Here is a 103,334-nt window from a genome sequence, read left to right on the forward strand (position 1 = left end):
ATATTAAGCACATTCCAGAGACATTTCTGCAAAACAGGTTAATCTTTCTAAAAAAAAAATGAAAGTACTTATCATGGGAATAGCTGCTTCCCAATCATATGCCATTGGCATCAGCCTATTACCTGATACAGTAAGTGCTTGTTAGTGCTAATTAACTAACAAAAAGAGTTGTGAATGAAAGCAACAATTTGTATCCAATAAAAATAGAGACACATCATTTAATTATTGCTAATGGGCTCGTTTACTAATGTTTGTGTTTTTTTCATTTCCCCGAATCATACTTTTTAGAGTTTAAAATCATGTATTTTACTAATTAATGGAAAACACACCTTTTTCATTATTTATCAAGTATAAAAACCATGAAAAGCACTAATACAAAACTACGCCATCTAAAAGCTGTCGAGATCATGTAGAAGTCAATGGGAGCTGTCCTGGGTAAATTGTAACAATCTTTAGTTAATTTGTAGTTTTGTATATTCGGTTCATTTTTAACTTGTGAGTGTTTCCGTGGTAGAAAAATCTAGGAAAATTACACAAATTTGAATGTTGATAAATCTGCCTTCCCATGTTTTGCCCCAAAGAAGATAACGAAACATATTTTATAATTATATATCAGTATTAGTGATGAGCAAATGTTTTCGGCAGTCATGGACTTGCAGCGAATTTCCGCATTTCACCATTGGCGAATTGTTTAGCCAAATTTTGATGAAAATTCGCAGCGGAAAAATTTGTCGTGCAGATTTTTTTTTGTTGCGCGTCAAATTGGGCACGGTTGCGGCAAATTGGGCAAAGGCACGTCAAAAAAAGGCGCAGTCACGTCAAAATTGGGCACGGTCGTGTCAAAAAAACACAGACAACAACAAAATAGACGCGGGCGACAGAAAAGACGCGGATTTCACTCATTTTTGGCTGTTTCGCAAATTTTCTTGCCATTTCGCAAATTTTATGGAGGAGCAAAACGGGACAGATTCGCTCATCACTAATCAAAATATATAATTATAAAATATGTTTCATCTTCTATATTGTATAGAGCCCTGTTTTTGCTTGTTATTTTAATGAGAAGGAAAGTAAAAACTAAGTAAGCTTTATCAGAAATGTAAATACAGCCATAAGCACTCACAGAAACGCTGCACTGACTTCTCTGATTAGTTGTGTCTGTTTTCCTCAGCCAGAGACACACAGCTCTTTGCTTTCTGCTCTCTCCTGCTCCCCCCACCCTCAAGAATGCTAAGAACTCACTCCCCCCCTTAGGAATGTGGATCTGAGCCAATCAGCAGGAAGCTGACTCACAGTCTTACTAACTGAGCATGTTCACTTGGTCTGGGTGTCTGTGCAGGAGTGAGGCATTATGGGAACTTTCTTTACACAGCTCAGCGTTTTTTTCTTCCTGTTTGGCTTCTGATCTTCTGAACAGGTGAAATATGGGGAGACTTAAGGGCACTATTGAGACAACTGAAGGTATGCCTGCAGCTTGAGATTAACTCTATATTAGCCTTTCCTTCTCCTCTAAAGGTACTTAAAGGGGAACTTCAGCTTCCAAAGAGTCCCACCCAACATAGAAACCCTTAATATACCTATCACTGTAGTATGTTACTTTAAAAAGTATGAATGAATACCATTTTATATGCTGAAAAACAGCTTTAAAACAGTTCTCTCTCTGAATCATTTCAAACCCCAGCCGGGGAGGAGGGACTAAAACATTTAGTTACAAATTGTAACAACTGCTCTACAGCTTGCAGATAGCATGCAGGAACTACATAACCCACAATGCATTGCACTGTGATGTTCCTTTCTTTACTGACATCGTATGTGCAGGGAATTGTGGGATTTGGAAGATGAAGGCTAAAGGCAGGCTGAGGACAGTCGACTATTGGTAGATTTTTTTTTTTCAGTCTCAAAGTAGTCAGCCAGATCAGCAGGTGAGCAGGGGGCCAGGCTTAGGGAACTGTTCCAAACCATATTATTACATTAAAAATCATGCAAAGTCTACATATTTTTTTAAATATATATTGCAAAGTTGCTCAAAATTATGTTGTGTTGAGTTGTTTGAGTTCCCCTTTCACAATTTGACACCCTAATGAGTATATTTTGACTTCCAAACAGAGAGAATTAAATGATCACATGATAACATTTCAAACTATTAATGTTTTATATTGTTTGTTTTCTAATAATACCAATAGATTTGATGCAAAAAGTGAGAGCAAAAAAAAATTTAATGACTGGAAAATAATAAACGTTCTACTTTTGAATCATCTGGTAATCCCTAGTAACCCTGTCCTATAGCTCTTTTTCTGTGACCGCTCTTGCTTCCAAGACAATGAACAATCAAAGCAGTCTCGCTTATTTATAGACTCAAGTGCACAAACATAATTGGAATGTGTATGACAGAAAGAAAATATGAATTCTTCCATTTAGTTCATTATTTGAATGACATAGAAATGATACAACTATTAAATTAGAAGATGTATGTTTTAAACAAAATGTATTTATCAGTCAGTTTGGATAGTCCTCCTCTTAGTATTGTTTATTCTATTGGCTACAGCACCTAGAATCATTCAAGAAAAAGACAAGCGCGATTTGGGGAGATGACAAATGAGAAGTGAGTGTTCATTAGAACATGCCATGCTGATAGGACAGGTGTTGTCCTTTCTCATTGGGCTTGAGTGAAAGGGATATTAATGAATATATGAGTGAGGGTAGGCACATTTGCCTGAGCAATGGAAGGGCAAGCTGATAAGCAGTTGTCTCTATTATCTCAAGGCAAAATGGTTTCAAGTACTTACACAACCAAAGTATATTATAATTTTTATCTTTAATATACATTTTTACATTTTGAAATGTAAATGTAAAGATTCAGTCAAAAAGAACCCCGATACTCTACTGTTAAACATTTAGTTGCCAGGTTATAAAAGAAAAGGAACATTAAACAGACACAGAGTAACACAATATAAAGAACATTTGCTATTATTAGTATATTGCAATCTGATGCAATCCCTGTGATCATACATTTTCTATATATGTGTATATTTAAAAAGCTTAGGATTATGTTCCACTGCTTATAAAGCACTCACATAATTGTGTCACTACTTCAGCTGCCATGCATAAATAGGAGTGTGAGCCATGTGTCCCATTTGTGACATGTGACTGATCTCCCCCAGGGACTTCCCTCCCAAACGCTGTTCCCATCAGTACTAGAGATGGAAATCAGGCAGCTGGAGGCCACAAGGGATGCTTAATGGGGTTGATGCCTAACTTGCTATGTATCAATTAATAATATGGCCATTTTTATTATATTTGCTCGGAATTTTGTTTAATGCTTGAAGGATAAATCGGTCCCACCTTTTTCTCACCATAATATAAAAGAGAAATGTCATTGTATGTATGAAAAACACAATTTCTTCTTAAAAAACACATATTATTCATGGCTAGGGGGAAAATGCCCTTAAGGTAATCTTTCCTAGGATTCTTTTATTCTACTTATTCTTTTATTCTATTATTACTTCCATATAATTCCATTTTAATGACCCTATTTCTATCTCCAGAAGATAATGGTGGATTTCATATGAAGAAACCCCCAGAGAAAACAGCTTCAAGTATTCTCTTTCTATCCAAAGAACAAGGAGGTTCGTCATTTCCTAGCATTACTTTGTATTATCAGTAGTGATGGGGGGCGAAATGTTTCACCAGACATGGATTCGCGGCGAATTTCCGTGTTTCGCCATTGGCGGATTGTTTTGCGAAACGGATGAAAAAATTTGATCTTTGATCTTTGATTTCCTGGCTATTAGGCCCCAATTGCCAAGATTATTTGTATGATCGTAAGGTAAAGTGGGAATGAACCCTTCAACACCGGTATCCTCCTACATGTTGGAAGTCAGCATATTCCAGCTGTTTAAACCATGTTGAGGCAGCTAGGAATATTCTGTATGATTGGTACCTTTCCCTGGATAAATTTCATAGAATTTATCCGATAAATTGAAACCAAATAGGTTCAGCTTTCCATGTGTGGTGGAAATGTTCAAATATAATTTTGGACTGAAATGATAAATGGAATCCTGTTAGATATCACAGACGGGATTAGTTCAATTACACCAGCTATGGCTCTGTTGGGGATTATTGATTTAGAAATACCATATTAATGGATTATAATAATTTATCAAATTATTTTTGGAATTGGAAACATCCTCAAACAGCGGATTTAAGCCAGTTTATGGTTGAAATTTCCTCAAATGCTGATTATGAATTGATGGCAGTAAGGCTTAATAATATTGTACATAAGTTAAATAAACAGTGACTTCCTTTGATAGTGTAAGAAGTGGAATGTATCAATGATTGAAACATTATCTATTGTATTAGTTTTGTTTAGTTATAAGTGGCTACCACTTATTCTCAATTTATTTTTTTTTATATTTTTAAATATAATATGTTTAGAGGCCAAAGCAAAGACCCCTAGGGGCACCAGTGCGGCACATATAATAGGCACAGAACTATTACTGTCACTTAAACTTAATTTCCAGATTAGACATTGCTATGGTGAATAACATGTAAGTTAATGCAAATGTAATTTGCCTACTATGATTTACATTCTTTATTTGACAATATTGACATATTAATCAACAGATGGAGCTCCCTCAGGTCTATACCTTGTGTCCTGATCCTCTAAGCGTTAGGTGAAACTAACACTTTAATATATTTTTACATTAGAAACTGTTAATACTGTTGTGAAGTTCATGTAGGAAGTCTGATTTATGAATGTGATGCATGATGCAAAATTTGGACCAAATGGTTTTTACTCCCAAATCAGTTTTCACCCAAAAATCCAACATACTTGCAGATGCACGCTAAGGGGAAGATGTATCAATGTTTTACTGCAAGTTGTTTTATTAATCAAAAAATAGTCGATGGAGATAGTCCCCAAGAATCTGACCATTGGGTACATTAGTTGTGTATTTTTATAGCAAGATACATTTATTATGTGTACTTAAATGTAAGAACCAGATATGAAATGGAAAACATTAAGGATAGAAGAGAAGAACTTGGTCACTGAGTCAGGGAGGGCATTTATTATGATAAACAGGCCAAATGGCAATGAGAAAACATATTGTGACCGTGCACGGAATATACAAACTCTATATCATTATATAATCCCTTGTCCTTTAGATTGCAAGATCTCCCTCTACTGTTGCTTAAAGGGGCGGGTCAACTTCAGGTTAACATTTATAGAATGGTCTGTTCTCAGCAACTTTTCATTTTGTATTTTTTATAGTTCTTAAATGATTTTCCTTCCTCTTCTGACTCTTTTGATCTTTCAAATGGGGGTCACTGACCCCAGCAGCTAAAAAAAACTATGATTCTCAAAACAGGTTGCTAGGTTAAATTGCACCTTAGCAATCGAATAGCTACTGAAATTTTAAACTGGTGAGCTCCTGAACAATAAGCTAAACATTTAAAGAGCACAAATAATGAAAAATGAAAACCAATTTTAAATTGTCTTAGAATAGCATTCTCTACATTATACTCAATGTAAATTTAAAGGTGAACTACGCCTTTAACACTATGCAGGAGCAACAGCACGTACAGCATGTCTGTCTGTCTGTCTGTCCATCTATCTATGGTTCCTGATAGAACTGACCATAGTATATGTGAATCTGTCAGCAAAATATAAATAAAAGCTAATGATAGGGAGGATATTTAAACATTTATTAAATTAAAAAGTTTTAAAATTTAAAAAAGCACATTTTCTTCTAAACAAAAGCTTATAAGATATTTGTTCAATAGAAAGTACATATGAATAAATACACAAGTATAAATGTTTTCTATACCTCACATAATTTCCACATTATGATTTATATAATAATAATAAAAATAAGATTATAAATACTTGTGTTTGTATTAACAAATATGGCCACTTACATGAACATGATTTTCCCTGCAGATCTCTTTACTGTAGAAGGTAACTTTTTCCAAGTTTTGTCCTCTAGGTTATTCCCAATGCTGCTCAATCTCAATACAGGCTCTTGAGCTAAAATGCAACTTTGTTTCTACTAAAGGAGTTTGTGATTTGCAGATCGAAACAAACACAATGGGGCTGATTTACTAAAACTCAACGTTATCTTGTTATATATTTTTTTAAACCACAAATAAACTCATTTCTGCAAATGTCAGATATTTATCAAAAATTCTGAAGTGAAAAAGCATGTGAGGGAAAAGGTCACAGAAAAGTTGAGAATAACGCAACTTTTTCAATTGTTGAACAAAGACCAGGGTCAAAAATTCAAAAAAATTTAAACCCTTGATGCAAAGAAAGATTTTTTTCTGTCGCCATCGCGACTTTTTCGTAGCCGTTACGGCTTGCGCGAATTGTCGCGACTTTTTCGTAGCCGTTACGACTTGCGTGAATTGTCGCGACTTTTTCGTAGCCGTTACGACTTGAGCGAATTGTCGCGACTTTTTCGTATTGAGCGTTAGTAAACGGCGGGCAAACCTTTTCGATTTTTTCTGGACGGCTACGAAAAAGTCGCGACAATTCGCGCAAGTCGGAACGGCTACAAAACAGTTGCGACAATTTACGAAAAAGTTGCGACGGCGACGAAAAAATCGCAAAATACCGATCATTACGAAAAAAACGCATTCGGATGCTTTTCGGACGTTCGTGGATTAGTAAATCAGCCCCTTAGAGTATGAAGACCCAAATTACGGAAAGACCCCTTATCCGGAATACCCTTGGTCCCGAGGATTCTGGATAACAGGTCCTATACCTGTATTTGCTTTTATTTTGGGTTTCCTATTACCTAAAAATATTTTTTGTTATTTTTATCATATTATTTCTTCTTACCTAGCAAATCCCAGCATCACATTTCTCTAAATGCTCTTGGTAAAGAAAGGAAAATTAAAAGATGAGCAAGGTTGTATGATTTCTTCTGTAAATAAGCCGATTAGCAGATCAGTAATTTTTATTTGCAGTTATTCCTCTCCCTTAGCCTTATGCTTACCTGGGGGATTTCAGTGCCAAGTTCCTCTGCGCTGGTTCCTGATTAAGAGGGATAAGATTAGTTATGGGATCAACTTAATATAGTTTTGTAGTTCATTCCCTTTCATAAAGCAAATGAAAATAAAACAATTTGTATTTGATCTTTTTTACTTGTTTCTTTCCTACTTACCTGGCACATTTTAGTGCCAGCGGCTTCTGATGGTTCCTGGTTAAGAGATAAAAAAGACGTTATCAAATCAGCTTTTCTTAAGACATGAAACAAATGATGTCATATTCGTGGAATCAGTAAGTGTTTCATTTATTTGATCATTTTTAACTTAGTTGGAAAAGGGCATTGCCCAATTCAGCCAATTGTACCTGATTAAGAGAGGAAAATAAATTAGATTAATGAATTTCTAGAAAGTGGCGTGGGATACAAATATGGGATGCACAGAGGCCAATGTGTAATTAAAGGAGAAGGAAAGTCAAAATCTATGAAGCACACTATTAAATAGTACTACTATTGCTGTGTAAAAACGCTATAATTCTGGCTTGCCTAATGAAAGATTTACAGAGATACACCTGCTACATTCTACATACTTATTTCAGTGAACGGCACCGCCATTTGGTCAGCACCCCCCCCCCCCCCCCCTCCGCTCGATCTCTCTCTCGGTCTGCTCCCTCCTTGCCTCTCCCCCACCAGCACCTGCTCGCTTCGTTTTGTCAGCACCCTACCCCCCCGTCCAATCGCTCTCTCCGGTCTGCTCCCCCTTTGCCTCTCCCCCCACCAGCACCTGCTCGCTTCATTTTGTCAGCACCCTACCCCCCCGTCCAATCGCTCTCTCCGGTCTGCTCCCCCTTTGCCTCTCCCCCCACCAGCACCTGCTCGCTTCATTTTGTCAGCACCCTACCCCCCTGTCCAATCGCTCTCTCCGGTCTGCTCCCCCTTTGCCTCTCCCCCCACCAGCACCTGCTCGCTTAGTTTTGTCAGCACCCTACCCCCCCGTCCGATCGCTCTCTCCGGTCTGCTCCCCCTTTGCCTCTCCCCCCACCAGCACCTGCTTGCCAGCTGTCACACACCACCTGCTCGCTTTGCGTTTTGTCAGTAAACATAACCCCACCCCCCCGTCCGCTCGCTCTCTCTCTCCAGTCCACTCCCCCCTTGCCTCTCCCCCCACCAGCACCTGCTCGCTTTGTTTTGTCAGCACCCTACCCCCCCCCCCCCCCGTCCGATCGATCTCTCCGGTCCGCTCCCCCCTTGCCTCTCCCCCCACCAGCACCTGCTCGCTTCGTTTTGTCAACACCCTACCCCCCCGTCCGATCGATCTCTCCGATCCGCTCCCCCCTTGCCTCTCCCCCCACCAGCACCTGCTTGCCGGCTGCCACATACCACCCACTCGCCGCTTGCCTCTCCTCCCCTGCCTCTCCCCACCTTTCCTCTCCCCCCTGCCCCCCTGCCTCTCTCCAATTTTTGTGGATTTTTCTACCAAACATATTAAAAAACACAAATTTAGTAAACACTGGGTGCCAAAGGATGGGCGAATAATTAGACTGGCTTAAATCGTCTGCCTTGATTCAGTGCATGTCCTAAAGGACTGCATTGTAGACATTGCTGGGCTATCTGATTGCAAATTATTTATATCCTTTGTCCTAAATGCGAAAGCTTAAACACATTCACACAGTTGTTCATCCCTCAAACCATCAATATTCCTGCAGACTAACAGGATTTCCTCTCCTATATTTTGTACTCTTGGCTGATTAAAATGCAAAAGGCCTCCCCTTTAAATTAAGGTGCTAATGGGAAAATGCCAAATTCAACACTGCAGATTTAGTAGATCTCTTCACCCTTGATGTTTTACAAGTGATTCTAATTAAAAAAAGATTGTTGTGGCTGGATAAAACAGTGCAAACTGATGTATCTGGCTTTGTTTAAAGAGACAAAGAAGTTACCTCTAAAGTTTAAGGCCCTCCTATTGCGGGGTAAAATTATCCTAGACAGCTATTACATGAGACAGCTGCTGTGGGTTTTTTCCTTCTGGCCAACCACACTTATAAGAATCATAGGAAAGAAAGCCGGGTGAACACTTTAATCTCCAAATGTAGTGTAATTTAATATTCAGGTTAAATGATATTTCATAGTATCATAGCAATTAGATTTTTATTTTAAAGCCAGTCCTACCAATGCTATAATGTGAGCGTACTATTTCAATGATTATATATATATATATATATATATATATATATATATATATATATATATATATAATATTTTGAGCTGTATTAAAAGGGGTATAGATTCATGGGAGGAGGGGGTTATTCTTCCCCTTTACAGAGCGCTGGTAAGGCCCCATCTAGAATATGCTGTTCAGTTTTGGTCTCCAGTGCTCAAACGGGACATTATTGAGTTAGAGAGGGTCCAGAGAAGGGCAACTAAGCTGGTAAAGGGTATGGAAAGTCTCAGTTATGAAGAAAGACTGGCCAAGTTGGGTCTGTTTACACTGGAGAAGAGGCGCTTAAGAGGTGACATGATAGCTATGTATAAATATATAAGGGGATCATATAATAACCTTTCTAATGTTTTATTTACCAGTAGGTCCTTCAAACGGACACGAGGGCACCCACTCCGTTTAGAAGAAGGGAGGTTCCATTTAAATATTCGGAAAGGATTTTTTACAGTGAGAGCTGTGAAGTTGTGGAATTCCCTCCCCGAATCAGTTGTACTGGCTGATACATTATATAGCTTTAAGAAGGGGCTGGATGGATTCTTAGCAAGTGAGGGAATACAGTGTTATGGGAGATAGCTCTTAGTACAAGTTGATCCAGGGACTGGTCCGATTGCCATCTTGGAGTCAGGAAGGAATTTTTTCCCCTCTGAGGCAAATTAGAGAGGTTTCAGATGGGGTTTTTTGCCTTCCTCTGGATCAACTTGTAGTTAGGCAGGTTAGGTATAGGCATTATGGTTGAACTTGATGGACGTATGTCTTTTTTCAACCCAACTTACTATGTTACTATGTATGTTATTAAAAGATTCAAATGTATAAAAGCATGAACGTATAAAAACGTAGAACCAATACAAATAAGAATACAAAAATCTTTAAATCCTCTCTTTTGTAAGAGTTTTCATGTGCTTACAAATGAAAAAAAATCACAAAAACCTTTAAAACCACAAATGTCATACAGATTGTTACAATTTGCCTAGGGCAGCTCCCAGTCCTTTGGATGGCGTAATTTTGTGTTAGTGGTTTTTCATGGTTTTTACACTTGATAAATTATGAAAACAAATTTTAATTAGTATAATACATATAATAATACATATATTTTTAGGGCTAAAAATTCATAAAAAAATAAGCAAAAAATTTTAGTAAACATGCCTCTTGAAGTCAAAAAGGGGACGCTAGTAGTAATGTATAGTACCAACTTCTTCCCTGCTTACCGGGCCTCTGGGTCTCTGGGAGAGCCTGGGTATGAGATAAAAAAGTTAATGTTAATTTATAGAATTAAAGGCCAATCATCCATCAAGATCAATACAAGGCAAGTAATTGCTAAAGATTAGTGATGAGCGAAACTGTCCTGTTTAGCGTCGGCAAACAATTTGCGAAATTCATGAAACAGCGAAAAATTTGCAAACCACAAAAAATGACATGAACAACACTTTTTTTTGGCACACGTCATTTTTTTTGCCATGCGCAGCTTTTAGTTTGTTAGCAAATTTTTTCTGCAGCTAATTTTTGCACCTATTTTGCAAAAAAAATCCGCCATTGGTAAAACGTGGAAATTCGCTGGGAATCCATGCCTGGCGAAAAATGTTGCTCATCACTACTAAAGATATGTTTAATCTTGGGAAAAGTGCTTTTGAGAAGACATAAGTCATGTGTATAAATAAATACACATGAATTTATTCATGCTCAATACAGGGATTTATTCTGATATTAATTCAAAGGGGAAGGGGGTATCTCTTGCAAGGGGAGAAAAGCAGATTAAAATGGGTTTCAGCAATAAAAATATTGTAACAAAATGGACCTTACATCTGCGTTAATGGTAGTGAATGATTTTGTAGTTTAAATTGAATATAACCTGGGTTTAAGAGTGGGGAATGTGTCTGTGATTATCAATACAGGGATGAGTCTAATTATTATTCAAAGGAGACATGATGGGAGTATGTGGTCAATTGGGAATATACTGGTAAATAGTTATGGGCAAATGTTTTCACCAGGCATGGATTCACAGTGAAACTCTGCATTTTTCCACTGGCATTTTTTTTTCTCGTAACTGTGTCAAAACGTTGCCACGAAAAAAAATTCATGTAAAAAAGTCATGTACACAAAAAATTCAAGTGTGTAAAAAAACCTGTGTATGGTATACCTGTAAGTCTATGGGTGAAGCAAAACAGGATAGATTCACTCATCACTACTGGTAAGTGTTTTACCGTCTTTCTTTGGATCACTATGAATTAATATACAGAATCTGTATATGGGGCAGCGCTATCAAGGGCTTTTGACAAAGTTGCATATAAGTCTATAGGTAAGTAAATTAACTAGTTTAATAGGAAAAATAGAAATATTTGTTTTGCCCAAATTGCTGCTTACCACAATGATTTCACTGACACATTCATCTGGATGTTTCTAAAAAGAACAAAAACATGTTTTATTACAAAAAGAAACTTGTAAAAAGGCAAATTAGAACTAGTTTTTCAGTTTTTCATGTTGGTTTGAAAAACTGAAGTCCCTGAATGAAATCTGATTTGTTGTTGGCTCTGCCCACTTTTTCTAAACTTGGACCAACAGTTATATAGTAAAAACCACTGGGCAAAGCTTGGGGACCCTGGTTTTAATAGTGTCTGAATGGCAGCAATATAAATTTCCCCACTGAAAGTCAACAAGTGACATCTGATTGGTGGCTCCACTCACTTTTTCTAACCTGGAACTGCAGTTACCCAGTGACTAACTCTGCAAAGTGACCTTATGATTAATGGTTAAAAAACGGCAGAAGTTTAAATTTAAACCAATAAAAGTTAATAGCTAAATTGTGATTGTTGGTTGGTGGGTGCCCACTTTTTCTAACCTTGAGTCAAAGTCACCTGGTGACAAACAGTGGGCACCCCGGAATAAATAGTGTGAGAATGACAGCATTTTAAATTTAAATCAATAAAATTCAATGGATTAAATCTGATTGGCTGTTAGTGGCCCAACCCACTTTTCCTATTTTTGAACTGCAGTCCCCCAGTGACCAACTTTGCAACGTTTGGGGACTCAGCCGTAAAAATTGTGGGACTGACAGCATTTTACACTTCACCATTGAAAGTAAATAGGTGAAATGTGATTGGCTGTTAATGGCTTCGCCCATTTGTTCTAACCCTAAATATGTAGTCAGCCAGTGACTGATTGTGCAAAGTTTTGGAACCCTGACATAAATAGTGTAAGAAAGGCAGCATTTTAATTTAAATAAAGAAAATCAACAGGTGAAGTCTGATTTGCTGTTGGTGGCTCCACCCACTTTTTCAAACCTAAAAATGCAGTCCCCTAGTGACCCTGGTGATTTAAATGGCCATTCTTTTCCATGGATCCTTTTTATTTTTTGCAAACAGGAAGCAGCCCAGAGGCCATTTAAGGAGCATTGGCGTTCATTCTTGGAAAACAATAATGTGTTTAAGATTCACTTGAAACTGGGTGAAATAGAAAACAATGATGGGATTAATTTTCCCTTGAAAGTGTCTGAAATAGAAAACAATGATGAGATTAACTTCCTCTTAAAAGTGTGTGAGATAGGAAACAATGATGGGATTAACTTCCTCTTAAAAGTGTGTGAGATAGGAAACAATGATGGGATTAACTTCCTCTTAAAAGTGTGTGAAATAGGAAACAATGATGGGATTCATTTCCCCTTGAAAGTGTGTGAAATAGAAAACAATAATGTGTTTAACTTCCCCTTGAAAATGTGTCATGGACAGGCTGTCACTGGCAATTCTATTCCTCTTCTATTCTAAGCTTCCATACGACTCAATGGTACTCACAGCTCCAACCTGCTGAATTTTTTTTGCGGGAAAAAAGTTAACTAAACCTTAATAAATCATGAATTGTGGCTTATGAGTATATTTTTTTAAAAAATTATGGAATATGTGCAAACCCAGTCATAAATCTCTAAAATATCTAAATGTAAAAAAAAACATCATTTTCTAAAAATAGTTTAGTAAATGTGGCGCTACGTATTGCTCCAATGCTGTACCTATCCACCAAACAGAAAACATTGCTACCCCAATATATGTCACATCAGTGGCATAACTAAAGGAAGGAGACCCCACAGCGGCAGGGGTGAGGGGTCAGCATTTCCTCTGTAGTTAAGAAACCCTCCCCAGCTGCTCCCCAGCCTTTGTAATCTATGGGTGCTCATACATAAACTGACAGGGGTATTCTCAGGAAAATGAGGGTGCAAACTGCTCTAGCTTTCTGGCAAGAGAGATTTGTCTGTAATTTGTCTATATTGAAAGCATCACAGCACTGAAAAAAAAGATGATGGCCGTATCCGTTTTAAGAAACACTACTTATTTTTTGTTGGTTACCTGCAGTAAGGTAAAAAGTATTTTGTGTGCATACCAATTAGTCCTGAACTTCCCCCAGTATTTATTTATACTTTGAATGAAGTAGTACAAAAGAAAACTGCCTTAGCACCCCGTAATTGTATGTGGTTAGCTTCACATGACGTGCTTATAATAGTCTTAACATTTAGTTAGTTAAATTAGTTAGCTAATTCTAATAAGATGTCTCCCTAGAAAGCAATTAGCAATTTAAAAGCAAACCAATTTTTAATGCCGAGTGCGTCCGTAGATTAGTTTTCCAACATGAATAATTGACTGAACCTTGTTTTCTCATTTTCCCAAAAAATATACTTGCTGGGTATTTATCATAGTCCATACAGTGAATCTGGTAATAAGACAGCATAGTAGGTGTCAAGCTTTTTCATTAAGACTCCCAAGTCTTGTAAAGTCATGCATGGAAACATAGAATTTATGGATATATTTATTATTGGTGTAGGCTGTGAAGAATTAAGACATAAGAGCTCATATACAAACACAAGTAGAATGTGCAATATTGGGTGCAAGTTGCAATGTTTTTTTACCCACAATTGCACAATTGAGCTAGCAGTGCAGCAGACACAATTGCAGCATTTAATATGCACAGTTGCACATGCACTTTTATGCAATTTAGATGTGATTGTTCTGTAAAACTCAAGTTTGGGACATGGTTGTTTCTTGCATTTTCTGCACTAATCAAACTTCACTACTTAAACAGCCTAACTCTGTCTGTACTTGGGGACCTATGAGGGCATTCTGATTATTTAGCCCCAGTATATTTGGAAACTTTCTTCTTGGAAACTACTACACTACTATATCTGGATTCAGTATCATACTTCTAAAATGATAAATGAAACATGATAGAAGCCATATTATTGTGACCCAGTGTGAAACTGGGTACAACTGAGTAACCTTAAAGGAGAAGGGAAGGTAAAAACTAAGTAAGCTTTATCAGAAAATACAGCCATAAGCACTTACAGCAATGCTGCACTGAGTCCTCTATTAAATGAAACACAGGATTTCTTGTCTCTTTTTTGTAAACATGATGTTCCAATGTTTAACTTTCTCTCTCAGAAACAGCCTTAATTACCAGGGCCAGAGTCTGCGCAGTTCTCTCCCCTCTCCTGCTCCCCCCTCCCACCAGAATGCTTAAAACTCCCTCACCCCCTCCCTTAGGAATGTGTGATCTCAGCTATAATGGCTAGAGACTGCAAAAAGTAAGTTACCTAAAATGGCAGCTGATATCTTAAGTAAACGGAGAAAGCTTCTAAAGCTGTTTACTCAGGTATGTTAATGGTTTCTGCAGAATAAATATAGTGTTCTATGTGGCACTAATGTGGCAAATCTATTGGCAGTAAAATACCAAAATGACTTTCCTTCTCCATTTCCCCTTATTCTTAGTTATATTGTTTTATATTCATTACCAAGAAAGCTTATTGAGCCTGTTGCTCTCAGTTTCAAAACATGTTCTGTGGGGAGTAACACAGCACTCATCCCTGGTTTATAAAAAGCACATATTAAACCTGATAATATTATTTCTCAAATCCACAGCACTGCTGTTTTTTTTCTTTATGATTTGCATTCTGCAGGAAGGTGAGCAAACTGGAGTTTAAGAATATCAACTCAACACTCCTCCAGAACACTTTGAAGTTGGAACATTCGCTAATACCTTGAAAGGAATAGATCTGACATGTTAAGCCACGAGAGTAGAATGAAAAGTGGAATAATTTAGGGAATAGCTATTCATTAGAAATTTTTAACTTAAACTTTAATAAAGGTATTTTAAGTTTGAGCGTGGAAGCTTATGGATGAATGTTTCATAGATGATGACACTTCTGAAATATAAAAATCCAGTAGTTGTTGGACGGCTTTGGGTTTTAAGCATGTCAGTTAAAGAAGGTTAGCTTAGCTTATTAAACTGTGTCACATCTACCACTCAAATGTATAAAAGTATCAAAACTGTTGTAACATTGGATTCCAGTGTAGATATACAAATGTATAAATCATATAAGTCACACAGTATTAAGTGGTACCAATCATTTATAAGAGTCTCCCCATGATGACCATACAGCTTCATGGTGATCAAGTTTGTCCTCTAAAAGGGCAAGACAGGGTGTTTTGTTTGTATATATTTGAACATCTTTTTAACTAAGACTATAGAAAGAGAGGTGGTAGACCAATATTAAGCAATAACCCAATGTGTTTATGCCAGAATCTGAGAAACAAGCTTGCATTGTCGTAATAATAGCGCGAGGTAACGATAGTAATGCATATTCTATTGAATGGGTTTATGTATAATTCAGGAGATCGGTTGAAACTGATCAGTTGAAAGAGCAGAGACAGTAGGACATTGCTACTCTCTGTATGCACACAAACAAAAGCATTAAAACTTTTACATGTAGAACAGCATTTCTTTGCAAAAGCTCTGTTATTTTAAGCAGTGGAGCTTCACTATGCAGTTCATTTTACACAAATGTTGTGTGTTTCTGGGTGTAAAATAAAAACTAATATAATATAAATATGCCACAGCAAGGTGTAACATACCTATTTTATAGCTGCTACTCATGATTAAATCAATCACTATTTCTAAATGATCACTATTGGAGCTGTTCTGTTGCGGCCTAGGCACATATTGGGTGCTAACTGAGATAAAAAAAAATACCAAATGCAATGATTTTTGTGACATTAGCAATATTGTTGTCTGTCATATTATTGACTTTTCGACACAGAATGGCCTGGGATCACTAATGAAAAGAAAATTCTGTAAGGGGTCTTCTGTCTTCCATTGCAATTCTAATGAAGCTTGCATGGACTGCTTGTCTGGAATACATGGGAGTGCTGCTTCTGTTCCCCCTCACTACTGCACTGAAATGAGAGCTCAGAAGACTTAGTGCAGACTTATTCCAGTCTAAACACTATTTAATACACAACTTGTGCTCCTGTATACAGCTGTGTGCCAATATGCAGTATAATGTGCAAAAAAGCATTTGACACCTTTAAAGTAGAAGGAAAGCTACTGAGGTAGTCTATTTTCCAATAGATTAGCCACAATAGTGCAAGCAAAATTTATTCTGTAGAATGCTTTACAGTAAACCCATACCTTAAACAGCCGTAGATGCCCTCTATGTTGGTTTAAGATAGCAGCTGCCATTTTAGCTTGGTCTGACATCACTTCCCTACTTGCATCTCTCCTGCTGGCTTGTGTCTTACTGCTGAGAAGAGGGGGGAGAAGACAGGAGGAGAGGCTGTGCCATGTCCTGAAAGGTTTGAGCTTAGAGAAGGAAGTCTCACATAGACACTCATGTTTACTGAACTAGAGAAAGTGTATGCAGTGTTTTTTTCACAGAGGACTCAGAGCAGCAGCACTGTAAGTGTTTATGGCTGTAGTTACATGGACCTTTCAGATAAAGCTTACAGTTTTAACCTTCCCTTCTCCTTTGAGTTGAATAATATTTGTTTTGTTCTTAAAGCATTGCCAATGTTTTGTTGCAGGAGCTTCTATATGCAAGCAGTATTACTTATCTTGAAGCTGATATGAGTGAAACTAACCCAGACAAATCTAATGGGGAACATTTGCAAGCGCTTCTTTTTCACCAGTTCATGTTCCTGCATAGCAGCCTACAGTATTTATAAATAATTAGCTATTGGTGTGTCAGAGCTGCCTTCCAGCCAAACATGACAATAAGGTGGGGATTCGTTAATATTCGGACTAAAAGTTGCAGATAAAAAAAAAAGTTGCAGGGAAAGCCAGTGCAAAAAAAACTCGGAAGACCTAAAGTCCTGAAGCAAAGACAAGTCTTTCAGTTGTAAAAGGGACATCTGCCATTTACTTCTACATGAACGTCTTCATGTTTTGTTGCATAATAAATCAAAAAAATGGAGGGTTTTTTGGTGACAAAATTGGGTTTTCTGCAACAAAAAACCCAAACTAAAAAAAGTCGAGCTTTAGTAAATGCCCTCTTTAGAGTACTGATTTTTAAAGCCACTCATATCAAGGCATATCAAGTGCTGTATTAAAAAATACGTACGTTTGGTAAAAAGCCTTTTATTCTGGAAAAAAATCTGTATTTTTGTGTGTGGGTCAAGAAGTCTTTTCTAGCGAGTAGCCACCTATAAACATGGCATCAAGGACTTTGCATATTTCTGCCATAGACTCTTTTAGGTCAGATTAAGACCTAGAAGTCTATTGATATATGTGGCATTCTCCAGCTAGTGGCAGAATGCTGAATCTATTTATATTTCTAAATGATGGGCTTGTTTAATATATATAAATGATTACAAGTACACCTACAAAAGATAAGTGAAACAAAGCTGTGAGAAAAATCAGTGATAGTGTATGTTTAAGCTTTCTTATGTGGCACTTGAGTGAAAGGAATGCAACTAAAAATCCTGTTAACTAGGGGCACAAATGAGTTTGTAAATGAAATTTAAGTTTTACTAAATTCCAGTAGTACTTTTCAGACTTGGGACTCTCCCTAAATCCAGTCATTCAGCAGTTTCTTTCTTGAAGCTCCATAGTTCTGGGTGTCATTACAGCATCTGTACGTGCCTGAGCCTACCCCTCTCATGGCATGCTGGGTGCTGTATGACTGGCACATTGCCTCTGCTGAACCAGCTGCTCTTTTGTACCGACATGGCATCCTGTGATACTGCACGTCACTTGCCTAAATGATCTTGCATGTTAGCATGGAAGCAGCACTTTGTGCTTCTTTTATTATTTATGGCAACTAACATTTTTCATAATAGAAAACCATGTTGCTAAAGACTATTCATAAAAATTCCTCTCAGTTCCACATCATAGCAAGCAAAGGAGATCATAACATTTCACTCAGGCATCACAGCAGACCTCCGAGCAACGGCAGCTGTTTGTACTTAATAGTCTTTCAAGTGGCTTTTCTAGGTGATGCCAAAGGGGAGATGTACGTGTATTTATATATAAAGTATATATATTTATATAAGTTGACACACAGCCCAAATTATACACTAGGAAATCATCTGAACCTTGCGCTGACTTGTGGCAGGTTTTTTTTTTTTTTGGAAAAAACGTTTTGAAAAATAGGATTTTTTGCCACTGACAAATAGACCTGAAATGCAATATTAAGCGGCCTAATCACATCTGTTACAGTGATCTAGATGATTAGCTTGCTAAGAGCTTCCTGATGGAGACCATTTTTAGCTTTTTGTGGAATGGACATTATTTCAAGGACAACAGAAAGATAAATTAACACAGAGCCGCACAGATTGCTCCTTTGATTATAACCCATAAATGCAGAATTGTCACATGAAAGGATCCAGTTTAATAGGAAGTCACATTTACGCTGAAATGCCTACAGAAAATGATGTCAGCCCACTGTGCCTAAAACCATCCAAGCTAATCCAAGCTTTCTTCAGAGCTTTCAGAAGCATGAAGGGTTGGAATCATTTACTTTCAATATCAGGGGGAAATTTATTTCAATTTTTTTTTGTATTATTATGTAAAATAATTTAAATTAAATAAAGATTAGAATTCAAGTAAAATAAAGATGAAAAACTGTTTTAACAAAAATGAAGGCTGAATACCAAAGAAAATAAAATACTATATGTTGGCAACAAGGGAGCAACAAGGGGACATTAAAGCATAACTGGGAGTTTTTCTGGCAGGCACTTATCTGCCAAGTTACAAGTAATTGTAACATTAACCAGACCAGACTATCTATGTATGAGCACTTATATATTCATTTTTATGAAGGATACTACAGGCTTTGTCATACTTAAGCCCTTGATGTGCCATGGTGGTTTAGCAGTTTTGTAACCTTATATCTAAACCGCCAGGTAATGTCCATTGATCAATTCTATCTCTTTCATACACAGCACTGTTTTTTAGTCTTAGATTACAGTTGGAAGGAATGACAATGCCTGCAATAGAATATGGCTATTTTATATTGTATAAAATAAACTTACTAAAGGTACAGCAGCCCCATAACAGTTCTATACCTTCAATTTGAATGGAAAACATTCTTAGTATTCAGATATGTTTGCAGTTGCTGCCATTGTTTGTTTTAATAGCATATTATCAATATAATAAATGCCAATAGGCTGTTTTCTGTTATCAGCCAGAGATCTTTACCATGGGTGAGCCTGTTCATTTAAGCTGCACTCTGTGTGCCAAGTGTATCATTGTACTGTTAATGAGGTCTTGTTAAAGGTTGGGTTTTCTTCACAGCACTGCTTCTTTTCTGTCTCGAGCCTCTCTGGCACGTCTTCACTCTGTTGAGTTCATGAAATTAATGAAGTTGCAGAAGTGGTTGATCCATCAAACCCAGTGAACTTTAATCTTCAGAGGGAAGAAGTGGATTATCTTCTATGTAATGAAATTGTTCTGCAGTTCCTCGCTTTCACCAGGTGAAGCAAATATTCTCATATGATCTGTTCTGTTTCTGTTTGCCCGATGTATGAATATTCTCTAGATTTATCAAAGTCCAGAAGTGTTTGTTAACTGATTATCTTGAAATAATAATAGCATGCAACTTTTCTCTTTTTAAAAAAATGCCTTAAGTGTTTCCACATTGTACACCATGCAGTCTTTGGCTCCTTTTAGCCTTTCTTATGCTTACCAGATTGGTTTCTTCTTCCCTAATGTAATTTAATGGGGTTATGTAACAAAAGACACAAAGTTATAGCAACCAATCAGCAATCAGGTGGCACACATCTTGTTGGTTTTTATTTTTCAGTATTTGGCCATTTCCAAAAATGCTGGATCATACAGCCATAGGAAATAGCCAACAGGCAATACTGCCCATGCCTTTCCCAGATGTTTAACATTATAATGACACAAGTTGTGGATGCATTAAACTTCTTTATGAGACTAATTTTCCATGCATTCTTTAATCAGTCCTTTCTGATGAAAATACTGAAATGTGTATGTAACTTCATAGTCATGTCCTGATATGAATTTAGCTTTCAAATATTTGCTTGATTATTTTTAGTAATATAGAGTGATTCTGTTGTACAGTTGTTGTTTCTTCAGATAATGCTCCACTCACTCATGTTTTACTACAAATTAACAAATTAACTCTTCCCAATTGCCTTTCTGCAGTTATTATTGGCTGCCCATGGGCACAACACCCTTAGATATCATTGATTGTTGAGTTTAGCTTGTTCATATGAGCTCTGTGTGTAAAGCATAGCTGAAACAGAATATCTCTTAAGCCCAGAAAACACATCATGTTTACTGTTCTGCTTTTATTGAAGGTTCTCCTGGTTATCAAATCAAGTACAGAGTTGATCCTGGATTTCTGAAGCCAGGTGAACGGAAATTGTTTTTACGTTATTTGGCTCTCCAGACATTGCAAATTGACATTTGGGATGGAGAATCTTTGCTTCTAATAGGATCAGCTGCAGTGGAAATGAAGGTATTACATTCTTTGTTTCATAAAAGTCAATGACTTGCATTTGTTTATCACATTCATCAAGTCCTGGTACCCACCATATTCTGCCTTAGGGGGAAAACACACAGAGCTACTTAGTAGCAGCTTCTTGTCATGGATACTAAACGTCAGAAAATAACCTGCCATGGGTAATACTGAGAATTGCCTCTGCTAAAACACATGTAGAGACAACTATCAGAAAATGATCAGCATTGTGTATTTTAGTAGCCATGACACGTAGCTGCTACTAGCTGCTCCACTTCACCCTTTCTTTAGTCCTGTGAAGCCTTCACATATTCATGGGTTACATATTAACATGCGGCAAAATTATTGCACAAACCCACTATGGATTAGTAGCTGGATAAATTAGCAACATATTACTAAATAATTCTTGTATTAAAGAGGAATTATTGCAAAAATGAAAGGGAGACTCTGGCTTCCGAACCAAAATTTGTTTAAGAGTACCACACAACCCAGAAACCTCTAATATACCTGTTACTGTAATCTGTTCCTTTAAAGAGTATGAATAAATACCATTTTAATATGCTGAAATCTAGCTGCAAAACAAAAAATCAGTCATTTAAAATTCTCGCAGAGGAGAAGGGACTAAAGCACTGATGTTACAATTGTAACAACTTCATAGTTTACAGACAGCATGCAGGAACTACAAAACCCACAATGCATTTCACTGTGATGTTACTTTCCTTAATGACATCACGTGTGCTGGAAATTGTGGGATTTGGAGGAGAAAGGCTGGTACATTTATATTTTTTTTGCAGTTTCTCAGAGTAGTCAACCAGATCAGTAGGAGAACAGGGGGCCAGGCTTAGGTAACTGTTTCAAACCATATTATTACATTTAAAACCATGAAACGGCTGCATATTTTTTACAAAGCTTAAATTGTGTTTGGGTGGAGTTCCCCTTTAAAAAGTAATATAAGCTTCCTCTCATATCTTAATACTTTCAAAATATCAATTTAAAAATCTGTACCATCAGCAGTATGCATCTATGTAATGACAGATCTCTAATGTTGCAAATATACTTTTAAATACAGTATATTACTGGTACATTTCCCCTAATGGCGTGGTGCATAACAACCAGGAATCAATAATAATGATAATTTCAGTAAGCTGTTACAGAAGGGATACAAGAATGGCAGGTTCTTCAAAAGCATGAAAATATACATTTTTAATGTGATTCACGTTTAACCATTTCTGTTCTGTGGGATGTAGCCTCAATGGCACGCTATACAGCAAAATCGTTTTGACAGAGCTTGACGGTATTATGATATGGCAGTAATTTATAGCGCCAAGAATATTCCAGTGAGGCTGCATTGGCATACTGTAGCTACAGAAAACTAACAGAGCATTACAATTATTCTTTTAAAACAAAGTTTTGCAGACTTTTCCTAGAGAGAACTGAGGCAACAGCTGATTTTGCCACTTTTTAGATCTCTTGCCGTATCGTTTTTATTTATTCGATAGAGACTTCATTTGTAGTCCATTTGTTTTCTTCTAAATGCTACCTTCAGCAAGCAGCACTTACACAGGATGGGGCCACAGTCTTAAAAGAGAAGAATACAATGCAGATACAAAATATAAAGAAACTACAATACACAGCCTTGTTGTGATGTGTTTACAGATCAGATGCAAGGAGATGCAGTGTTGTAAAGGTCACATTTATAGAAACAGACTTGTACATATTTGCACATATTCAGAAAAACAAGTTATCATTGATTATTCTGTTTGAGAAGTCTTGCTTGTTAGCATACTTATATACTGGGGAAACTTGCTGGGGAAACACTGCTTGACTGTATTATATGCAAACATCTGTGTAACAAGCTACAGCTTACACTTAGCTGGAAAGGGCCAGTGAGGATGGTTTTGGGATGTTTTTCCACATTGTCCCAAATTGCAGTTTCCATTATGGAATTCCTCTCTTCTGCCAGGCTTAGGCTGTGAATGACCAAAGTGATTAATTTAACACTCCCTCTGCTTCCCAGAATAATATTTCTTAGGAGTAGGAATGGCAAGTTACATTTCTGGGCTGAAACTCTATGTTTCAAAATATCATTAACGACAGGTGAAACATGGGGCCAGTAAATGTTTAATAACATTTGATATAGCAATTTTGGTTGGTGATCAGAAGAAAAACACTTTTGTCTAGAAAGCTCCAAAAAGGTAATGCCATTTCCCATAGTGTCATCTTTAAACATACAATTCTTAAATGCTATTATAAATCCATGTGATGGCAAAACAATCCTTTCAGGATTTTAATGTTTACATGTACAGGTATGGGATCCCTTATGCGGAAACCCGTTATCCAGAAAGTTCCGAATTACGGAAAGGCCATCTCCTATAGACTCTATTATAAGCTAATAATTCATATTTTTTCCTTTTTCTCTGTAATTATATAACACTACCTTGTACTTGATCCCAACTAAGATATAATTAATCCTTATTGGAGGCAAAACAATCCTATTGGGTTTATTTTAAATGATTTTTAGCAGGCTTAAGTTATGAAGATCCAAATTACAAAAAGATACCTTATCCGGAAAACCCCAGGTCCCGAGCATTCTGGATAATGGGTCCCATACCTGTACATTGTTTCACAATTTAGAAATACATTTAATCTTGAAAACCTTAGGTCCAAGGCATTCACCCTATAAAGTGTAACTTCTCTCATCTACTTTCCCTCCAACTATTTATATGCCTCTCCCTTTCCTATGCCGAACTTTCCTAAACAACTCTTTAAAAATGACATACCTGAAAACAACAGTATTTTCCTAATATTAATGTTAATATTAAAATTAAGTTATACTTATTCATTTAAATTGCTCTTGTTAAAGTGCTTACTAAGTAAGTTGTAACTCTTACCTTTGATCTAGATTAAATGATTAAATTGCTTTAATATGCTAAACAGAGTCATTTCTTGCTAACTGACACAACATTCATTTTTTAATGTTATGCTAAAACCATAAGCAATTCACATGTGGGGTTGAAGAGTGAATTCTGAATACTGATCCATTTTATATTGGTTTTGGAATCCTTTTGAATAGTTATATTTCAATAAAAATGCTGTCTTGTGCTTTTGTAGATGTCTCATTACAGGTTGTAAAATTGCTTAATATGACTTGACAGTGCACGGTGTTAGGGTAATTAGATATTTGTCTGCTGAAAATGTTACACTAATTATTCTAACAATTAACCAAACCATATTACAGGGCTAATAAATAAAATGAATGATCTTTATTAAGTATAAATATCTATAAAACCTGGTCCAAGTTGCTCATTTTCTGTTAGAATCATTATTTCTAACAAATAGATTGATTTTTAAATGAGGAAAACGTATTTGTTGCAGTAGAAAAATATTAAACCTGTGAGGAGAAACTGTAGAGTTCATGATGCTGGCATTAAGAACAGAATAACTGCTTTCTTAATATATATATTGCTGTTAAGGTTTATATAGTGCTGACATATTCTGCAGTGATTATTCAGCACATTACTGTCAGACTCATTACTGTATTATGCTGTAACTTAAGGGTATTATATGGGAAGGAGCCATTATCTTTTAGGTGTCCTGTCACTTTTATGTTTAAGAAGGTACTTAACAGCTATAAACCTGTGTGTGTATATACAGTATATATTTATATATATATACAATACAAGCTGCTTGGGAGCTGCACACCATAAGTAGTGATGATACCCGGGTGCCTGTGCAAAAAATTGTTTAAACAGGCATAGGAAACTGAAACGTTGGTCAAAATAAACCTCTAATTATTTTTATGCAAAAACTCTATGACTGAGTGTGAAAATCCTGTGTGTGCCGTCATTCCTATGCCTGTTTATATATATATATATATATATATATATATATATACTATAACAAACAAGGGGAAGTTGTGCTCACCACTCAATTTTAAACCATTAGGTGGGGGTGCAATGAGACTGTGATCACAATATTCATACAAACACTCAGCCATATCAATGTATACATATATAGGACATTAAGATATTCTATGCATTAAGCTACCAAGCTACCTGTATATATTAATAATGGGAGGGTCATAGTATTTATGGTTTAGGCAGGCAAGGGGTTATTAGTTTAGGTCTGTCTTCTAAACTATTCCGTGATGAGCATTACTTGAATTATACCTATATTGAAATCTTCAGCCATGACATCAAATATTCAACTTTACATTATTCAACTTTATTTATTGTGCGTAATGCTTGGCACTGTCAGCTGTTGGACTATGGGCTATGTCACTCACCATGGGGATTTGGCAATGGTTCATGTCTGATGGTTCAGGCATGTAAAGGTTATTGGATACCTGGGAACAAACTGCCAGAGCTTCCCTTCTCTTACTCAAATTGAATAGTAGGAAACTAATGATCTTCTCCTCCTCTGAAAGGGTTGGAGAAGCAAGATGCCACCAAGCTTATAAGACTGAAAACAAAAGAGACTGATTGCATCTAAACATCATAAAAAAACAAAGTCTTGACAACAGCTGTGAATTGTTATATGATGAAAAAAAAAATAAACGATAAAAAAAATATCACATAAGGCCTAGATTTAATTTTTTTTCAGTTGCACAATGGACCAAAGAGGAAACGTCTAGACCCAAAATCAAATGAATAATATCACTTGAGTGTCATACAATGAGTGGCATGGAGGACACCTGGAAAAACAAGGGCATCAATTATAAAACCAAGTGCCAAATGCTAGCATTTTTCTTTTAACTTTGTATTGTTGTGAAATCTGTAAAATAGAGAAAGCAGATAGACATTGCTAGATTCTTTTGAGTTATGGCTATTGTTGTGTGTACCAAGGGCAAACAAAATAGGTAACAAAGAAATGTTTGAGCCTATTAACCATACATTGTTTGTACATTATGTTGGTCATGTCATGTTGTCAAATCAACTACAAAAATCTGTTGGTTGTAATGGTTTGTGAAGTAAGGCTTTGTCAGCGTAACCTTCATGAACCATTACAAGCAACAGATAGTTGTCAGAACATGTTGGATGGATACTACTGTGTAAGATATTAGTTTAAAGAATGAAACAAAGCTGTAAACATTACAAAGATTTAAAAGCCATTCTAGAAACTGCAAAAGACAGATGTGGCTAAACATATAATGTAGTAGTCTTTATAAAGCCCACACCAAAAACACCTGCAGCATTTGGGGAGAAAACTTGGTTACATTGGTTCCCGCATTTCCAAGCTCCTTTGAGCAGTTTGTCTCAAACCTGTTGCTGAACTCTATGTATCAGCTGTTATTTTCCCATACACTCCCTCCCAGGCTTTGTGCTCGGCTCCGGACAATCTACTGACCATACAATTCACCAAAACAGCTGAGTTGCACATAAAACCTTTTTCATTAATTGTGCCCCCACCTCTGGAATGCTCTACCTTCCAGCATCAGGAAAGCTCCCACACTTTTCTCTAAGCTCTGTAAAAGCCACCTACTAGATGAAGGACTTTGCTACCCTTCCTTGGTAGCAACACACCCATATCCTATGCACTTATACTCCACATTCTTTTGTTCTGTTTGTTCCCCTCTTCCTAATAGATTCAGGCTCCTTGGGGCAGGGACCTCATCCAAACTGAGTACTAAAAGCTCTTAAGCATTGAATTATTTATGGTAGCTGTATAACTAAATATAACTATACCCCTGTTTGTGTTCACACCTTGTAAAGCACAGTGCTACGTGTATATAAATGAATAAATACAAACTTGGTGTTGCTCGCCCATCTTGTGCCCAATTCTAGCTACATACAGGATTCCACATACTGTAAGTACACGATGCTGGCAGGAGAACTACATGTAATTCTGTGCAATGTTTCCTTTAAACATATGCAGTAGCTAATCCCATCTGTCTATTGTTTTAATAAGTTTGATAATTGCTCTAAGTATCTCAGAGTTGGGTTTGCATCCATCTTCCTCAGTTGTTAGCGCTAAATCTTTGCAGCAGTTCCTATTAAATACAACATCCTTTATCGTTGTTTGCTTTTAGACTTTTACTCTATCACCATGATTATACTAACAGAGAGAACAGGGGCTTGCTGGGAGACATACAACGTATAAATCTAATAATATAAAAACAAATTAATACTTTTACAGTTCACTGGATTTATGCTTTGCTTTGTTTGAAACATTTGAAGATTTTTATCTTGAAAACTTTTCAGGATATAAACGTGTATAATCAGATTTATTGTTAATCATTTCTTTCACTTGTAATATTTATGAGTATATGGCATCTGAACACAACAAAATAGTTCTAGATCTGTTTTTTTGTCCCCGTGGTTCCAGATTATGAGGAAAAATAGCTTGTTGCTGTAAGGTTGGATGCAAACCACTGCACCCCAGTGCTTAGCAATTTTTTTTAAAATGGGTACTTACCCTTACAAATGAACCAAACCCAGGAGAAAACACTTGCTTTTAGTATTTCTTATCTTTTTCTTATCTATGATTTAATTTTTCCATGTAACAACAATGGGGAAATACTATAATTTAAAAACATGAAAAATATATTAGCCTAATTAATGCAAACTAATAAATGGCCCCATAGAAATACAATGCACAGATCCTGTCAGTTTCATTTCAGATTGACAGATTTGGTGTAAAGGGTTGTGAGCCCTTGGGACAAGTCCAGTGTTTCTAGGTTTGGTCTGTAATATCAATGTCATAGGGTTCATTAGCATAAGCACTATTTCTGAAGAAAGATTTAAATGATGAATAAAGTCAAAACCCCCAGGTAGTGATGGTGCCAATTTGTTCAGTATCCTGCTGACAAACATTGCAAAACATTTTACCCTGTACCAGTGCACCTCTTATTTCGATATATAAATCCCACTTTACTTCACAATGTGGCATGCCAACTTTCCTGTGGACACTGGCCTCCCTTATGACACCCTGGCCTCCCTTATGACACCCTGGCCTCCCTTATGACATCCTTGTCTTAGGACACCCTGGCCTCTGCAAATGCACATTACCTGGGAGCTACACTATGCTGTGCATGGACCAAACCAAATCACTGCAGGGGAAACCTGGGACCCCAGGAAAGATAGTTCCATTGGGCTCTGAAACAAATAGACACAGGACTGGCCCATGGGTAGAGGTTAGTGCTTTTGTCACTGTATGGTGCCTAACAAATTGCCCACCTCAGGGTTTTTAACTGTTCTTTAAGAGTTTAAGATTCTATAAACCCTCATACACACCTTCCCTGCACTTGGTTTTAGCTGAGGCAGGTACATCGAGGGTATATTTATCATGCTGTGTAAAAAATGGAGTGAAGCATTACCGGTGATCTTGCCCAGGGCAACCAATCGTCAATTAGATTTCAACAGTTATAAAACCAAAGCAAAGCATCTGATTGGCTGCTATGAGCAACATCACTGGTAATGTTTTACTCCACTTTTTACACAGCATGATAAATATACCTGTTAAATGGCTTGCATTGAACTAGAACTTAATGTCACTTTACATGAAATCATAAATTAAAAATTATGCCATATTTTTTGCCATTTTTCCATTAAAGATGTTACAAATTATGAATGTTTCATTTATTATTCTGAGTAACATGGATTGCAAAATTTCACTGTTAAGCAATATTCCTAATGAATTCTTAATATTTTATTTCATATTCTGCATTTCCGTTATTTCTTCTTTTCAATTATAAATAGAAAACTAAGTTGGGTAGCTCAGTCATAAATTTCTACTGACTCTTTTACCAGGCCTCACTTTGAGATAAAAGTTTTACACAAACTTCTTTGTAAAACTTTGCAGCTATGCATTGACTGCCCAAAGCCTCTATTTACAGAACATAAAAAAGGAAATAACTTTAAATATTTAGGTATAGCGGTAATCTCCTTGCCCACTGGATCCTACTGATCTTTGCTGCAGGTACAGCTGATCAAAATGAGCCATAGACCTTACACTGCAATAATTGATTTTAAATTCAAATTATTTAGTGCTATTCAAAATTAAACCCATAATATGATACATTTCTTAATTATATGACAAAGGCAGCATCCCAGATTAAATCTATGTTAATGCTATATACTTTATATTCTTAAGCAGCATGTAGCTTTTCTTTTCTTTTTTTCTTTTTATTTTACTAAAAATACTGTGATTTTGTGTCCCAATTCTTCTACTTCATGCCAATAAAGTCAATATTAACCATAACTAAGTAAACAATGGAATATCTGAGACTTTTAGATAGGGAATATAGACCTTTCCATTATTGTTTTGCGATTCAGTGGCAGCAAGTTAAAGCAAGCGGGTAAAAGTTCAGTTTCTCTGTTTATTATCATTTTTATACCATTTGTTTCACAAACTCTCCAGATACGTGTATAATAATGATCAAAAGCGTATATAGAGTTTGAGCCAACCCCAGAGCACTCTTGTGCAGAGTTTGTTGTGTGCAAGGAATGGTTGGGTTAAATACAAAAGTAAACAAAGTAACAGATAGTCATCGGTTATATATGTTTGATCTTGAAGCTAAGGGCTCTGGCACACGGGGAGATTAGTCGTACGAGACAAATCTCCCTTGTGGCGGGCGACTAATCTCCCCGAAATGCCATCCCACCAGCTTGAATGTAAATCGCCCATGGGATATAGAATGTGCAGCGGAAGTTGCCTTGACAGGGCAAAAATCGCAGTGCTGCGTATGCCATCCCACCGGCGATTTACATTCAAGCTGGTGGGATGGCATTTCGGGGAGATTAGTCGCCCACGACAAGGGAGATTTGTTGCTGGCGTCTAATCTCCCCGTTTGTCACAGCCCTAACACGACAGATATTACACAGATAAACTCAAGCTGATAGGCTGCCATCTCGGATCTTTAGCAGCTTTATTTACCCCATGTATGGCCACCTTATGAAGTTATAAAGAAAGAAAGGAGGAGCCAAAAAGTGATATTCAGTTCTTAGCAAGAGCATAAATATTTTGTAGAGGAGAATGTCTTAAGTTATTATGTGATTATGGTCTCCTGCTTTATCTTTGCTCAATGTGTGCTCATTGACTTGGTCACAATAATTTTCTTCTGCATTTTTACCCATTTGTAATTGCCAACAGCCTGGGCGCTCTTCAATTATCATGCATTGTTATGCAAAGTAACATTCACAATATAACTAGATAATTGCATTGTAATTAGATAAACTAGATAATTTATGCATAAATATGTGGTCACTGCATATTTTCAATAAGATGTTTGCAAACAGAAAATTAAAACCATCTCTGCTTGGCACATAATATATGTTTGGGGGGGGGCGTGGCTTGCTGTCTGCCTGCATGGTCGCACACTAGCAGAGCTCCGTGGCCAGATTCACCCTGACAACACAGTACACCCTGTTAACAAAATGAAAAAGCAAGGTAAGACACCTGCACAAACGGCTAAACTAAAACAAAGTAAAATCGCTAAAGATTTAGAAGAACCTACCGAGTATTTTGATAATAATACTGAGCTGCGTGTAAAATCCAAGATGGCGCCCGCTCGAAAACGCATGCTAGATAAAGACACAGAAAGTCAGCAAGAACTTTCAGAGTCAGAAAGCGATTGTGAGGAAGACATAAGATCTTACCTAAAATGCTTACCATCTAAAGCAGAAATTAAAAATATGTTGCAGGAACTTACCACAGCCATAAGAGATGAAATGAGAGATCTCAAAAAAGATGTAATAAGCCTAAGTGCTAGAACTGACACTATGGAAAAAAACCATGAAAAACTGATCAAACACAATACCTATTTACACAAAACTGTACATAATCAAGCTGAAAAAATAGATGAGCTTGAAAGACAAATGGAGGATTTTGAAAATAGAAGCAGAAGGATAAACATAAGAATAAGAGGAATCCCAGAAACAGTTTCACAGGGAGAACTCAAAGGGTCACTACAGCAAATCTTTAATAACATCCTTAGTAAAGATCTAAACAACGAAATAAAAATGGACAGATACCACAGAGTGGCAAAAACAAAAAATGCTCCTCCAGATTCTCCAAGAGACGTTTTATGTGCATTACATGACTATACTACTAAGGAAACCATTCTGATGAAAGCAAGAGAAATGAAAAACATTACATTTGAAGATAGCAGAATTATACTTTTCCAGGATCTATCATGGAGAACACTAAACAAGAGAAGACAACTAAAACCACTCACGGATCTACTAAAAGAAAAAGGAATACAATTCAAATGGGGATTTCCATTCAGCCTTTCAGTAAGAAATAATGGCCAGCTTTTTATCCTAAGAAATCCAAAAGACACTGATGACTTCTGTAAAAGATTGGACATTGAGAGAATCGCACTACCTGGATGGGACATTATACCATCATCAGACGCTAATATTCCTAAAGCAACAGAATTTTGGAGTACACCTTTGAAGCATCCAAGAAGATCTCCTCATACACCAAGATTAAAAGACAGAGAAATATCCTTTTTATCTGACAAAAGCGAAACTTGATAACAGCAGATAAATAAACTGGTAAAAAATAATGCTTTTTCTGCTCCTCAGAGTGTAGAAAGTTTAAACTAAACTCATGATAATTTGTTTAACTGATTTAATATCAGCTATATCTCATACTAATGGTCTGAAAAAAAAAAAAAAAAAAAAAAAAATGTTTTCACTATATGCCTTATTAATATAGTGTACTTAAATATGTGTTTGAAGTTACACTGTACAATTTAACTCTCATTTCATATTTTAGTTTAATACAGGGAATACTATCTGTATTATAAAGTTGATGTTATACTATCTATTAACAGGGTAGAATTTGTTGTGCCACAACAAATGGTGTTTCTTTTCAAGGTACAGGTATACCTTCCACTTCCCCCCTCTACTATAAAGATAGTTTACAAAAAATCTATCTTATAGATAATTTGCTGCTATGAAACAATCTACAGTTAACCAGAAAAGTAAGGGGATTAACGCAGCACTGACAGTTCTATGTCATAATTTGTATATAGTTCATTTTTCTCTTTCTTCATTGCAATTATCTCTGATACCAAGATCATTAGAAAATGCAATATCCCTTCAGAGACATATTATACAGTTTGTATGCATAAACCCAATATTTCAATATGGGGAAACTTAAGATTACATCTGTAAATGTAAATGGTTTAAATGAACCCATAAAAAGAGCACAGATGTTTAACCATTGTAATAACATGGGTGCTAAAATACTATTCTTTCAAGAAACTCACTTTAAGGAAAAAAATATGCCTAAAATTCATCACAGAAACTATGATAAGATATACCTGGGAAATAATGTTGATAAAAAAACAAATGGAGTACTAATAGCAATTCATAAAAATACTCCCTTTTCTGTTCTTGATATTTATACAAGAAAAGATGGTAGATGTATCATGGTTAAAGGTATGTTATATGACCAAAAAATTACATTATGCAATGTTTATTTACCAAATAAAGACCAATTAAAAACTATGAAAGGAATTCTCAATAAATTAAAAGGTTTTAAAGAAGGTATAGTAATTATGGGAGGAGATGTTAATACTCCATTAAATCCTTTTCTAGATACATCATCCAGAAAATCATACTTACCTTTCTCAATGATTAGAGGTTTAAACCAAACATTACAACTAAATCTCTTTGTAGATATATGGAGAACCTTTCACCCTCAAGATAGGGACTTCACCCATTATTCTTGTGTTCATAAAAACTATGCCAGAATTGATTATATATTTATAGAACATAAATGCCTAGATATTGTCCAAAAAACAGAAATTGATAACTCTTTTCAGTCTGATCACTGCCCAGTGTCAGTGATAATTAGATTACCTACTGAGTTAAAACCAAATTATAATTGGAGATTGAATGAAAGTCTTATATATAATGAAACACACAGAGAGAAAATTTCAGATAAAATAAAACAATTTTTTATTGATAATTCTGAACATGAGACATCACAACATGTCAGATGGGAAGCACATAAATGTACAATAAGAGGTAATTTAATTTCCTTGGGTTCACGCTGTAAAAAAGAAAGAAAAGAAAAAATAGACAAATTATTAAAAGAAATTGGTAAATTAGAAACACAACACAAAGCTACTCAATTAGAAAATACATACCAAGAGCTAACTCAAAAAAGAAAAAATTTAAAAATTTTGTTGGATACTGAATCAAACAAGGCTTTCTTAAGAGTAAAACGCAACATATACGAATTCAGTAATAAATGTGGAAAACACTTGGCAAATATGCTTAAGACACAATTTGCTAAGTCATATATATTAAAAATGAAAAATCATAAACAACAAATGGTCAATAAAACATCAGACATAGCCAACTGCTTCCATGGGTATTACTCTAATCTCTATAACTTAAAGAAACAAAAAACCAACCTTAGAACCCAGGAAATAACAAAAGAAAAAATAAAAAAATTTTTGTCATCTCTGAATATCTCTAAACTAGATAGGACATCCTCCAAAAACCTAGACAGACCTTTTACCATTGAAGAACTTTCAAAAGTTATAAAAGAACTGCCAATAGGGAAAAGCCCAGGCCCGGATGGATTTACGGCATGCTATTATAAAACATTTTCTAATATCCTAAATCCTATATTATTATCCATGTTTAACTCACAAAATAGATTATCTAACATTCCTGAACAATCACAAGAAGCCCACATAACGTTAATTCATAAACAAGGTAAAGACCCACATGAATGCTCAAGTTACAGACCAATATCCCTTATTAATCTAGATCAAAAAATATTTGCTAAATTAATAGCAAATAGAATAAAAATATACTTACCATCATTGATCCAAGCTGATCAGTCAGGTTTCATACCTGGAAGAGAAGGAAAAAATAACACAATTAGAACATTAAACATAATAAAAGTCATGAAAAATAGAAAGAAAGAAGCGATAATTATTTCAATGGACGCTGAAAAAGCGTTCGATAGAATAGACTGGCTTTTTATGGAAAATACACTACATGCAATGGGTTTTGGAAATATCCTAATTGATAGAATAATGTCTTTATACAAAAATCCTAGCGCAAAAATCAGAGTAAATGGAACACTATCTGAAAGATTGATGATCAACAATGGAACAAGACAAGGGTGCCCATTATCACCACTTCTCTTTGTTCTAACTATCGAAACACTTTTAATTTCTATTAGACAAAACTCCAACATCAAAGGAATAACAATCTCCAACATGGAACACAAGGTATCGGCATTTGCTGATGACTTGTTATTCTATATAACACAACCTCATATCACATTGCCAAATTTGATGAAACAAATTAATACCTTTAGTCATCTCTCTAACTTTAAAATAAACTACAATAAATCTGAAATTCTTAATATTACGTTACCACACCAAAAAATACATAATTTAAAACAAAACTTTTCATTTAAATGGGCAAAAGAAGAAATAAAATACTTAGGAGTATATCTTACTCAAAACGAAAAACTCTTATACCAGAAAAATTATATACCAATTTTCAATATGATAGACAAAGATATACAGAAATGTTTTGATATTTGTATATCATGGGTAGGACGTATTAACATTGTTAAAATGTTAATCCTCCCCAAGATATTGTATATATTCCAAAACATGCCGATAGATATACCCAGAATTTTTTTCCATAAAATCAAAACAAAAATCTCTCAATTTATTTGGAAAAATAAAAAACCAAGAATAGCATATGAAACATTGACAAGAACTAAAGATATAGGTGGGCTAGGATTACCTTGTATAGAAACATACTATAAAGCAATACAGCTAGCTAGAATAATATCCTGGAACAATGAAAATTATCTCTCTCCAACCAACAATGCAGAGAGAGGAGACAACATTAAGACACTATCTTCCTTAATCTGGACAAAAAAAATACAAACTACAAAAATTACACAAAAAGACATAACAGTCCATACAACTTTAAAGTGGTGGTATAAAGTAAATAAAGAATATGATCTCTCACCTTATCCGTCTTTATTAACTCCTATATGGAATAACCCAGAATTCCCACCAGGTATGGAAATCAAAGAAATTGAGCCAGAGAAAGAGAACAGAACCAAAATTATTAGAATAAAAGATTTTATAGAAAAAGATACAATCTTATCTCTGGAAAAAATAAACCATAAATTAGGAGCAAATATTATTTCTAAAGAAATATACGACCAAATAATAAAATATATCAATACGCTACAAATATTGAAAATACAAAGAGAACCTACCTGGTTAGAAGATATAATCGTGAGAGGATCTCGAATTACTAGAGCATTATCCTTTACATACAAAAAGTTAATAAAACAAAATAGAGACAAAACACCTTTCGCAAACAAATGGGAAAACGAATTAAATATAAATCCTACGCCAGAATTATGGGAGAAAATATGCCAAAATAACAGTAAAATTTTTACTTCAACAAAATTCCAGGAATTTAACTATAAAATATTGGCCAGGTGGTATTACACTCCTATAAAACTTAAAAACATGTATAATGTATCTGACTTGTGCTGGAGGTGCAATATGGAGAAAGGATCTTACGAACACATCTGGTTCAAATGCAAAAAACTTGAAAATTATTGGGAAAATATCCAAAAGATAATTGATTATGTATTCCCAAATGAAATAAAACTCACATCTCCAATAGTAATGTTACTATTTGACAATACCAAAAAGAAGACAGTAAAAATTCCATTGATTAAATATATGATAACAGCAGCCAAAGCAATAATTCCTAGAAAATGGAAAACTACAGAAATACCTACAATACAAGAATGGATACAATTACTAAATGAAACTAAAACAATGGAAGAAGCAATTGCCTACAAAATAGACAACGCATTCAATCATTTCAAAAATTGGAGAGCATGGTCTGATTATCTAAACCAAAAAAAATCCAATATGCAGTGAGATATCTCCAAATTGCACCTCTAAAAATGAAACTATAATATACAATAGTTAATATTGATAGACAACTAATTAAACATGTCTCTGAAATGTTTACCGTAATCTAATTTTCTTTTCTGTGAAACAAATATATACATATCTAGTTAACAACTGGTATCAGATAAAATGTAACAGTACAATGTATAAGTGACAATTTATGTTTTGCTTTGTAAATACTTACCTTTTTACCCCTACCCCTTTCCTTTCTGTATCCCTTTATTTTTTGAAAAACAAATAAAAAGATATTTGAAAAAAAAAATATATGTTTGGGAAGAAAATGCTGCTAATTATGACCAATAAGGAAAAGCAAATGGTGTAATTGAGAAAAGCCAGAAGACTGGTTACATTAACCTGTGAAGATGCAGAGAGGTGAAGGCTAGGGTTAAATTAAATATATATATATATGTACTATATGCTTTAATAAAAACAAAGGTTTGGGAACCAAATTACATTTTTGTGAACCAGTTCATTTTGTAAATACAAAGTAGAATGTTAAAAACAGCATATTTTCAAATTGTAATGCAGTTACATTATTTCACCAACTTTACACCATGGCACGTGCAAAAGTTTGGACACCCTAGTAAGCTGGCTTTTGAAGTAATTTTAGGAACTTTGTCTTTTTGTGCAAACATACATATTTTGCTTCAGCTTTTTGGCATTTGGCATTTGGCATTTTGCTGATATTTAAAGCAAAACATTTTTCTCTCTACACGTACAATGTTTCCTGTGCCAAACACCAAAGCATAATGAACCCACAATCAGCAGTTGACAAGGAGTTTTTTTCAAATGCTGCTCCTTTTTTTCTCTAAAAAAAATCTTTTGTGATTGTGGCCAATGTCTTTTATTTTTACTTTATCAGTCCCACAGCACTTTCTTCTATAAGGCCTCTGGCCTTTTTTGCAAACTTCAGATGGTGACGGTTGTGATGAGGCAGCAGATAAGGCTTCCTGATGATATGTTGAAGTAAGGCTGTGCCATGGGAACCCCACTCCTTTGTGAGCCAAACCTTCCTGCAGATCCTTTGCGGTTATATGAGAAGGTGTCTTTGTCTTTCTCGCCAGCATATGAACAGTTCTGTCTTTTAGTGCTTGCCTTTACTTCCACAGTTCCCCTTATCTGCCATTTATTGATGACAATATGGCCACTGACCAGTAAATAATTTCTAGACAAATTTTGCAAATGTTAATACATTTCCTGCTCAGTTTTCCTGGTTGCTAACTTTTTGCTTATGCTGCTTTCTTTATAAATAAAGCCAGAATTCCTTTATATTAAAAACATAGATGTAATGTCATATGGGGAACAAATTTTGTTGGGCGGTTGTAACCTATAGCAACTAACCACATTATTGCTCATAAACAGAGTACCAGTACTGCTATCCCTTATACACATACCCAAATTATGGGAAGGCCATTCCCCATAGACTAACAGACATAAGACATAGATATATTAACAAATAATGAATTGTTTTACAAATGTTCCTTTTCCTTTTCTGTAATAATAACACAATACCTTGTACTTGATTGTAACAAAACCTAAATGAATCTTTATTGGTAGCAAAACAATCCTATTGGGTTTATTTAAGCAGACTTAAGGTATAGAGATCAAAGTTGAAGTTAAGAAACTTATCCTGAAGTCCCAAGCATTCTATAGATTCTATAGTTGCTTCTGATTAGTTTTTTTAGGATATTATGATTTCAGGTTACTACAACTACAGCAGCATTGGAATTCTTTGGACACATGATTACTAGATTTCTCTTTATAAATTATTTAATGGGTTTGACCCCTTGCTCCCCCCACCCCCACATACACACGCACACACAAACACAGACCTGAGATTTGTTCAGGCTTTATCTGACAATCATTATTTACTAATTCACGTGCAGCCAATAGGTGAAAAAGTACAAATGTGTGTATATTAAAGGATAAGGGAAGGCTAATAAAGAGTTAATCTCAAGCTGCAGGCATACCTTTAGTTCTCTCAATAGTGCCCTTAAGTCTCCCCATATGTCACCTGTTCAGATGATCTGAGGCCAATCAGGAAGAAAAAACGCTGAGCTGTGTAAAGAAAGTTCCCATAATGCCACGCTCCTGCACCGAGACCCAGACTGATGTACATGCTCAGTTTGTAAGGCTATGAGGAAGCTTACTGCTGATTGGCTCAGAACCACATTCCTAAGGGGGGAGGGAGTTTTTAGCATCCTTGAGGGAGGGGGAGCAGGAGAGGGGAGAGAGGAGAGAGCTGCGTGTTTCTGGCACAGGAAAACAGACACAACAAATCTTTTGACAGAGGACTCAGTGCAGCGTTTCTGCGAGTGTTTATGGCTGTATTTACATAGACCTTTCTGATAAAGCTTACTTAGTTTTTAACTTTCCTTTTCCTGTAAAATGCAATACACACATTGGTTGTCTAACGCACAGAACCAGTGCCCCTTGCCCCTTTTAATGTGAATGAGGAATTAGGTGCAAGGCTACAAAAAGTGCTACTAAAGCTGCAAATCACTAGGCAAGTACAGGGCTCAGTGTGCACATTATGTTTGTACAGGTTTTATGCACCAAAAAAATAAATCACAGTTGGTGGGAAAATACATACCCATGATCTGTCCACGCCAGGCTTCTTTTGATCTGGTGCCATAGTGTAGGATTTACTAACCAGCATAAACATTTATGATATGGAAAAAATAGCTTTCCATTTTGTCTCTTTTAGTAAATGAGGCCCTCTGTGTCTTGTTAAAAAGCCATTTAATGAAGAAAACTTGGAAATTCATGTTTTTTCCAGTAGTGTTTTGATGGCAATACATTTAACTAGAATATGCCTCTAAGGTACAGCTTCAAAGGATTTCTTTGTAAATGGAAAAAGGACATTATGCACTAGAATTCAAACAGATTTAAAACTTCAGTGTATGAAGGATTCTTGTGTAAATTTGAGGTACAGTTAATGTAGATCTATACTTTTTCATTCTAAAAAAAAAAAGCTCTTGACTAAATGACAGGTACATTAGCTGCTGCCATTAAATAGATTTTAACCAGCTGTATGTTACTAATAGTATGTGCTTGAAACAAGCAAAGGAGGATGTGTATGCCTGCTTAATTTACATGCACATTTATTGGCGCTACATTTCACTACAGGTATAGGACCCGTTATCCAGAATGCTTGGGACCAAGGGTATTGCAGATAAGGGGTCTTTCCGTAATTTTGATCTCCATACCTTAAGTCTACTAAAAAATAAAAAAAAGGTTAATTAAACCCAATAGGATTGTTTTGGCTCCAATAAGGATTAATTATATCTTAGTTGGGATCAATTACAAGGTACTGTTTTATTATTACGGAGAAAAGGGAAATCATTTTTAAAATTCTGATTTATTTTATTAAAATGGAGTCTGTGAGAGACAGGCTTTCCCTAATTCGGAGCTTTCTGGATAATGGGTTTCCAGATAAAGGCTCCCATACCTGTATTGGAATATTTTTAGTAGGTGCTTTGGTGGGGACCCTTAATATTAAGATAACCCTATTCCAAGGCTCTTACTAGGCCATTTCTGTCTTGCTCCATCCTGTTACCATGGCATCTACTACCACTGTCTGGTAATGTTGCTTGAAAACTACCCATGTAGACTACTTTTTAGAAATATGAGGGCTTTGTATGGAAGAACAGGTCCAGCCAATCAGCAGGTATCAGTTAGTGATCTGCTGTTTGAAGTGAAATATCTAGTTGGATGCAAGGGATTATTAAACCTAAAGCAAAAAGAGTTGTTATTTTTCACTTCATTATGTAGAATTGCAAATTTCTTCTGCTGTTGATATTTTACCCCATATGCCAGTTAGGATAACCAATAACATGCCAAAAGGCTCACTGCAATATTGTCAAATACACAAAATAATTCTCTGCATTTCGCTAATGCAATGTAATATTCAGTTATAGAAAAGTGGTTTAAAAGAAGTAAAATGTTCATTTAATTGCACGTACTTACAGCACTTAGTATTAACGTTAATGATTTCCCCTTTTGAAGGCTAAGCATTTCTAATGTAAATCTTCCCAGAAGTGGTGTTTTAGGTTTTATTGGACAAATTTATTTTAGCAGTGTTAGCAATTTGCTTTATTGGTGTTCATGATTAAAATGAAGACAGCACCATAATATTGAGTGACAGAGAAAATGTAATATAAATTGTGCTTTCCCATAGATGCTCTTCAAAAACAAATATATACACATGCTTATTCCCTTAGATTCCTAGCAAGTGGTTATAAAGATTCTGCACGATGACAGTAATATCAGCTATAAAACAAGCAAATGGAAAATTCACTGGATGCAACCAACTCAATATGTTAGTATTAAAAAGTCTGTGAAGATTGGAAGGCTGTTTATCTATGTTTAGTTCCACTAATTTGCTTACATTTTATTAATCATTCCTGCATTAATGGTTCAGATTCCTGACACAGTAGCAAGCTAGCTGAGTAACAGTTGTAGAGGAGAACTTGCTCCTGTAACATTGTTTTTAGGGTAAGGCCCCACGAGGTGGATTGTGCACATAAACGCTGACAATCTATCTATAAGCTTAAAATATCTTCTAACTGTGCCTGCACCCGGAAGCATTGAATCCGCCTGGGTGTAGGCACACGCAGCTGATATCTGCCAACTAATGTGAGACTTTGCGTTTCTTGGCGGATATACGTGTCTGCACCCTGGCTGTTTCAGTGCTTTTGGGTGCAGGCACAATTCGAAGATTTTTCAAGTGTTTGGATGGATTAATGCTGACAGTCCGCCTTGTGGGGAAGAGAACAGAAAAATACACAAACACTGCAATCGATAGAATTTACATTTCATCAGAACTTTAAAACCATGAAATAAATCCTAAATGAATATGTATTGGAAAGTTGCTTAGAATTTCATTTTCTTTATTTGAAACACAGATTTTGGGTGGAGGACCCCTGTAAAATAGAACAGAAATGGCATAAAATGAATGCATCTAATGACTGCTTGGGACATATTTATTAGAATTTCAAATCCTGTTTTCTCTACGATTTAAAAAAAACTTGGTGAAAAAAATGTAATTCATGTTTTCTGAACTTCAGCTTTTGAGATTTAGAAAAAAAAAAGACCTGGAAAAATCAGCTACTATAACCTGGCAAGCTCCTGTAGAAGTCTGCTTCCCCCTGTCATCTCAGCATAAATCTGTCCTACATTCTGTACTGAACTTACTGCACCCGCCTAAAGGTTCAGCAGCTCTATAACAGTAATGATTCAGGTGTTCAGAGTTGTGTACAATGAGTCACCATCTTGGATTTTGTTGAGAGTGTCATTGACACTTACATGCTCAGTGTAGACTGGGCAGCTTTACAGATGTGTTATGTATTCATTGTTGGGACATTTATTACATTTTATTGTGTGTTTTTATATCTCATGTTACTGTAGTATGCCTGGCTCTGTTGCAGTGTTGTGTGTTTGTCAAATCAAGATGCACCATAAAACTATACCCTGTTTCCCCGAAAATAGGACATCCTCCGAAAGTAAGGCACCCCCCCCCCCCGATTTTTCACCCCCCTCCGAAAATAAGGCACCCCCCGAAAATAAGACACCCACCTAGGGCTGGGCGATAAATCTAGCCCAAACGATGGAATAAATGTGTACTGTATTGTTCTTCATGGAAAAATAAGACATCCCCTGAAAATAAGACCTAGTGCATATTTTGGAGCTTAAAAAAAGAAAATAAGACAGTGTCTTATTTTCGGGGAAACATGGTACTTATAGATGTTGGTATGTTTGGCATAAGGGACTTTAAAATCAGTTTTGTTTTGCATATAAAAGAATGCTTACATTTTATTTTTCTATATTATAAAAAATTATTTTTTCCAGTGTTTAGAGCTATTGCATTTAGAGCTACACACAAGTTTGAGCATATTCAGATAGTATGATTAAATAGCCAATAATAGTGCCCGCAATCCTTTGGCCATGTTATACAAGCTAGTGCCCTGTTTTTATGCATGGAAGCTATAGTATATATGGCAGATATTGGAGCCCCTGTTAGGTGTTAGAGTTAAGCTAAACCTGTGCTTAAAATATTTTGCAAAAAAAAAAAAGCCATTAACTAGGAATGTGTTGGTAATTTTAAGTTCAAAGGTGTTTCACAGGGCCAAAATGTGAGCTTGTTCCAATAACCCATAGCAAGCAGTATAACCTTTGCCATTGTTGCTGTGTAAAGAACTTTACTCAATTATCGAAAATGTAAAAGCATCTGTACTTGTTATCAGTCTTTGCCCCTGTTACTATAAAACATTATTGTATCACTTCCATGGGTATATGGACCCAAAAAGCTGCTTGTTTTTTATGCCCCGTTCCAAACTGTTGCCTGGTGTTGCTGCTTTATTTAAAGAAAGTACTTTTCTGAGTAATTAGCTGTTTATACTGTTATTATTATTATTATTATTATACTAAGACGGTTTATACTATTAGACAGGCTTCAGCTCAACAGCTATCATTGAAGGCTCAGTGTGTCAGTGACTATTTAAGCACTGTGTATTGATTCATGTTTTTTTGTTTCTATCTCTTTAAGCCCTAGCAACCACATGGCCATTGAAATTCCAAGTCTGACAGTTGTAAAGCAAAATATATGCATTTTTCAAAACCTCTGACAATAAATGAATTAAACTACCTTCTAATACTGCTGTCTATATCTACTTGTATACATTTTAATGGTCTTTGCCGTATTTACAAATCTGACAGAACTATATACTGTATATATATATTTTAGAATGTTCACTGCTTAAATGTATTTTTACGTATTTTGACTGAAAGCGCAAAAATAGTTTGTAGAAAACCAGACACAAGTATAAAAGGTTGGGTAATTGGTTCAAACAGTTGCCTTGGAACACTCCTTTACTTACTGCAGTAAAGCAAAGCTAAACAATGTGTCTCTGTGACATCTTATCCTTCTGAGAAAGATAAGCCATATTAAATGTTCCATTGCCATTATCATACTTTCTTTGCCTGGAAGTGAAAGATAAGCTTATGGAGAAAGTAATGCACAGCTAGAATCACAACTAGAATGTAATGTCTAATAAGTTAATTGAATCGAATACTTAAAATGGTTACACAACAACGATATGGGGTTTTGTAGTAATATTTTTTCTATCAGAAAGGTGTTATGTACAGTGAATATATACTTCCTAAATATATTCTTATTAAAATGTGTGCGTGTGTGAAATCGTTGCTGAACAAAACAATGACTTGGTTGAGGGAAGAACCAATTGGTTTGTCAATTGTACAGGTTTGAAATTGAATCTGATGCAACATAAGGACCCATGTTCTCTTCATTCTTATGGGATTTTTAATAGCATATATATGAAATGGTAAGTTCTAACGTTCTCCCATTGATAAATGTGCTTCTAAAAATCCCATATAGGAATGAATAGAATGTGGGTGAGTTTTTATGCATTAAGCTCTAAACTCACATTTTAATAAATCTGACCCTATTTATTGAAAAAACTAAATCTGCCCTATAGTGTTCGGATTTGGTTTGGCCAGGCTGTTGGATTCAGCCGAGCCCAAATCCTGCTAAAAATGGCTCAGATTCAGCCAAATCCCGAACCAAATCTAGGATTCGGTGCATCCCTAGCCGTGGATGGAAATTATGCACTATAATGTTACAATATGATAAGACAGAGTAGAATTCATTGTAACATCTTATTTTGAACTGTGTTTATCTGTTCAGCTCTGATCACTTACAGTAGCTCATTATTCTGTAAAATCACTAAAGTTTGTTTGTAGGGGGCTCCCTTGTGAGATAAAACTGGATAGAAGTTCTCTGTGTGCTTCATATGATATATAGGTGATGGACTTGAAGTGCTCTCTAATGATATTAATATAATGATCTGAATGTCTTTATTGTGGTTTGAAAAACTTTTCCCCCAGGAATTTCCTCATCAAATATTTCTGCATTTCAGCATTCTGTCTCTCTGAAATCTATTAAGGAGGAAAATAATCAGAAACAATGGACTGGATTGTGGGCAAGTGTAAAATATTCTTTTGTGTTTCATTTCTTATACTGACTTGCATTAGAGAACAGCTGAAAACATGATTTTTGAATTCTTTGAAGTTCTTTTGCTTTTAGTGTTGTGCATTCTAAAGCCACTGGAGGCTGCATTAGAGATGAAAGCAAAGGAATAGTCTCAAATCATTGTGCAGAAATGTTATATTTTGTTTTCTGGCTTTAAAAGCATTTCTTGCTTAGTTCAAGATTTCAGCAGACATGTGGGATCTGTTATCCAGAAGCCTGGTGTCAAGAAAGCTTTTAAACATGGCCACACCAATTCCCATTTTTGGCTGATATGTGTTTTCTCTTCATATATAAAATAATATTTTTTAATGTTTTTTTTTATTTATTTATCTCGTCATGTATAATAATAATAACAATATTTTTAATAATAATAATAAGACTGTAACTTGTACTTGGTGTTAACTAAGCTAGTATACATATTCAAATACAAACATTAAAATTAAATATTACTTTAAATGTTTATATTCTTTCATAGCTATGGAGTTCCACATTTTTTTCTCTAAATAATGATTTTATTACTCTGCACCTAAAAATTGTTAGCTTTGTGCATATATTTTTTGTTTATATTCCCCCCATTAGCCATTCACGTTAACGTACTTATGATAAATGTATTATTAAGCTGTTCTGGAGGATGCTGCATATTATTTATTATTTATTTATGTATTTATTTTTTATTTAACATACTAGTGTTACCTAATAGGTATACTAACATTAGCTCTTGACTGTACATTGGGAGTTATGATGCCATAAATCCACTAAAATGACACAGATTTTCTTTACACCCACTCACTGTTTGAGGCACTGATTCCCAAACTCTGGAACTGTCCCAATTTGGGCCTCGATCAGTGTTGGGGGCCCCTCAGCCTGAAGGCTACTTAGGGAAAGATTGGGAAGAATTCCTATTTTCCTTTGGAAAGCCCAGCTTGAAGGTCAGATTTGTAGAATGATTTATGTACCGTCATAGAATTATGGCTGTCTCCTATATCTGTAAGCTTACTATGAGCTAAGGGGCCCTGACAAAACATTAGACCTCTAAGGGAAGCTTGGAACAAAAAAGGCTGATGTTCCACAGACAAATGTTATCCTTTTCTATGGGGTATATTTATCAATTTCCACATTTTCATTTTTTCTGTGATTTTGTGTGTATGTATGAAAAATCTTTAATAGTCACAGTAAAGATCCAAAAAAATCTGAATAAGCTTCAGCAAGGTTTGCTGCAAAACATTTATTGTGGGTCGTGGTAAGACTACATGTTTCGGGTCAATACCCTTTATCAAGGGTACAAAGACCATAACCATGTGTTCTCATTTAAAGCCAAACTAACCTATGACCCACCAAGCACACAGCATTTCAGGAAACTCCTTAAAGTGATACAGTACAATAATTAAACATAAGTGATGGGTCATTATATAATATACCTTATGAAAAAAGTGCTACAATTAAGTAAGGTAATGTTTCATTATACATTAACATTAAAGTGCAGCGATTAAGCATAGATAATACCGCATTGTGCATAGATTTATCAAAACAATAATATATAAGATGAAGCTTTTTTCCTATTTTTTGGATTTCTACAATTGTATTTGGTTGCAGCACAGAGCAAAAACTAGGAGCTAAAGCTTTTTTCACAAGTATTGTATACAAAGTTCACCGACAATTTTTATTTTTTAAGTCACAGTAAAATACCTGACTTCAGTTTGCCTTTTTCTCCATTTACAATCAAGCTGCAAAAAAAGTTGAAAAAATGAAATGCCAAAGAAAGAAAAATATATTATGACACGTGTAATTGAAGCCAAGTTTCAGGATACTCTATAGTAATGAGTAATCTTCTTACTGAAAAGTCCACATTCTTCAATTAGACCCCATAAATTGCTATTGCAATCAGCAGCCATTATACCCTTACCTCTCCTTTTCACCTTGCCTGCACAGTGCCTAACCTAGAATAAAATTAAATCTCGGTTCCCCTTTTTTAAAGTATTGCCTTTGGTTAATCAACTTGTTAAAAGCAGAAACACAATATTGCATGTACAAGTGCTTTCTTTATCTTCCATCCAGACTTCAACAATACATCAGTTAACCAACATAGGTCATCCGGCAGCTCCACTTACATGTAGACTTACAAACATTTTGGTTACTGCCAGTAGTAATCCCTGCTGTCACAGCTTACTCAAGCTGACATACACGCGCCGATATAATCTTATGAAACAAAGTGTGACCATGTGGGGGCTCCGAATTATTGTCCAGACAATTTTCATACCATGGTGATCAGCAGTTTAGTCAGGTTACATTTTGATCAGATAACGATAATATCCGTGCATGTATTTAATATCTGACGATATCCGTGGGTGACCTACAATGTACTTCTTTATACAATTGTTGCCTGTCAATTATTATTGGGCAAAACATCATCAGATTTTAATCCTACAATTTCAATCTGAATGTTAGTTTTAGATCATTGCATTGAAACATAAGATAGATGTCTGAACATTCGTTATAAAACGAATAAAATCTAAATTTAAGGAAATGTCTGTATATGCAGATTACATTTTTCTATTAAAGTGTTACTGAAACTTTTGCATAAATTATGTTAATCCTGCGTGAAATTGCCGCAAGTATGTGATGTGTAACTTTGTGGATACAAGTCAGGAGCTTAATAATGACTCAGAGCAAAGCAAATGTCCATGATAGAAGGAACTCTACACAAACACAACCTAAGCTTTTTTGAAAAGTAAATATAATTTCAAGCAATTTTGCAATGTACATCCATTTAAAATATGCAGCCATTTCATGATTTCTAAAGTTATAATAAGGCTTGAAACAGTTACCTAAGCCTGGCCCCCTGTTCCCTGCTGATCTGGCTGCTGGTTGGCTACTTTGGTTCGGAACCAAAATTACAATAACAGGCTCAAGCCCACAGACAAGCGTGAGTTCAGGGCAGGAGTCAGGCAATAACAACTCTGTGAACTAAACCAGTGTCAAAACCAGGAGATGAGCAGATGTAGGATAACGCCAGTAACACACGGATGGAAACTCAAGGCTCTATTCTGGAGCATTCTGATTCTGTGAAATCTTCAACTCTTTCTTACCCAATTTTAAATATACAAGAAGTTCTTGGGGTAATAAGGGTATATTTTATGTAAAAGTGTCAGTATTACTTTTAATTTCAAATGCTAGACAGGTGACATTTTCTATTTTTTTGCAGGACATCCTGCTGAGAAAGTTAAAAAGACATGAGATTCTTCCTCCCTCAAAGTCTCGCATCATTACTAAGCATGATGGTAGAACCAGTTTCCATGGAGGCAGCCTATTTTCAAATGGGTCTTTGGGTTTTTTACCAGCATAGTGTGTTAAGTTTGAAATTGTATTCTCAGGATAACACAATGTTTGCCAGGCTCAGAAGTTGGCTGACTTGGATAGTGAACTGGCAGCCATGTTATGCAGTCGGATGAAAGAGGTTGGCATAGCATATCAGCAAACAAACAGTGAGACGAACACAATAGAAAGACGGAAAAAAGAGAGGATGATGGCAGTGAGACAGCAGGAGTCACAAGAGAATGCTTATCTAAGAAAATCTCTTATTCTGGTAAGAAAATGTTATATTTTTATATACAGGTATGGGATCCGTTATCCAGAAACCGGTTTTCAAGAAAGTTCCAAATTACATGAAGGTTGTCTCCCATAGACTCTGTTTTAATTAAATAATTCTAATTTTTAAAAAATATTTCTCTGTAATAATAAAACAGTACCTTGTACTTGAGCCCAACTAAGATATAATTAATCCTTATTGGATGTAAAACAATCCTATTGGATTTATTTAACTTAATTCATGCATTAATTTAATTGAAATACTTTTGTAGTAGACTTGAGTTATAGTGATCCAAATAATGGAAAGATCTCTTATCAGGAAAACCTGAGCATTCCGGATAACAGCTCCCGCACCTGTAAATAAAATGCCTGATGCAACCATATTTTCAGTACATCAGTAACCTTTATAATTAAAGGTTAGGCCTTCAAGGGGTTTTGATTTAAAAGCTTGGAACCTGTCCAATGGAAATATTAAAGGTAACTTTATAATTTCTCAATGATTATTAACTGGGCAGCAGGCAAGTAGGTTGGTCACCTACAGTTATGGCAGTAATGGTACCTTACACAGAATATATAAATATTATCTGGAGAGGAGAAGTTGCAAACAATTTATTATTTTCATCCTTTCTCAAGCTCTCTGCTAGATGTAAGGGCTCAAAAGCCTGTAATGATGGTAACAGTGGTTTCCTCTGAGGTGGTCCAAGTTCTGTGTCAGGTGGAGAAGAGGCTTAAGAACCAGCAGAAAAAAACTGAGAGAATGGTAAAACTAGTTCAGGCATGCTGCTATCTGCAGTGTTTTAAATAAGAATATAACTATTGTACTTTTGTACTGTGAACAAGAATCCTACAACATAAAAAATAACCATCTGGCAATCTTAAAGGAACAGTAACACCAAAAAATGAAAGAGCTTTAAAGTAATAAAAATATAATGCACTGTTGCCCTGTCTGTTGATTTTCCACGTGCATTGACATATTTATTGTTGGATATATTGAATGCAAGAAAAATACCAGAACCTTATTTTGGAAATGTACGATTCCACTCATGGCTCACATTTACTGTAAAGTCAAGGTATAACACTAAAAAGTGGGACATTTGTTAGAAATTGGCTAAATGCTACAGAATCCATTTCCTTCTGATAAATCTTTTAACTGCATCATTATATTCCTGCCAGCTGTACTATATTCTAGTTGGCTACATTTACAGATATAGAAAACAGCTAATTATTCCATTTTATCTATCAGCCAAATCTGAAAATACTATTTTAATGCATTAGGCAGAGATATATTTATCTATATTTATATTTATCCTTTGGAAAAACCCCAAATGTTTAAATGTTTATAAAGAAGTGTTTTGTTAGAGCTAGATTTATTTAGATTCTTGGTAAAAACATGCATAACTTAAATGTTCTTGTTTCCAGCAACTCACCAATAACTAAATGCAACTTCTGAAGCCTTCCCATCACTAGGTTGGATCCACTTAACATGTTCAATAAAAATGTTGGCCTATGTGTGTGTGTGGGTCTATCCCAGTTGTCTCTGTTTCTCCTGTATATCGTTTACAATTAATTCTTGCTAACTGACTAATGGGAATAGATAAAGTTATCTCTGGTTTCGTTCCCTAGGTTTAGTATATACAGATGAGTCAATCCCACCAGATAAGTTCTTATACACTAACATATCCAAAAATTAGCCATGAAGGCATAAGCATATGACTAAGTGACTTTAGACCCCATTCACAGTTCCTCATAGCTGTAGGTAGAACTGACCCTGACAAGTATTTACACTGGAAGATAATATAATAATAGCTCATTATAATTTGCCCCTTCTTTAAGCAACCATGCACTTGCTTGAATGCCCTCATAATGTGGTATGGAGGTGTAAACACTAGCCACATCAAAAGTGTCCAGCAGTACATCCCCTTCAATCTCCTACCTCAATGGATTACGTTTATCAAAGAAATGTTTAGTATCCCTTATGTTGGAATGGATTTCCTGGCTAAATGGACCCAAAATCCTATATAAAACAATAGCTATTGGGTTAAAGACAGACCCAATTGAAGAAACATTGGGTAACCGGGGGGGGCAAAACAGGTCTTTGTGAATTGTTGGCAAGGTATACAAGTTAGGAGCTTTAGGATCCTGTGCTATAAGATATTTCTTCAAACCTTCAGTAATAACACCTTTTTTACCAATTCATCCAGAAGGTTACCAATCCTTTTCTGGTTGGATGGTAAAGGGTTGTCTTTCATAGGTTGATACACTTCCCTGTCTGCCAATTGGGATTCAATCTCAGATATGTAGTAAGCTGTGTCCAAAATAACTATAGCTCCCCCTTTTGGGGAGGCTTAAACCTTGATAAAGGAGTGCTGGTCCTCTTTCTTCTTACATATATATATATATATACAGCCCAAGAAAGTTTGGGTGTTTTCAGAGTGTGAGAATCTTACTGTTTTAGAAACTCATACTTTATCACTTTAGTTTTAAACAGAAAAATACAGCAAAGTGATTGAGATGGAAAAGCAAAGGAATAATTTAAACTTCTATACTTAGGGGCAGATTTACTAATCCACGAATCCGAATCCCGAAAAGGAAAAAATCGTATTGTAAACGAAAATGTTGCAACTTTTTCAGCGCCGTCTTGACTTTATCATATTTTGCGCGACTATTTCGCCGCCATCGCGATTTTTTTGTAATGAGCGATAATAAACGGCGGAAAAACCAATCCGATTTTTTCGCGACAGCAACGAAAAAGTCACAGAAAATATACGAAAAAGTCGCGACAGCGGCGAAAAAATTGCAAAAACACCAGTCATTATGAAAAAACGCATTTGGACGCCTTCGGACCGTTTGTGGATTAGTAAATCTCCCCCTTAGTATAAGGAAGTCACCCACATCTAATTAGAAGTGCATAATACCTTACCGTACCTTTGAATATGTATACACATTTCAGGCCTACACAAATCTCTTCTGATGTGAAAAGAGGCACTAAATATACTTATTTTAATACAATTAATGCAGCCTTCATTCATGTGATTGAAGAAATAATTTGACCACTACCTGTAACAAGTTTAACAGAATTGTTTTTTAAGGATCAGTTTTACCTATGAATGTAACCCAGAGGCAAAGTTATTTTTTAAACAGGGACAAAAAAACTTGTATCTACTCCCTATTTTCTTTCTTTCCTCTTAATTGGAAAGCAGTGCAATATATTACCTTTCGGAGGGTATAATCTAAAGAATCAGGCAGGGTTCTCTGTAAGGAGAACACAATAAATTTACTCCAGTGCTCCCCTAAGCAGCGTCCAACTAAATACTGGGTCTACTTTTACTACCAGATTTTATTTATTTTCGGTAGATAGACATGTTCATTAGGTTGACATGTTTGGTAGATAGACATGTCTGGAATAAAAAAGTCTGCAGTAACAGTGCATTTTGTGTGTTTCTATATGATACTGCCATGTTAGTAATACTGTATATCTGTCTGACCTACTGATGTTCAGCATCTGCAATTAGAAGCTTGTTTTTCTTTTGCTGCAGCCAAAATGCTTTTAGACGAAAGTCAGTTTAACTAAAGCTAAGTATTTGTGACTTTTTTCCCTACAAACCAAATGGGACTGTGAATCTTTATATAACACAGATATTGAGCTGTTTCTCTTCTCATTTTGTTTCTAGGCTCAACATGAGGAGCGTACTCAGCACACGAGAGATTTGCAGATCATTGAAGCATACAGAGAACGCACCAAACCAGAGTGTATCTCTAGTATGCTGAATCAGGCCATTACCTCAAATTACACTGTCTATGCTACACTGGGCACTGCAGAGTTCTTTGAATTTGAACTAAAAAATCCTTACAAAATAGCCAATACACTGTGTCTATAGAGATTGATTGCGCTGATCTGAGGTAATGCTATTATGGACCTTTATGACTTTTATAGATTACAATTATATAATACCATTTAATAAATGTGTTTGGCAAGTGTCCTTTCCCAAGGGCTTTTCAAAGGGGTTAATGAAAAGAGACAAAGCAAAAAGATGAGGGCAAAATCACTGGCGGTGCTTATTTGCTCTGATATGTACTTCACTGACTATATTTGTTCACATGAATAAGAATAAAAATCTTAATTCACTGGCTTTTCCATAGCCTAATATAGTAAGAGACCGGTAAAACAACTCAGTGGACAAATGCAAACAGGAATTAATAATGATTTTTATTTTAGATGATTGGAATGTGAATCTAGAGGATTGTGGAATAGAAGGGGAGATTTTTGACAGTGAATTTATGGGTATGTGCCAAAGTAGATGATTCCAGATTGTATCTGGAGTCATTAAACAAAGGGCTGGGTTGGTTGGATTAAGATAGAAGGTCATGTTATGACATAACACTAAATTGTTAGAATGGAAATTATTTAAATAGGTACAGATGAAGTCTGGGAAACTGGGGGATAATATGGACAATGGCAGGGAGTTAAAAATATGCAGTAAAAATATGCAGGTAAAAAGAAAAGGGCTAAATGGGAAAGACTAATTGTTGTGATTTCTTTAAGGTTTTTAGCAATTTTTGGCAGGGTATCCGTTGTTTTTTTGTATGTAACCTGTATATTCAGTGCATACACCCATTTATTGCACACCGCCATGTGAAATGTTAGCACTTTATAAATACTTGTTCATTATAGTAATAATGCTGAATTGAAGAGTAAATGACTGAAGAGGGGTGAGAAAAGGAAAAAGAATGGGGAGCAGAGGAAAGTAGGAAAGTTAAAAGGGAATATTAAAAGAATAGAAAGATGTTTCTTAATTAAGTTGATGGTGTCTGGCTTTTTTGTGAGCCTTTGGCACTTCAGCTTGATAGCTTTCTAGGTAACATGTTTGCTTCCCTTTCAGTCCATGGGCCATTAACATGTAGTGATCAGCCTTGTTATAAAAGCTGTACTACACTGATGTCTTTGTAAAACACACAACAACTCTTTGTAAATGATAGCTGTTTTTGTAATGCAGACAAACACCTATAAACTCACATTGTGTTTGTGCCTTTGTATGTCTAATGGTAGAGAAACATTTTAAAGAGCTTACCAAGTACAATAACACCTCTTTGGAAAGGGGAACATCTGGGTTAGAGGTTCCAACCTTTTTACCCATGATCCACATTCAAATGTTAAAAGAGTTTGGGAGAAAGACAAGTATAAAAAAGTTCCTGAGTGTGGGCTGTAAATATGGGCTGTAATTTGTAGTTTGATAGCCCCTATGTGGACTGGCAGTTACAGGAGGTTCTGTTTGTCAGTAGACCTGGGTTTTTATGCAACCAAAACATGCCTCTATAGATAGTAATGTCACAGAAATGTATCAGATTTGAAAAGGAGTAGCAGGGGATGTACAGCAATTGTACCCAAAGCTGCAGTTGTTTTAACCAAAAGTTTTTCGAAACTACCCTTTTTTAGATCAATAACTAGCAATTTCAAAATGTTCTATTTCTCATGCATTTTGGGATTTGTGCTAAATAGCATGGTAATGTGTAGATTTAATTGGTCTATTTACATATTAGCCCTTTAACTGACAAGCATGTATGCTGTACAGCGTACAGATATATATATCTGCAGAGGCCTCTCCCCAAGAATGTATGCCATATGTGCTTGCAGATAAAGCATCTGAGTTGGCAGAGAAAATTCATATGCATTTCATTTGGGTGCCTCTGTACATACCACATGGTTTGGTAAATCTGTGCTCATTGGGCATCAAACTGCTCAGCAGACCTCTGGCATTCATATTTAGGGTGATGTGTCATTGTATGTAAGAAATTTTGTAAGATAAATGCAGCAAATTGCAACAATTTAGGTGATTTTCAGAAAAGTCATAAAAACCACTAACTTTAGGAAAGCTTTGCAGATATATAGGAAATAAAGGTTTTCTGGATCTTTCTGCATTTTATTTGGGGTCCGTATTTATCCCATACTTTAGTATATCTATGCATATTGGGCATCAAGCAGTTCAATAGACCTCTGGTGTTCATATTTGGGGTGATTTGCCTTTGTATGTAAAAAACTGCAAGATAAATGAGGCGATTTGCATCATAATTAGGTGATTTTCAGAAATGCTGTCAAAACCGCTGATTTTAGGAAAGCTTTGCCATTTGGTAATTTGGGGTAGAAAGAAATATTCAGCCATTTTGGAATTGTCTGAATGTGGAATTTCTAAAATATATGGTTTTCAGGGGTCACCCTACATTTCTGCAGCTTTTACCCCACATAAAACTGCAAACCCCCAAATTTGTGCCACCCTAGGCCCAGGCCTTTGTCGCCTTGCCACAAATCTGGGCCTGGGTATATGTGTTTATATTATGGAAAATATGATTTTTTTAAATTTCAAAGACATTTAGCAGCCTATATCTTGTTACAGAATTGGAATTACACAATTTTGAAAGCTTAGGTTGTCCTGAAAAAAATGATATATTGTTTTCCTGGGTAAACTAAAAGTCCCCCCGAGCAAAGGTCCCTAAAGTGAAAGAGTGCAAAATGTTCCAAAACTGGCAATAAAAGTTCCATTTTGACCAAATCGGCTGGCAGTGTAAGGGTTAAAAGATAATGGCATTGGCAAATTTGGTGTGAGATTATAGTTCCTATTTATAAAGTTGGTGCTGCTCTATGAACAAAAAATAGAGTTGTTGCCATTTAAATGCCATACACATTGCACTTGCACCTACTTATATCCACTAATGCAAGCACTCTATGCCAGTTTTTTATTTTCACCTACCATTGTGCATAAACTCCAAGGAACAGTGTGCTCAGGTTTAAGGGGGCTTAGAACTTAATATGTGACTAGGTAAGGCTGATAAGAGCCTCATTTGAGTATCTTGTCTATAGGGACTCAATATTATGACACATTAAACACATGCAAAAGATGTATGTTTAGGCAGGTGTCCATGTCCAAGCCACTTATTGCTCTTCCTTTGTAGGCACACTTTGCACCAATGGGCAAGTATTTTACTAACTGGTGCAAATTTTTACACCTACAGTGTCAGACTTAAAGCTTTGTGCCTGATTGCAGGGTGTGGATTTTTGCTGGAACATAGAGTACAATTTCATATGTACCCCTTATACCTTCATTAATACAGTAGAAGGCACAATAACCTGTTTGACAGAGGGGCGAAAGAAAACTACTACTGAAAAAAATATAAGCAGAATAAATTCAATGACAATGAAGAAGACTTTGCTATACTTTGCTGAACTGAAATCCTTATAAACAGAATATTTATTTTCCTTTTTAAGTAAACCAGCAATCCATTGTGTTTACTCTTGATTCTTTCAAGGTCTTTCCCTGTAGAAGAATAGCAGAGATTCTTTGAAGGTGTGTGTTTGAATGTAGCAGTCTCTTATTAAAAGTAATAAGATGTATTCCACTGAACAGTAACAATTTTGTGCTCATGAAGAATTTTATATAGGAACTAGTACTGCTTTGTAAAATGGATAAATCATTATTGATGGAATGTTGCTTTTGTTCCTCATTTTGATGTGCTGTAGGGACCTGATGCGGAATCGTTACGGAAACATTCGCAGTTATAACAGTACAAGTCAAACTTCATGTGTTCCTGACAGATTGAGGTAAAAAAGTTTTTAGATGTTCTTCTCAAAGGGGAAGAAATGTGACAATTGCTGTATTCACTTAACTGATACCTTGGGTCGGTACTCCTGTTAGCAGATCACCTGCCTGGGGTTCTTCCAGTAAGCACCAAAGAGCAAAACTCTTCCTGCATCTCCTTTCTTCACATGTGTGCGCAAGTACAGTTGAGTGAAAAGCTGAACTTTCTGGCCTTACACGGCTGGCCTGGGATTCTGAAGAAAGAAGAACATGACAGACGCATCGCTGGGACTTGCTCCACCCCTTGCCAAACTAACACCTTCCCTTCTATCCCCCCAATCCCAGAAGAAATACACGGACACCAGATTTGGATGAAAAGGGCCGCAGAACATTTATTAACAACTGGAGTTTAATTTAAAACATACCATAAACAAATAGCATAACGTAAACATATATAAACATATCAAATATAATATGAAAATATAATATCATAAACATATGATAACTTAAACGTTTGTATAACAAACAACCGCAACAATCCAATAACTGCGCAACGCCACTAGCGCTGCCAGCTGCCATCCTAGCCCGGGACCACCTACTCCTCAACAAACTCACTTCCTGACACACCTCCTGACCCCTGAGGTGCCAGGCGTGCCAACCACCAATAACCATGCCACCATTGGTTCCCAGACTCAACCACCCCGCCAGCCAAATATAAAACCAACTCACCTGTTCTCCTGTACTGCCTAAAATGGAACAGAAAGCGGGAAAGCACAGACCCACCTTTTATATCCCCTGCTCACAGCCATTCAAACCCACCAATCCCAAACTAGCTGGGAGTGGCTTGCAACCCCTCCGTCGCTGTCATGCCCCTGCCTCCCTACGCCCTGCTACCAGTCACTGGATCGCTCTGCGGTGCTCACTGCAAAGAAGCCTGGGCCAGGGCAGTTTTCTGCTAATAGGAGCACAGGCAGGTAAGTGAATCACGGGGGGGGGCTAACTTTTCCCACTCCTACAGCGATTGTGACCTTGCTTCTACTTTAAAATGTTTTTTGCAAAATTTGTTATATTTAGTAAGATGATAACCACACTAAAATATCAGTATTTTACAGTTGCAAAATCAGTTTACATTATAACAAGTGACAATATAATCCTGCTTTCCTAGTGCTAATTTGCCCACTAATGGTAAATGAAGCCGAAGTTAGACCTATCATTTGTCACAGCATGGCAATTAGGCATTGCGTTTCCAGCTTTCAGCATTTTTTCCTGAGTAGTCCTGGGACTGCTGCAAATGCTGCATATATATTCAGGTAACTCTTAAATCAGGCACCATAACTGCTCATTAAAAGAAATCAATAGGATCTCTGCAGGTGGTGCACTGATGCAGAAATGAATACATACAATAACTGCACATTATTATATTTCTGTTCCTGATACTTCTATGGCAAATGCTCTTCTCACACAAATACCATGCTTTTGACTGGGATTCATATTGCCTGCACATAGTCATGTGATTTGATGTGCCAATATAAAGTACTTTCTCAAAGCTGCCTTTCTTTTCTAATCAGTTCTGCAAATAATGCACATAGAGCATGTTTTTCTTTAGTTCTGCCTTGCCCCATAGGGACGACTTCTCGATAACGATTTGACCTTTTCCAGATACTCAAAGTAAATCAAAGTAAATCTATTTATAGGGGAAATCCCAAGTTAATATGTATTGCCAGACATTAGAAGGGTGGAGCAGGGTGCAAAAAACAAGCGCAAGCTGCGCACAGTCACAGGTCTGCAATGCTTGATCAATACAGAACTGCTTGCTTTTGGCATTGCTGTGTTTATCATGGGGCAGGTTGGGAGAGGCACATGGGGGGCAGGTAAGTGAGTGGCAATAAGGTCAGGACCTCCCAGTGCTTCAGTCAGCAGCTTATTCCAAATTTAATTGGGCACAAGGTGCAAATTTCAGCTAGGCCCCAGGTGCAAGAGCTTATTGAATGAGCACTAATAAGTGTAATTGTGCTCCCATCTATGCTCTAGTGACAGGGGTCTTCATAAATATCCAAACTTTCAAACTTTATTTTGAACTTTAACCACAAATCATGAAGTTAAGGAGCTGAGCAGCAGTTTAAGGGGTAACTTCTAATCTATGGAGAAAACATGGAAAAAACATAGAATAAAGCTCTAGATTGTTTTTTTTGTCCAAGGTATTATTCATAATACAAATCCTTAGCTCTGCAGAGCAGTATGACCACTTCCATTTACTTGGCCTCTAAAAGCAGATTTGCTATTTTTCAGCACACTTTCAGGTGCATCCCTTTTTTTTTTTTCCTCCATAATTTGAATTGACCTGCTGGTGACAGAAAAGACATTTCTATCTGACTGACCTTTTTATATGAGTATCAAACTGTAAGTTTCCAGACTTGTGTAAAGTGTTCTGTGTATGAACATCTAACAGCCTATTCTCTTCTTTAAACAAAATATGATCAAACACAAAGGCTCTAATTGGTTAGAGAGACCAATAAACCAGTACTTATCCCTGCTTGCCTTTTTGCCTCCCTTTTATATTGCTTTCACATAATGCTGCCAATTATGTCCTCAATAAACAGGTTTCTTTCAAGACATCAGATGGAAAAGTCATTGCTATTCTCCAAGTGAGCATTGAACCTCAGCCACATGTTGTTGATCAGACATTTCGATTTTATCACCAGAACTGACATTTCTGAAAAAGTCCATTCGTTTGCCTCCGTGGTACACACTTCCAGGTACAGGAGATTTAAACAAATACAAAGCAGTCGGCAGCTTAATAGTAGGATCTTTCAAAAAGCAAAGGAACATTTCTATTAGTAGGTAAACATCACCTCAGAACAATCCCAGAGCGGATTCATGTTTGTTATTTTCCCCAGGTTTCTGGCTTTATTAATATTTTATTGCAATATAGTCGCACAGTGGGAGAGCCACAGATTTTGAGACATTTCCACTCCATTATAGTTTAGTCTGTAGTTAGATTCTCTTTTTTTTTTTTTTTTTTTTTTTTTTAAAGAACGCTACGTGTGTTTAAATGCTGGGCCAGTGAACATTTTAGTGCTTTAGATCAAATAATTAACTTTTTTTTCTGCTGATCAGTGAGACGTCCTGTTAAATATGCAGAGATAAAGGCAAAGATGCGAGTGTAGTAAAGGTGCAGTTTACACCTACTGTATATTAACCCATGATCAGCAAGTGCACAATAAATAGAAGTAAAACTGAAAATACATTCTGCCTATTCGTTTAATTTTTTTTAAAAAATGAATATTTTGTAGTTATTTCAATTAATAACTTTTCAGTTAATAACTTATTTCAAGTTATTCAATTACTTAGTTATTTCAGAACATTATTTTGCTTTCACATTTGCTATAATTAATTAATTAGCTCACTTAGTTTAACAAGAGATACTGAACTCTGCATAAACATCCCCTCCCCATCATCATTTGTTGTGACTGCTTTGACTGAAAGTTAAGCAGAAGTCCATTATCAGGGGGTTATCTGTGCACTGTATTATTATTTGCTTTGAAAGACTCAAACATGAAGGAGCTTCAGTTTCCACTATTTGCCCTGTTTTGGCTAATCCATAGATTTTTTGTGATTTTGTGAAGTTCTATTTATTGATTTCATGTTAAAAGGGGTATACTGACCCATTAACAGAATTTCATGATGAAAGTTTAACAATACAGTGCTGTTAATGGGAGTGGTGGTTTCCTTGACTGTGTGCCCATCAGGTGGCAGGGAACTAGACCGGCTCATTTCAGCCCTGCCCTGCAATTTGCCACTAACTTTTGTTATGCATATTATCAAATAGTTATGAAATATATAATTTTTGTAGTTTGTCACAAATACCAATCTTTCAGTTCTGATTTTATGATTGTGGAGGTTATTCTGTTAGCATTTTTCCATGCATGTAGATCTAACATAATGCCAGCCACTTATTCCCCAAAGATTCTTAGTAACTGGCCATAATTATGAGCATACTCAGCTTATAGTTAAAGGTGCACATACTGAGTTTGATTCTAATGATAGTCATTGTGCTGTCAGAAGACACAGTAGTTTCCTGGCTTTGTGATTACTGCCATTGGAATCAAAACAGCTTGCAAGGGAATACCATCCATTCTGATTCAGACTTATTGTTTGTCAAACTCATAGCAAATTACCACTTCCTCTTTAATATGAGAACATTTCTCTCACATATTGGACAGCCTTAGTACAGATGCTCTCTCCCACTGGCACTTTTTTTTTTAGGACAGCCAAAATAAATATCTTTTACACATAGTAAACCTGAATGAAAATGAAGCATGTGATTTCTCATAATCTCTCTAGGTGCTCCAGTTGGTACACCTGGTGGGGAACCTGATCTTCACGTGTGCTGTAGTGACATCAATATTATCTGTGATTCCAAAAAATGGTAAGAATAGTTCTATAACAAGCTCCGATTCAGGGTATATAGTGCTTTGTACACATGTATGTTTGCTTGTTTGTACAGTAGATATAAATATATTATATTGTGCTTTAATAGAAAACTATACCCTGGAACAATGTAGGTCTCTATAAAACTATATCGCTTAAAGCTCGTATATAAAACCCTGCTTCATCTACATAAACCATTTTCATAAAAATATACTTCTTTTAATAGTATGTGCCATTGGGTAATCCTAAATACAATTCACTGTGCTCACAGACAAACCACGGGCACACATACATGTTACAGTAGGTCATATCAGCCAATTCTGCCTTTTACTCCAACACTACTTCCTGTTACAATTAGAGCTGCATTATTTCCTGTCAGGTGATCTCTGAGGGAACTCACAGCCCATCACTAAATAGTGGCTCAAGGGAAAAGGGCAATATTCTCTCTCTATATATATATATATTCCAGTTTGGTAAGATACTGCAATATGCCACTAAATATGACATACTGTAAATTATCTGTTGGTTAAGTATTTATTCTGGAGGTATAGTTTTCCTTTAAAGCAGCACGTAGCACTTACAGTACAGTAGTTGCTTTTCGCCTTTCTTGACAAGAATCATTCTGATCTTTTACTTGTCTATAGAGAATTGCATCTGACAAAATGTAATGTGGCACCTAGAATAATTACAGCGTTTTATCTCCTAGTATTCTTCTAATCTTCTCCCTCCGAGTCTAATCACCATCAGAGTTAAGTGTTGCTGCCAGAATTTCCTTTTTTGCTTTGGTTTTTGTACTGTTCAGTAAGGTCACCGGAGCACCAACACAAAACATTTAATGACAGAAATGCTTTTAAGATCTGTATAGATAAAAAAAGACACTTCAAAAACTAATAATCACTGAGAAACGTAATGTCATCTTTTTCCCTTTAAGGAGATTAAGTAGCGTAATGTTTGCTGAAAAGGTATAACAAATATGTAAATTACATTTTAAAGATGATCTAGTATTTCTTTGTGAATAAAGCCGCCTTTTATGTGAAACAGTTTTTCCCTAAAGACATATAATATGCTATCATATAGCAAAGAAATGGATCTTGTATATATGTAAATAAATGGATAAATCTATGGGGTTAATATGATAAAAGATTACAAGTAAAAACATATTAACAGAGCAGTATACAAGCATTTCTCAACATTAGTTCAATAAATAAGCCTTGTGTTGAACATACTTTTCCCATAATGCTTTAATTAGGAAATATCTATGTTTTTTATTTCTTGCACTGAAGAGCGGTTGAAACAAATTTCCAGTCCACGGAGAAGCCCTCTGTATAAGCAAACCCCGCCTTCCCCCAGCTGCACAGCCTTTAAGAGACTTTTAAATATGGAGCAGCTCATTATACAGAGGGCCTCTCCACTGACTGGACAATTTTTAAACCATCTTCTAGGAACCTGGATGATAGATTGATTCTTACTTTCAGATTCAGGCTTTGCCATTTTTCTATGCAGCAAGACAAACGTAACTGAATATGCTTTTAAATAAAGTACAGGGTGACCCCCTAGACCAACTGGTCTGCATTATAATGCAGTTTCCCAATAGCCTAGCCATTCTAACTTCCTCCATACTCATGTTTGAAATGCAGTCCTCCTAGGTTATTGAGTGTTCTTCATTCCTTGGTCAGTACTAGAATCATACAGAGGGCAGATTAATGAAGCACTCATTCCATTGGAATTTTAATATGTGTTCTATATTCATTTTTTTTTGTTGGCATAAATACATTTACTACACAGACTGGACATAATACTTTACTATTATGTATTGAGCAAGAAAGTTGTTCTTGGAAGAAAAACTAGTGTAGAATAGCAGTGTGATGCTAGGTGTAATGCAGGGTGGGGCACATACTGAATTCATAAAGGTACTGGTTCAGGCCTGAGTTGAGTACTACACTGTCCCCGATGAGCAATGACAATACCCCATTAAAACAACTGAATCGTTATCAGTGGTGAAGGTGTTAAGAGAAAATAGGCACTAGGAAAGTTGCATTAAAGTGTGAAGAGGTTGGTCAAGGGACACTGTGAGGCTTTCTTTAAAGGCATACATATATAGATATCACCATATGGATACTTACATTTAAGCTGCTACACATTTATATTGCTGCACAATCTGTTACATGATTTGGGCTGAGATTTGTTTGGGCAATTGAGCTGCCAAACAAATAATTTCTTGTTGTGACATTACAGGGTCCAGGAGAGCCTCAGGATGTGTTTATAAAAGTTGCTGGAGGACCCAGCCCACAAATCATTCTTCATTGCACTTTACATGTAAGTAGATATCAAACTATAATTTAAATCAACATCATTACCAGCAGTTCCTCTGCTTTGTTATTTAAGCACTGTCTTATAAAGGTTACTTGATTTGAGAGGTTATTGATTCTTACAAATATCAAATGAGCATAATTATCTTATCTCTCTTTTCACAAGATATTCTCTAGCAGACTCATTCAGTACAGCAAAGCTGAAATGCTGTAAAAGTTTTTTTTTCCAAAATGTAACTTGATGTTTGCTCCTTTCTACTTCTCCTTACAAATAAAACGGAGAGATAAAAAGTGCAAGGAAAAATAGCTTTTTGAAGATAAAAGAGGAAAAAATATTTCCTGGGAGAGAAGTAGTGAAGGGATGGAGAAGTGTCATACAGATGAAGACGGTAGAGGCATCTGTATATATAAAACAATAGAGAAGCGGAGGTGAAATACAAAGAAAAAAAGAAGCTAGAGAATGGCAGAAGATGAATGATGTGGATGATATTAAATAATGTGGGATCGGAGTTAAGGTGAAACACTGCTTCCCAGAACATTTAGAGCACCTTGTTGGGCATGTTAAACGGCCTGAAAACTAGACAACAGTTGTCTTGGAAGTCTTATTCTAAAACTGGGAGTTATTAAATGATATCAAGGGCCACCTTTGGCCCACAGACATACAGTTTAAAGTGGACCTGTCACCCAGACTTAAAAAGCTGTATAATAAAAGTCCTTTTCAAATTAAACATGAAACCCAAAATAATTTTTTTATTACCACATCCATACCCATTATAAAAGCATTTTAAAATCCCAGCTGTCAATCATATAATGCCTGCCCCACCTCTATGCCTTAGGCATAGAGGTGGGGCAGACAGTTACTTTCACTTTCAATTCAGAACTTCTTAGATGTGGCTGCTCTCCTCACATTTCCTCTCCCTCCTCACCAAGTAATTGTGTAACCAGTGCATGGATATTGGTATCAGGCCCCCCATACTGGCACAGAAACAAGATATTGGCAGGATGCAATGCCTGCTTTGATAACAGTGTCCACAAAATGGCCCCTGCCTGCTTGCTGCAATTGTGAATTCCAAGGCTGAAGAAAATAAGATTAAAATAATTTATATAGTGTAAGTAAAGTTTATTTTGCTTGCCAAACACAATAGAAAACAATTTGAAATTATTTTTTAAGGTGACAGGTCCGCTTTAATGACCCTGAGCTTTATATTGGCAGTAGGTGTCTAGTAGGTTTGTAGTGTTGACCAGTAAACCAGGTTTAAGTGTAAATTAGAAGTACTAAATGCTTAGTAGAGCTGGTCTAGCTATTGAGAAATGTGATTATGAGATTGGTTGGTATTTTTAGCAAGAGTTTGAATTCTTGAAAGCTTTGTAAATGACTAATGGCAATGGAATAGGAAGTTCAAGAAAATAGGTGCAGATCTATCAGTTAGATGTGATGCTCAATAGGGAAAAGTTGTTTTAAATAACATATGTTGCATACAGTGTAATATGTATAGATCTCTCTTTTTCTATTTTGTCATTCAGAGATCCTTGGCTTGCGGCTCCTATTCAGATCTGGCAAATTTATGTGCACTCACTAAAGAGAATAGATGTTAGTTGCATAACTGGCCAGCTGACCCAGCTGTCTCTTGTCCTTCGAGGAACTCAAGTGGTACGGAAAGTCAGATCTTACAGTTCACATCCAGAGGAACTAAAGGTTAGTTTTCACATTAAAATATAGTCTTTATTAGCTGATTCAGTCACAAGAGACCAACAACTCTACAAAGCTTAGGTCAAAATGGGACATTTTTTCAATGTTTTGTCATCCAAACCATGGGGCACGAGGAACTAGTTAGTTCACCTATGTTTGTAATAACAATAGGAGATATGAAAATAGTGTAGGGACTTTTTTCAAAAGTGATATGAAAGCGGTTTACAAGAACTTTTTCCCTCACATGATTTTTTTTAGCCTCCGTATAAACTGTAAGCACGCAGTTTATTAATTTTGAATTATTTTGTAAACATGTTCCTTCCACTGTCCTTTTCACAGTGCAGCCTGTCCTAAATTTTCAGGTTTCTTCTTGTGACTTTATCAACATCTTCTTAATATTTGGTATTTGATATTTTCTTCAGTCGAATTCAGGGCGAGCAAGTGCAGCTCACATTGTCTTTGCATACCCTGTCCATTTTAATTACCTTTTTTGTACACTTTCTTTTAAAAATGTTTACATTTTTAAGTATTAGCTTGAGGTCTCTTTTTAGGTATTGTCATAATTTATTTATATAGTGTCCGTTTCACAGAGCTTAACATAGGTTGGCTTGGTCATACTTCTGACCTGTGCAGAACCTTTAATAGGGATATTCTTCACATTTTATGTAATTGGCTCCAAAAAGCACAGAAATTGATGGGGCATTCTTTACTGAATCATTTGTGCAATGAATCCTAGGGAGCTAGTGCCTTGCAAAAAAGCCCTTTCTATATTACGTACACTAAACATCCCATTGCATATTTTTATAGGGATTCCATCATGAATTTTATAGTGTAGTTTTTCTTACTAAATTACCCTATATACATTGCGAATAATTCATTCTACCATTTAAAATGTTATTCTTGAACCAATAAAAGTATTTTTTTTTTAGTTGTAATATTTGTGTGTAGGCAGCCGGCATTGTGCCTGATTCTCAGGTTTTAGAAGGAGCCGGCACTTCACAATGCAACTGCTTTCAGATAAGCTATTGTAGCTGAAAAAGCCATGGCCAGGCTTGGATTGAGTGCTATTACGTGTTTTTGAGTGCTATTCTCATAGCATCCACTAGGTGGGGCATGAGAGCAATTTTAGCAATACAGGAGTCAGGCGGCTGTTACCTTCCCATTGCTGATTAGTTGTTAGGGGGGAGGGAGGGGATGATATCACTCCAAGTTTCAGCTCAGCAGAAGAGAATGACTGAAGTTTATCAGAGCACATGACTAAGGGGAACCTGGAAAACTAAGAATATGTATAGCCCCGCATATTATTTAATATTAATCTAAATAAATCTGTTAATTTTAATGCAGGATTCTGCTGGAGGAGCTCTATTAACTGATGCATTTTGTAAAAAGCATGTTTTCCCATGACAAAATTCTTTACTGTTTATGGAAATTGCATTGCTGTAAATGCCATGGGGGTGCTAAGGAAAATAATTTCATCTGCAGGCGCAAGATAAAGTTCTGCAGCTGTTTAATCACCAAACCCTGCTATGGTAGTTACATGTCCTGTTATTGCGTGTTTCAGCTGCCTCTGATTTTAATTGCAGATTCAGAGTAAAAGCACGTGCTTGATTAGCATTCATCATAGAATACTCTTTTAGTTCAGCTCGGTTTAGACCATTCATACATGATCATAATATGCATATTTGAGAACAGAATTAGGAATATTTATTAATTTAACAGTAAATATTAAAAATCTAGTTTATCAAAATCTCTTCCGTGACATAATGTGTGTTCACATTGATTAACAAACACCTCTAAAGTGGAACAACTAGTTCAGAATACCTTAATATTTCTGCTTTTCTGATGGAAGATGGACTTGTGCTCATTCATATAAACAATGGTAGTAAAAAGTAACATCTTTGCCAGACACAGAACTAGATTTAATAGTAAGCTATCAACGCAATAACTGGACCTAGTGTAGATTTGGGAATGAGAAGTGTCTGTATTTTCAAGACTAGGAACCTCCCAATAGGGATGAGCCATCTCTAATATAATTTGCTTATAAAGTAAATATGATTCAGGATAAATATGGGATATTTTGTATTGTGGCTGTGCATTAAAAAATATGAACATTGCATTGTGAAAATTTCAATCCTTCTTTTAAAAATGCTTCATTTTCCCCAGGAGAAAGCAAATATGTGATGATAATATGGAAGAAGGATTTTATGGTAGTTTACATCTGGCTCCACTGAATAGTAGAGTATCTTCATCCATAGAGAAAGACAGGCAAAACATGAGCAAGGGAGTAATACACTGAAAGTGATGCATACAAAAAATAAATAAATAAGAAAAGAAACTTTGATTGCTGCACTGCTGGAAATGTAGCTCCATGGACAGAAACTGCTTCTTCTAAACCATTAAGCTGAGATTTGAGGTATCGTAAAGGGTGGAAGAGGAATTATTGTCTCTAAAGTTTTCTATGATTTACATTTTTTTCAGATATAAGAAATATACCAATGCTTGGAACCTAGGGTTTCCTGATAAGGGGTCTTTCTGTAGTTTTGATCTCCATACCATGGGTCTGCTAAAAAAAAATAATTTAAACATTATATAAACCCAATAGGATTGTTTTGCCTTCAACGAGGATTAATTATATCTTAGTTGGGATCAAGTATAATGTACTGTTTTATTATTACAGAGAAAAAGGAAATCTATATAAAATTTTGGATTATTTTATAAAATGGAGTCTATGGGAGATGGTTTTCCTGTAATTCAAAGCTTTCTGGATAATGGGTTTTCCAGATAATGCATCCCATACCTGTACCATGTAACAGTGCAGTAGTGGTTATACATAAGTAGATTATTAAACATAGCTATAATAACATAATGACTCAGTATTAGGTTTTTCAAAAGATATTTTTGCTAAGAACTGGTATAATGTATTCAAGTCATCTATTTGGTGCCATAATCACTGGTGAAAAAAACATTTTCAAAAATGTGAGACATTATATATAATATACATGTATGTTTCAGAGAAATCACTTTAGCAGAGACTGTCTATGAAAGATCTATATTTCCAAGTATAGAAAAACATATATTTTCTTCATGCTGCCTTTATCTGCAGTGGATTCCCACAGATAAAGAAAAAGGCTGTTACTGTATGATGACCTATTTTAATAGCTTTTTTATGGCTTTTTTTGGAAAAGAAATTAGCTTTCTATTGATTTTACACTTATTAAGGTATTACATCATACCTAGTACAGCATGGAGAATACAGCCTTGCTGCAGAAAATAATCCAAATTTGGGATGAAGAATTAAATAGATTTAATAGGGTAATAAAAAGCCTGAGATATATAAATACATTTGAGTGGGGAAATGCAATTTGCTTGGAAATAGCAATTACCTTTGGCATAGAATTACTTGTACAAAAAAAAGATTATAAAATAAACCAGTGAGATCAGATTTTGCATATTCCATATCAAGATGTTTACGGGATGAAATCAACTGTTATATGCAGTAGTGTTTATTATATTTTGCCCAGGTTGATCCAGACAGGGGATTTGTGTTTCCTCCAAATGGAATACAAGATCTTCACATTGGTGTGCGCCCTCAGAAAGCAGGCAGCAAATTTATTTACCTCAATTTAGTAGATGTGGATCAGCATCAACTCGTAGCATCCTGGCTGGTTTGTGTGTCTTGCAGGAAGCCTGTTATTTCCAAGGTAAGGCATTTAAGATCAAATTAAGGCTGGGATTTGTCCATTCATAGCCCGTACTCTTGCACCCCACAGTGAATATAACAGCTGTTACAGGCACACAGATGCAGTATCACTGGTTCTGGGTAAAGAAGCTTAAACTCAGCCTTTGCATATTGAACTAGTAGAGGGAACTTTACATGCTGATTGTGTTTTATGTGTTTGGAAATGAATATAAACTCAGTATAACTTTATTACTTCTGGTTTATATACCCAGCTGCTAAAAAGCAAATGGGTCTGTTTTCTCAGAGTAATTTCCTAACAGGAATGCCCGTATGGCAGTGTAGCTTACAGTGGATGCACTGAACTGCCCTGTGTGCATCATTAAAGCTGCAGTGGCCTTTCCAAACTACCCTTGTACTTTTCCCTATGTTTTTTTGTGATTAAATGATTAATAGATTTGCTGTTTCAAGCTGCACAATCATTCTTATTTTTATTCTTGAATAGGAATGTAAACCATTTCCTAGCCATCTGTTAGACAGGATTGTCAACAATAAAGTTTACTTTGCATATAGATAGCATTGTCTTGCCTCTCCAAACTGAAAAAACTAAAACTTTCAAGCTTTGTATTGGCCTTTGTAGGGTGTCAGCTGCAGCAGCGGTGGGAAATGTCAGATTTACTTCTGAAAATGCAACTGTTAGCATCTAAGTTAGCCATTGTTTTGTTAGCTGTTCCAGTCATATGTGTACAATGGTGAGTTTCCTAGAATCTATCTACAAGAAGATTGCCTTGTAGTATTAGAACTGGGGAAACAAAAAGCAACTGGACTTGTTAGGTAATCATTGAAGACGTTTCACTACTCATCTGAGCAGCTTCTTCAGTTCAACTGACTGGGTATGGGAAGTCCACAGCATATATACTCTTCCACTAATCCAATCACAATGGCACTTTGCAACTCTTCAGAAAGGTGACATCTGAAACTCACAGAGGTGTGAATGCTGTGGAGTTACTTTGAAAGGATTACCAAAGTATCATGCAACTCTTCAAAACAGGTGTTACTTGGTAGAGTTGCATGAATGGATGTGTGAAGAGTTCTGAAACTGCCGGGGTACAGCAGATGGTACAGAATGGATGAGTAGTGAAACGTCTTCAATGATTACCTAACAAGGCCAGTTGCTTTAGATTTAATTATACTAGATATACCATGACATGGATGAATGAAAATCTTCATAGACAGAAAAAAATATACTTTTTTTCAAGACTATTGACCCTTCTAAAGACTCTAGACTCTTCTGAATGTTAATAAATTAAGGAATGATCTTGATCAGTCCAATCCCTAAAACATGTTTATAAATGAAAGATTCCTAAAAAATGTGTTGCTAATCCAGGGAGACTGCAAGTGAAGCACAGCTAAAGTGGGGATGGACTAGATATATCTTAGTGCTAACCCATATCTTGTTTGAATAGTTACATGGTTAAAGAGGTTTATCTGTTTGCACTTTTAAAACTACCAAACTAAATGGTAGTGTGTTGGGGGTATCCTTAATTGAAAAGGATCTGGGGGTTTTTGTAAATAAGAAGTTGTCTAATTCCAGGCAGTGTCATTCTGTGGCTTCTAAAGCAAATAAAGTGCTGTCTTGTATAAAAAAAAAGCATTGACTCAAGGGATGAAAACATAGTTTTGCCTCTTTATAGGTCCCTGGTAAGGCCTCACCTTGAGTATGCAGTGCAGTTTTGGGCTCCAGTCCTTAAGAAGGATATTAATGAGCTGGAGAGAGTTCAAAGACTGCAACTAAACTGGTAAAAGGAATGGCAGATTCTGTTAATGCCTTTAAAGGAGAAAGAAAGGCAAAGTCACTTGGGGGTGCCAAAATGTTAGGCACCCCCCAAGTGACTTAAATCGCTTACCTTCTACGCTGGGCTGGTGCCCCTGTTCGGAGAGAACAGCACCAGCCCGGGGTAGCTGCAATCGCTTTCTCCTTCCCGGTTCCGTGCGCACGCATGCGCAGTAGAGTGAAAAGCCGAACTTTAACAGAAAAGTCAGCTTTTCACTCTACTGCGCATGCTGGCATTTTAAGAAAAGGAAACCGGAAGGAGGAAGCGCTCCACTACAGGTGCCCCGGGCTGGTGCTGTTTTCTCCGAACAGGGGCACCAGCCCGGGGTACAAGGTAAGCGATTTAAGTCACTTGGGGGTGCCTAACATTTTGGCACACCCAAGTGACTTTGCCTTTCCTTCTCCTTTAAGAGGGGCTTGGATAATTTCTTGAACAGGCATAATATCCAAGGTTATTGTGATATCTACAGTTAGTATTGATGTTGGTATATATAGTTTATGTATGTAAGTGTATAGATAGGTCAGTATGGGTCTGTATGTGAGTGTATAGATAGGTCAGTATGGGTCTGTATGTGAGTGGATAGATAGGTCAGTATGGGTCTGTATGTGAGTGGATAGATTGGTCAGTATGGGTCTGTATGTGAGTGGATAGATAGGTCAGTATGGGTCTGTATGTGAGTGGATAGATAGGTCAGTATGGGTCTGTATGTGAGTGTATAGATAGGTCAGTATGGGTCTGTATGTGAGTGTATAGATAGGTCAGTATGGGTCTGTATGTGAGTGGATAGATAGGTCAGTATGGGTCTGTATGTGAGTGTATAGATAGGTCAGTATGGGTCTGTATGTGAGTGGATAGATAGGTCAGTATGGGTCTGTATGTGAGTATATAGATAGGTCAGTATGGGTCTGTATGTGAGTGGATAGATAGGTCAGTATGAGTCTGTATGTGAGTGTATAGATAGGTCAGTATGGGTCTGTATGTGAGTGGATAGATAGGTCAGTATGGGTCTGTATGTGAGTGGATAGATAGGTCAGTATGGGTCTGTATGTGAGTGGATAGATAGGTCAGTATGGGTCTGTATGTGAGTGGATAGATAGGTCAGTATGGGTCTGTATGTGAGTGTATAGATAGGTCAGTATGGGTCTGTATGTGAGTGGATAGATAGGTCAGTATGGGTCTGTATGTGAGTGTATAGATAGGTCAGTTGGGTCTGTATGTGAGAGGATAGATAGGTCAGTATGGGTCTGTATGTGAGTGTATAGATAGGTCAGTATAGGTTGTGTGTGCTGGGTTCACTTGGAAGAGTTGAACTTGATGGACTTTGGTCTTTTTTCAATTCAACTTAACTTTGTACCTGTAACTATATATAACCATGTATGTCTTTTAATGGATTTACCTGCCAACAAATGTTTCCTCTCCAAAAAAACTTGTGCCTAGAAGGCATACATGAAAATTGTTTGCAAATATCAATGCGGAAAAGGGGTCAGTGACCCCCTCTTTGAGTGGGGTAACTGAAAAAGGAGGATCAGGTAGGTGCATATTTTAATACTTTAGTATGGTGAAACATAGATAGACACATATTGTTATGTCTAACACATGTACATACAGCAGCTGCATTCAGAGATGAGCTACATGTACTGTAAAGCATAAGTACTGTATTGTTCCTGTGGGCTGCTGTACCGCAGCACAAATGGAGCCAGAAATTCTTATCAGTTCCCTAATTATTAGCAAAGTGCCAGAAACAGTTTGTAATTCAAGTACAGAGAAGATATATAAGATATATACTCATAAATGCTTTAGGCATAGCAAAAATGTCCAAAGCATAATACCTTAAAATGTATGTTTTTAATTAACTTTAGTTTCTCGCAGTGAGGTATGTTATGTACACAGATCTCCTTGCGTGGATTTTATATTTATTACGGTTTTATAAACCAATTGTACTGTCACTGAAAAATGTGTTTTAGGAGCCATTATAGCCGAGCATTATAGGTAGGCCAGGCTGTTCATTGTTAAAACAATTTGAATTAGCATGGCTGCGTCTGCCTCCTAAGGGAGAAAGAATGAAACATTACAGTCTGAAATTATTAAAGCTCTCCTGTAATTTCTTTTTAAAACCTCTGCACCGGCTGAATTAGGTGTCTGGCTGTCCTAATGGAAATAAATTAACTAGCCGCAGAGTGAACATGGTTTGTACGGCACAGTCATCTTGTTTAGCAAAATGTTGAGCAAGCGTGGCTGTATTGTTTCCAACTAGTAGGGCACATTCCCTAGTAACTCTATAGCCCAGGAATCCATGTAAGGTATTCAGTTATACCATTTTATTATGGCTATTTTGGCTTTGGTTATATCATTTTATTATGGCTATTAATGGTGCGACTGTTCCCCCTACATTGAATATGAGGGATTCTTTTTCATTAAGTGGGATCCTGTTGTTAAATTCCAGCTCTCTAATTATTCTGGTGATTAAAATAGAAGTGCAATTAGCATTTGTCAGTGGACTTCACAGAGTTGTACTTTCTCGAAATAGTCCCAATTATTCCAACCACTGCATAGTTTTTGTCTTTTATAACAAATGATTTAAATAGAGAAGAAATGGAAAGGGATGGGTAACTGAAATGTAAGGTTATTGTTTGAAGACTGAAAGAAAACCAGCAACCTATATAGAACAGTGTCTTTTGTGTTCTTATTCTGTGTGTTATGTTTTGAAGGCTTTTGAAATTCTACTTCCGGTTGGTGGAGAAAAAGGTTCTAACAAGAGAATTTCATACAGAAACCCATATCCAACTAAGAAAACATATTCTCTTCACAAAAACAGAATTGATCTCCCGCAATTCAAAGAAAATTACTGTATTTTGAGGTAGGCTTTCTGCTGTCCTTCAGCTGTCCTGAATCCACCCTGCTTGTTATTGCCGTTAAAGGATAAGGAAACTTAAAACTACTTAAGGTGCCAATCTTTTAGGTGCCCCTTTCTCCCTCCTGCCCCATGACTTTAGTCAATAACCTCCTAACTCTAAAACATGCGTCTGCTGGGGTTTGTGCAACACTCATATAAATGCTATATGTATGATTAAGGACTCACAGGTGCCTGGTGGGTGGAAAGGGGCGCTACTGATCACAAGGGCAATAGATCTGATCATACGTTCTAAATATAAAAATACAAGTAAAACTAGACGATTAAAGCTGCCAATGTATCCACCCCTTGGCAGCTTATTGGCCTGTATATAGGGACATCCTAGAGGGCTGTGTGAAGCAAATGAGTGTTTATAGATACTGTATATTGCACTGGCACTGTTTGCACTCTTTCTTTGCAATACTTTACTTTGTACACTTGTTAACTGCCATGCAAACTGTCTTTAAACTAAAGTCCAAAACAAAATATAGCTACAGATGCTGTATATAAAATACTGAACTTAATGTACCAGACCATAGTTTCAGCAGCCCTTTAACCATAATGATGTATTCCTTTAAATAAACCGATCTCCATTGGGTCTCTTTTAATGCCAGTGGCACTGCACTGCTCAGTGTGCTCGGTGCTGCTGTTGACAAGTTAAATTTAGTGGTTGTCAGAATCATCAAAACATTGGTAGAAAGTGAGGTTACATTAGTCATAAGCTGATGGATCGTTAATCAATTCTTATGCAGAATTCTAATCTGAATTAATTACAAAACAGTCTTGTATTGTGAATTTTATATTGAATATATAGAGTATAGTGCGAGTTGGCCCTAAGCTCAGTAAGTGACACAGAGCATGGGCAGTGAATCAGCAAAAAAAGTATATGGGGGGCTAATGGGGGATCTTCAAAGGCACAGACCTTCCCTTTAAAGGCCTGTAGTTGCCCTCATTTATATAAACAACTTGTGCTTTTCCCCACAATGAGTTGCAAGTAATACAAGTTTTAGTAATGATACTTCTTTGCACGTCTGTGTAGTTGCACAAAGTGCCGCTCAGTCTTTCCTGCCTTCCATTCTGAATCACACACTGCTGCTCCTATTGAGGAAGGATATTCTGGAGTTGCTGCCATCTTCTGACCAGGCAGTACCTCCAGCATTCTCTTTGACTCTGTATCAATAGGCACAGCCCAGCTGCACCTAGAATTGGCCACAGACATCACTCAAACACCAAAAACCGGAAATGACGCCAGGTGGATACAATGATGTCTGACACATTGCCTACAATAGGCCACAATGATGATTGCATTCTGGGTAAAAACGCTACATTGTGGGAAAAACAACAAGGTAATTGAGCTTCACATTGCACTCACTGCGTCTGCAGACATAAATGAGCCATAGGGAATACTATTTCTAGCATGATACTTATTTATTTATTATTAATTTTGATCCCCTTTAAGAGTTAAAAGGAAATTTATTTTCACTGTTTCCTTAACCTCTATAAAGGCATTGGTTTGGCTGTTGGTTTTAGCCTTTCCTTGTGCCACTGTCTCAAGTTGCGACCTCCTGTAGCCCTTCCATTTACTTACTATCCAGCGGGAGAGGAGCCATGGTATTATACATCGCAACATAAATTATCAGGAAGAACCATTAAGTTTACTTAGTGCCTGTACAGATAATATTATACCACAATAGAAATTCTCCTTTTTCAAGCTTGAAAGTGTTAGTGTATTGTAGCCTTTTAAATATAAACCCTGTTGTGCACTGTATGGTGCCAGCATAGCTATTGTATACTGTACAGTATTTCAAAGGAAAGGATATGAAAGTGCTGGAAGCGCCCAAGGAAAAAATATTGTAATGACTGCTAGATTATGTAGTTAGTGTAACCCCATTCTCCCGTAGAAATAATAAATATTATGTTATATATTCATATTTCTGAAATGTTACAGATAAGCTCATGGTGATTTAATAACTTCATACTGATGTTTGGTTTTCCCATACTGCGCTCTTATAGAACAAGCTCTTCTAAGGAATGCGAATCTCCTAGGTTGCATACATTTTCTCCATGGCTGGTAATTTGCCAAGCAGACACTCGTCTTTTTATCCCTTTTTCTTTTATTCTATATTTAAACAGCCTTTCAACAGGAACGCCTCACATTTGTCTGTTCATTTTTTTAGTCTCTTCAATGATTAGCTTCTTATGTAACCCAAATTACCATTATTTTTTATTGGGCATCTGTTTCATTTTTAAATTGACAGTGAAAGATCAAATGCCCTGTTGTTTAGTGTTCCATTTAAATATTCCACCTGTAGAACCTAATGAAATCATTCTAGCTGGTTACTACAGCCCCAAGCCCTTGTACTGCAAGGTACCCGAATGCACACAACTGTGTTTACTACCTAAAGTTCAAAGAAAATGACTTTCAAAGTACTTCAATTAGAACATAGTAAATCAATAGGGAGAAATGCAAGCCTGTATAAATCTGTTACAGTCATTTTAGAAGTTTACAAGTTCACATTTCTTATGAATGTTTTATTACATTTGACATTTTCAGTTGTTATAGATAAATCCTTAACTCAAAATGAAAATAAACATTTGAAGATTTAATAGTTTATTGCCATGAAAATGCATTAGCCCAGCTCAGTGCACATCGATCTGCCAGTGGAGTTTAGTTTATAAAGTATTCTGGAAAGCATTGTTCATATGATTAATGGCACTTGTAATAATGACTGTGCTTAACTGTTTGTACAGGTCTGTGACAGAGAAACCTACAGTATTGGCCTGTGTTTTGCACCAAGTCAGACCAGAGGCCTGGAAGAAATACTGATTTTCATCAATAACCGAGAAGACAAAAATGAAGAGACATTCCATGTAAAAGTCAGATAGGAGTAGTTTGTATTGAGCCACCAAGTTATTTGCTATAGGAACCAGATATAGTGCTTCCTATATAGATCTATGGGAAATGCACTTTTAAGTGATCAGTGAGTGTTTGCGTACGGTTTCCCTGTCACTCCAATGAGTGCCTCTTGCCCTGTGTGCAACATTTTCTTTATTATTTATCAACATTTTGATGCCACAGAAAACATTACCGTTTTTATGGAAATAAAATGGCACTTTTAGGGAAGTGTAACACTTTTTGAGACGTGATTTTTTTTTTTTAAATAGCAAGTCGCTCTCAGATTGCCTCAAAAATGTGCCCAGCGTTACCCCTGCTTGGTGAGTGTGTGGTTACTGTCAGCTCTGTAGAGTAATGTTCCCTCTAATTCCTTTGCGGCTATGTGTGCAAAAAAGTTTTTTTATGCTCACATATTAAACTTGTGTGTGCATTTTTAAAACAGTGTGCTCAGGTCAGAGAAGATACAAAATGTGTGTGTGCATGCACGAGCGTACACCTTAGCGGGAACATTGTTGTTGGGTGACAGCTGCATGAATCCTTTATCTGGAAAACCCCCGGTCCCAAGGATTCTGGATAACTGATCCCTTACCTGTATATTACTGGCCCATGCCCTATCCCAGTTGCCATCTTACCCAGCATGACATATGGAGAGTAGCGGTGCTGCCGGCCAGCCTCTTGCTGTGTGCTATACAGTAGCTTCAGAGCCACAAGTATTCTCACTGAATAAACCGTCGCTGAGACACCTGTGAGGGCTGAAACATTGATTTGGGATAAAGCACCTTATGAAGCAGGTCCATAGCTGTGCCGTGCGTTATCACTACTGTTTGTATTGGCTGCTGGCTCAGGGGAATATGTGTCTTCTAGGAGTGTGTGCAGAAGCCTCTCCTTCTAGAGATATATATAGATATAGCTGTGAGATTCTTCCACTGGAAATAGTTTCTACGAATCATTTGTTAAAAGTAAATCCTCCTGTGTGACATTGCCCTTATGTTTCTGATGTTACAGTGAATGTTTACTTGTTATTACTGATATTTCTGTCTTTGTGCAGTGCAAATCCTAAACCAATTAGATTTTAGATATCAGTGTTTGCCTTTATTGATTTATTTTTTTTTAACTGAATGTGTGTTTTTTATGGCAGATACATATTTTTGTACTGTCTGTAGAAGAGTTAAGATTTTGCACTTAAATTAAAGGGGACAGAAACCCCAAAATACAATTTTTTGTAAATGTATCAGCGACTTTCCATTGTACATTAAACATTTCCAATGTATTAAAGTTGTACGTAATTGCAATGTATAACAGTATTGGTCAGGCCTATTGTGCACTACTGGTTCTTAACTCTGTACCAGATGCCGCCTCTCCTTCAGGGAAGACTCTCTTCCTACCAATGCATTACATAGGGATTCATAGTTCTTTCCCTGCTACAGTGTTTCAACAGTCAGAACCTCCTGTGCATTGAATATCAGTGGAGCAGATGGATAACAGTTACACATAACTAATTATGTTGTATGTATGTTGTATATTGGAAAGTTGCAACAACTTATTTTGGATTTACTCTGCCTCCTCTGTTTTACTTTTGTATTGATTATTTGAAAAAAAAAATAAAATGGAATATGAATATGGGAGGGGCTGAAAGATAAGTAATTAAAAGTTTCGATAATAATAAAACTGTAAGCTCACAGACAAATTGGTTTTGGCTTTTGGGGTTGGTGACCCCCAATTAAAAGCTGGAAAGAGTCAGAAGAGGAAGGCAAATAGTTTAAAAACTATAAAAAAATGAATAGAGACCAATTGCAGAGTTGCTAGAAATAGGACATTCTATAACATACTAAAACCTAACGTAAAGGTGAATCACCCCTTTAAACATTAGCCTTACCCCACTCCCAGCAACCCCTTTGCTTAGTGGCACCTTTCTTCAACATTCTTGGCAATGCATTTTATGAATGATATTAAGGTATTTAAAGTATTTGTGCATGCATCTGAATTAAACCAGGATTATTGTTTCCAAGAAAACATTTCTGCACAAAATCGAAATAATGGATATCAATTTGAAAGAATATATTTTTTTTTTTTCATTTTTGGTGTTAATGGACCATAATGCTGGTGCAAAAACCAGAAATAGCAGGTCTATGTATTATCTCTTTGAAGATTAACTTTATAATGGAATCCTCCATCATGAGTTTGTGAAGATTCCATATATATGGGTATTACCTTTGTAGATCTAATAGGTATAATACATAAAGCAAAGTCTATGTGGTACTATAATTACACTATCTGTATACTGCGTACTAATGGAAATCCTGCCCGTTCTCTGATAGATGGCATGTGATTTACATTTTGCAATGTAATTCTCTATGTGAAGTATAAGGCTGTACCGACATTTCATTTTATTCATGCCACGCACCAAAACACCCAGATATGTGGGCATGCCGTTGTGCGCCTGATTCAATCAAAATTGATTATGTGCCAACATAAGCTGCCTCTAAATCAGTTCCAAATGTAAACAATATTTAATCTGAAAGACCTTCAAAACTATAATGAATAACAAAGGAATATACCATGGATGTGACACTGTTGTACTGACCTTGAATACAGATTCACATAAAGTCAGATATTATCCCATTTCTTTTCCAATACTAACCCTGCAAAATATCCATGTACTTAACTCCAAAGCACTGACTAATCCTTATAGACTCTCCAGCAGTTGGTAACCAGCACTTTCACCTGTATTTAATGGGCAGTTTAAAAAAAAAAAAAAGGTTCAATATTCTATATTGGTCACATACACAGTTATACGAGTACAACATGTAATGTACAACATGTACAACATGTAATGAAATGAACAGCTAAACGTAAAGTAATACAAAATATAAAAATATATTCCTGAAAAATAGACATTAAGATGTAAACAATAACTGTACATTGTGTATGTAACCCTTTCTTGGCACATTCACTTAATATGGGCTGTATTTTCACAGGAGATATGTGTTTTCAAAGAATATTGATACTGGGAACTGGGAACAGCGCAGTGCCTCCACCTAGTGGACACTGAGGAACACGCCTCTAGGGGATTTCCACTAGGAATAATCACACATGGTTTGCAGCAATATTAAACTTTATATAACTTTTGGACATAAACAGTAGAACAGCTTTTGGGTGACTGATAATCCTTTCCTGAGGAAACTTGGGAGGGCTATCCACACTGGCACAGTCTCTGTACTTGCCCAGCCCACTTTAAATCCGGATAGACCCCAACCCTTAAATCAGTTCAGTCCCTTCCCCAAGAGCTCTTTAGTCCCCCCAGGTAGCGCTACCTGCCCCAGAGTACCTTCCCTGTTGAAAGGGGTGGCTGCTCCCACGTAGCAGGTAATTGCAATACCTGTTCCTCCAGGGGACACACACACAGAGTACCACAGAGGACTTTATATTCCCTGGCAGTCCAGCAGACTTTTATCCTTTCCAGTCTGAACACACACTGTTTGTGCTAACTGCTCACTCTGGGTCTTCCTCTGAACTGGCAAACAACAGCAGGGGCTCCCTTTATAAACTGCTGGGCCCACCCCTAGATTTTTGGCTCCAAAGCTTAGGCACACCTCTCCCAGACGTGCACTGGGGCATCCAGCCAACCGGATCCCTCCCCAGTCTGTAGCTAGGCTGGATGAGATCACAGACTGAGAAACAGGGGACAGGGTTCTCTGATCCCCTACATGTATGTAGTATAACTATGTATGGTAAAGTGCAGACTGCCATATTGTTTAGTAATAACACATAAGCGTAACCGACAGGTACAATATACATGAATTTATCAGTCAGGGTTATTAAGAACAGTAAAAAAGCTGTGATGACATAGCCTGGTCAAGTCTAATAGCCTGAGAAAAGAAGCTCCTCTGAGTCTCACTATTTTGGCCATAAAACTGATATGTTGCAGATCAAACAGGCAGTTACTGGAATGGGTTGAGCTTCTGATGATCCTACTGGCTCTCGGCCCTACATCTCCTGATGTGGAAAGATGGTAAAGCTGCCACCCAGATCACTCTTTGAAGGGCTTTATGGTGCTAAACACAGCTATTCCCAAACCAGGAGGTGACAAGACACTTTTCACAGCAACAGAGTAAAAAGTTCTTAGGGTGACCGGAGTGACTCCAAAATCTGCCTCGTCTTATTGGCTTGGGTTTGTATATGTTCAGTCCATGTCAGATCCGCAGAGATGCAAACACCTAGATATTTGAAAGCTGCTCACCCTCTCCACTGTAGTACCATTTTTTCCCCTATATGACTGTCCATAACTGACTGAGATGCTTTTCTTTTGGCATTACTGTTGTCCTTTACAGGCTTTGTGCTCATTACTGCAGGCTGTGCAATTTCCCCTTGGTTATAAGCAGCTCGTTGCTAAGCTCCCTAAGAACCCAAGAATGCCACAGCAAGCAAAAGCTCAGTCTGCTGTCAGCCTTAGTCTTCCTTTAAAGTGTTTGTTGTAGACATCTTTGGAAGAAACATGAAATGTGAAGTACATGTGTAAAGGAATCTCTCATTAGCTGTGATGCAGTCATTTCAAAGAGAACTCCTCTTTCAATAGGTATTTCTATAGTTTTTCTACCCATATCATTACTGTGATACTGCAATGGGCAAAGTCATGAAAAGGAATGTTGTAAATAGACCAGAAACAGAAGTGGAGACTAGAGCTGTATGGAGCAATATTGTGAATTTAGTACGAGCTGTGTCGCGAGTGTCTGGTCAGTCCAAATGTTTCCTGGTGGCACTAGAGTGTGTATAAAGGTGTTTAATACTATAAGCCTAATATTATGTGATAAAGAATGCTTTTAACTTACTGAGTGTCTTTTATTCCATGCTGTATCTTTCCACTACTTATATGCAGAATTATCTACATGTTTATAGAGGGAGTTTAAAGGGGTCATTCACCTATAAGTTAATTTTTAGAATGATTATTATCATTATTATTTATACTTTTTTCGTTATTTCACTTTTTGTTCAGCAGCCCTGCAGTATGGAGTTTCAGGAGCTATATGGTTGCTAGGGCCCAAATTACCTTAGTGACCAGGGAGCAATTTGAATGAGAGGATGGCAAATGAATAGGATAGGACCTGAATAGAAAAACAAGTTATAGAAAGGAACTATAACAATAAAACCATAGCCTGATCAAGCAATAGTATTTTGGCTGGGGGTTAGTGACCCCAATTTGAAAGCTGCAAAGTGTTAGAAAAAATAGTCAAATAGATCAAAAACTACAAGAAATAAATACTGAAGACCAACTGAAATGTTGCTTAGAATAGGCAATTCTATAACATACCAAAAGCTAACTGAAAGGTGAACCACCCTTTTAACAGCTGAACATCTTCTTATTTCTGTTTGTTAATTCCTGTCCTAAATTAGTAAAATTCCCTTTAGAACTAGAATTATTAAGTATGTTGGGGCCTAAAACCAAGCCACTGCTGTTTGGGGTGGGTCACTATGATCCCTTAATACAGTGAAATTCCACATATACAATATTGCTAAGAAATGAAACAGCATGATTCCTTTTATATCAAATTTTACTATGCAATGGGGATGTAAAGTCAGAAACAAGGGGGCATATTTATCAGAGTGAAACTGGAGCTTTGCTACAAAATCCACATCCACTACAAAATTCTTTGATTTTCTTGTCATAACAAAAGGTTTTATTATTATTTCTGTAACTCTTAATCCTCAAAATGAACAGCACATTTCTTAGAGAAAATTCTGAAAGGAAACAAAACCCTGAAAATGTATATTGCTAGAAATGCTGCATTTTATATCCTAAATGCACCATCCTAGAGTTTCTGCATCCCTTTAGCAGTAATGATCCATGTCTTAAATTTGTAAACAGGAGATTGTCATCTTGGGTTTTGTTAGGCCATCTGAGTGTCAGTGGCTCTGCACATGCTCAGTGTGCTCTGGGCAGCTGTTGAGAAGCCAAGCTTACGGGTTGTTGGAAATTATCAAGCAGAAAATCAGAAAAAGGTTGATATTATTTAATATAAATAAATTTAAAGCAACTGGACTTGTTTGGTAATCACTGAAGACGTTTCACTACTCATCCGAGCAGCTTCTTCAGTTCAACTGACTGGTATGGGAAGTCCTCAGCATATATATACTCTTCCACTAATCCAATCACAATGGCTCTATGTAACTCTTCAGAAAGGTGACATCTGAAACTCACAGAGGTGTGAATGCTGTGGAGTTACTTTGAAAGGATTACCAAAGTATCATGCAACTCTTCAGACAGGTGTTACTTGTTAGAGTTGCATGAATGGATGTGTGAAGAGTTCTGAAACTGCCGGGGTACAGATGTTAGAACAGCATTGTATGTAGCAGACAGATGGTGTCGAAGTCCCCCGCCTCTGTTAAGGGAAGGTTTCTCCACTTTGACATGAATGGCCTCTTTTACACCTCTTTCAAACCAGCGGTCTTCTTTGTCCAAAATTTGGACGTTGCTATTTTCAAAGGAGTGTCCCTTGTCTTTTAGGTGTAGAAATACAGCAGAGTCCTGGCCTGTAGTGTTCGCCCTCCTATGCTGAGCCATTCGCTTGGAGAGCAGTTGCTTTGTCTCACCAATGTAAAGGTCTGTGCACTCCTCGCTACACTGGACTGTGTATACAACATTGCTTTGTTTTTCCTTTGGTGTTGGATCCTTTGGGTGTACAAGTTTTTGTCTCAGTGTGTTGCTAGGTTTGAAAAACACAGGGATGTGGTGTTTGTTGAAAATTCTCCTGAGTTTCTCCGACACTCCTGCTACATATGGGATGACTATATTGCGCCTTCTCTCTGCCTCATGACGGTTATTCCTTTTGGTGTTCCTGTTGGGCTTAGTTGCTCCTGTTTTGACAAAGGCCCAGTCTGGGTAGCCACAAGCTTTTAGTGCTCCTCTGAGATGTTTACATTCCTTGTCCTTGGACTCTGTATCAGTTGTCACACTTTCCGCCCTGTGGTGTAGAGTTCTAATGACACCCAGTTTGTGTTCCAGCGGATGGTGGGAATCAAACAACAGATATTGATCCGTGTGAGTGGGTTTCCTGTATACTTCTGTTTTCAAGATACCCCCCTCTTGAATGGATATCAAACAGTCCAAAAAAGCAAGCATCCTCCCTTGTGAACTTGATGTTGTTGTCCACTGAGTTAATGTGTTCTGAAAAGGCCGCCATTTCATTGGATCTGATTTTAACCCACGTGTCTACATACCTGAACCAGTGACTTGGAGTAGTTCCATTGAATGTGAGTAGGGCCTTCCTTTCCACTTCCTCCATATACAAGTTTGCTACAATGGGAGAAACTGGTGAACCCATTGCACAGCCATGTTTTTGCCTGTAAAATTGGTTCTTGTATTTGAAGTATGTGGTGTTAAGGCACAAATCTAACAATAAACATACTTGGTTGGGACTGAGTTTCGTTCTGCTGCTGAGGGTGTTATCTTTCTGCAGTCGATTTCTTACAGTCTCAGTAGCCTCTGTGGTAGGTATACATGTGAATAGTGAAGTGACATCATATGATACCATAGTTTCTTCTGCCTCTAGTTTAACTCCTTGAATCTTGGTGACAAACTCTTTGGCATTTTGGATATGATGCACTGTTTTACCTACCAATGGGGCTAAGATGTTGGCCAAGTATTTTGCAATGCTGTAAGTCACTGAATTGATGCTGCTGACAATAGGCTAGCAAACTAGCAGTTATGTCCCATGTGCCACTTGCTAACTAAGAGGTTAGTGAGCTGAAAGCAGGAAGTAGTGTTCTGGCTGTTATGTTAGACATCAGACTCCCAATTATATATAACTGCTAAACAGGATCTAGACAGCAGCAGGGCCATCTTAATATTAGCCAGTGCAGCAGGTCCTTTTTTGCTTATTCAAAGGGTATTTATGTCCAGGGCTCTATGCTCTACGCATGCCAGTGGTGTAACTACAGAGGAAGCAGATCCTGCTACTGTGGGAGGGGGAAGATCAGCTCCATCTTTAGAGGGTCTGTGGGTGACCTTTGATTTTTTTTTGGTGTGTTAAGGGTGATCCGTTATTTTTTCCATATCACAGATCGACCGCTGGGGGGCCCAGGCCCCTTAGGTATGCCACTGATGCACACATAAAAAATATGGCATGGGGTGAAGAGCACAGCACCAAAGACAGCCCTGTCCTACCACTGCCATCATTTTTTTACACTTTGCACTCTGTCCTACACCTACTAAATGAACCACATTGCCGTGCCTCCTTGGGAGTGGGAGGGCCCATATATTGCTGCATATTACTTCCTTGTTTTCCCTGATTGGTAGCTGGGTGCCACTAAAATTGGCCAACTATGCACCTATATTAGTAAATGAAGGCTGGTTCCTTTTTTTAATTCCACATAGCTTAAAATAATGCAATTTATTTTCATACATACACTCACTAGATCATGTTTTCCTTAGCTCAAACATGCACAAATTCTGTTTAAGTTGGAACATGGTGCACACAATTAGTGAATGCTTATAACCAGAGTAAATGACTTGCACTATTATTGTAATGATCAGCCATATGAGGTTATTTATGAAAACATTTGCTTTCAGAATCCCAAGGTTATTTGACTAGAAGGATTCTAAAATTAAATATAAAGAAAAAAACGTCAATCATCCTCTCACTGGTTTGTGACAATGCTTCATATTTCATTCAAAGGACATAACCTTGAAACAACAATACTTCTAGCATAATATGTTTCTCCATGGGTTGTAAGCCACCAAGTCAAGGAAATCACTGACTTCTGAGAGCCTGTAAAGCTTATCCTGTGCTCAGAGCGGAGAAATTATTAGTCATTTTCCCCGAGAGTTATACAAATATATTATATTCCACGTATACAGTAATAGATTGCATTTAGAAGTGTCAAAAGTGTATGAAATTACTAAAGAAAAGTACATTTCTTTTGATGGACCCTACAGACCCTATAGCTTGGCATGATATTATGGAAAACAGTAATACATTTTGCTATGCACATCAATGCAGCTGCATTTATTTGTCACGTCTGAAGCTGACATCAGGGACCTGGGATTGGAAAGTGTAGCTGGATACAAGCAAGGATCACTGGGGGAGTGCATCCCTTAGGCCATTCTGTTTACTGTAATAAGAGGAATATATAACAAATATCGGAAAAAAGAAAAAGGTACTCCTATGAGATAGAGGCCTTTACTTTAGTGTTCTATTTGTGATGTTAGAGTAATATGCAGGGGTCAAATCATAGTCAAATATCGTGTAGCAACTGCTGGTGGCTAACAGGGATAGAGGTTATGTGTAAAATACTTATTGCTATAGCAGAGCGATAGATACACAGGGGACTGAAAGATTCATGGATTCCACTGTTTACATTAACACCAGCACCTGAATGCCTTTATAAGGCTCATTTATGATCACAAGTATGACATGCAAAACACACAGTCTAATTTCAAATTCAAGTTGCTTATATTTTTAACCCATAATGCAGTATATTGCCCCTATAATTCCAGTTTAATGGCCGCCAATTTGTGGTGTTGCACATAATGCATCCAAATAAATGCAATTGCTTATGCATGCTGTAGCAAGTCGGGCAGATAATGCTCTGGCCTTTATATTGTTGGAATAAATGACATCACTTGAAAGTGGAGCAAGAAGTAAATCTAAAGAACCTAAATTCCAGTAACAAATGTCCTTTGGCCATGCTGTGATTTGCTCAGTTAAACTAAGCCACATGTTTATGGTTGAACAATAACATTTAAACGCTGCCCAAGGCTTTTTCAGTTTAGAATTAAGATATACAGCAAGGCTCCGGAGAAGAAGAACATCTCTCTGGGCTGCTGGGAGTTTTATATCAGATGCACTTGCTGGCGAATTTGTGTGCAAACAAAAAACCTAGACTAATTCAAAGGCCAATTAATAATGGAGGTCTTGGTAGAGCTGAAGCTTCTGAAAAACATAGTTGGCAGGACTGATCATCTCTCTGGAGTAATACATTCAAACAAATTACAGCATTACAGCATTAGTCCAAAACAATTGGGGAATCCACAATCTTTGGTGCTTGGACTTCAGGTTTCCAAAAACCAAGAAAGGATCCAAAATTCCTGGCTACTAAACCTAGCTGGAAGTTCCCTGCACCCTGTTGTTCTGTTCTTAAGAACACATCTTTGTTTTCTGTGGAATATTTGTCCAGTAAAATATATTAGTGTACCGCAGGCACAGCTCAAAATCCATGATTTGGGCTGCACAACACTTTTTAGCATTTCTTGGTCCTCGCGCCACCTGTGATGTTAGTGTGCTTCAATTCCTCTCCATCCCCTCTACTGATGCTTATCTCTATTTCCATGCCTGCACTAAGCCCTTTGGTGATGTCAGAGAGAGGTTGGGCGGGCACAGCTACATAAACAATGGTGGTATGCCAGGTCTGGTAAGGAGAAGTCAAGCTTGGGCAAATATTTTGTTGACTCACACATCATAATGTATATCAGGGACACTGGACTCTTAACTGATCTTTACTCACACCTAAGGTTTGAATAGCTAAACAATATATATATAATATATAAATATATGTATATATGTCAATATTGTGATTTACAAATACTGTACAATATTAAAACAAAACTGCCTGTTTTTTTACTGTGCTGTATTATTGTGTGAATGTATTTTGTTGGCATACCGTCTAGCCATTGTCTGAGATCTGTATGCATACTAATCAATCTATGTCTCAAGTTCAAGCAATACGTATTTTTGTGCCCATAACATATGCTGTCTTTGAATCATATAACAAATGGGAGGAGGGATCCAAGGCCTACATTTGAATTCTTAAAGGATTATTTATTATACGTTTCATTTTTTTTCCTCACTTGGACTGTCTGGCTGCTAGACATTTTTCCTAATTCTCATGATTGAGCACCTTGGCTAATAGATTTCTTCACATCTACAATATCATAAGTTATCAGCTACAGCGTTGTGCTCCGTCTAGGTCTTATTCTGCTAAAACTGCTTCACTCCATAAAGGGTTTTTGGAGCTATTTTTAACATTCAGTGTGAGTCTGCCAGCTATTGTAATGTCTTTATTACTTACCGCGTGATGGAAGGTCTTACAACAAAGCACCTAAAGCTCTTATTAAAAAAAGATGTCTTAAGGCTTATTTCCACTATGATAACAAATGTCACTGTTATTTTTTAAAATTTATTAGAAGAGTAAAAATTCTTGCACATTTAATATCATAAGACTGAAAGAGGGCTGAGGGATACGCTGACCTACTGTATGTATGAGGTGTGAGATTGACCTCACTGCTTAGCTCCATGATATAAGTGTAGGGTTCCCCAGAAATTGGGTCCCCTAGGTTGGTTGCCCCCAGGATAGGCCCCAGGGAGGGTAACACTTTAGTAGTGGGACACCTTGGGTGGTTGGCACTATAAGGGTTAACAGGGAGTTAGCTTCCCTGCAGTTCAATAGTTAGGCCACAGGGTGCACACAGTATATAAGGCTGTGCAGCCATGTGCCTTCAGGTCTTCCTGCCTGGGACCCCTCTGGCTAGGGGATAGTGACAGGCTGGGTCTAGTGAGTTAGATGTGTGTTATAGACCATTCTAGGAGTGGTAGACAGGAGTATTTAGCTGGGCAGCTTGGCCCCACCAGGAGGCAGATGAGATTAAGATCTCCCAGCACTGATAGCTGGAGTCAGGGATACAAGAGCTAGGAATAAGAGTGTGCCTAATCTGGGGGATAGCCGGGTTGACATTTCCGAGGTGAGGTCTCCAGGGGGTGTCTGCTCGGCGTGAGTACCGGGGGTAGCCCTAGAGAGGGTATCCCGGCGTGAGTACCGGAGGGAACCTCAAAGGGAGGGTCATTTGGCTGGAGTGTGGCCGGTATCCCAAGACTTCAAAAGCCTAGAGAAGGTATCCTGACATTCTCTGTATCCTGTGTGCCAAAGCTGTCTACCACTCTGCCAATAAACACAACACTTTGTTCAGCATTACATCAGTGTGTGTGTATCACTCCTGGAGGATCCACCTGCCTGGTAAGCAACTACCCCAGGGAGGGGGCAAGGTACCAGGGGTGCTGGGAGTCCCCACAAAGGAGCAATATATTAAGTTCTCAGGAAGGGAGTTATAGTTCATTCTATCCCTATCCTGGGTGGAGGCACGCCAAAGGATAAAGGAATAGCTGTTCCCCAAAGTAAGCGGGGCTCAGGACTCCTGAAAGCGCCAAGTATAGTGAAAGATCAGCAGGTAGTGCCACATCTAATCATAAAGTGGGCTACATAAGATAGTAAAGCGGCTGAAGATTCATTTGTTTTATAATACAACAATAGCACCTCATGCATGGCTAAGCTTTTATTTTTTATTCTTTCTATAAGGTAGAGTATCTGACTCAACATTCCGATGGCTTGCTAAATTTATAAGAAAAAAATATATATAATAATCTCTGAATTTATAGCTTATGACCCTCACTACACCAATAAGAGCAGGACACTCAAACCAACCTTGCATACAAATTTAAGAACACATTTATTTGAAGTGCTGATAATTTTACCACATTTATAGGGATTTCATATTTTTGTTATAGCAAAAGGAATTTTATAAGTTTGCTAGGCCTGGCAGACCAAATCTTTAGTTAGTCCTCAACACGACATGTGGAGTTATGCAACTTTCTGCTTCTGTAAGTAACCCCTATTTTTCTGTATTTACAGACCAGAGAAACTAGATAGGCATTTAGAGCATGGGGTACATAGGGCTCTAACACACAAGATGGGCTTTCGCTATGTGGAAATATCAAAGGGGTGTAGTGCAACTACAACTCACTTGGGCTGTGTGCAAAGTAAATGAAAGACGCCAGGAGATTCTTTTGCAGTAAAACAGAACTAAACTTGTTTATTGGTCCAAGACAAATATGGCAGGTAAAGGCGCAGAAGATAGAAAGGTAGGGTGTTCACAGTTTTATCCCACCTCAGCAGGGTAAAGACACCCAAACAGCATGGCACCACTTTGGAGAGTAGTCTGAATAAGTATCTGGTATCCTTAGGATGTGTACCGTAGTGGACAAGGATCCCCAACAGCCACTGGTGGATCAGGGATAGGAACTAACTTGATACCTGTGTCTTAACTGCGGTCCTACACTAAAGCAACAGTGCCTGTAGGGAAGAGTACTTCCAGCTAATCTCTCCTGGTTGGAGCCATAAACTGCTCTTTCTAATTAAAGAAAGGTAAAAGAAAGAAAGAAAGAAAGAAAGAAAGAAAGGTAAAAACTAAGGAAGCTTTATCAGAAAGGTCTATGTAAATACAGCCATAAGCACTCAAGAAATGCTGCACTGAGTTCTCTGTAAAAAGATTAGTTGTGTCTGTTTTCCTCTGCCATGCAGCTTTCAGCTCTCTCCTCTCTGCTGCTCCCCCCTCCCTCAAGAATGCTAAGAACTCACTCGCCCCTCCCTTAGGAATATGGATCTGAGCCAATCAGCAAAAAGCTGACTCATAGGGGCCGATTCATTAAAACACGAGTTCGAATCCCAAATGGGAAAAATTCGGATTGGATACAATAATTTCTGAAGATCTCAAATATCACGAAAATGCTTCCGAAAAAATCATGTTAGTCACGATAATATCATATTATTCTAAAGTCATGAAATTTTTGCACTGAACCATTGTAAACAGCAGCAGAACCTTTCCGAATTTTTTGCGCAAGCGTATGAAAAAGGCACGCGGGCACCCGAAAAACACGCGCAATCGCAAAAATACGCTCGGAGCATTCGTGTCTTAATAAATCTCCCCCATAGTCTAAGTAACTGAGCATGTTCACTTGGTCTGGGTATCTGTGCAGGAGTGAGGCATTATGGGACACAGCTCAGCGTTTTTTCTTCCTGCCTGGCTTCTGATCATCTGAACGGGAGAAATATGGGGAGACTTAAGGGCACTATTGAGACAACTGAAGGTATGCCTGCAGCGTGAAATTAACTCTTTATTAGCCTTTCCTTCTCCTTTAAACTATCTCACTTTCCTAAAAAGGACTATGACAAATGTTATCCTGCTCTTGCTAATCCTCATTCACAGGGTCCCTGTTCCCCAACTTCCCTAGAGTTTAGATGGTTCTCTAGGGTAGATGGTTTACTGGGGCCCTGTTGATCCCAAGCTCAGTGGAACATCCACCTGAGTCAACAGATGCAGCCAAAGAGGGAGATCCAGCCCTTTGCTAAGCACTATATTAGAGTGCAAGGGGAGTGGTATACCTATAAACCAAGAAGAACAAGGAGAAATGATAAGGTTTAAAGCCATAGGGGCAAATTAACCCTATGGGTCCCTACATGTATGTTCAAATGAACCTTTCAAAATATCCAAGCAGTACCCCAACTAATGCTGGTTAATTAAGGACAGATATAATGGGTAAACTGGGCTGTGTACCAACAAAACCATCTTAAACAATGTTCTCTGAGCACTTTTTAAGGATTTTGTGCAAAACATGTGCAATACAAATTCCTCTGCACTATTAAAATCTCCTGCTATTATTAGTCTTTTTTTTTTTTAATTCTGCAATTTTAGAAAATACTTGAGTGAGAAATATTTTCTGTCCTGAGTTAGATGCATATAAACCGATTCGTGTAAAAAAAAAAGAACCATTAATTGGACATGGAACAATAAAACATCTGCCCATGGCATTGGCATCCTGTTGCTGATATTGAAAGATGAGATTATTATCTACCAAAATTGTTACCCCAGCCTTTTTTTTGGAACCACTCTATGATAAATATTTTTCCAGTTCTTACTTATTGCTAATTGAGTGCACAGTATTTTTGCCCAGCACAGCGCTGGCAGGCAGGCAGTACTGGGACCCATTTCAGCCAGCATTGCCAGCACCCCCTGACAAAATGTTGAACTGTTTCTCAGTTTATATCCATTGGTTTGATCAAGTCACCTCTTGGCATATATTTTTGGAAACGCCAAGATACAGTTCCATATTGCTCCACTCATTGCTGCTCAGTCCTTCCTGCCTTCCGCTCCGAAGTGAGCGCTTCTGCACCTATTAGAGCAGGGGTACCCTGGAGCTACTGCCACCTCTGGACCAGACAGTAGCCAGTACTGGATTTGAATATGACACACAGCCTAGTCCTGCTGCGCCCTCACCCACACCCTACAACACACAGGTGTGTGCATTATGTGCTTGTTTGTTCCGACTGTCTCCTCCACCCCATAGCAGGCATCTAGCGTGCTTGCTCATGCCCTGGTGTAAGGACCCCAGGATCGCCTTTATCCTCTGGGCCAGTGCCTATGAACTGACTGTGAATAGTTGTGCCCTTTCTGCTATATAATGCAGACAAACAAAAATCCCATAAAAGAGAAATATTTACATTAGTGAATTATAAGGATTCTTTCATACAAGCAATAATGTAACAGCTCAAGAACTGACTTTGCTTCATGTGCTTAAGGGCCAATGGTAACATCTGGGAATGTGAAGAACCTGCCTCTTGTATGTATGATAACATAACTGTATATGCCAAATTACAGATGTCTCAGGGTTTATTGCTGCATCTGGCTTACATAATGCAACAAGATCCAGCGCACAATCTATCCCATCTGTGGCTGAAATAAATGGGTCAAACACCCTTTTTATGTGTTCAGATGCTTTTTCATTACCAAGTGATGCTTATTGGACAAATGTTAATTTTACTAAGCTTTATAATAATCATTTAAAGGGTAAAGTATTTTTCTATAACAAAAATAAACACTTAGTACATATGTCTGACTGCCATCATGGTCTGGTTGTAATTTCAGTGTTCAAAAAGTGCAGGAGGAGCTGTACGTTTATGGTGTCAGGATTTGGTCCGGCTTTCTGTAAAATCTATATGATAAAAGTCTACAACCTTTTACTGTACTATTTTAGGTGAAATAAAATTAAAGCTAAATGGACAGTGAGCCACAATTTGCTGTATTTCCTTTATTATGACAAAAAATACAATTTCAAATGAGTTCATCAGCAAAGAATATGTTAAAATGCATTTGCTAACTCTTAGCCCAGTACTGAAGAACACAGTAGAAATCATGGTGCTGCCTATTTCATGTAAAGCAATAACTATTCCCCATGCTAAGCATGGCTAAACAGATTTTACTGATGAGTCTCCAGCTAGACATGTCTAGGATGTAGAGACTGCCTATACCGTTGACAGATGGCTAAATAAATGACATATATTGTGAAAAAAAGGAAAATAATATTTGTGCTCACACAATACAGTAGCAACAGGCAACCATTTTTACTGTATTATCTAAATCAGTGTTTTTCAACCTTTTTTGGGCAAAGGCACACTTGTTTCATGAAAAAAATCACGAGGCACACCACCATTAGAAAATGTTAAAAAATGTAACTCTGTGCCCAGCAGCAGTGCCCCCCTAGTACATTGGTGCCCAGCAGCAGTGCCCCCTAGTACATTGGTGCCAAGAGCAGTGCCCCCCTAGTACATTGGTGCCCAGCAGCAGTGCCCCCCTAGTACATTGGTGCCAAGAGCAGTGCCCCCCTAGTACATTGGTGCCCTGCCTACGGCACACCAGGCAACATCTCGCGGCACACTAGTGTGCCGCGGAACAGTGGTTGAAAAACGCTGATCTAAATCACAAAAATGTATCCAAACTTTGTGTGGTATAAAACTGCCAAATAATTATCAAAGCATTAGACAGTGTGCAGATATACTGTACATGTTTTCTTAAATATGCATGCATTACAAGGGCAGTAACTTCTGGATTTAGGATCCTTTCAAAATATACAACCATATCACACAAGGTGTTTTCTCTGCAGGTGTATCTATGCCAGGCAAGAAGACGCAGATCTGCTTTCTTTGGCCCCAACATCACTGCACACTGGCAGGCACAAAATCAGCTTTTCCTGCACAAACAGTATAGATTACGGCTCGGAAATGGAAAGTTCATTTTCATGCTGAAATCCACCATGTCTGTGCACTAAAAGGCCAATGCCATGCCTGTCGGTGCACAGTGATGGCAGTCCAAAATGAAGCAGATTGGTATTATCTCTTCCAGCACACAAAAGGCCTTGTGTGACATGGCCCTAATGCAGTCCAGGTTGTAGATAAATAGATTTCAGCTGCAGCCACTGCCTACAGAGCAAATGTTACAGTAGATATCAGTGTTTCACCTCATGTATTTCAAATGGGAACAAGTGATATACAGGTATAAAATCAGTTATCTGGAAACTAGTTATCCAGAAAGCTCTGAAGCTGCTTCCCTTTTAATGACCCAATTCAAGTAATATTAACTATTGATGCATGGGTCACTCAGGAGGAAATTCAAAAGACACTTGAACATGTATTGGTAAACAAGGGTCCAGGACCGGATAGTATTCATCCCAGGGTATTAAACTAACTTAGCACTGTGATTGGCAAACCTCTTCACTTAATTTTTAAGGATTCATTGAGGTCAGGCATGGTGCCGAGAGACTGGCGAATTGCTAATGTGGTGCTTTTATTCAAAAAGGGATCCTGTCCTCAGACTAAAAACTATAGACCTGTTAGGCTGACATTAGCAGAAGGAAAGCTTTTGGAAGGGGTAATAAGGGATAGGGTACTTAAACACATTAAAAATCATGATACGTTTGTGCCAGCATGGAGGTGGAGGAGCATTACCTGGAGGTGGGCATAGACAGTACTGTTTCTATTTTTGCTGATGACACTAAATTGTGCAAAACTATAAGTTCAATGCAGGATGCTGCCGCTTTGCAGAGCGATTTGACAATATTAGTTGTTGACAATTGGGATGTTGACAAGTGCAAGGTTATGCTCTTTGGTAGAAATAATATAAATGCAAGTTATACATTGAATGGTTGAGTTCTGGGGGATCCTCAATGCAGAAGGATTTTTGTAATTAACAAGTTGCCTAATTTCAGGCAATGTCATTCTGTGGCTACTAAAGCAAATAAACTGCTGTCTTGTATTAAAAAGGGCAAAACATAATTTTGCCCCTTTATAGGTCCCTGGTAAGGCCTCACCTTGAGTATGCAGTGCAGTTTTGGGCTCCAGTCCTTAAGAAGGATATTAATGAGCTGGAGAGAGTGCAGAGACGTGCAACTAAACTGGTAAAGGGGATGGAAGATTTAAACTATGAGGTGAGACTGTCGAGGTTGAGGTTGTTTTCTCTGGAAAAGAGGCGCTTGTGAGGGGACATGATTACTCTGTACAAGTACATTAGAGGGGATTATAGGCAGTTGGGGGATGTTCTTTTTTCCCATAAAAACAATCAACGCACCAGAGGCCACCCCTTTAGATTAGAGGAACGGAGCTTCCATTTGAAGCAGCGTAGGTGGTTTTTCACGGTGAGGGCAGTGAGGTTATGGAATGCCCTTCCTAGTGATGTGGTAATGGCAGATTCTGTTAATGCCTTTAAGAGGGGCCTGGATGAGTTCTTGAACAATCAGAATATCCAAGGCTATTGTGATACTAATATCTACAGTTAGTACTAGTGGTTGTATATATAGTTTATGTGAGTGTATAGATTGGTAGGTGTTGATGGAGTTTGGTCTTTTTTCAACCCTATGTAACTATGTATGTGTGTAAGGGAAGTCCATCTCCCATAGCCTCCATTTTAATCAAACAATTCACATTTTTAAAAATAATTTCTTCTTTCTCTGTAATAATAGAACAATAACTTATACTTAATCCCAACTAAAAAATGAATCCTTACTGAAGGCAAAACAATCCTATTGGCCTTATATATTGTTTAAATGATTCTTTAGTAGACTTAAAGGACATGTCAACCCCAAAAATATTTTTTTTTCCTAATAAAAGAAAACATCATTTCAAGCAACTTTACAATGTGAATTTATTGGAAATTTTCTGTGCTTTAAAAGTTATTTGTAAATGTAATTGCTATTAAAAGCAACATTTGCTGAACTCCTGGTTGTTACTTTTAAACAATGTTGCAAAGGTCAGTCTCCTCCAGCAAGTCAGGTTTTTCAAATGCCAGAGCCACCAGGGCAGGGAATAGAAAGGACAGGCAAACATTACTTCTAATAGCAGTTATGTATACAAATAAGTCAAAAACCATTGCAAATTTGCAATGAATGTATATTGCAAAGTTATGTTTTCTTTTATTAGATTGTAAGCTCTACGGGGCAGGGACCTCCTTCCTCTTGTGTCCTCGACTCTTAACTTATTGCTGCTGTATTTATCTGTATTTATTATTATACTTTGTATTTATCTATTATCTTATTAACACCCTGTTTGTATTAATGTATTCTACTGTACAGCGCTGCGTACATAAGTAGCGCTTTATAAATAAAGATATACATACATACATACATTAGACAAACCATTATATTTTGGGTTGACTACAAAAAAGGACCTTTTTTCACAAGCAGGTTTTTGACAAAAATAAAAAGCTCAATTGTTTTTCAGGTTTAAAACCAATTCTGCAGCAAAATATCAGAAAAAGTCTTTCACCACACTCTGATAGAAATAAACCTGCTCTCTGCTGACTATTCTGCAACAAGCCAGGGAAACTGAACGCAGAAAAAGTGGGTTCAGAAATACAACTGGTGCAAATTTGCCAAAGTTCTATGACTAGTTGGGTTCACAAAACCAACAAATTTTTTGCACATCTTTAAAAATCCAATAATGGCCGTCTACAGGCCACATAAGAATAAAATCCCTGGCCACAGGAAGGATGGAAGTTTGAGAATTTTTCACCATTTTCAGAACATTTATTCCAGCCCTGTGGAATATGTTGGTGCTTTATAAGCAAATAGTAATAATAATAATAACTATATTATTGATTTAATAACAGGGATAGGAAGCCAATCACATAGAGGCATGCAGTTATTAATTTATTATTAAGGAACTGATTTTGATATTAACAGTTTACCTGACGCCTGGCAAATGTTAACAAGTCTAGATTTTGTGGTGAGTTTATAATTCTCACAGAGCACATCATTCCCATACACTAATTTCATGAGCTCTGTCATGTGATTTCAACAAAATGACAAATATCTAAATGGAAACTTTGGCCCCAAAGGTACTACAGCAATTTTGTGGCAAGACCTGTATGTTTTATTTCGCTTTAATGAGACGCCCCCATTTGGTTGTAGCATTTGAAAAGGTTAGAGGTTTGTGCCATGTCAGATGTAATAATATTTATTAGCTAACACCTCTGACATCTCATTTAGCACATAGCTGAAACAGTAGCCTTAATATAGCTCCCTGTCCTGCTGTATGAATAAGCATTTAATGCTGTTAAAGTCTAATGAACTCTATATAAAAATAGGACCTTATTTAAGATTAAAAAATCTAATTTTCTGTACTGGGAATGTGTACTTATACAAATATACAATTCCATTAAGTAAATTGAAAAGCATGCCACTCTCACTGATTCATGTGGGTTATCTATAATTAAACCAAATGCTTTTGAGTAGCCTCACATGATCCTTGGAAAAGGTTTTCCTGCCATCATAAGTGAGGTTAAACTTAAGAATGTTGTCTTTCAAGCGAACTAGATATTTCTACTAATCCCAGCATCACATATCTGAAATTAACTCTGATTAAACGTGTACAATGACAATGCATTTCAGGTTTGAAAATATGCAACAAGCAGTGTTTACCAAGTTTCCTCAACATAAGGTGGCCATACCGTTGCTTGTTTGCCAAGGTCCCCAAACAAGCAAATTTTCCCCCCGATATGCCCACCTTGGGTGGGTGATATCGTGTTAATGCTAGGGCTAGGGCCAAAATGACTACATTACAATGAAGGGGATAAGAAAAGTTGATGAGCCATTGCAGTCCCCGACCCGACAAAAAATCAAGCCAGTTCAATCAATCAATCTGGCCAGTTTTTGGACAGATATTGGTCTAATGGTTCTGAATTGGCAGCTGAAATCTGCCTGTGTATGGCCACCTTTAGACTGTTGGTAGAGTAATTGGTAATGACTTCTGATAATAATGACCCTAGTTTGTGTAGCTGTTATGCACAGTTAAAGGGATATTGTCATTTAATGTATCATTTATAGCATTAGTATTATGTTCAATTCATCTGCTTATTTTGCCTTATCTTTATTACTCTTGCTGTTCAGCCATAATTGCATTATTAAGGAGTCTTTCATATATAGGGCAACTGTCTTTAGTTATTTGCCAAAAGGAAATAGAAATAATTATATATTTACCAGGAAACATATTGTTTGTGAAAGTTCAAAAAGGAAGAAAGACTTTTTTTTAAGAAAGTATAAAGTAAAATATAAATATTAACCCTTTAAACTAGAGCATGGAAGTTGTAGGTGCCACAGACTGTGCTTCCTTAACAAGAACCAGCTGAGAACGTAATTCTCTCATACTTTTTGGCAGTGCAATATTCAAAGCTACTGTAACAATACTGAACAGCTAATTATGTGGATTATTCAGTTTTTATCACCGTTCTTGCTTTTTTCTAACCTGATTTCACCAGTATTAAAATGTTAATTTCTTACATTGATTAATCCCTGAGTCCCATAGACTTCTATGGAAAAGGCAATGAGAAAATGAAATTTAGACAGATGTATTTCAGTATTCAATTCAAACCCATGCTGATGTTTACTGTTTGTTTAAAAGGATTTCAGGACCTTGGAGCTCCCAGAATGTTTTAGAGAGAAAATGCTGGTGACATAAGCAGATGTAATAAACTTTAAAAGGCAGGTACAGCAGATTTTTTTTTTTTAATTTGAGATCAAGATAAGGGAATATCACGACCACTGAAAAATCAGCCCCAAAGTGTTAAAGACCATTCTATGCCCATATATCAAAGAGAAAAATTGAAGGTCAAGAGGCTGAAAGCTTTGTTCTTATTATTCAGTATACTCTGGAGAGGCATAAATGTAGCACCTGCTAGCACATGGTGAAATATAAATAAGGTTACTAAGAACTTCCACAGGAAATAAGAGAGTCTTCTTAATTTGTTAATATGGGTTTTGATATGCAAAGCACCTCTGCTGAAGTCACTTCTGCCTGGTAATAAAAATAATACATGTAGAAAGAAAATGGAAAGGACAGAATAATTTCAATGATTCTCAATGTAATTTAGAGTGTTTCCAAAAGTAGGTCATACATTTAGTTTCTGAGGCAACTGTCCAATATTATCTCCCTATGTAAATCAGCTTAATTCACCTGGGAGCAGGTGCACAGTTTATCATCAAAAACTGGCAAAAATCCCTTAGGAAAGATACAGCGAACTTATCCGTCTCCTCTGCCAAAGTCATGTCCCTGGTTTCTGGCCTTAAAGAGTTACCATCCCCGTATATATATATTTGTCTTTTATATAAACCTATTTTTATTATATAAAAGTTCAAATGCTGTATAGTTTCCCATTACATATGAACTATAGTTTAAACAGAATGCGTATTTTAAAAGCAAAGTGCTCTGCTTTTCTCTTTGCCATTTTCGTAGCTCCCCTATCTGCCCCACTCTACTGTAGCAATGGTGGAAATAAAGGGAACTTTAAACTTACATTAGGTGCAGGGTCTATGGTTTTCAGGACTCATAAAGACAACTATTCCAGCCATAACGCATGTCAGAATTGCTTTAATAAATACAAAGGGGCTGATTTACTAACCCACAAATTCGAATCCGAATTGGAAAAATTCCGATTGGAAAACGAATATTTTGCGATTTTTTCAGCGCCTTTACGACTTTTCGGAAATTATCGTGACTTTTTCGTTACCAATACGATTTGCGCGAAAAAACGCGAGTTTTTCGTAGCCATTCCGAAAGTTGCGATTTTTTTGTAGCGTTAAAACTTGCGCGAAAAGTTGCGCTTTTTTCGTAGCGTTAAAACTTAAAAGGCGCGACGTTTTGTGCAAGTTTTAACACTACGAAAAAATAGCAACTTTTTGCGCAAGTTTTAACGCTACGAAAAAATCGCAACTTTCGGAATGGCTACGAAAAACTCGCGTTTTTCCGCAAAAATCGTATTGGTAACGAAAAAGTCGCGATAATTTTCCGAAAAAATCGCAAAATACCGATCATTACGAAAAAACCGCAATCGGACGCATTCGGCCCGTTCGTGAGTAAGTAAATGGGCCCCAAAGAGTCTCTATTCAGGCAGAAATAAGAGAAAAAGTCAACAGAATAATTTAAAGGAGAACTAAAGCTTAGGAAGGATTTAGGCTAGAAATGCTGTACATTATGTTTAGGGGTTCTGTATCGCATCCAGGGTTGAAGTTCTGTGCCCCTAAAGACGCCCTCATTCAATCCCATTTTCTTTTCACAGCACATCCTCTATTCTGTGCTACATCAGGGGGGCTGATTCACAACACACAGTAAATAAAGGTCATAATTAGCAACAGAAATTAACAATCAGCTCTGTAGCATCAGCCTATATGTCAGGCAAACCCCATTTTCTTAATAACCACACCAAGCATGTGCTTGTCACTAACACAACTTAACAATATCCAAGATGGTGACCCCTGTACTCAACTTGGCCCAGAAGGCCTGGATCATTGCTGTTCATTGCTCTTAAGGCTCATGCAGTAAATTTAATATACATTACATTGGCAAACTCAGTTCCTTTTATTTCATACAGAGTAGAATTTTTTTTGCTGCTTAGCGAATTTTTCAGAGGAAAATTTTCACAGAAGTTTCGCAAAACAATTCGGCAATGGTGAAAAGCAGAAATTCGCTGCAAATCCATGCCTGGCGAAAAAAATTGCTCATCACTAAGGGGCTGATTTACTAATCCACAAACCGAATGGGAAAAATTCGGATTGGAAACGAACATTTTGCGACTTTTTCGTACGTTTTGCGATTTTTTCGTAGCCGTTACGACTTTTTCGTAAATTGACGCAACTTTTTCGTAGCCATTACGATTTGCGCGAATTGTCGTGACTTTTTCGTAGCAGTTACGATTTGCTCGTATATTGTCGCAACTTTTTCGTATTGAGCGCTCGTAAACGGCGGCCAAAACTTTCAGACTTTGCATGGACTCCCATAGGACTCAATGGCACTCTGCAGCTACAACCCGGGCCAAGGAAAGTCACGATACTGAAGCTTGAATGAATCCGAAACTTTCGTACTCGGCGTGATGGCTACGAAAAAGTCGCGACAATTCCACAAGTCGTAACGCTACGGAAAAGTCGCAACAATTTATGAAAAAGTCGTAACGCCTACGAAAAAGTCGCGTCAATTTACGAAAAAATCGCAAAATACCCATCATTACGAAAAAAAAAACGCATTCGGAAGCTTTTCGGACGTTCGTGGATTAGTAAATGTGCCCCTAAATGTCTATAGTTTCCCTTTAATGCTGTACAGATATGCCCCTCTTCTTTACTTTAAGATATCACAGAGTCACAAGTTTTTGCTATATTCTGTGAACTCTGGGCTTTATAACAGACAGCAAGTTAAAGATAAGCATTGATTACAACGATAATAATGAAACTGGCTACTGAAAGGATTTTTCTATTTTAACTGGTCTGTAAATAGCATGTGTATTTCTTAGATTAAATAGCAAAGAATGACTGAGCATTTCTGTGTGTTAGGGAAAAAAAATACATTTCTTGCCTCCGTTTTGTGCTCTGAGTTCCTTTCATCATGCATCCTTTTTGTAGAGTTTGTCAGTGGCAAACTTACTTTAATTTATAGCCTTCTCTGCAGTCAGTGATAGGTCAATGTTACAAGCTATTTCATTTTCTTGCTCTTTGATGCTCAATGAAACCGACCTGATTATTCTGTCTCAAGGTCATTGTGGGTTTAAACGGCATTGATTTGCGGCATATTTTGCCATTAACAGTTATTTTACATTATTCTTCCTTCTTTAGAAGTTTTCTAATACAATAATTGAGAAGTGATGAATTCTTCATTATCTGATTTTTAACAGTTTTTTCCTGAAGTGATATTCAGTAATGCTGCTGTCTATAAAACATGGCCCGAGTTGACTTTTTTCTTTACTATCAAAATGAGAAAAAAATCGAGTTCCCAGTACAAGACAAACAGAAGAAATACCAGACCCAAAATATCCAGTTACAGGTAGCTTTTCAAATGTTTAACCTAACCTAGCATAGTCTTATCCAGTAAGACATCCTAGGGACACTCCTTACTAAAAGTGAATCATGCATCTGACACTTCTGCCTTTAGCCCATTGTTCTTTGAGTGTCAAAGTGTAGGACTTCATATGGGCACCGAGCAGCTGTAACAAAATACTCCGGGATGCCAAAGCAAACCTTAGAAATCGGAAAATTAGCTCATCTACATTTACTATGTTTTTATTGATAAAAATGTCCACACTTTATTCATGAAAATTCAATTTTTATTCTACCATTTGGCCATAGAATATTTAAACATACAGCCCCATTAACCTCTTCTCTTTAGGAAATATGAATCACTTGTTACAGGTATAGGATCTATTATTCAGCATGTTTGGGCCCTGGGGTTATCTGAATAAGACAATTTTCAATAATCTGGATCAACATAAATCTACCAAAATACATTTAAACATTAAATAAACCCAATAGGATTGTTTTGCCAACAATATGGATTTGTGCAGCTTAGTTACTACCAAGTACAAGGTACTGTTTTATTATTACAGAAAACAAAATCATTTTTAAAAAATTATAATTATTTGCGTAATAGCATAAACATAAATTCCTGTTTGAAATTTGTATCATGTTAAGTACCTAGTGGTAAGTAAGGATTTGAGGACTGGTACCTCACAGGGCACAGCACAATTATAAAATGGTGGTTTACCACCTAAAGCTGGTTGTGATAAGTGGTATTTTGTAGCAACAATATTTCTAGGAAAAAAATCATGGCAGCAATACACCTTATGGCCAATGGAAGCCAATGGTACATGGATGTGATTACGACCATAAAATACACTGACTATTTTATAGTGACTGCACCAATGTGCCGCAATGTGTTACACGTACACATTAATAAAATGTGCTGCAATACAGATGGATCACTGCTAACTGATGCTATGTAGGTGTACACTACAACTATGTTGTATATAATTTGTGCCCTGGGGTGCACACGAATGCTGCAATCTACAGTAGGCACCGATTGGTTTGTGCAGGGTGCACCACTAGCAAGCCCAGCCTGTCATTAACTAACAGTAGTCATTCTGAATCTAATCAATACAATAAAAAACTTATAATTGGTAGAGGTGATAAAACTGCAATTGTGTTAGTGTATACTAAAAGGGAGCTCATTTCATTAATGTACCTAGAAGTAAAATGAAAACCAATTTTTCATGGCAGAATACTTAAAGACTCTTAATAAACCAGATATATTATATTCTGTACCTAATGAACTTAATATCTATTTTACAACCTTTGCAGAAGAAACAGTATATGCTCACAGTCAATTTGCTTCTCAGTAACAATTTCTCTACACTTTATTCTGGTACACAAGGTTTTAGCAATTATGAGTACATTGTTAAAGCTGCACACCCATTAATGTTATACTCCCTGCACTAGTGGCGCAAGCTTTCCGTAGGACTGGCAGGTCCTTATCCTCAATCGTACTGTTTTTGCAACGGAGCCGTACACACAAACATATGCAGTCAGGGAGCTTACTACATTTATTGTGACCACCTTGATAAAAATAAATGGGGTAAGCTCCCCGACTGCATATGTTTGTGTGCGGCTCCGTTGCAAAAACAGTACGGTTAAGCAATTATGAGTACACTTAACAGCAATAAATCATAAAATTATGAAAAAAAAAGACAAAATGATATGCCTTAATATAGTCCCAAAGTGAAATAGTGCTTCATTTTTGCTCAAATGGACATCTTAAATATGAAAATTATGACAGATGACAGACAAGATGAGCAATTCAAATAAGATCTGGTTCTATAGATGTCATAGTGAAAAATATAAATTGGATGGTTAATGGATACATTACTGGTTTCTTCAAAACAACCATAATTTTAAAAAGGGAAGGCTATCCTTTAAAATAAAGTTGTTTTACTCTTCAAAGTATCAAGGAAAGGGGTCAAATTATCACAGTAAATCTGTTCCATTTATCACTATAAAATCATATAAATGTTAAGGTAATAGACTGATTGTGGCCCTTCATCATATCTTTCATTTATGATGTAGTGGCAAGTGACAAATGTAATTCTTTCAGAACTGATTATCTTCCAGGAATCTATGATGGATTTAATGACGGGTACGGGGAGTTGTGCAAATAAATGGCACTGCAGCCAAAAAATGACTGATTTTGAGAAATGTACAGGCAACAACAGGCAAGCTCCCACGAGGGCAAGATGCACAGAAGTATTCAGTACCTAGTAAAATTAGGTCTAAAACAACTGGACTTTTCTGTGTTTTTTTTTAAACATTTCACCACTCATCCGAGTCGGCTTCTTCAGTTCAAATGGCTGGTAGGGAATTCCCCGGCATTTAAACCCTTGATGGTAGTACAGTTACAGACATCCAATCACACTGGTTTCATTGCACTTATTCTGTGTTGGCTGACAGGTATAAGAAGGTATGACCCAGTCACAATGGTACCATGATTCTCATTGATGCAGGTGTTAATCCTTTGAAGTACATGACTGGAAGTGTGAACTGTTGTGAAACCACAGGGGTAAGGATGTCAAAGTGCCATTGTATGTTGATGGCAAGTGGTGTCACAGGACCCCTCCTCTGTTCAGGAATGTTTTTTTTCAAGGTCAGCCCCCTTAAGCCTTCTATCTGCCCAGAACCCACCCCAAACTTAACCTTAAACTTACCATCTCATAATTCAGAGCTTTCTGGATAATAGTTTTCTGGATAAAGGATCCCATATCTTTATACCCTGTAATATGTGTATGCAAATACATGTTTAAGATTAAAACAGGCCAATCTTTATGGCATCTATCACTAGGGCCAGGAAAAGGGGGTCACTTCTGAGATCGTGGTTAAGAAAAAAGATTTGCGCCCAGGATATCCTGCTGTTAATTCTTTTAATATTGCAAAACCTAACATTAAATATAAATTAATAAAAAGCAAAATGTAGCAACCCAGTCAGCAGTAAATGGTCAGCTATGTCACTGGGGGATCAGCCTTCCCTTGCACAAACACACAAACTAACTTCAGAAAAAGAGAAAATTTGCTGATATAATTCATTCATCTGCATTGCCAGGAGGTGCTGGAGCAGACTAAATTATTTTTACATTGAGATTTATACAAATGTTCTAAAGCAATTTTCTTGAGACAAAACATTGCAATTTAATTGGGTTTAATTCCTCTGGAGAAAAATAAAGTTCTATAAAAGCTGACCTTGACAATATGTGGTATTATTCAATTTAACCATAGTTACACAATATAAATACAATGAATAAATATTAATATATCTATATTTAAAGAAATATTGTCCATTCCATTATGTTCCTTTTGTATAATCCCACAGAATTAGAGTTTGGGAACTCTCACATTGGTTTTGGGATACAAATGCTCGACCCTGAAGGCTCAAGCATTGATGAATGTGCCCTGTAATGTTGCAATGTACTATCAGAGTCTCCAGTCTATAGAAATGCACTAAACAGACCAATTTGTTTTAATTACTTTCCAACCTAAGAAATCCCAGTGGGTCACAGCTCTAAAAATGAGGATATCCGCTGATCTGAAATATT

General features: G+C 36.9%; 1 protein-coding gene across 1 annotated transcript; it reads left to right on the forward strand.

Annotated features, from left to right (window-relative positions):
• Window positions 1-18,861: 18,861 nt before the first annotated feature.
• On the forward strand, window positions 18,862-75,185 carry nphp4 (nephrocystin 4). The gene is given in 19 exon segments (XM_031906517.1): window positions 18,862-18,949; window positions 19,793-19,919; window positions 20,614-20,660; window positions 20,769-20,929; window positions 30,166-31,312; window positions 47,286-47,494; window positions 51,168-51,364; window positions 52,931-52,997; window positions 57,665-57,761; window positions 57,764-57,820; window positions 59,409-59,493; window positions 60,427-60,457; window positions 61,731-61,789; window positions 61,791-61,811; window positions 63,329-63,500; window positions 67,016-67,195; window positions 71,714-71,862; window positions 73,909-73,966; window positions 74,647-75,185. Coding segments are annotated over 19 exon segments (3,087 nt in total). The 3' UTR covers window positions 74,782-75,185.
• The last annotated feature ends 28,149 nt before the right edge of the window (window positions 75,186-103,334 follow it).

The sequence above is a fragment of the Xenopus tropicalis genome, chromosome 7 (assembly GCF_000004195.4).
Source record: "Xenopus tropicalis strain Nigerian chromosome 7, UCB_Xtro_10.0, whole genome shotgun sequence".
Taxonomy (NCBI): Eukaryota; Metazoa; Chordata; class Amphibia; order Anura; family Pipidae; genus Xenopus; species Xenopus tropicalis.